Source organism: Chlorocebus sabaeus, chromosome 21, assembly GCF_047675955.1.
Source record: "Chlorocebus sabaeus isolate Y175 chromosome 21, mChlSab1.0.hap1, whole genome shotgun sequence".
Classification (NCBI taxonomy): domain Eukaryota; kingdom Metazoa; phylum Chordata; class Mammalia; order Primates; family Cercopithecidae; genus Chlorocebus; species Chlorocebus sabaeus.
Genome location: NC_132924.1, coordinates 131328220 through 131448506, shown reverse-complemented (window position 1 = coordinate 131448506; position 120287 = coordinate 131328220). Strand labels below are relative to the sequence as shown.

At 44.0% G+C, this 120287-nt stretch overlaps 1 protein-coding gene and 1 long non-coding RNA gene across 4 annotated transcripts; one reads left to right on the top strand and one right to left on the bottom strand.

Annotated features, from left to right (window-relative positions):
* Window positions 1-18659: 18659 nt before the first annotated feature.
* Window positions 18660-118350, top strand: ESYT2 (extended synaptotagmin 2). Of its 3 annotated transcripts, none has more exons than XM_073009561.1 (23): window positions 18660-19124; window positions 49789-49830; window positions 50999-51133; window positions 55445-55521; window positions 60678-60750; window positions 60997-61086; window positions 75159-75214; window positions 80932-81052; window positions 83892-84068; window positions 85697-85779; window positions 87250-87298; window positions 88648-88737; window positions 89211-89306; window positions 96164-96226; window positions 99286-99360; window positions 100454-100540; window positions 105405-105554; window positions 107234-107607; window positions 110018-110116; window positions 111936-112067; window positions 113650-113755; window positions 114870-114919; window positions 115089-118350. In XM_073009561.1, the coding sequence occupies exons 1-23, from the start codon at window positions 18795-18797 to the stop codon at window positions 115132-115134; spliced, it is 2601 nt and encodes an 866-aa protein (XP_072865662.1). In that variant the 5' UTR covers window positions 18660-18794; the 3' UTR covers window positions 115135-118350. The 3 variants fall into 3 exon arrangements, with proteins under 3 accessions (XP_072865662.1, XP_072865663.1, XP_072865664.1); XM_073009563.1 differs by lacking the exon at window positions 18660-19124 and adding an exon at window positions 29368-29520; XM_073009562.1 differs by lacking the exon at window positions 96164-96226 and having other exon boundaries at window positions 18661-19124.
* Window positions 49812-55953, bottom strand: LOC140709734 (uncharacterized). The gene is made up of 3 exons (XR_012090480.1): window positions 55620-55953; window positions 51092-51175; window positions 49812-50104 (listed from the first exon to the last, which is right to left on the bottom strand). It is a non-coding gene; the product is annotated as an uncharacterized lncRNA (long non-coding RNA).
* Window positions 118351-120287: the final 1937 nt, after the last annotated feature.

The following is a 120287-nucleotide window of genomic DNA, read 5'->3' as shown; positions in this document are numbered from 1 at the left end:
CACTTTAGCTATTACAGAAAACAATAACCAAGGGATGAATATTTTGCTTTTTATTATTTTGAATTTCCTTATGCAGTGAGTGAGCTAACTTCCTGGGAGTATGACTATGATCTGTCTCTGAATCCCACTGGTAGCTTTTACCTTCAGGAACAGAATGTAGCCCAGCTGCAGCTCCTTAAGAAGGGTGACCACATGGCCACCCAGGAGGCAAAGGTTTCTCATTCCATGCCTTTTTTTTTTCTGCATCCATTTGGTTTCATCTATATAATTTTTTCCTTATTTTAAAGGAAATGTTAGAGTTTAAGGTTTAAGAGTTACTACATAAAGTGACTTTTAAATAGTCTCTAAACTAGAAAAAAATACATTTTCTTTAGCAAAAGCCACATCCTTGTGTTTGTATAAACTTCACCAGAAACACCACTTACTCTCCTACTAGTTTAATTCTTAGTAACCCAAATTCCCAGTGAAAAAAACTGAGGTTACTTAATTTAACATTACATGACTTTAAGATTTTTAACTACTGGACAGAATTTTGAGATTAAATTTACCAAATTAATCTTACCAAATATTACTAAAGTGATGTGAACAAAAAGGCATCAGAGCTAGCTTTTTATGAGTCTGATAAGCACTTACTTTTCTTTAAGTCAATTAATGAGAACTCTTTCACATAGTTTGGTAGTGAACTATCACTTTCACATGACACATATAAACATATAGATATTACAGACATACAGATAAAGGAAGATCCAAAAGATTTTTCATTTGCCTGTTTTCAAAAATTATCTCCCTTACCTTAGATTATTAATTTTTAAAAAGCCAACAAAAGGTAAAGTAGCCAACAAAAGGAGAAGGAGAGAGTTACTATCCCAGGCCTTCTCAAAAGAGCTGAAGCAGCACGGTACAGTAGAAGTTGTGCTTCTGAGACATCAATCCGAAGTATGTTTCAAAGAGAAACAGAATATAGAATTTAAAACTTAAGGACTTCTTGCATTAAGAGTAATTCCGTATTTTCAAAAAATCTTGTTCTAACCAATTCTTTAGTTTTGTACAAGTGTATTTCAATGAGTCCAATATATATAAAGACTATTATAATTTATTTTAATTATAGTCAATTTAGTTATGTAACTTTAACATTTTCCTTTTTTTACTAACTGTATTGCTACTTACATAGACCATTCACAACATGCTTGAGCTTTCTGGTTTGTCTTAAATATCCCTCTTCCTTGAACAACCATTTCATTTTAGGACAAAAATTCACCATATAAGATTCTTTCTCATAAAAAATTACTTTTCTTTTATCTTCTTACCAAAATATATCTTTATATCTATAACTTTCTTTACAACTCTCCTATTTCTTGGTTCCTTTTACCTTGTTTTGTTTTATTTATTTATTTTTGAGATGGAGTTTTGCTCTGCTGCCCAGGCTGGAGTGCAGTGGTGCAATCTCAGCTCACCACAACTTCTGCCTCCCAGGTTCAAGTGATTCTCCTGCCTCAGCCTCCCAAGCAGCTGGGACTACAGGTGTGCACCACCACACCCAGCTAATTTTTGTATTTTTCTACAGATGGGATTTTACTATGTTGCCCAGGCTGGTCTCAAACTCCTACTCTCAAGTGATCTGCCTGCCTTGGCCTCCCAGAGTGCTGGAACTACAGCCATGAGCCACCATGCCCAGCCTACATGGTTTTATATGTAACCTTTAGATAACCTTTGAAGTAGACAAAAATTATTCACCATTTAATAAGAACACATTTTTTAATGTTCTCCTATAATTTTTAAATTAGAAATCCCAGACATTTAATTAATATTTATTATTTAATATAACTTTAAATTATAAATTATGACAAGTTTGTTTACAAGCATTTGTTCCGTTACACTTACCTGATTAATTTATTTAATAGTTTATGTAGATTACTTATGAAAACTGTGATAGTCATCATTTAAAGTTATTTCCCTGTTAACCATCTGTATAGCCTGTGAATTGCAGGCATTTACCTAAGCAATAAAGTTAAAGTTAAGTACATAGGTATTTTACTAGTAATTTGAGATTTAGCTGTTTTCATTAAACCTACAATATTAAATGTCTTCGAAAATTACACAAGCAACAATCATTATATTTTAGGCTTGATTTAGTTTTACAACCCTTATGGCAAATTTTGACTCCTTATAGTATTCTGCAGGGTTAAGTATGAAACCACTTGATCAATAAATGCAAACAAAAATGTTGCCAGTTCCTCCATTACTAATATTACTTTACCAATAATTTTAATACCAATAATTTTAAAACCAACTTATCAATTAAAGATTTTACTTAAGTCATGTGAACTTGAGAAGCATTTGGGCTTACTATTTAATTTACAAGTACTCTTTACCTTTAAACCAATTTGGTATCTCGTGGCCAAAAATACACAACACACATACAAAAAAAATCCTATAGCTTTTACTTCAGAACTCTAGCCATGAGATATTAATACAAACTTACTGGTTTATAAAACAACAAAAACAACAACAATAAACCAGTTAGATCCAAACAGTGATTTTTTTTTTTATTGTACTTTAAGTTCTAGGGTACCTATGCACAACGTGCAGGTTTGTTACATATGTATACATGTGCCATGTTGGTTTGCTGTACCCATTAACTCATCATTTACATTAGGTATATCTCCTAATGCTATCGCTCACCCCTCCCCCCACCCCATGACAGGTCCTGGTGTGTGATGTCCCCCTTCCTGTGTCCAAGTGTTCTCCTTGTTCAGTTCCCACCTATGAGTGAGAACATGCAGTGTTTGGTTTTTTGTCCTTGTGATAGTGTGCTGAGAATGATGGATTCCAGCTTCATCCATGTCCCTACAATGACATGAACTGATCCTTTTTTATGGCTGAATAGTATTCCATGGTGTATATGTGCCACATTTTCTTAATCCAGTCTATCATTGGTGGATATTTGGGTTGGTTTTAAGTCTTTGCTATTGTGAATAGTGCCACAGTAAACATATGTGTGCATGTGTCTTTATAGTAGCATGATTTATAATCCTTTGGGTATATATCCAGTAATGGAATGGCTGGGTCAATTGGTATTTCTAGTTCTAGATCCTTGAGGAATCGCCACACTGTCTTCCACAATGGTTGAACTAGTTTACAGTCCCACCAACAGTGTAAAACTGTTCCTATTTCTCCACAGCCTCTCCAGCACTTATTGTTTCTTGACTTTTTAATGATTGCCATTCTAACTGGTGTGAGATGTTATCTCATTGTGGTTTTGATTTGCATTTCTCTGATGGCTAGTGATGATGAGCATTTTTTCATGTGTCTGTTGGCTGCATAAATGTCTTCTTTTGAGAAGTGTCTGTTCATATCCTTTGCCCACTTTTCGATGGGTTTTTTTTCTTGTATATTTGTTTGAGTTCTTTGTAGATTCTGGATATTAGCCCTTTGTCAGATGAGTAGATTGCAAAAATTTTCTCCCATTCTGTAGGTTGCCTGCTCACTCTGATGGTAGTTTCTTTTTTCTGTGCAGAAGCTCTTTAGTTTAATTAGATCCCATTTGTCAATTTTGGCTTTTGTTGCCATTGCTTTTGGTGTTTTAGACATGAAGTCCTTGCCCATGCCTATGTCCTGAATGGTATTGCCTAGGTTTTCTTCTAGGGTTTTTATGGTTTTAGGTCTAACATTTAAGTCTTCAATCCCTCTTGAATTAATTTTTGTATAAGGTGTAAGGAAGGGATCCAGTTTTAGCTTTCTACATATGGCTAGCCAGTTTTCCCAGTACCATTTATTAAATAGGGAATCCTTTCCCCATTTCTTGTTTTTGTCAGGTTTGTCAAAGATCAGATGGTTGTAGATGTGTGGTATTATTTCTGAGGGCTCTGTTCTGTTCCATTGGTCTATATCTCTGTTTTGGTACCATGCTGTTTTGGTGACTGTAGCCTTGTAGTATAGTTTGAAGTCAGGTAGCTGCCTCCAGCTTTGTTCTTTTGACTTAGGATTGTCTTGGCAATGCGGGCTCTTTTATGGTTCCATGTGAACTTTAAAGTCGTTTTTTCCAATTCTATGAAGAAAATCATTGGTAGCTTGATGGGGATGGCATTGAATCTATACATTACCTTGGCAGTATGGCCATCTTCACGATATTGATTCTTCCTATCCATGAGCATGGAATGTTCTTCCATTTCAAACAGTGATTTTTATCTCAGAAGAAAAGTAACAGCAGATTTAAAGCAAGCAGAAAAGAAAATAGACAGAAAGAATTTTTCAGGTTAACTTTGGAATGACCTTGGCCAAGAGGAGAGGTCCATCCAGATGGTTGGGGGACCTTAGAATTTTATTTTTGGTTTACACAAGCTGATCTTCCCAGGTGCAGAACAAAGATAGAACGAGAGCAATTGGGCTGGGCATGGTGGCTCATGCCTGTAATCCCAACACTTTGGGAGATTGAGGCAGGTGGATCATCCGAGGTCGGGAGTTCGAGACCAGCCTGACCAACATGGAGAAACTCCATCTCTACTAAAAATACAAAATTAACTGGGTGTAGTGGTGCATGCCTGTAATCCCAGCTACTCAGGAGGCTGAGGCAGGAGAATCGCTTGAACCCAGTAAGTGGAGGTTGTGGTGAGCCGAGATTGCACGATTGCACTCCAGCCTGGGCAACAAGAGTGAAACTCCATCTCAATGAAAAAAAAAAAAAAGAAGAGAGAGCAATTGTTCCTCCACCTCTCCAGAGAGGGTCGCACAATTGATTCTTCCTTTACTCCATTTTTTTCTTAAAACTTTCACCTCATCTCGTTTAAAACGTAGATTTACTAGCACTAAATGAAGTCTCACAAGAATGTGACCATTTTCCTTATCACCCACCCACCCCAATTCCCATGTGCTCTCCCCCTTTAAGGAAATGAGTAAACAAGAGACCTCCTGAAAACCTCTCAGGGGCAGTAACCACATCTGCCTCTGTGACCCACGTTTATCCCAAAGGTGCCCTCCAGATCTGGCTTAGTAAACTAGATTGATTGAGATTATTGTCTCAGTCACTCATTTTGGTTAACGAACACAAGAGAGGCGAGAAAAGAAACATTAAGACAAGTATTCCACATCTCAAATGTATTTCCCTTTGTGAAAGGAAAATCTCAGGACGCCAAACTCACTATGCCAAGGGGAAAGTTAAGCTTGGGAACTGAGTCAGGCAAAAACTTCCTGCAAGATGAAAGAAGAACGAGAGAGAGAGAGAGAGAGAGAGAGAGAGAACCTTCCTTTTGTTCCCGAACCAATGGCTATAATTCACATGCTTACTTTATTTCATGCAAAATATAGATCCACTGAGCTGGAGAAGAATGCATGATTGATTTTCCCCCAACTCCTTTCTTTTCACATGTAAAGTAGATTCACACTGACCAGTGCCCCACAGGAATGTAACCAGTGCCTCACTGCCTATCCTCTCTCCTTTCTCCTTCCTTTTTCCCTCCCCTCCTGCTTGCACATTCCCCTTTAAATATTAAAGTCCCCAAAACCCTCTTTGGAAAAAGCACAGGACACAGATCCTACTGTAACTTGTATCTCTTTTTCCCTGGTATGTCTTCAACTTCAGCAAAGTAAACCTCTAAATCTACTGAGATATGCCTCTGTCACGTTTTAGTTTGTAGTTTAGCTTAAACATAAAAGCCAATCTTGGCCATGCATGGTGGCTCAGCCTGTAATCCCAGCACTTTGGGAGGTCGAGGTGGGTAGATCACCTGAGGTCAAGAGTTCAAGACCAGCCTGACCAACATACCAAAACCTCATCTCTACAAAAAACACAAAAATGAGGCTGGGTGCGGTGGCTCACGCCTGTAATCCCAGCACTTTAGGAGGTTGAGGTGGGTGGATCATTTGAGGTCAGGAGTTCGAGACCAGCCTGGCCAACATGGTGAAACCCCATCTCTACTAAAAATACCAAAAAAAAAAAAATTAGGCGTTGTGGTGGGTGCCTGAAATCCCTGCTACTCAGGAGGCTGAGGCAGGAGAATTGCTTGAACCCAGGAGGCGGAGGTTGCAGTGAGCTGATATCACGCCACTGAACCCCAGCCTGGGCAACAACAGCGAAACGCCGTCTCAAAAAAAAATTAGCCAGGCATGGTGGTACACACCTCTAGTCCCAGCTACCCAGGAGGTTGAGGTGGGAGAATCACTTGAACCCGGGAGGTGGAGGCTGCAGTGAGCTGAGATCGTGCCACTGCACTCCAGCCTGGGCAACAGAGCGAGACTCCATCTAAAAAAAAAAAAAGCCAACCTTCAGCAAGGTGGAGTGGAGATCCTGTCTGATACTTAGCTGTTCATATAATCTGCATTTGCTCCAGTGTGTGGGTGTTACTTAGAGAAGAATCCACTTACTGTCCTCACAGAGAGTAGAATCTCAAATCCTGTGTTAAGGAGCATCTGAGTAGACATCTACTAACACTCTGTGCTTTGATTCCATGGTCTTTCTGTAGACAGAAAATACAGATACACAATATGGTGCCTGCTTTGCAGACACTATTTTAACTCAAATACTACTATGAATCAGCTTACAGTTTTGTATCTTTCTACTTGCTTCAGACACAAAGGCCAATAACTCAGTTCTTTGTCTTAGAGAAATTAAGAACAGAACCAATAAGCCTTTCTCATTTCCTGCACTCTGGTGTCAGACACGTCACTATGACCTTCTTCACTTCCACTCGTCAGCACTTGACATGAATGAAAAGGAAGGCAGGAAAGGTGATGTCTGTGACAGCTATCATTTACTTAGTGACTGCTCCAAGCAAGGCACCAAACTCAGTGCTGGCCATTTGGTAATTCGCTTAATTCTCATGCCATAAGTGTATGAGGAGACTGCAGGCCAGAAAGGCTAATTAGCTTGCCCAAGATCACTCAGACAGGCAGGTGGACGGGCTGACGGTAAAGCCCACCTTCCTAACCAGGCCACACTATGTCAGTTGAGGAAATGGTGACCCTAGAAGAGCTGCCTACTCTTTGTTGAATGTGAGGTTGAATGTGAGGAATAAAACTGCCAGCCTCGGCTCGGCGCAGTGGCTCACGCCTGTAATGCCAGCACTGTGAGAGGCCAAGGCAGGTGGATCACAAGGTCAGGAGTTCAAGACCAGCGTGACCAATATGGTGAAACCCCATCTCTACTAAAAATACAAAAATTAGCCAGGCGTGGTGGCAGGCGCCTGTAGTCCCAGCTACTCAGGAGGCTGAGGCAGGAGAATCGCTTGAACCTGGGAGGTGGAGCTTGCAGTGAGTCGAGATCGTGCCACTTCACTCTAGCCTGGGTGACTGAGCGAGATTCCATCTCAAAAAACAAACAAACAAAAACCTGCCAGCCACAGGATCTGGAAATGTCACACACGACGTGGATGCCCCAGGTCTAGCTCTTAAGATCTGCTTCCTGAGCTTCCACTGGCAGTCACAAGCTCCCATCAAAGCACTTCTGAATTATACCCTACATCTGCCCATTCTTCCCCACACCAGCAGACAGAAACATCTAGAATGTGAACCTCATGTCAACCCCACTTCTACGGCACTCCCTCACTGCCAAACAGAGCAACCTAGAGTTTCCCAAATGAGCAACATCCAGAGCTTTGAGACGCTATCTTCTTTTTCACTGTGCTCCACTATATTTGCTGAATAAATGGATCTAAGACTAGAGAAGGACCTAGAACAATTATTTTCTGAGGAACTCATTTCCCAATCAGTTACGTTCCATCTTATAATATTTCTTCCCTCATTTTTTTGACATAAGGAGTTCATCTGATACCCTAGGAAGTGATACAATGCTAGAGATAGAAAACTAAATAAAATACTATGTGGGGCCAGGCATGGTGGCTCATGCCCGTAACCCCAGCACTTTGGAAGACTGAGGCAGGAGAATCACCTGAGGTCAGGAGTTTGGGACTAGCCCGACCAACATGGTGAAACCTCGTCTCTACCAAAAACACAAAAATTAGCTGGGCATGGTAGCACACGCCTGTAATCCCAGCTACTTAGGAGGCTGAGTGAGGGGGGAGAATTGCTTGAACCTGGGAGGTGAAGGTTGCAGTGAGCTGAGATCGCACCACTGCACTCTAGCCTGGGTGACAGAGCAAGACTCTGTCAAATATATATATATATATTTTATACATATATATATTTATTATATATATATATATTTGCAGACCTACAATCTATGGTACACGGCATGTGTTTTGTGACTGGGAGTTGGGGGACAATTGGAGATGAGGCTGAAAAGTAGGCATGATCGCATTTGTAAAGGACCTGGAATGTTGTGATACAAAGATTAAAATTTAAAGTGTAAGTCACTGAAATGGGAAAAGCACGCTGTGGTTGCATGTTGCAGGATGGGCTGGTGGAGAGGGGGTGGAACCCAGGGACAGTCAGGAGGCTTGTGGCCTCCGTGGGCGTCGCTCTCTGCTCCAGCCTGTGGGCTGGCTGTGGTTCCCGATAAAGCATGGCGCTCTTTCCAGCCACACGGCCCCAGCACAAGCTCTTGTCGGCCTGGAGCAGGCGTCCCTGCAGCTCACAACAGGCCGAGGCCCACTGGTCTCCAGATGGTCAGCCCAGCACCACTCCACTGAAAACCTCCACCACTGGGGCCCGTATCTGATTCGTGTGTGAGCGTTCTCCCAGGTCCTCTTTTGTATAATGTTAAACACTAATTTCCATCTCCCTCAGCAGACTATAAACTAGTTTATAATTGCATGATACATAATTTATGATAGAAACAATCAAAACCATTTTTTTTAATACAGAGTCTTGCTCTGTCACCCAGGATAGAGTGCAGTGGTGATCTCAGCTCACTGCAACCTCCGCATCCTGGGTTCAAGCGATTCTCCTGCCTCAGCCTCCCGAGGAGCTGGGATTACAGGTACCCACCACCAGGCCTGGCTACATTTTGTATTTTTCCTAGAGACAGGGTTTCTGCCATGTTGGCCAGGCTGGTCTTGAACTCCTGACCTCAAGGGATCCACCTGCCTTGGCCTCCCAAAGTGCTGGGATTAGAGGCATGAGCACCATGCCCGGCCAAAACCATTTTTTCTTAATTTCTGACTTTTTTTGTAGACACTGTCTCACCTCGTTGCCGGGGCTGGTCTTGATCCTCCCACCTCAGCCTCCCAAAGTGCTGGGATTGCACCTGGCCAAAAACCATTTTTTCCCAATAACAAGCAAGTTTGTCACAAAAGTCAACCACCTCAGGGTGAGGTGGCTCACACCTGTAATCCCAGCACTTTGGAAAGCTGAGGCAGGAGGATTGCTTGAGCACAAGAATTCAAGACCAGCCTGGGCGACACAGTAAGACCAGTCTCCACTAAAACTTTTTTTTCAATTAGCCGGTTGTGGTGAGATGTGCCTGCAGTTCCAGCTGCCTCAGGATGAGGCAAGAGGATCAATCCAAGAGGCTGGGGCTGCAGTGAGTCACGTTTGAGGCTGAGGCTGCAGTGAGCCAAGTTTGAGATGGGGGCTGCACTCCAGCCCGGCTGACAGAGCAAGACCCCATCTCTCTCTCCTTTTTTTATTTTTTTGCAGTCTCGCTCTGTCACCCAGACTGGAGTGCAGTGGTGAGATCTCGGCTCACTGCAAGCTCCACCTCATGGGTTCACGCCATTCTCCTGCCTCAGCCTCCCGAGTAGCTGGGACTACAGGCACCTGCCATCACGCCCGGCTATTTTTTTTTTTTTTTTTTTTTTTTTTGTATTTTTAGTAGAGACGGGGTTTCACTGTGTTAGCCAGAAAGGTCTTGATCTCCTGACGTCGTGATCTGCCCGCCTCGGCCTCTCAAAGTGCTGGGATTACAGGCGCCAGCCACTGCGCCCGGCCAGAGATCCCATCTCTTTAAAAAAAAGGAAAAAAAAGCAACCACCTTCCTCTCCCATCCTCTTTGGGTTTTGCAGTCAGGTGTTACAGTTATATTAGCATAATGTCTGTATGCACAGTACTACACGAAGCCTACCTACAATGTTAACACAAGCAAGATAATTACACAAAGTAGCAGGATCTCGAATTGGCCTAACACTGGCACTGGAGTCCAGTTGCCCGAGTCCATAACCCTGATGGCCTCTCAGTAGCTATGTGAATTTGGGCAATTGGTTTGACTACTTCATACTTCCATTTCCTCTTCTGTAAAAATGGGAGCCACGCTGCAGAGCAACTGTGAAGATTAAACGAGTAATTATGTAAAGAGTCCAGCATGGTGCCTAGTGCAAGCAAGCACTCAGTAAATGCTATCGACACGGTTGGGATGTGTGTCCCTGCCCAAATCCATGTTGAATTGCAATCCCCAGGGCTGGAGGTGGGGCCTGGTGGGCAGTGACTGGCCCACAGGGTGGTTTCTCATGAATCATTTAGCACCATTCCCTTGGTACTGTGTCCCGAGAGTGCGTTCTCGTGAGACCTAGTTGTTTAAAAGTGTGGCTCCTTCCCCCTCTCTCTAGGTCCTGCTCCTCCTGCCACATACGATGGCCGCTGCCACTCTCCCTTCCGCCATGACTGGAAGCTCCCTGAGGCCTCCCCAGAAGCAGAAGCCGCCATGCTTCCTGTACAGCCTGAGGAACTGTGAGCCAATTAAACCTCTTTTCTTTACATATTACCCAATCTCAGGTATTTCTTTATAGCCATGTGAGAATGGACTCTCAGTTATTAAAGTTATTAATAATTTTATTATTATGGTGATTATACATTATTACCTGAATTATAAGCATTTAGGAAAGATGAAAATGTATGGAATGACAAAAAATTTATAAATTATCCACTATTACAGAAAAACTATAATTGAAGTACTTTTTGGAATTTCAGAGGGCCAGTCAATGCTCCTCTTCTCTCTACCAATTACGAGGTTGTGCAGGTAGAAGTCTCCCCTGTGGTCCACGCTCCTGATAGTCCTCTCTCCTTGAGGGTGGGGAGAACCTGTGAATGTGATGGGCTGTTACTCCTGTGATTAGTCTACTAATCAGTTGGCTTTGAATTAGTCAAACGGGAGATGATCCTGGTGGGCCTGATCTTAAAAAAAAAAAGCCAACATGTCAGAGAGAACACATGGGCTGTCCTGGAAGAAGACGAAGCAAACACCGTGTTGTGAGAGGCCTGTGGAGGGCCACACGGAAGGCCAAGAGCCAGCATGAAGTGGGACCTCAGTCCCACAACCCTGTAGGGAACTGAACTCTGCCAATGCACTAAACGAGCTTAGGAGAGGATCCTGAGCTCCACATGAGAACAAGCTCAGCCAACACCTTGACTTCACCTTAGAAGACCCAAGTAGAGGACCCATGCATTTGGCATTTGCTAAGCCATGCAAAATATCATCCTCATTACTGATAAAAACTAAAATGGAGCTTGTGACTTGACATATGGCTTTAGTTGGGGATTCTAATATGTACCATCAAATTCAAACTTCCCCCAAGAATACTGGGGATTCCCCTCATAGGCACAGGGCTGCCTCTGGGGCTCCTGAGGACCACCATCTCCAAAAAGAGACAAGCCCAAAGAAGCGGAGCTGTATTCAGTAGATAGGGTGATCTCAGTGACGAGCACAAGGTACAGAAATGACTGCTGTGGGGAGGAAGATAACACAAAAGCGGTCCCAGAGGTGGACACACACACATCGGACTTTGAAATGTGAACAGCAGTTCACCAACAGGACAAGAAGAAGAATGTCCAGGCACAGAGATGGTATGTTAGATCGTTTTGTGTCGCTGTAAAGACACACCTGAGGCTGGGTAATTTACAAAGTAAAGAGGTTTAATTGGCTCAGGGTTTTGCAGACTGTACAAGCATAGTGGCAGCATCTGCTCAGCTTCTGGTGAGACCTCAGGTAGCTTTTACTCATGGCAGAAGGTAGAGTGGGATCAGGCACGTCCCATAGTGAGGGAGGGAGCAAGAGAGAGAAGGGAGAGTTCCTAGACTCTTTCAAACAACTTGATCTCACGTGAATTAACTGAGCGAGAACTCACTCAACACCAAGGGGATGGTGCAAAAGCATTCATGCGGGATCCGCCCCCATGATCCAATTACCTCCCACCAGACCCCATCTCCAACACTGGGAATCACAGTTCGACATGAGATTTGGACAGACATCCAAACCATATCCAGTGATTTGAGAATAACTGGCAGCATGACACCACATAGGAAAGTGGCTGGAATTGTGGCCAGACAAGTCCGGTCACATTTTGAAAAGCTCTGTCACACTAAGGAGCTTTAACTTCATGCGTTCAGAAAAGGAAATATTTTATAAGCAGGGAAGAGATTCAATAAAATATGCATTTTTAATTGGCCATTTGATTGAAATATGGGCTTTAAAAATAAATTTTGAAATAATTTCAAACTTAGGGAACATATGCAAGTATAAAAAGCTCCCTTGTCTCTGGCTGGGCGTGGTGAGTCACACCTGAAATCCCAGAACTTTGGGAGGTCAAGGTGGGAGGATTGCCTGAACCCAGGAGTACAACACCAGCCTGGGCAACGTAGCAAGACCTCATCTTTTTTTTTTTTTTTTTTTTTTTGAGACGGAGTTTTGCTCTCATTGCCCAGGCTGGAGTGCAGTGGCACCATCTTCGTTCACTGCAACCTCTGCCTCCCTGGTTCAAGTGGTTCTCCTCCCTCAGCCTCCCGAGTAGCTGGGATTACACGCACACACCACCACACCCAGCTAATTTTGTATTTTTAGTAGAAATAGGGTTTCAATATGTTGGCCAGGCTGGTCTCGAACTCCTGACCTCAGGTGATCCACCCACCTCGGCCTCACAACGTGCGGGGATTACAGGCATGAGCCACCATGCCTGGCCGCAAGACCCCATCTTAAAAAAAAAAAGCAAACAAACAAACAAAAACAAAACTCTCTTATCTCCACCACCCAGACTCCCATTGCTAGCCTCACACATTGCTCCACTTTTCTCTATCATCTATCTACACACATTCATTATCATGTCTTTTTCTGAATCATTTGAGAAAGAGCTTCAAATATGATTATTCACCACTTCCTATCTTAGCCCATTTTGCACTGCTGTAGGGTCCAGCCCTACAGGGCTTAGCGGGTGTTCTCCCCGTGTACAGAGACAAGAGATTGTAGAAAATAAAGACATAAGGAGATAAAGAGAAAACAGCTGGGTCCAGGGGACCACTACCACCAAGACGCAGGGACCGGTAGTGACCCCGAATGTCTGGGCGTGCTGATATTTACTGAATACAAGATAAGGGGACAGGGTAAGGAGGGTGAGTTGTCCAAGTGATTGATAAGGTCAGGCAAGTCACGTGATCATAGGATGGGGGCCCTTCCCTTTTAGGTAGCTGAAGCAGAGATGGAAGGCAGCATACGTCGGCATTTTCTTCTACGTACTTATAAGAAAGATCAAAGACTTTAAGACTTTCACTGTTTCTTTTACTATCTTCTAAGAACTTCAAAGAGGAACCAGGAGTACGGGAGGGACATGTAGGCGGACAAGGAGTGTGACCATTGAAGCACAGCATCACAGGGAGAGGTTTAGGCCTCCGCATGACTGCGGGCAGGCCTGGATAATAGCCAGCCTCCCACAAGAAGCTGGTGGAGCAGAGTGTTCCCTGTCTCCTCCAAGGAAAGGAGACTCCCTTTCACAGTCTGCTAATAGGTGCCTTCCCAGGCACTGTTGTTACCACTTGACCAAGGATCCCTCAAGCGGCCCTTATGCAGGCGTGAAAAGAGGGCTCACCTCTTGCCTTCTAGCTCACTTCTCACAATGTCCCTTCAGTACCTGACCCTATACCCGCCGGTTATTCCTTGGTAATATAAGTAATACAAGAAAGAGTGATAGTAAAAGCTAATGATTAATGTTTATACTAATGATTGATAATGTCCATGATCATCTCTATATCTAATTTGTATTATAACTATTCTTATTTTAACTATTTTCTTTATTATACTGAAACAGTTTGTGCCTTCAGTCTCTTGCCGCGGCATCAAGGTAATCCTTCACCCACATGCTGCTATAACAAAGTACCTGAGATAGGGTAATTTATAAAGAACAGAAATTTGTTTGTTACCATTCTGGAGGCTGGGAAATCCAAGATCAAAATACCAAGAGGTTCGATGTCTGGTGAGGGCTCCTCTGCTTCCAAGACAGCACCTTATTGGTGAGGGGAGGAGTGTTGAGTGCTCACTTGGCCAGAAACCCTGTCTGCAAGGTCACTACCTCCATCCACAGGGAGGAGCCTCATGGCCTAGTCACCTCACGGCCTCACCTCCTTATACCATCACACTGACCACTAAGTTTCTTTTTCTTTTTTTTTTTCTGAGATAGGGTCTCACTCTGTGGCTCAGGCTGGAGTGCAGTGACGTGACCAGAGCTCACTGCGGTCTTGATCTCCTGGGCTTAAGTGATCCTCCCACCTCAGCCTCCTGAATAGCTGGGAGTACAGGGACATGCCACCATGCCAAGGTCCACCTCAGCCTCCTGAATAGCTGGGACTACAGGCACATGCCACCATGCCAAGGTAATTTTTAAATTTTTTGTAGAGACTGGGTCCCATTGTGTTGCCCAGGCTGGTCTTGAATTCTTGGACTCAAGCGATCCTCCTGCCTCAGCCTCCCAAAGTGCTGGGATTACCGGTGAGCTACCACACCGGGCCTTGGCCATTCAGTTTCAACATCTGAATTTTGGAAGGGACACATTCAAACCATGGCACCCCCCAAATACTCTAAAAACAAGGATCATCTCCACTATGCAACCCTCCCAATGGAGAAATCAGTATCAACACATTGTCCAACCCATAGATCCCACCCAAGCTTCACCAACTGTGCCCACACTTCTTGTCCCATGTCTGGGACCTCCCAGGAACATACATGGCAAGGCGTTGTTACATCTCCTCAGTCTCATACGATCTGGAGCAATTCTTAGTCTCATCCTGTCTCTTATGACAATCTATTTATTTATTTATTTGAGAAAGGGTTTTCCTGTCACTCAGGAGAGACGGCAGTGGTGCAGTCATAGCTCACTGCAGCCTTGAATTCCTGGGCTCAAGCAACACTCTTGCCTCAGCCTCCTTAGTAGCTGGGACTACAGGCTCATGCCACCATGCCAGGGCAATTTTAAGATTTTTTTTTTTTTTGTAAAGATGGAGTCTTACTACGTTGCCCAGGCTGGTCTTGAACTCCCAGCCTCAAGTGATCCTTCTGCCTCAGCCTCCCAAAGCGTGAGCCACTGTTCCTGGCTCATGACAGTAATAAAGAAAACAGAATGGCCTTCCTTCTGGGTCTGCCTGATATTCCCTAGGCTAGACTGAGGCCATGGTTTCTGGCAGAAAAGCGTCGGGTATGCTGGTGTGCTCTTCTCAGCACACCACACGGGGACTCAAGTTTCAACTCTTCTCCACTGGTGACAGGTGCCTCATTACCTGGCCACGCTGGTGTCTGCTGGCGTTTCCCACCAGAAAGTCTCAATTTTCCTCTTTGTAATGGAAAAGTATGCTGAAGAAAGATATCCACTCTCATTCCTCATCAAATCTCCACCTACCCCCCTGAGCCTCCAATCATAGCTCACTCCTGCAACAACCCCACTACAGTGATTGGTAAATGATGATTTCCATTCTCGTAATTCCTTCTCCATTTATTAGTTCACATTCTACTATAAAGAAGAACCTCCCCTTCTCCACTATTCTTTTCCCTGCATTCATCACTGGTTTATTTACATCAGTGTGGACTATTTTGCTCACTCAGTGGTAATCTGCCAGTATCATTCTTTGTTTTGTTGCTCAAATTGTCTTGGATTTCACCAGCAAGAACTCCCGCCAGCTACTTTCCATGTCCTTTGATCTCCTGTGAATCTCTGAGCACTTCTTCACTTCCTTGAACAACAAAATATTTCAGGATCATCTTGTACTTTCACTCCAGCCCTGAAATTAACCATTTCTCCAAGGAGTCCTGATTCCTTTTGTTGGAAAATCTTACTTAGAATTTAAGATCCAGGGGCTACCTGTGATCATTGGTACTGGGGTACCATTGTGTCTAGATACTCAGCAGACAGAACTAGAAAGTATTTCTGTGTCTATATGCACATATACCTACACACGCACGCACACACATACAACTATCTTTATATCTATCTGTACATATTTTTAAAAATGAGTTCATACTACCACTTCCAGTTCCAATCCAATTCCTCAGTGTTCTCTTTAGCCTTCCCTCTTCCATGCTTTTACCTTCTCCAACAGCAAGAAACCTGGCTTTCACTGTCCCCGGTGTATTTAATTTGCTGGTATAACCTCCAAAAGGAAGAGATGCAGAGCACGTGCTCCCACCCTCCACAATGAGACATATTTAGAGGTGTTGGGGAGGACCCAAAAGCAGGAAGAGTTGAACCCAAGCAGAAGACAGCACTTTCCTCTGAAACCAGGAGGCTGGAACTTCGCAGCTGTGCACCGGAGCACCCGGAATGACACTCCAGAGAAAGCAGCACTTTTCCTTGTTTACAAGACTTTTTCTTGTTACAAGGAAGGGATGGAGGGGTCATGAAAGATCACAGGAGATTGAGGGGTTATAATGTTAGCAAAAATCTAAGAGCCGAGCTGGACCTGCAGTCAGACTGGACACCTGTAAGATTGAACTGTGGTAGGGACTTACAATCTGCTTTCTGCAGGCAATTAACCACAGGGAGTGGCTGGAAGCCCGGGACTCACAGAGAGAAGCTGAGGACACTCGGGCTAACTGGTATGCAACACGAGAAATTCTCTTCAATCTAGTTTACATCCTTGGGTCAACCACTGGATGGCACATGGCACAGGATTTTTTTTTTTTTTTTTTTTTTTTTTGAGACGTTGTCTCACTCTGTCACTCAGGCTGGAGTGCAGTGAGTGGCGCAATCTCGACTCACTGCAACCTCCGCCTCCCGGGTTCAAGCAATTCTCCTGCCTCAGCCTCCGGAGCAGCTGAGACTACAGGTGCGTGATAATTTCTCGTTATTTTTAGTAGAGACGGGGTTTCACCATGTTAGCCAGGATGGTTTTGATCTCCTGACCTCGTGATCCGCCCTCCTCCGCCTCCCAAAGTGCTGGGATTACAGAATTTTTTACGGGGCTTATGTTTATGCAAGTCTTTGTAGGACATGAACCTACAATTTTCCAGTAGAGGAAAGCTGCAAAAGAAAGGCTCAGGCTCCTTTCTGTGTCAACAAGGCAATTACTTGCTTTTGTGTTGAGGTTTAGTTTTGAATGAAAGGTGGTGTTAGGAGCATTAACCGGTCGCATATTTACAATCTACATAATATAATTTGCTGCTGCAGCAAACCAGGGACTGTGAAGAGTAAGAAAAAGGAAACCACTTCCATCCCTTGCTTGGGGTTTACTGCCCTTGCCTGGAGTTGAGCGTTTAGACTCTGCAATGTTTTACCTACGTGACATAATCTCCACATACGTATGCACACAAAATTTTGCAGACACAGGAATGAGGGGAGAGAGATTCCCATGGAAAGGTGACCCTGCTTCTTCTGGGCATTTGTTTACTCATTCAGTACCTGCCAGTGCCCTACTCTGTTACAAATTCACTAAAAATTTCCTTGGAATTCACTGAATATGCTCAAAAACAGTCAAGTAGGATGTTCTTTGCTACTGTTTGGCTTGAAGTTTCCCTGAAAGAGATTTCAAAACAAATATAATTATCTCGATTGAATTCACTGGAAAATAAAGTGATCAATAGTCGTGTTTTTGAGTTAACTGAAAAATGATCTCAGGAATCACAGCAAGGCCCAAAATTAGTCGTCTGAAACAGCTATTAATAGTTGGCCACAATATTAACACCTTTGGCGATGCCGCGTGGTGCCCGGGGTGAGTTCCCGGGTCAGCGTCCCTTGGGCGCTTGCGGAGGTCTTTGCCCGGCACTACCATACCCCTCAGGGAGGGTTTTTGGGATTAAAGGCATCTTAAGGCCAACAGAACTGTGTGAGAGTTGTCAAGCTCACAACGGAGTCGTTCGTGTTTAAAACCCTGACAAGCAGGGTGGGAAGGGCCCCAGAGGCAGCGTTCTCCCGCCGGAATGCCGGATAACAAGACCATCCCGAGAGACTGCGCAGAAGCCACAACCTTGCACACTGGCTACGCAACCTCACACCGAAAAAATACTGGAGGACTCCCGCCAGCAACGCCCGTCTGCCCTCCGGCGGGCGCCCTCGTCACCGGTCGTCGTGGCCGGGGAGTTACCGCAAACAGGGCCGCCGCCCTCTCATCCCCCCGCCACCCCGGATGCGCTCAGCGGCCGCGCACCCCGACGCCTGCCAGCAGCTCCCAGCGGCGGTCAGTCTTCGGGTTTGACAACTGCAACTTCCCGCGCCTCGAAGAGCGCAGCCACGCACCCGGAAGCCGCCTCGGGAGTCCCACGCCGCGGCGCCACGCCGCGCCAGAACCGCCCGCGGGCTCCGAGGCCACCGGCGAGCAGGGAGGGTGCCCTGTGGGGCTGGGGCTCGGAGAGGACGCAGGCGCTACCGACCCACGCAACGAGCATTCTCCTTCCTGGTCCCGACTCCCGCCAGCCGAGACACAGCGCCCCGCGTGATGACGTCGTGCGCCTGCCCCGCCCACTCCAGTAGTCGTCGACCCGGCCCACGGCCCGCCTCGCGCGATGACGTCACATCCACCCCGCCCACTCCCGGTGACGTGCCAGCCACAGGCCCACGCCGCTCCCGCCCCGCGTGATGACGTCGCCGTCCCGGGAAGAGGCGGGCGTGCGGCGGAGCCGCGTCCCCTCAGAGGGGCGCTGGCGCGGGGCTGAGCCGCCCGGGATCAGCGCGAGCACCCAGCCCTCCTCGGCCGGGAGGGCAGCGCGGCACGGCGGGGCGATGAGCGGCGCCCGGGGCGAGGGCCCGGAGGCGGGCGCCGGCGGGGCTGGGGGCCGCGCGGCTCCTGAGAACCCCGGGGGCGTGCTGAGCTTGGAGCTGCCCGGGCTGCTGGCGCAGCTGGCGCGGAGCTTCGCGCTGCTGCTGCCCGTGTACGCGCTGGGCTACCTGGGGCTCAGCTTCAGCTGGGTGCTGCTGGCGCTCGCCCTGCTCGCCTGGTGCCGCCGCAGCCGCGGCCTCAAGGCCCTGCGCCTGTGCCGCGCGCTGGCGCTGCTGGAGGACGAGGAGCGCGCCGTGCGCCTGGGGGTGCGCGCCTGCGACCTGCCCGCCTGGGTGAGTGCAGACCCCTGCCCGCCCCGAACCCTGGCCCCCGGTCCCGATCCCTCCTCGTCCAGGCAGGCGCTCCCCTTCCCGCGACCTGCCGCCTGGGCGAGTGCAGACCCCAGCCCCGCCCCGACTCCCGCCTTCGTAGTCCCCCACCCACCCCGGTCCAGGCAGGCGCTCCGCTCCCGCCTGGGCGACTGCAGACCCCAGCCCCGACCCCCGGCGCTGTTCCTGCGACCTGCCAGCCTAGGTGACTGCAGACACCGCCCCGCCCCGACCCCCAGCCCCGACTCCCAGCGTGTCCACGCAGGCGCTCCCCTGCCCGCGACCTGCCCACTCGGGCGAGTGCAGACCCCAGCCCCGCCCCAGCCTCCGGCCCACTCCCTGCCAACCTGTCCGCCTGGGGCCGCCGCCCTCCGCTCCCGCCCGAGTCCTGAGTGCTCCGTGCCTTCCCGCCCTCCGAGTCGGGCGTCCCCCGTCTCCGCTTCCCCGCCCGCCCAGGCTCCGGGTCCGGGGCGCGTCTGCCCTCGCTGTCCCGCGCGGCTTCCTGGAGACTCCTCCTCACAAAGCCCGCTGCCCTCCCCCGGCCTGCGGACCCCGAGCGCCAGCGGCAGGTACCGGGCGTGGCGCCCCCTCTTCGGCCGCGGCGCTGCAGGAACGCGCGCTTCCTTCTGGTGCCGCCCGCGGGGTCTCCTTAGGGGCCTGAGCGGCCGGTTCGGCTCTCAGAGCGCCCAGCGCGATTCTCGTGCTCCTTCCCAACGCCCTGCCGGCCTGGAAATGCTCCAGGTGGCTTCAGCTTTTCCTGCTCTCGGTTTAAAAAAAATGTAATGACAGCTGGTGGGGGAGAAGTTAACTTTTTCTTCTACCCGGAGAGGACTCACTCATGTCTTGGTTGTTTCTGACGCATTTAAAGGGCAATGAGTATCTCCCGAAAGATGTGGAGATATTAGATTGTTTCACTTTTTTGCAAGTATAATTGTGAGACTGAGCATTTTTATATGGGGTCGACCTGAATCCAGTGTGAATGTGTGTGTGTGGCACGAAGTTTTGGAAGAGTTGCAGCAATAGCAAGAGTCATAATGTTATTTCATTTTTAACTCTGGCAGTTCTTTACCTCATATATTTATGGACTATAGACACGAAGAGTTGGCTTCATATCTTTTTCTGGTCGTTCCCTAATTCTTTCTTAGCCATGACTTGGCGTCACAGTTTCACACTGCAAGAAAGAGGATTTTAATGATGCTTCCATTAGGCTTAATGTAAACTTTGGGGTGAAGGTGGCCAGCAGTGGGTTTCGGAAGGGTCATTTTCCCTTAGAGGAGAAAAGGTCCCTGTTTCCAGTGAGAAGTAAAGCATGACACAGATGGTAAACAAGAATTAGAAAGGAGGCGTGCCCAGGACAAGAAGATAGTAGATGCTACTTTGTGACGACAGATTGCAACTGAAGTAAGAATATAATGTAAGGGACTTGGGAATACACAGTTCTACCGATGCGTGGTGATCATGAGGAACAGTCGTATTTGGAGAACCAAGGTAACTGGCATGGTACAGCTTTTTGCTAGCAGTGGGAAAAATCGAGGGTCGTGTAGAAAACGGGAAGTTAGAGGAACCGAGGTGGGAAAAACTTAAGAAGAGGTGCACTTTGGAAATGGAAAAGGACTTTAAAGTGACATTTTGTGTCTATATTACACTACGATGCATAATATTAAAAAGTAGCTAAAAATAGAGTCCATTACCATCCATTACCAAAACAGCAACGTAATCAATGCTGAAATTTGCAGGAAGTGATGATGCTAACTTTCATAGAACTTGGTTATTGGCCAATATCAAATTCGCTTGTTAAAAATCTTTGTGAAACACAGATTTTCTTTTCTTTTTTTTTTTTTTAAGATAGAGTCTCTCCCTGTCCCCCAGGCTGGAATTCAATGGCATGATCTTGGCTCACTGCAACCTCCGCTTCCAGGGTTCAAACGATTCTCCTGCCTCAGCCTCCCGAGTAGCTGGGATTACAGGCGCGCCACCACGCCCAGCTAATTTTTGTATTTTTAGTAGAAACAGGATTTCACCATGTTGGCCAGGCTGGTCTCGAACTCCTGACCTGGTGATCCGCCTGCCTTGGCCTCCCAAAGTGCTGGGATTACAGACGTGACCCACCGCACCTGGCCACACAGACTGTTTTCTTGTGATAAATAAACAGATGCAATTGCTGCCATATTGAAGAACTGAAATTCTTTTATTTTATTTTATTTTTTTTGAAGACGGAGTCTTGCTCTCTCGCCAGGCTGGAGTGCAGTGGCACGATCTCAACTCACTGCAACCTCGGCCTCCCAGGTTCAAGCCATTCTCCTGCCTCAGACTCCCGAGTACCTGGGATTACAGGCATGCACCACCACGCCCAGCTTTTTTGTATTTTTAGTAGAGATGGGTTTGCACCATGTTGGCCAGGATGGTCTCGATCTCTTGACGTCGTGATCCGCCTGCCTCGGCCTCCTAAAGTGCTAGGATTACAGGCGTGAGCTACCGTGCCTATCCTGAAATTCCTTTTTTTAGAAAAAAACAGAATACAGGCCGGGTGCGGTGGCTCAAGTCTGTAATTCCAGCACTTTGGGAGGCCGAGACGGGCGGATCACGAGGTCAGGAGATCGAGATCATCCTGGTGAACACGGTGAAACCCCATCTCTACTAAAAAATACAAAAAACTAGCTGGGCGAGGTGGTGGGTGCCTGTAGTCCCAGCTACTCAGGAGGCTGAGGCAGGAGAATGGCGTGAACCTGGGAGGCGGAGCTTGCAGTGAGCTGAGATCCAGCGACTGCACTCCAGCCTGGGCGACAGCGAGACTCCGTCTCAAAAAAAAAAAAAAAAAAATAGAATGCAAATGTAATTTAGCCAAAGATTCTTTTTGAGTTTTTAATCTGTGTGACTTAAACTGATGAACCATGGTGTTCACCTCATGAAGAATTTATATTTTCTCCAGAATGTTTTACTTGTGATTCCAAATTTGTACCTGAGCTCATAATCCCACACATACAGACTTCAATGTGCCTAGGTTGCTTAAGACATTTCTTGAAGGATTCACATGAAACTTGACAGTGATTGTGTTCACAGTTTTAGAGAGATTTTAAAAATATCTTTTAAAGTATACTTATGTATCTATTTTACGATATTTATTAAAAGTATAATATACTTTGTTTTCATCATAAAACCAGCAGGTTACATGGTCTCGAAATGTACCTGAAATTCTGCTGTGTGGCAGGGGTTTTGAGGGGGGAGGTCAAAGCACATCAATAATAGAAGAAACTACGAATAAGAAAAGTTAAGATTTCAATATTACTTGCACTTTGGGTTTGTTTTTGTTTTTATTTTTCTAGAGATGAGTTCTTACCATGTTGTCCAGGCTGTTCTCAAACTTTTGGCCTCAAGGGATCCTCCCACTTAGACTTCCTGAAGTGCTGGGATTACGGGTGTGAGCCACCATGCCTGGCCAATATTACTAGTACTTTGATTTTTACCATACATACATTGATTCTTGGGGTTTCTGAACTTTGGGCTGATATTTTGCCTTGAACAAGATATATTTGTATATCCCAAAGACTGTACTCGTTTTCATAGTATGTCGTTGACAACCATTAATTCATAGCAGAGTGGAAACATAGGAAAACATGAATTAATGAGATACTGATTTCCTCACTTCACTTTTGTATATATTCACCGGCAGCTTTTCTTCTTCTTACTGAGTAGAAACTGAAACTGGATATGGAAACGAGATAAAGAGTGTTAATACTTTGAGAAAAAATATATACTCTTTCTGATTTAGGCTATTAGGATATGAAAAATGGCTTTCACTTAACTGTGATAATTCTGTAAGTTTGGTCCTACAGCTTTAAAATAAAGTGTTATTTTTCTTCACTTATTTTCTCATAAACAGTTATGTTCCAACTGTTTAGGGGAAAGACTTGGCAGGCTGGATGAATTGAGGACAGGGCTTTTTGTTGTTTAAATGTCTACCCAGTGTTAATGGGCCCTGGAAAATTAGACTACTCTGGGTGGAGAAGAGAAGATTTATTTATTTATTTATTTATTTATTTATTTATTTATTTATTTTATTTATTTATTTTTGAGATGGAGTCTCAATCTGTTGCCCAGGATGGAGGGCAGTGGCATGGTCTCGGCTCACCACAACCTCTCCTGCCTCAGCCTCCCAAGTAGCTGGGAGTACAGGTGCCCATCACCACGTCTGGCTAATTTTTGTGTTTTTAGTAAAGACAGGGTTTCACCATGTTGGTCAGGCTGGTCTCAAACTCTTGACCTCAGGTGATCCACCAGCCTCGGCCTCCCAAAGTGCTGAGATTACAGGTGTGAATCACCACGCCCAGCCTTTTTTATTTTTTAAAGAGAGGAAGTTCTTGCTGTGTTACCCAGGCTGGTCTTGAACTCTTAGACTCAAGCAAACCACCTTCGTGAGCCTCCCAAGTAGCTGGGATTACAGGTGCATGCCACCATGCTCAGGACTGTGAGGAAGATGCTTGAAGAGTTTTTATAGAGATGAATAAGGGCAATTTTTCATTGCTATTTTTATTTATTTGAAAATATTAGATCTTCATAGGATAAAGTCTGACTCTATCCTGCTTTTACTATTGCCACTAAATGCTGATTCTGTGGCTGCCATGGATAATACTGTCATGGATAATACTACTCAACTGTTCTGACAGTCGGTCTTTTATCACCTCATACTTGGATTATTGAGAATTAAAGCATATTAGCTTTCTTGGTTATGTTGTTCTGTACTTTCGTATACAAGCTTTCTCTGGGGAGAGCTTTCTTCCCATTGCCCTTCTGGGAAGTTCAGGAAAATTTAACTCTAGCCAAAATATGGTATGTGTAGTCTGCGAACCAGATGAACAAAAGAAAATAATGCACTGTGGTCTTATGTAAAGAAAGGGCAAATATTTATTTTTTTATTCTTTGTGTTAATCTTCACTTAATACTTTAATAAAATGTTGTGAAGACTTGTAACTGAAAATAGTTGACATAGCTAATTCAGGAGCCACAACTTCGCTATTTTAAACAAGTGCTACTTTAGTACCTGAATCCAAGCGATCATGTGGTTGAATAAGTGTTGAGTCCTCGTCGTGCTGCAGATAGGATGGGGGTGCTGCCTGGGGTTTCTTGTTTACACCCACACTGCGGCTGCGACACAGAAGGGAAAGGATGTGACCGTTGTGTTGCTTCAGTTCTGTGGTCTGAGAGCCTCATTCAGTTAGAACATTAATGCCCCAAGATGGCTAAAATTAAAGCAGTAAATATCTGGCTTTTAGTTTAAGCTAAAAAATAGATTTAAATTTAGGATATATGCATCCATCAGCCTGTATGTTGTGGATTTAGTAAAACTTCTATTAAGATTAGTATTATCATTCTACATTTAAGGATGGGAGGATATGGAGCTAGGACTGACATATAAATACTTTATATGAATATATACACTTATAATATAATTTATAAGTATGTATTCATACATGTAAATTTCCGTCCTGTGAAGATCAGCTGTGGAACAGTGTTATTGTTAGACCTGGTGAACCTGCGATCTTTCTTGTGGGCTTTCGTGATTTCCTCATTGGTCACAGCCTTTAACCTTGAAGTAGGCGTGGTGAATATACTAAAAACCATCAAATTGTATACTTTAAATGAGTGAATTGACTAGTATGTTAATTATATCTCAATAGCACTGTTAAAAAAAATATAGACATCAGGGGTTGGGCGCGATGGCTCACGCCTGTAATCTCAGCACTTTGGGAGGCCGAGGCCGGTGGATCACGAGGTCAGGAGATGGAGACCATCCTGGCTAACACGGTGAAACCCCGTCTCTACTAAAAATACAAAAAATTAGCCGGGCGAGGTGGCGTGTGCCTGTAGTCCCAGCTACTCAGGAGGCTGAGGCAGGAGAATTGCTTGAACCTGGGAAGCAGAGCTTGCAGTGAGCTGAGATCGCACCACTGCACTCCAGCCTGGGCGACAGAGAGACGCTCCATCTCTTAAAAAAAAAAAAAAAAAAAATCCCGTGTCTATTTTTATTTTATTTTTTTGAGATGGAGTCTCGCTCTGTTGCCCAGGCTGGAGTACAGTAAATGTTTTTAACTAGGTAAATGTTTTTAACTTAAACCTAATACTACTTTATTTACTTTTTGAGCTGGGGTCTCACTGTGTTACCCAGGCTGGCCTCGAACTCCTAGGCTTGAGGGATCCTCCTGCCTCAGCCTCCTGAGTAGCTGGGACTACAGGTGTGAACCATTGTACCCAGTTCTAATATTACTTTATTTTTATTTATTTTTAAATTTTATAAACTTATTTGAACATTTTTTATACTTGTAGTAGAGCCAAGGTCTTGCTATGTTGTCCAGGCTGGTCTCAAACTCCTGGGCTCAAGTGATCCTCCCATCTCAGCACTTCCGAAGTGCTCTGATTACAGGTGTGAGCCACCACATCTGGCCTATAATAGTCCTTTAAACACTGATACTATACTATATTGGCTTAAACAAATATTAATTTTAATTGCATAACAATAGAAATCATGTTTCAAAAATATGAAAAACTTAAATCTGTTTCTGTGAGTTATGCCAAACTCTTAACTGTGATTCAAGGTATCAGTATATAATCACCACCTATGTTTGAGTAGTTTAGCTTATGGATTGGTTTGTTTTATACTAGGTATATTCTATCAGAACATAATTTTATCATGTACTATATAATACGTTGTGGTCTTTTGTGGTCTCTTGCATTTTGTTGTGGTTTGGCAAGTCATTATCTTTTTTAGTTTTCATGACAATTCTGTCTCGGAGGAATTTTATTTCTTCATTTAGAGATGTAAGGACCCACTGTATGCAGAGTGTTATGCCAACAAAAGTGTAAGAAGTCATCCTGTCTTCATATTTAGACTCTTCTCGGAGTAGTTAGAATAGCACCTGGGAGGCAGCTGTGATGATGGCGCCCCGTCACGGTGGTTCAGAAGAAAGGAACAGGGAGGGCTTGATGGTAAGTAAGGGGGTGTGTTATAAACTTACGGACATGTTAGGGAAGAGATTCTATTCTTATTGAAGGGTATGGGGCCTTCTGTTCAGTGGCAACGGTACGAGCGTGTGGAGGACAGTTGCAAAGGTGGATTTCTGGGCCGTCTCATCTGGAGGGAACTCCACAGAAGTTCTGATAGGGTTGTAACTCCTCCACCTGGTAGAAGGCTGCGCTCAGCTTGGGACTTACTCTGGGCCCAGCAGTGAGGAATGGAAGTGGTCCCACTAGACCCCAGCCCAGGTCCCCACGGGTGAGGAGTACAAGTGCTCCTTTTGGATGCCTGGCCCAGGCCTTCAGGGCAGTTCTGATTTACAGGGTGCAAGGATGTGGGCGTGATTACTATCGTACTTTTCAGACAGAGTTTGGACATGACGGGGTGAAAGTAGTGATGTCTTCAGATCTAAGCTTGTGAAATCAGAAAAGGAAAGCTACTGTGCAATGCAGTATACTTCTATTTTTGCTGTAGCTACCAGAAAACTCACAGCCAAAATGATTGCTGGATTGTTGGGCCCTGTACTGCTGTAACAGCTGGGAGTACCTGTCGCACTTTTCTTCAAACAGACGATCTTCTTTTACTCTCAATGATCTTATTGTGTCTTGAACACTGAGTCACCTTCTGTTGTTTTGGAATTGGGTGGGGCATAGTTCTTACACAGATGGTGAATATGCTGGTAGTTGTCTTTTGCATGGGATCATTTTTCCATAAAGCATCTTTTATTTACAGAGGTTTTTCCAGAGTCTTTCTCCCTGTCACTGATTTTTTTCTTCATTTATTTTTCTTAACTGTTTTTAAAGTTCTGTAATGTTTGTTAAAGCAAACTATTTATTTTTGTGAATTTTTTCCTGGATCATATTTTAAGAAACTAATCCAATTTATATGTAAGGATTAAAAATGAGTCTTGATGAATTTATGGACATTTATTAGGCATTTGCTATGTTCTAGGTACTATGCTAGGTGCTAGTGACACAAAATATATGTGAGACAAGGCCTTAAACTCAGAAATTTACTAGCTTGCAATAACACAACAAATCTGTTTAATCCTAGCATTAGTCATAGTATGAATTGGTGGGTTTTTTCCAATTCTTTTTATTTATTTATTTTTGACACAAGGTCTTGCTCTGTTGCCCAGACTGGAGTGCAGTGGCACAGTCATGGCTCACTGCAGCCTCAACCTATTGGCTCAGTCACCCCTCCCACCTCAGCCTCCCAGTAGCTTGGACTACAGGCATGTGCCACTAATCTCGCTAATTTTTAAAATTTTTTGGGGGCGGGGGCGGTCTCCCCATGGTACCCAGGCTGGTCTTGAACTCCTGGGCTCAAGCGATCCTCCCGGTCTACTTCCCAAAGACATGGGAGGTAATACAGGCGTGAGTCACTGCACCTGGCTGTTGTTATTTTTTTAACTGATAAAAGTATTATTTTTATTGTGTTCAACATGTTTTGAAACATGTATGCATTGTAGAATGTGCTAAATCGAGCTAATTAACAAATGCATTATGTCATGGGCTTACCGTTCTTTTGTGGTGGAACACTAGAAAATCTATTCTTAGTGATTTTTTCAAGAATATATTACATTGTTGCTAACTATGGTTAGTGTTGTACAATAGATGTCTTGAACTTATTCCTTATAACTGAAATGTTTTATCCATTGCCTTACATCTCTCTAGACTCTCCCTCATTCTTCTAGTAAAAGTAATACATGTTCATTTTTTTAAAATCCAGGAAAAAATATATGAAAAAGATCATTCATAATACCAAACCATCCATAATGGTAGTTGGTAGAAAAGTATAAATTGAATAGGGTTTAATGGATTGTGGCCGTGACTGGATGAAAGTATCAATACGAAGTTAGAAGCGCATCCCACGTGCACTTGTGTATCCACTTGTGTATGGTGGCAGCAGTGTCCTTTTGGATAACAGCTTTAGTTTTGTGCCTGGTGATTGCGTACTGGCATTAGTGATAACCACACCAACAGCAGATGTGGAAATACTAATATGATGGTTTTCATTATGCTTTCTTTATTACTTGTAAAATTGTCATTGAAACTGAGTTTGATTCTTTTTTTAAATTTATTCAGTTACACAGTGAAGTCCCCCTTTATCTTTCTATATTTAATGAACATGCAGTTGTATTTTTCTTCATTTCTTATGGCTGAACAGGTTTCAAAAACATATTTTTTCTGATTTAAAGAAGAAAGTATACTCATTGAAGAAGCAGCTTTGGAGAAGAATAAAGAAGAAAAAAGTTACCTACAATTCTACTAACTGGTGATAACCGTTAGCAACATTTTGTGGATTTTGTTAATCTTTTAATGATATGTTTGGATATATATGTGTGTGTACAGTATCCTCCTTTCTTAAGTGCTATATTATGGACATTATGTTACTCTTCAGAAATATGACTTTGACTATTGCAATATCATCTGTCTTGTGGAACTACCAGACTTTATTTAAATGATGTCTGATAGACATTTGAAAAACTAGATTGTGAGATATGATATAATGAGAAGCGATAAAAATAGAATTTGAGATATTTAATTTCCTGCTCTTTTTAAGTTACGAAAACGTATTTACTTGAGTTATTTATTAGATCTGTGTCTAGGATATATGAATTATTTTTGAACTCATTAGACTGACATGATAATTGTATAAGCAAAAGTCTGGCCATGGAAGGCAGTGTTTGTTTTTGCATGGTATGATGTTAAAAGACAGAAGATTTATCCCTGTCTCTTTTTATCTGAATAACCTTTGGAAGAAAGCATTCCCTCCATAATGAGTCACAACTTCGGATTGCTTTTCTTCCCCTGTGCTGTGTTGGTATATTAAAGTTTGCTAACAGTTACAAGTATTTTTAACTGCAGTGGTTTCGTGTAGCACAATTGAGTGATGGCTACTTTGAGGTTCCCGTGATGACTTGCTGAACTGGTGTGTCCTTGCCTGGACGTGACCTGTCATGTGGCCAGTGCCCGTGTGAGTGGGCTGCCCTTCATCCCTGTAGGGTGTGCTGAGGTGTGGCCACTGGCCTCTGGTTAGCTTTGAGACTCCCACCATCTCGCAGAGCCCACGGCTCAGGCTCTGGCTCTGGTGGGTGTGGGTTGCGCCCTGAGACCCACCCCTTCCTAACTCTCTGCCCTTGGGTGAGTCAGGCACAACTCTTAGAACCTTGTTTCCTCTTTGGTTTGATGGGGGTTGAGCCTGACTCTGTGCTGCGGCTGTGAGGTTGGAATGGGGAGAGGCCAGTGAGCACACTGGACATGGGCGGGCAGCGAGGCATGTCCTCGGGTCAGCCATCTGAGTCACAGGCCCGGAGATGCACAGCTGTGACCAGTGCTCCACTTGCAGGCAAGTCCTGGTGTGGCCTTTGCCACCTCCCTCCCCCACTGCTGCTGAAATGGAACAGATGAGCCCCGGGGTTTTTCTTTGTTTCTGTTCCACTGTGGTTTGTTTACACTGTTGCTAAGAATTTATCTACCATGATGCTTTGTTATTATTAACACTTGCAAGTGTGTATGCCTTAAAATTTCACTTTCTCTCTCTTCCTCTCTGTATATCCCTAAAATAATATCCAAGGAGCCTACGTTGTCACTCCTCTTCCTTGTCTTGATTTGCTGTGTATCTTCCTACTTAAAACAAATATTGTTCCAAGGACATGGCTGATCTTTCTTGACTCCACTTCCAGGAGTCACCCTGATGCTATAGATAATGATAGTTAATTTTACATTTTGTGCATATAACATTTAATTATTCAAATATTCATTAACTTCCTTGTGTGAATAAGTGCTGGTTAGTGTATTCTATGTGGACTTGTTTCCTTCTGTTTATGTCTGAGGAATTGACACGTTTTAAGTTTCCCAGAGTAAGGTGGCTCTGTAGAAAATACATCCAGTGATGTGGGAGGAGAACATTATTTAACTTGCTTCATGCCATAAATATTGTACTGGAACACATATTATATGCTAGTTTTTGGTTATGCTGCTCACGTTTCGAGAACCAGTATCAAATTGCTAAAATTATTAACCTGAATGATACTTTCACCTTCCATTTTCTTATGAGACTTTGTTACATATTTGTTAAAGCATTTAGTTTAATCTGTAAACCAAAAGTATTTGAGACAAGTCTCAATTAATTTAGTATTTTATTTGCCAGGGTTAAAGGATGCTGGTGACATAGTCTCAAGACTTGTGCCCAAGGCGGTTGACCTGTAAGTTTTAGGGATACGTAAGACATCAGTCAATGCATGTAAGCTGCACATTGGTTCAGAAAGGTGGGACAGCGGGACGAGGGTACGTTGGTTCAGAAAGGTGGGACAGCTGGAAGGGGGTACGTTGGTTCAGAAAGGTGGGACAGCTGGAAGGGGGTACGTTGGTTCAGAAAGGTGGGACAGCTGGAAGGGGGTACGTTGGTTCAGAAAGGTGGGACAGCTGGAAGGGGGTACGTTGGTTCAGAAAGGTGGGACAGCTGGAAGGGGGTACGTTGGTTCAGAAAGGTGGGACAGCTGGAAGGGGGTACGTTGGTTCAGAAAGGTGGGACAGCGGGAAGGGGGTACGTTGGTTCAGAAAGGTGGGACAGCTGGAAGCGGGTATATTGGTTCAGAAAGGTGGGACAGCTGGAAGGGGGTTAGTGTGGGGAGCGCTCCAGATCATAGCTGGACTCAGAGTTTTTTCTGATTGGCAGTTGGTTAAGTTACTATCTAGAGACCTGGAATCAATAGAAAGCAATGTCTGGATTACCTTGTGGAGACCAAGGTTTTATCGTACAGATGAAGCCTCCAGGTAGCAGGCTTCAGAGAGAATAGATGGTAAATGTTTCCTGTCAGACTTAAAGAGTCTGTCAGTCTTAAGGTCCGTGTTGGTGGTAATGAGGTGTGTCCGAGGCCCCACCCCCCATCATGGCCTGACGTGGTTTTACAGGTTAACTTTGGAAAGCTCCTGGCAGAGAGGAGGAGCTGTTCAGATAGTTGGGAACTTAGAATTTTGTTTTTGGTTTATACTTTGTACCCAGTTTGTAAAATGTTATATAAAGCTGGTGTTGATATTCATACACAATTAGAAGTGAATTGCCTACTGAGATCATTAATTTATTTCATTTGTGCTACAAATCTTTAAATGGCTAGTAAGTGCGTACCTAAAATTTGTTAACACCGTCTACGTTAATGTCTGCGTGCTGGAATTTTGAAACCAAAACCCCAAATATAATCCAATACAAAGTAATAATGCTCTTCCTACTTATTTTTTCCACACTTATAAAGATCTTGGAATTTATCCAGTAACTAGTAGAAATAATTGATTTTACTTATTCACGAATAGTGCCATGTGTGAAGCAAAGTTTTAGAAGAAATGCTCCGTGGATGTCAGTGTCATTGCTGGAGCAGTCGGGAAAGGACGACATGGCTGATGCATTAGGGCCCGTGGCAAAGTGCCATCGACTTTTGGCTTCAAACAACACACTTACCTTTTAACGATTCTGGAGGCCAGCAGTCGGAAATCAGTTCCTCTGGGCTAAAACTAAGGGGTGGGCAGGGTGTGCAGGCTGGAGGCTCCTGGGGAGAAGCTTTTCCTGCTTTTCTCGCTTGGCAGCCGCATTCCATGTCCATGGCTGCAGGCTCTTCTCCCTTCAGAGCCAGCAGCTGCTTCCATCCTCATGGGGCCATTCTGCTTTCTGTTTTGTCAAACCTCTGTTCCTCCCTCTTTTCTTTCTTTTCCTTAGACAAGGGTTGAGGCTGCAGTGAGCTGTTTGCACCCAGGCTGGAGTGCAGTTGTGTGATCATAGCTCACTGCAGTCTTGACCTCCTGGACTCAAGCAACCCTTCCACTTCAGCCTCTCGAGTATCTGGGACTACAGGCCTGTACCACCACACTGAGCGAATTCGCTAATTTTAAAAATTTTTTGTAGAGACGGAGTCTCACTGTGTTGCCCAGGCTGGACTTCCTCCCTTTTTAAGGATCCTGGAGATGGCATTTAGGGCCTCTATGGATAATCCTCCTCCCCGGAAGATCCTTCATCACATCTGCAACGTTCTTTTTGCCATGTAAAGCGACACTCACAAACTCCAGAGATTAGGACGTGACCACCTTTTGAGGGCTGTTACTCAGCTTCCCACACTACCCTGTATCTTGGAGTATTCAGGAGCCAGGAAGGCTGTTCCAGCACTTTCCCTGTGCCTTAACATCTCAGAAATCAGGTTTATTTTACAAGGGTGTGTTATTGTTAATGGACGGTGCTCTTAGTGGCACATAGTGCAGCTTATAATTGATCACATCTTGGATTCAATACTGAGGTCTTTTTCCATTTTTGGCTGTAGCCCTGGTGTCTGAGGTAGGGTGTGTTCTTTCAGAGCTGGGATGAGGAGGAGCTGTGCAGTGGGAAGAAGGGTTAGGAACTGTGGGAACTGAGATGACCACAGGAAGCAGCACTGTAGGTTACACAACTGGAAGAGTTGGGCTTGATCCCTAGACACAGGGCAGCATCCAGATACCACTAGAGGGATGTGTCCAGTTTTAAAACAGGGGTTTAGCAAGATATATTTGGCAGGGATATCCAGAGGGACTGGGGACACAGATCTAAGCATGAGGGGAGGGAGCACCTGAATGTCAGGGGAATAGCTTTGGGGAGGAAGGTGGATAGATCAGTGAGCTGGGAATGTAAACAACAACCCCAGGGTGCAGAAATGATGCTGGAACAATAGGAGCAGTAGTTTGAGGCTGGGGCTGGGGTGGGAGATTACTTCAGTCCTTAACGTTGGTGTAAGAAACCCAAGGAAGTTCCAAGAGGACTCAGCCCAACAGCAGCCAGCGCCTTGCTGGAGAGACAGGTGACAGGCCAGCGAGAGGAGGAAGACTGTGTGGATAGCTTCACAAGGGCTGCCTCTCTGCACTCGGAGGAGTGTAACAGAAATCACATGAGAAAACAAACGGTGACTGTGCCTAGCACTCATTGCAGGCTGTGTTCTAACTCTTGACATGGAAGTCATTGAAACCTCACAGCTCACCTGCCACCTTTGTTTTAAAGTTAAGGAAACAAGTTCTGCTAATGTTAGAGGTGAGCACAGGCAGCCCTTGACCTGTGAGGTCTGTGCACTGCCGTGCGTTCTATGCTCGCTCCTCTCTCTTGATGGCAGTAGAGGAGGCACTGGGGATTTTGGCCCCATCTAATCTAGTCATTTTTACAACCCCAAGAGAAGTATATGTCATTTCTGCTTTTCAGTGGAGGGGCTAAGGTCTGAGAGACTCTGCAGTCACCCCAGTAGAAGTCAGGTGTCCCCTCCTGGCCATACTCAGTGCCCTGAGAGCTGGGCCCAGCTCATAAAACCTGTGCTTGCGGAAGGCACCAGAGATGCCAGGGTGGTGGCGGGTTACTGTTCCCAGAAGAGCAAAACTAACGCAAGTGAATGACCCACTACCTTGTTAGCCGGTGGGAGCTTCTCTGGGTTTTAAGTTTATGTACTATTAGCATTCTTAAGTACATTAGGAGGTGACAGCCAGACCGAGGTGTATTTTTAAATGTTTTACATATATGAGAGTAATCGGGACAAGTAATGTATGTTTTTAAATGTTTTAGATCTGTGAGAGTAATCAGGACGAGGAACATATATTTTTAAAACAGTTTTGATCTGTGAGAGTAATCGGGACGAGGAACATATATTTTTACAACAGTTTTGATCTGTGAGAGTAATCGGGACGAGGAACGTATATTTTTAAAACAGTTTTGATCTGTGAGAGTAATCGGGACGAGGAACAGAGGTGCTCTCCCTTGGTCTTTGTTTCCTTCTTACTGTTACACGTTTTGTCTGGCATGATTTTCCTCCTGCCTGAGTTTACTTTAGTATTTATTTTACTGCAAGTCTGCTAGCAATGGATTTTCTCAATTTTTGTCTGGAAAGGTATTTATTTCCCTTTCACTTTCTTACATTAATAGGCTTCATTTTTTCAAACAATTCCGGGTTTCCAGAAAAATTGAGCAGATAATGCAGAGCCCCCACATCCCTTCTTACAGTTTCCTGTGCTATGTCTGTCACAACTAATGAGCCCGCGTTGATATATTTAATACTAACCGAAGCCCACAGTTTACAGTATGGTTCATTCTCTGTGTTGTACATTCTGTGGATCTTGACAAATGGATGTCATGTATCAGCTATTACAGTATCATACGAAATAGTTTCGCTGCCCTAAAAATCTTCTGTGCTTCCACTCTTCCTCTCCGTCTGCCTGTGCTTACTGATCTTTTTACACAGTTTTGCCCTTTCTAGAATGTCATATATTGGAATTATAGAGTATTGGCCTTTTCAGATTGGTTTATTTCACCTAGAAATATGCATTTTAGGTTCTTCTGTGTCTTTTCATTGCTTGATAGCTCATTTCTTTGTTTCATTTTTATTGCAATAAATTCAAATAACAAACCATTTTAAAGGACACAATTCCGTGCCGTTTAGTACCTTTACATGTAGTGTAATCATCACCTCTCTCAGGTTCCAAAACATTTTCTCTGCCCCAAAAGGAACCCTGTTTTGTGCCCATTTGCAGTCACACCCTGTTTCCCCTCGCCCAACCCATGGCAACCACATCTGCTTTGTCTCTGTGGGTTTACCTGTCCCGGATATTTCCTGTAAACGGAGACATGTAATATGTGTGTGATCTTTTATGTGTGGCCTCTTTCAATTAGCATAGTTTTGAGGTTCATTTGCATTGTGGCATATACCAGTGTATCATCTCTTTAAGGCTGAATATTCCGGTACGTGGCTGAACCACAGTTTGATTATCCGTTCATCCACGATGGCCATTCGAGTTGTTTCCACCCTTTGGCTGTTGTGAATGGTGCTGCTGTGATGATTCATGTACACATTTTTGTTTGAATACCCATTTTCAATTCTTTTGAGTATATACCTAGGAATAGAATTGTGGGGTCTGTGTTTAACATTTTGAGGAATGCCAGACTGTTTTCACAATGCCTGTACCACTGTACATTCTCCCCAGCAATGCACAAAGGTTGAATTCCTCCACATCCTTGCCCTCACTTGTGTTTCTGTTTTTATTGTTGTTGCTGTCCTGGTGGATGTAAAGTGGAAGTCACTGTGGCTCTGACTTACATCTGCCTGATGACTGACTGGTACCACCTTGAGATGATGTCGTACATTTCTTCCACCTCCACATTCAGTTAGGCCGTTCAGTAGCTTGAAATTGGCCATGGTGGGAATATTCACACCTTGGAAGTTAGCAGTCTCAGCGACGTGGCTGTGAGCAGGAGCCAGCCCAAGCCCATCCCTGCTCTGAAGCGTGTACTTCTCCAGAGAGACTCCCCATCCTCTGAAGCGTGTACTTCTCCAGAGAGGCTCCCCGTCCTCTGGAAGGCAGGGCGGGTGCAGGCTGGCCTCTCCAGAGTGGTTCTGAGCCGGCCTGTGGCTGTGTGGCAGGGGGAAGCTCTGGCTGCCTCTGATCCTCGGTGCTCTAAGACCCAGCCCTCCAGATGTTGTGACTAGGAGTCTGCAGTGCTTCCTGAGTGCCCCCTGGTCTGTCCCAAAGTCCAGTTTGTGCTTTCTCAGTACAGCATGCTTGCCAAAAGCTCTATTTTGCTCCTTCGAGGCCAGCTTCTTGCCCTGGGTAGCTCAGGAATTCAGCGAATTCCTCTTGAAAGAGACGGTACCCTTCTTCCCCCTTCCCTCTCTCAGGGATCTTGGCCCCTCAGGTTCTGGTTGTTTAGCTGACCCAGACTCCAGTTCTTGTCCCGCCAATCTCCTGAGACGTCCATAAACCCTGTTGGCTTCTTTGAATCCCAACCACATTTCTCTGGATTTCTCCCCCTCTTGTAGCACAACCTTGAAGGAGAACAGCCATAGAAAGTTGACTCCCCGCTCTGTGGTCTCCACCTCCCCTGAATCCTGCAGCGTTTCCAGGTGTGTGTGTGAGCTGTGGCGGCCTGTGCACGTGTGCAGGAGCTTGTGTTTAGGCGCCTGTGTGTTCCTGTGAACGTGTGCGGGAGTGTGTGTTCATGCGCCTGTGTGTTCCAGTGCAGGTGTGTGGGAGCTTGTGTTGAGGCACCTGTGTGTTCCTGTGAACGTGTGCGGGAGCGTGTGTTCATGCGCCTGTGGTCCCTGTGCAGGTGTGCGAGAGCTTGTGTTCAGGCGCCTGTGTGTTCTTGTGCACGTGTGCGGGAGCTTGTGTTCAGGCGCCTGTGTGTCGCTGTGCAGGTGTGCGAGAGCTTGTGTTCAGGCGCCTGTGGTCCCTGTGCAGGTGTGCGGGAGCTTGTGTTCAGGCGCCTGTGTGTTCCTGTGAACGTGTGCGGGAGCGTGTGTTCAGGCGCCTGTGTGTCGCTGTGCAGGTGTGCGGGAGCTTGTGTTCAGGCGCCTGTGTGTCGCTGTGCAGGTGTGCGAGAGCTTGTGTTCAGGCGCCTGTGTGTCCCTGTGCAGGTGTGTGGGAGCTTGTGTTCAGGCGCCTGTGTGTCGCTGTGCAGGTGTGCGAGAGCTTGTGTTCAGGCGCCTGTGTGTCCCTGTGCAGGTGTGCAGGAGCGTGTGTTCAGGCGGCTGTGTGTCCTGTGAACGTGCATGGTTCATCTTTATGGTCTCAACAAATATTTCCATTCTGATGTGTTTCTCAGTGTTTAACTAATTTGGCAGATAATTTGGGACCCACAGTGGAATGACTTTGCCCCTCATTTATCACTGAGCTGAGCCATGGGCTCTTTAAGGACCAAATAGCTCACTGGGGTACCTTTGTTGGTTGGTTAAGCCACGAACAAGGAACTCTGACTTAGGCCACTGATTTACTTTGGGTCCTCTGGCTTTACTTATTTGGTTCTGTTATTATTTGGGGAAGTGTCTGATTAAAATAAATGGGCCATGGTAAAAGCAGTATGTGTTTTATAGATTGACATACTTATTTTTTGTTCTTAATTTTAATTTTTTTTAATTTTTATTTTTTGAGAGACAGAGTCTCATTCTGTTGCTACGCTGGAGTGCAGTGGTGCAATCATGGCTTACCACAGTCTTGACCTCCTGGGCTCAAGTGATCCTCCCACCTTGGCATCCCAGAGTGCTGGGATTATAGGCTTGAGCCACTGTGCCTTACCCCTTTTATTTTTTTTAGCAGCTGTATTGAGCTATAATTCACATACCATACAATCCAGCCATTTAAACTATACAATTAACTGTTTTACAGTATATTCTCAGGATTGTGCAACCATCACCGAAATCTCTTATTAGAACCTTTTGTCTTGCATGAAGAAACCCTATACCCATCAGCCCTCAACCCTCAGACCCCTCCACTGCTCTCCCTGTCACGCCCACCCTAGCCACCCACTAATTCACTTCGTCTCTATAGGAGGACACCTTCTGGACATCCCGTGTAAATGACATATTACAACACGTAGTCTTTGCGATGAGCTTTTTTTTTTTTTTTTTTTTTTTTTCCCCAAGACAAGGTCTCGCTCTGTCACCCAGGCTGGAGTGCAGTGACGTGATCGTTGCAGCCTCCACCTCCCAGGCTCAAGTGATCCTCCCATCTCAGCCTCCTGAGCAGCTGGGACCACAGGCATGCGCCACCATGCCCAGCTAATTTTTAGATGTTTTGTAGAGATGGGGCCTCACTGTGTTGAGCTGGTCTTGAACTTCTAGGCTCAAGTGATCCTCCTGCCTCTCAGCTTTCCACAGTGCTGGGATCACAGATGTGAGACACACCATGCCCAGCCTGCTTCTTTCACTTACTAGACAGTGTGACACATATTAGTGTTTCCTTTCCTTGTATTGACAAATAATTCTGTTGTATGAAAAGGCTACATTTTGTTTAGCCATTTACCAAGTAATGATCCTTTGAGCTTTTTCAACTTTTAGGCGAATATAAATCATGCTGCTGTGAGCTTTCATGTACAGGTGTTTGTGTGGATGTGTGTTTTCCTTTCTGTTGCATATATACTTGTGGGTAGAATGGGTCATATGGTACCTCTATGTTTACATATTTTGAGGATTTGCAAAATTGATTTTCAAAGGGCCTACATCATTTTACATTACCACTGACATCAAATGAGAGTTCCGATTTCCCCATGTCTTCACCAAAACTTGTGGTTAAAAGGAAAATCTCAAATTAAGTTTAATATAGTTTAATTGAGCAAAGAATGATTCACGAATTGGGCAGTCCCTGAACCAGAATAGGTTCAAAGAGGCTCCAGTGCATCCACGTAGTGAAAGAACATTTATGAGCAGAAAAAAGAAAGTGAGCTACAGAAACAACCAGCCAGGCTGCAGTTCTGCACTGGCCTTACCTGGACGTGGTTTGAACAGCTGGCTGCCTGTGATTGGCCAAAACCTGATGGTTGGCCTAAGAGTAGGCTCCAGTCTCTTCACACATCCAGTTAGGAAACCTTCAGGCTGAAACTTACAGTATGTTAAGGAGACAGCTTTAGGCTGAACTTAATTTAACATTGTCTGTATTTTAACCATCCTAGTGGACATGAAGTGATATCTCATTGTGATTTTGATTTGTATTTCTCTAACGGATCATGTTGAGCATCTTTTCATGTGCTTATTGGCCACTTTTATATCCTCTTTGGAGAAGTGTTTATATACAAATACTTTTGCCCACCCCCCCCACCCCCCCGCCTTTTTTTTTTTGAGACAGAGTCTCACTCTGTCGCCAGGCTGGAGTGCAGTGGTGCGATCTCGGCTCACTGCAACCTTCGCCTTCTGGGTTCAAGTGATTCTCCTGCCTCAGCCTCCCGAGTCGCTGGGACTACAGGCACCCGCCACCATGCCCAGCTTTTTGTAGTTTTAGTAGAGACGGGGTTTCACCATGTTGGCCAGGATGATCTCGATCTCTTGACATCGTGATCCATCCACCTTCGCCTCCCAGAGTGCTGGGATTACAGGCGTGAACCACCACGTCCAGCCACTTTTGCCCATTTTTTAATTGGTTTAATGTGATCCAAAGTTTACTACAGTAGCCGCCTCCTATCTGTGGGGGATATTTTCCAAGACCCCCAGTGAAACAGGATAGTGCCAAACCCAGTTGCTGTCAATCAGAACAGCTGTTTTGTCTTCTACCCACAAACTTATTTGCTTGTTTGTTGAGTGTTTGGGGTTTTTTTTTGTTTTTGTTTTTTTTGAGATAGACTCTCTCCCTGTCACCCAGGCTGGAGTGTAATGGCGCAGTCTCAGCTCACTGCAAACTCCATCTCCCGGATTCAAGCAATTCTCGTGGCTCAGCCCCTCCCAAGTAGCTGGGACGACAGGCGCCCACCACCACACCAGGTTTTTTTTTTTTTTTTTTAAGTAGAGGTGGGATTTAGCATGTTGGCCAGCCTGGTCTTGAACTCCTGTCTTGAAGTGATCTGCCGGCCTCAGCCTCCCAAAGTACTGGGATTATAGGCAAAGTGCCGGGATTATAGGCAAAGTGCTGGGATTACAGGTGTGAGTCCCCGTGCCAGGTCCCAGCCACAAATTTAATGCGCTTTCCATCTTAAAGTTTGACATGTGACAGCAAAACTAGCATGAAATTATTTTCCTTCTTCAGTTTCACAGATGGAAGATGTGTTCTTACACCTTAGCAACCTCAGGGTATGATACTTTCCTTAATAAGTCGAGAACTTTCAGCTTTTCACTTAAAGGAAGCACTTTATGGCTTCTCTTTGGCATATCTGAATGACCAACATCACTATTGGTGTGTTTTGGGCCATTATTGAGTAAAGTAAAGGTGACTTGACACGAGCACGGTGATCCCACGACACCTGAGGTGACGATCCAGACAGCACAGGTGAGTGGGCGGGAGCATGCTCAGGGCGTGTCGGACAGAGCGGGGCTCGTGTCTCGAGCGGGACGGAGTGAGATTTCATCGCCCTACTCAGAACAGCATGCAGTTTAAAACTGACTGTTTCTGGAAGTTTCCATTTAATATTTTCTGACCTTGGTTGACTGCAGGTAATGGAAATCACAGAACGTGGAACTGCCAATAAGTAGGGGATTTCTGTAGTAGCTAACAAATTGGAGGTCAGTGGGTTCGGTTTTCAAACTCTACCACAGTTTTAAGATTTGGGGTATTTGCAATAAAAAAGGAATGTGTGCCAGACATTTTTCTGCGCCTGGAGCTGTGGGGTCTGCTCTCTGGAGAGAGGCTGGACGGCCCTATCCTGTGGTGCCATCCTGTGCGGGTCCCGCTCGGTGGGCAGCAAGCCTCAGCTCATGGCCTGTCCTCCTGTGTGGGTCCCGCTCAGTGGGCAGCAAGCCTCGGCTCATGGCCTGTCCTGCTGTGCGCGTCCCGCTCGGTGGGCAGCAAGCCTCAGCTCATGGCCTGTCCTCCTGTTTGTTTTTGTGGCCAGTGAACAGCTTTTACATTTTTTAATGGCTGGAAGAAAGTGGCAGGTGAAAATGTTATGAAATTCAAATTTCAGTGACCATATTAAAGGTCTGTTGGAACACAGCCATGCTGATTAGTTCATACGCCAACTGTGGTTGAGTGGTTGTGACAGAGACCTCACGGCCCACAAGTGCCCCAGGTATCTCCTGTCTGACCCTTTATGGGGAATGTGTAACATCCAACAGCAGTGAGGCACACAGGCTATAATTGGGAAAGATGTTCTGGAACCTTGGTATCAAACGTCCAGTGAAGGTAATGATCATATTCAGGAAAAAAGTACTAGTGTTTTCACATGTCTGATTATTTACTGTTTCTTCATTGTGTACAAATAAATAATTAAAAAGGAAACAGTAAGTTTTAGGGTGGTACATTTCCATCCTCCTCCTCATAAGTCACGATAGTTACTATCTGCATGAGAATAAAGTTAAGCTCCTAGGAGATATATAAACTTATTTCTTGAAAACGTAAAATTCACAGATCCATTTTAAATCCGATCTTACTTCTTAGTCCATGTAGATAGATTTTTAGTATTCCGGTCACTTCTGTAAATCTTTTTTGTTTTGTTGTGTTTTGGGACGAAGTCTCGCTCTGTCGCCCAGGCTGGAGTGCAGTGGCGCAATCTTGGCTCACTGCAAACTCTGCCTTCTGGGTTCATGCCATTCTCCTGCCTCAGCCTCCCGAGTAGCTAGGACTGCAGGTGCCCACCACCACGCCCGGCTAATTTTTTTGTATTTTTAGTAGAGACAGGGTTGCAAATAACCCTGTTTTTCCAATCTCATATAGTTTCTCATACATATTAGAATAAACTATATATACTATATATATAGTCACACAAAGCTGGATTCCTTTAAATAGTATACAGAATATGTGCAATTAATTCAGTGCTACAATTCCCCATCTATCTTTTAATCCATTCCAGTTAAAACATAAGCGTGTATATTTGAATTAATATTCATTTGATTTAAATTTAAAATGAAAACAACCAGATTGTCTTAGGTGTTTTAGTGAAGGAGATGAGAAGACAGATTTCCTACCCTTGGACTCGTTTTAATTTGTTATGTTGATGTGACGTATGCCAGGACTTCAGCTTAAATCACGATTACCAAATAATTATGTGACTTTTCTTTCTTTTAGCGGAAACAGGAGAATGTCTAAAGGACTTTAGAATTTTGTGAGAACATGGTTCAAATCTTTGAAAACTATTCTTCATGGCCATGTGTTTATGTGTAAATAAGTCTGTTGATACTCGTGTTTCCATGAAGGGTTACCCTGTTGTTCTCCTGAGTAGAAGCTGTGAGGCGTCCCTATTTTAACTCTGCCATTGAATATTAGTCCTGGCTTAAATTCTCCTATAATTTCACGCGTGCACTAAAAGGGGGCTTAACCCCTTTAAAAAATAAATGGATAGAGGAAGAGTATATGTCAGATGTAACATATGAAATTCAGGGTACGTTCTCTTATGAATTAAAACTAAGACTTGGATTTCAAGTGATTTAGGCAGCTTTGTTACGAAAGGTATGCTGGGATGAACCTAGTTTTTAAATTCTTCTTTTACTCTGTTTTCTGATCTACCAAAATAGATAATGGTCACTTGTATAATGAAGAAATAGTGAGGAAGCCCTCTCTAGGCCAGTGCCTCCTACGCAGTGTGCATCAGCGCCGGCTCGGCTGCCACCGTCCACCTTCAGCCCAGAAGAGCCTTGTGCCCCTGGGGCCCATGGTGGTCACAGCTGAGGCTCAGCCGTCACCCCTGTCGTGGCAAGAGTCCTTATTTTAAACTGTTAAGAGTTTAGGTGACATAAGAAAGCGACAATTTGCCATAACTCTGGTAGACAACACCGTTGGATTTGTGGTGAGAAAGTCAAGGAGTGACTGTGATCACTACGTGTGGTCTCAGTTAAAAACTTCAGGGACGTTAGTGTCTTTTCGGACTTCCTAGTGAAATTTCTCGTTAATGTACAAAACACCTGGGGAGAATTTTGAAAGTGCTTTCTGGTAAGAAATGACCTTAAACAGATGGATTTTTAAGCACTGTCATTGCACCAAAGCATTGGGGTATCCAGTTACTCTGTTGCAGTAATCGAAGCCCGTAAACCACAGAGAAAATTACAATCTTGTGGATTTTGGAAAAGATCAATTGCTTTATTTACTGTGTGAATTAATTGATTGCCTGCTTTTTATGTAGACTAGAAATAGATAAAAATGTTTATCTTGTGCAATTTCCTTTTACTATTCGAAGTAGTAATTTGACCATACTGTGACAGTTTATTACAGGGTTGACAGATGTTTTAGATTCCTCTCTACCTTTTTAACCTTGAGTACTTTCTTTGTAGAAGCAACTATTTGGATAAAGCATCCTAGTATCTTTGAAAAAAATACCATTTAATTATTAAGATTTCTGACCTGCTTTTTCAGTTTCCATGAATACTGACCAAAGTCTCTAGAGAAGACGGGAGATGGGCACGTAGGATTTGAGGATCTTGAGGAGGGACAGATAGTTTGGGATATGAGTAGATACTTGATTATACAAAGATCAGAAGGCACAAATTTGTGTTGGTACCAAATTATATTTTAGTCACTCTCCTGCTAAGTTCAGCAGCCCAGCTGTGGGGACGAGCAGAGATCCCCACTGGTGTGGAGAGGTAACAAGTGCTCCGTCAGATCCTCGTGCCTTACAGTTCTAAACGTGTAAACGCCGTGTGCCTGGAAGTCTCGTCCACTGTCAGGAATATTGTCCCTAATACTTTTTCTCATGGTAATCTGATAATACGAAGACGTGGTTCTGAGTTACTTTTCCCCAGGCCCCACAGAAGTGCTTCTCTTCCCTCCAGTACAGAGCGCCAGTCTTCTTGGAAAGCACTGAATGGGGCCTTGGGTTCTCATGGGCCCCACCTCTGTGTGTATTAGAACCTTGGACTCCCTTTGGTCGTGCTGAGTGTGAACCAAAATTTTCTGGGCAGTTTTAACTTTCTGCACATCTTTCTGACCATTTGCGCTGACTTTAATTCATATGCAGAGAGAACAATATAAAACATTTTAAATATTTAACGTTTTTAGTATTTCCGCAGACTGAATTATTTGAATGCAGGCCACATCTGCTTAGGTAAACCTGTAGTATGCTGAGTGCTTCCAAGTAAAGGTGTATTGCTTGCCTAAACGCTTCTAGAAACCAGTTTCTGATTACTCTTGTGATGTAACTAATAAGGAAGAGGCGTCTCATGTTCTTGTAGAACGGTGGTTCTCCTGTCCTTTTTGCCTTATCTGTTCCATTTTTGAGATTGTGTTGATTTTAGACAAGGAAACAAAGCTACCTGCTTAGATTTTTTTCATTTCATAGGCTTAACATAGAACTAGCCACATGGTGTAGGAAGGTTGGTGTTTTCAGATGGCCAATGAACGGGTGACCCTGTCACTTAGGTGCCTTCTGAGGCATGGCGGGGTTGGGCCCCACCTGTGCTGGTGGGGCCTGCTCCAGGGCACACTCTCGATTGCTGTGCCAGTGACTCACATTCCTTCTTCCTTCCCCTTTAGTTGTGGTCTAAGAGAGGGAAAGAATTCTTCCCTGCAACCAGCTATTGCTTCCAGTAAGAATTTTGTGTATTTTGTTTTTTCCTTTTTAAAATAGTGCCTAAAGCGTTACGCAGCATTGAGCAAAGCTCAAATCCTTCTTGGAATGAGGAAGAATCTTGAATAAATGAACTTGATTGGCAAGTTCATCATTTCATGTTTAGTGGCATTTTGTTTCTAACAGAATCATTTTATCCATTTATCTTTAAAATTTTCCTTAAAGGTATTAAATCAGCAATGCCTCAGGTATAGCATCTTTCTTAATATTTTCTGAGACATTACCTGTCTAAACTTACTCTAGGTTTTTATTTTTAAAAAGGAATGAGTCAGCAGAATTGCTACTGCATGTTTCAATGTTACCAATGCTAATGGAATTTTTTTTTTTTTTTTTTTTTTTTGAGCTGGAGTCTCACTCTGTCGCCCAGGCTGGAGTGCAGTGGCACAATCTCAGCTCACTTCAAGCTCCGCCTCCTGGGTTCATGCCATTCTCCTGCCTCAGCCTCCTGAGTAGCTGGGACTACAGGCGCCTGCCACCACGCCCGGCTAATTTTTGTATTTTTAGTAGAGATGGGGTTTCACCATGTTAGCCAGGATGGTCCCAATCTCCTGACCTCGTGATCTCCCCTCCTCGGCCTCCCAAAGTGCTGGGATTACAGACGCGAGCTACCGCGCCCGGCCAATGCTAATGGCCTCTACATTCCCTGTCAAGTGCCTGCTGTACTTCTTTTGGTAATTAAAAATGCTTGTATCAGCCTGGTGCGGTAGATGATTCATGCCTGTAATCCCAGCACTTTTAGAGCCCGAGGCGGATGGATCACTTGAGGCCGGGAGTTTGAGACCACCATGGCCAACATGGCAAAACCCTGTCTGTACTAAAACTACAAAAATTAGCCACTTGTGGTGGCGGGCACCTGTAGTCCCAGCTACTCCAGAGGCCTAGGCAGGATAATTGCTTCAACCTGGGAGGCGGAGGTTGTAGTGAGCTGAGATCGTGCCGCTGCACCCCAGCCTGAGTGACAAGAGTTAGACTCCATCTCAAAAATAAAAACAAAAATGCTTATATCGTGCGTAGGACGTGGAATTTATGAACAATAAAATCCTGTGCAAGTTCTGATTGTTAATACTGGTCTGCAAGGAGAATGTTGTTTGAAGGAAGACATTCCTTTTATTAAATTTTTGTTTTAAATGTTAGCTTTCAATTGTTTTATGTTTGGAAATGGGAATAATATGATTTAATTGGCAAGAAAATTTTGACCGTTTATGTCAATTCCATCCTGTATACTTCAGCAGGGCGTAACAGGAAGGCCTCTGGAGTCCTTTGGGTCTGGATCTCTTTATTCTACCTGTTCCCCCGAGGCATTCTGTTGTCTGTTAGATGGAGCCACTAATTGTTCAGAGGTTCTGGTGAGGATTAAACAAAATATTGTATGTAGAGTTCCTGGAGCACAGTTAAATGCTCTTTGTATATTTGGTTTAATTTTTCTAAACAAAACAACTTTGGTAATAGCAGCAGCATATTAGAATCTAAAATATGCCTTTGTTCTTTTAAAAGGTAACACTAAAGAGATGTTTGCGGGGTATCAACTCAAATATAATAGAAACTTGAATAATCGTACAATGATTATTTCTAGTTCATGGAGATAATATAAATATAGAAATTTGTTTTATCATTAGAACTTAAAAGAGATTTGAGTCTTTCTTTTTAAGCTGAAAGATAAGATTTAAAGCTGAATATGTGTTCCTGTGTGACTGAGGACTGTGTTTTCTATGATCCCTGTGTGTCCCAGTCTTTCTCTGTGATGTTTTTGCTACTTTAGATTCTGTTTTATGCAACATAAGCAAATGTTTATGAATATGTATTAGTGAGAAGCAGAGTTTGACTTAGTGAACAGATTTTAAAATGTAACAGATTTACTTTGTTCAAATTTGATATATTCTCTTTCTCATTTTCTTTGGCACATTGGAATAATCACTCATAAATGAAAACCTCAGAACTACTGAATGTCTTGGGATACCACTACTAAGAGACAGCTTGATTGTGCAAATTCTAACACAAGCCAGTTAAATTCTAATACAAGCCAGTTCACTTGTATTCAAACCTTATTTGGGCAGAGGGTTTCTCTATTCATTCCAGAACAGAATGGGGCACTACCGGCAGTTCCTCCTATGCTCTTCCTGCAACTCTGCCTCACTGCAGGCGTGGGTGCCGCCTCCTCCCATGCTCCTGCCCATCAGTGCCTCACTGCAGGCGTGGGTGCTGCCTCCTCCCACTCTCCTGCCCATCACTGCCTCCCTGCAGGCGTGGGTGCCACCTCCTCCCATGCTCCTGCCCATCAGTGCCTCACTGCAGGCGTGGGTGCCAGCTCCACCCATGCTCCTGCCCATCAGTGCCTCACTGCAGGCGTGGGTGCCAGCTTCACCCATTCTCCTGTCCGTCACTGCCTCACTGCAGGCGTGGGTGCTGCTTCCTCCCATGCTCCTGTCCATCCTGAGACTGTCCAGGAGCCCACCAAGAGACACCTCATTAGAACAAAAGCTGTTCCTACCACCCAAGAAATTCCAAGAGGTTTAGTACCTTTGTGTGGGGAATCAGGGATGAGAGACCAAATGTTAGAACAAAAGATTCTCCTAGCACTCCTACCTACAAAGGGTTTTAGGAGTTCTATGTTAAGTACTGGGGGCAGAGACCAAATATATGTATTTCTTGTTATTTCACATCTGGCCAGCCCCAGCTCATATATGGCTAGTTTCTTTCTTTCTTTCTTTCTTTTTTTTTTTTTTTTTTTTTTTTTTTGAGACAGAGTCCCAGGCTGGAATGCAGTGGCACAATCTCAGCTCACTGCAACCTCCACCTGCTGGGTTCAAGCAATTCTGCCTCAGCCTTCTGGGTAGCTGGGACTACAGGTGTGCACTACCACGCCTGGCTAATTTTTTTGTATTTTTAGTAGAGACTGAGTTTCTGCATCCTGGCCAGGTTGGTTGCGAACTCCTGACCTCGTGATCCATCCGCCTTGGCCTCCCAAAGTGCTGGGATTACAGGCGTGAGCCACGGCACCTGGCCTACGGCCTCTTTCTGAATCTTCCATGGACCCTTCCAGGCAGCAGCAGACTCTCCTTCCTGTGCCGGCCCTGTTCTCCCTCCCTGGCTGTCGGCCGCGCCTCCCACACCAGCCCCGCCTCCAGCGACAAGGACAGCAGCAGGTCTCATTCCCGCTGGATCTGGAGGAAGTGCTTGATAAATAGATTCTTCAACAGAACAGTCAACACATGTGCAGGAGATTAAGTACAGCCCAGTGACTAATAAAATCAGAACTCACCTTATTTTTGCTCTGATATATGACTGAGTAGAGAAGCTTTATTATTATTACATAAGTATAATTCTGTAGGTGATTCTGGTACTGGTATGTTTAGCTTTAAGGTGTTGCTCAGGCAGGCGTTAAGGATGACAGGATGAGTAGGAGTTTACTAGCATACTGTCAGACCAAATTTGAGAAGTACCAGTAAACTTAGAGAAATCTAATGTTAGAGAAGGAAGAATGTTTTCATTTTGGAACATTTTTTACAGGGGTCATTTTATGATATTTATCTTTAAAACTTGATGTTCCAAAAAATTTTTCTTTACAAATCAAATTTGGAGTAGATTACTTGGTGTAAGATAATCCTGTTTCCAAGTATCGTTTTCATCTAATATCATTAAATTATGGTTTAATTAATGAAAATTGCACTTTCACATAATTTTGGTCATTTGTTATATAAAAATAGTACTCCTGTATTAGAAACATTTTCTTAATTTTAATCCTAAATTACAGAATTAGTTCATGCTTATGAGGATTTCAAAAGTAGAAATACAGAGGGAACTGTAAGAGCTGAGTTTCCTCATTACTAATTTTGTACATATTCTCGCAGACGTCTTTTGTATGCATTTATTAGCATGTGTAACTTACATTAGAACATGTTTCTATACACATGCATATGTGTACAATGTTTTTAAAACTGTATGGCCTCTTAAATTTTTTTTTTTTTTTTTTTTTTTGAGACGGAGTCTCACTCTGTCCCAGGCTCCTGGAGTGCAGCGGCACGATCTCGGCTCACTGCAACCTCTGCCTCCCGGGTTCTCCTACCACAGCCTCCTGAGTAGCTGGGATTGCAGGCGCATGCCACCATGCCTGGCTAATTTTTGTATTTTTAGTAGAGACAGGGTTTCACCATGTTGATCTCTTGACCTTGTGATCCGCCCGCCTTAGCCTCCCAAAGTGCTGGGATTGCAGGCGTGAGCCACCGCGCCTGGCCAAGGATGTTTTATTTTAGCCCCAATGGCAGAGAAAATATTTTCTTTCTCTTTTTTTCCAATCCAGAGAGAGGGTCTCACTCTGTCACTCAGGCTGGAGAGCAGTAGTTCAATCATGGCTCACTGCAGCCTGGAACTTCTGGACTGAAGTGATCCTCCTGTCTCAGCTTCTGAGTAGCTGGGACTGGGACTACAGGTGTGCACCACCATTTTTTTAAGAGACAGAATCTCACTGTGTTGCCTAGGCTTGTCTTGAACATCTGGCCTCAAGCAGTCCTCCTGCCTCAGCCTCCCACTGTGTTGGAATTACAAGTGTGAGCCACCGCGCCCAGTCTACGTTTTTTTTTTTAATAGGTTTTCCTTTTTTTTTTTTTGAGACAGACTCTCCCTCTGTCATCTAGGCTGGAGTGCAGTGGCATGATCTCGACTAGCTACAACCTCCACCTCCCAGGTTCAAGCGATTCTCCTGCCTCAGCCTCCCAAGTAGCTGGGATTACAGGCGGGTACCGCCACACTGCTAATTTTTGTATTTTTAGTAGAGACGGGATTTCCCCATGTTGGCCAGGCTGGTGTTGAACTCCTGGCTTTAAGTAATCCACCCGCCTCAGCCTCCTAAAATGTTGGGATTGCAGGAATGAGCCACCATACCTGGCCCTAAATAGGTTTCTTTTCTCCTGTACAAACCCTTCTCCAGTATCAGGCCCTACCTGCAGAATTTTAAGGGGGATCCCCATCTGGGTGAAGGTGGGAGATGGTACGGAGGGGAGCCAAGTAAGGAAGAGCGTCTCTTGGCTGGTTTGGGCCAAAAGAGAAAAGCAAAAGGAAAGAGTGAATTTTATTTTAGTTTATATTTTGTTACTTTATTTTGTGGAGTCTCATTATGTTGTCCAGACTAGGGTGCAGCACTAATCACAAGCTTGATTGTAGCACATTGCAGACAAGCTCCTGGGCTCAAGGGATCCTCCCACCTCAGCCTCCCGAGTACCTGGGACTTGCAGGTTTGCGCCACCATGGCTGACCTGGGCAGGGTAGAGGCTCAGCCTAGATTTCCAGGACATGATGATAATATACTAACAGATGAGAAGCGTGTGTTTTTAAACAAGGTAAAGGTCAGTTTTGTATAATCTATGATGTTTCAGATTCCAGTGAATTTCCTCTGGACAGTGGGGTGCAGGGAAGACTCTGACGGCATTTTCCACACTCGACTTTTCTGCTCATCATGTTCTCAGAATGTAAAGAGCTGGGTGCCGTGCATTTCACTTTCCCTCCTTGGAGACCAGTTTCCAAAGCTTTAGAGCAGAGTGTTTTAAAGAAGCATCACGTAAACATAGGACATATGATCGGAATATGAAATTGCCTGCTTGACATTTTATTTACAGTTGTTGGGAGTTAATAAGTCATATGTGTGTATTTTCCTCCTAGGTTCATTTTCCAGACACTGAAAGAGCAGAATGGCTAAATAAGGTAAGATTAGAGTATACCAAATACTGTCTATCAGTGGAATTGGAGGATGAGATACCATCTTTCCATATTTGGGAATTTGCATGTTGGTAACATTTGAGCTCGTTTGGACTTTAGTGGGTTGGCTTCTGCTCCCCAAAGACCTCAGTCATAACTAATGCATTTCTTTTCTTTCCAGAGAGTGAGAACTGTCTCTTTGACTTGAGAAAAGTATAGGCATTTGCATATTTATATCTCTGGCCATGTGTCTTCTTTTCTGAACAGCCAGGGCTCAAATCTGTTTTATAATAATCATAAGTTTTAAGAAACATTGTAAAGAAAGAAGTAACTTACAAGAAACTGAATAATCAATAACAACCTTTTTTTTTTTTTTTTTTTTTTTTTTTGAGATGGAGTTTCACTCTTGTTGCCCAGGCTGGAGTGCAATGGTGCGATCTCAGCTCACCACAACCGCCACCTCCCGGGTTCAAGTGATTCTCCTGCCTCAGCCTCCCGAGTAGCTGGGATTACAGGCATGCGCCACCACGCCCAGCTAATTTTGTATTTTTAGTAGAGATGGAGTTTCTCCATATTGGTCAGGCTGGTCTCGAACTCCCGACCTCAGATGATCGCCCGCCTCAGCCTCCCAAATGGCTGGGATTACAGGCGTGAGCCCCTGCACCCAGCCAGCAATCTTTTTTTTAAAGGTTATGTTTTTAGAACGGTATACCTTGAATTAGATCTGTTTTATCTCTGTGTTTCATACATCTTTAGGGCTACACAGTGAACTCAGATGTTGATAATGATCACTTTAAAGTGCTGGAAGTTCATTTGTCATTAAAAATATAGGTGCTTATTAATATTTATACAGTTGAAGAACTACAAATATTACAGTTGTTTTCAGCAACAAGTTGAAACCACAGGACTTTTAGAAATCTTTAAATGTGCTGACATACTTAAACAGAATATTTAACTAGAATAACTAGTTCCTGCAACATATTAGGTAATCAGTAGTTGGTTTTTCTAATAACTTTTTAGAATTTAGATCATGTTGATTTTGCATAACAAGAAGATCCTTCCCCCTCTTTATTTTCAAAACCAGGTTTGGTCCATTGCGAGAGTTTCTCACGAGCACTCGTGTGTGTCATGCATTATAGCATTTTGTTTACACTGAGTTCTTTTTCCTTTCCAGACTGTAAAACACATGTGGCCTTTCATTTGCCAATTTATAGAGAAGTTGTTTCGAGAAACTATAGAACCAGCTGTGCGGGGAGCAAACACCCACCTTAGCACCTTTAGTTTCACGAAGGTCGACGTGGGCCAGCAGGTCAGTGGTGTTCTCTTAAGTATCCTCACATGTGCACACAGACTGCTGTGAAAACATGAAAAACACATTTTCTTTTTTTTTTTTTTTTTTTTTTCTTTCTTTTTTTTTTTTGAGACGGAGTCTTGCTCTGTTGCCCAGGCTGGAGTGCAGTGGCACAATCTGGGCTCACTGCAAGCTCCGCCTCCCAGGTTCACACTATTCTTCTGCCTCAGCTTCCTGAGTAGCTGGGACTACCGACGCCTGCCACCACGCCCGGCTAATTTTTTGTATTTTTAGTAGAGACAGAGTTTCACCATGTTAGCAGGATGGTCTCGATCTCCTGACCTCGTGATCCGCCCGCCTCGGCTTCCCAAAGTACTAGGACTACAGGCGTGTGCCACTGCGCCCGGCCAAAAAACACATTTTCTTTCCATTTTTTTTTTCCAGATGGGGACCTCACTATGTTGCCCTACCTGGCCTCAGACTCCTAGGCTCAAGTGATCTTCCTGCCTCAGGCTCCCAACTAGCTGGGTATATGTTTTTTAAACAACTTCAATGAGCCCAGTGGCTCATGCTTATGATCCCAGCACTTTGGGAGACCTGAGCTAGAGACCAGCCTAGGCAACGAAGTGGGACCCCGTCTGCAAAAAAGTTCCAAAGTTAGCTGGGTGTGGTGGTGCACGTGTGTGGTCCGGACTACACGGGAGGCTGAGGCAGGAGGGTCACTTGAGCCCCAGGAGGTCGAGACTGCGGTGAGCCATGATCGCACTACTGCATTCCAGCCTGAGTGACAGAGTGAGACCCTATTTCAAAAACCAGACAGGTTCAAATTATGTTCTGAGGAAAATTGTTCACCAAGAAGGTCTACCGGGTGTACCTGCATTTCCCACTCAGGCTCTACCTCTAGCCGCAGTGCCTTTTCCTATCTGTCAGGAGGCTGTCCTGCTGCCCTCTCGCCTGCCGTGCCCCTTCCTGTCTGTCAGGAGGCTGTCCTGCTGTCCTGCTGCCCTCTCGCCCTTGGTGCCTTTTCCAGTCTGTCAGGAGGCCGTCCTGCTGCCCTTTCGCCCATGGTGCCCCTTCCCATCTCTGTCACTTAGGCTCTGCCTCCAGCCATGGTGCCTTTGCCCATCTCTGTCTGGAGGCCGTCCTGCTGCCCTCTGACCTGCCGTGCCCCATCCCGTCTCTGTCACTCAGGCTCTGCCTCCTGCCACGGTGCCTTTTCCCATCTCTGCCGGAAGGCCATCCTGCTTCCCTCTCACCCTCACTGCCCCTTCCCATCTGCCGGGAGGCCGTCCTGCTGCCTTCTTGTCCGAGGTACTCTCTTGGCCATGTCAGCCTCCATCGCATGGCTTCTCTTTAACACTGACTTTTTTCCCCTCACGTGTCTTTCTGCTCCACATTCTTCTGTCAGCATGCCCTTTTCGCGCTAGTTTTAAGTAGTCTTTCCTGTGAGAGAGTTTGATATGTGAATTCATGCTAAATGTGCAGTAATTGACATGTTTAAGGTGTTTACCCCTCTCGGGATGTTAAAAAACAAAACTACTAATGACTCTAATGCTGGTAAGGTAGGTACACCATTCATTACGTAGGTGGAAGGAAAGACGGATTTTGTTAACGGAGTCACATTATGTAAAAAGGAAAGCTCTACTTCCTAATACCACTTCTTGTAAAAGCCTCAAGAGTACATTTAGTTGATCATGGGAAGTTTTTCTTTTTATTTTGTGTTTTTAAATTAGTGTTTAAGTAGCAACAGTCCAAGGTAACATTTATATGCCTGAAGACTCAGAACGTGAGAGTTCTTATAAACACACACACAGTCCGTACACGTTGGTGCACGCACAGCAGAGTAAGCACACAGACATCCCCGCACAGTGTGGTTCAGGGTTGTGGTAGATGTGGCTGCGGGAGGGTCTGGCATGGCCACTGTGTATTTGCCACCTGTTAGTGGGCACCCGTGTCCACCCCATGCTCTCCAGGCTGCTGGCCACCTTTCTCCATCAGAGCTGACTGTGTGTGTGCAGAGAACACTCTGTCTCAGGAGCAGTTACTCCAGACGCAGGGCCTCCTGTGCAGCCTTACATGTGACACCTGCCTGTATGTGCTGCTGCTTTTCTTGCGACATGCCTGAGGCGTGGCCATCCTGTGCAAGAGCCCATGTCGCTACACAGGACGCCTGCGGGACGAGCCCATGTCTCTACGCAGGACGCCTGCGGGACGAACCCTTGTCTCTATGCAGGATGCCTGCGGGACGAGCCCGTGTCTCTACACAGGATGCCTGTAGTACACTTTCACTGTTGACTTTACCTTCAGCACCTAAAATGGTAACCACAGATGGGGAAAAACACAATTACAAGTTAAAGTGCCGTGTGAGTGCAGGTTAAAATCCCAGTGACAGGTTAAATGCTGTAAAGCAGGGGCTGCATGCTCTGTCTGTACATGGCCAGGTCAAACACGTTTTAGCTCTGACTCCACCTTAAGTCTCTGTGGCACACTGTTCTGCTGTCTCTCCCTCCCTTCTTTCACAGCCCTTTAGCCAAGTGAAAACCATCCTAGCTCCAGGGCTGTAGAGTCAGGCCAAGGGCCACGTTTAGCCTGTTATGCCCTAAGTTACAGCATGTTCATGTTTGTGGATATTTAAAATTCCAAGCTCACCTGGGTTTATTTTAGGAATAATTTTATTATGTTTGAGTTCCTTCACACACACGTTAAGTCTGATACCAGCTGAATAAGAAGGTCCTTGGAGAATAGCAAGAGTATTAAGAGGAGTGCTGATTCAATAAAGATAACTTTGGCATTTTCACCTACTGTACCAATGTCTTACAAGTGGCAAACCCAGGCTTTCTGGTGAAGGGACGGATAGAATGGCATGCGGAGTCCTGTGCAGGGCCCTTGGCCAGACTGTGTGCTGACCAAGACCTCGGGCAGCTGGGCAGTGTTGCCTTCTGGTGTTTGTCCTTCGTTAGGTAATGCCCAGTCATCTGGAGTGGGGTTGGTCCCTTCATCTCAGTGTCATTTGGGGAGTATGTTATCTGATGTACATCATGCCTGCCCCATTTTCACTTACTAGCATAATGTGGTGGTGATGTTTTTAGTGCAGTCTGTACATGGCTTAGCTAGTGCCATAAAGAAAAAGCCTGGGAACTTGGGAGCATAGGAGGTGTCTAGACTCTCAAGTAAAAGCTTAGAGTTTGGTTCGACAGCTAGGTGAGAGGTGTGATTTTAATACATGCAAACTTGTCAGAGTAAGCAGTAGTTCTCTAAAAGTAAAGTGCTTCTTTCATTTTTGAGACAGGGTCTCACTCTGTCACCCAGGCTGGAGTACAGGGGCGTGATCACCACACACTGCAACCTCAACCTCCCGGGCTTAAGGGATTCCCCCTACCACAACCTCCTGCGTTGCTGGGACTACAGGTGCGTGTCCCCACGCCTGGGTCTCCACTAAGGCTGGTCTCAAACACTTAGGCTCAAGTGATTCTTTCACCTCAGCCTGCTGAAGTGCTGGGATTACAGCTCTGAGCCATCGTGCCCAGCGTTTTGTTTGTTTTGTTTTTTTTTAAGAGATGGGAGTTCACTCTGTTGCCTAGTCTGAAGTGCAGTGGCACAGTCATAGCTCACTGTAGCCTCAAACTCCTGCTCTCAAGCAGTCACCCCATCTCAGCCTCCTAAGTAGCTAGAACCACAGGCGTGCGTTCCCATCTTAGCTATTTTTTTTTACTTTTTGTAGAGATAGGGTTTCACCGTGTTGCCCAGACTGGTTTCAGTCTCCTGACTTCAAGCAATCCTCTGCCTTGGTATCCCAAAGTGTTGGAATTACAGACCTGAGCTGCCACGCCGGGACATGAAAGTCTTAAGAAATGAAAAATTATGAGACATAAAGAATAAATGAAAGGAAGTTATGTTTCAAACATGGTAGTACTAGGATGGAGTACTGGAAAAGGGTCAAGTTAGATGTGAAGAGACGAGAGTAAGAGGCTTGAAAAGAGCACATATGTATCGTTACATGTGCTGACAACAGCAGTCATGCCCAGTGCTTATTAACTGCTGTGGGCAAGGCATGCACTACTGTCTTGACATTTATTTTGTTGCCTAATTTCACAGTAATCTCATGAAACAGAGGCCGTTGTTTTTCTGCAGATCACAGGTGAGGAAGCTGAGGAACAGGGGTTAAATAGCCGAAAATCAAGCCGCACTCTGTTATGAAGGCAGAATTTTAATTCCTGTTGTAGTCTGAAATTTAAAGCTTGTTCTCTTTATCTCTATGCTGTTACAAGGTTTTTTTTTTTTTTTTTTTTTTAACCTCTGTATTTTAAAATAAGCTACTTCTTATTTCAGCCCCTCAGGATCAATGGTGTTAAGGTATACACTGAAAATGTAGACAAAAGGCAAATTATTTTGGACCTTCAGATTAGGTAAGTTTTTATTTGTTGTATTTGTGTCATGGTTAATGGCGTGTAATGTCACTTAGCTGCACCTGTAAGGTGGAGGATACAGAGAGCACACGTCTTACCTGCTGTCGGTTGGAGTTCTTGTTAGACATCCAAGTATTATTTACCTTCTGGGTCTCAGTTTCTAATAGCCTCGATAATTGCCATTCATAAAATGTGTTAAATAAAAAGAAGTTAAAGACACTACAAGAAAACTATGGACCAATATTCTTTATGAACATTGATTAAAAAAAACGCTTAACAAAATACTAGCAAACTGAATTCAGCAGCATATTAAACAGATTTCACGCTATGACCTAGTGGGATTTATTCCCAGAATGCAAAGATGATTCAGCATACAACAATTAGTTGATGTAATACACCACATGAAAAGGAAAAAACCAAATCATGTGATTATCTCAGTTGATGGAGAAAAAGCATTTAACAAAACTCAATACCCTTTCATGATAAAAACACTGAATGAACTAGGAATAGAAGGAAACTAACTCAACGTAATAAAAACCATATAAGAAAACCCCACAGTAAACATTATACTCAGTGGGCTGGGTGTGGTGGCTCACGCCTGTAATCCCAGCAGTTTGGGAGGCTGAGGCAGGCGAATCACGAGATCAGGAGATCGAGACCATCCTGGCTAACACGATGAAACCCTGTCTCTACTAAAAATACAAAAAATAAGCCAGGCGTGGTGGTGGGCACCTGTAGTCCCAGCTACTCTGGAGGCTGAGGCAGGAGAATGGCGTGAACCTGGGAGGCGGAGCTTGCAGTGAGCCGAGATCGCGCCACTGCACTCCAGCCTGGGCGACAGAGCGAGACTCCGTCTCAAAAAAAAAAAAAAAAAAGTTTTACTCAGTGGTCAAAAACTGAAAGCTTTTTGTTTAAAATCAGGAACAACTGCAAGGATGCCCTCTTTCACTACTTCTCTTCCACACAGTATTGGGAGTTCTAGTTGGAGCAGTTAGGCAAGAGAAAGAAATAAAGGGCACCCAGGCTGGAAAGGAAGAAAGACATTTTATATATGTGTGTGTGTATATATATATATTTGTTTGGTTTGTTGGTTTTGTTTTTGTTTTTGTTTTGAGACAGGTTCTTAACCTTATTACTCAGGCTGGAGTGCAGTGGCGCAGTCTTGGCTCACTGCAGCTTTGACCTCCCAGAATCAAGCAGTCCTCCCACCTCAGTGTCCCGTGTAGCTGGGACTGCAGGTTCATGCCACCATGTGTGGCTAATTTATGTATTTTTTTTGTAGAGATGAGGTTTCACCATGTTTCCCAGGCTAGTCTCTAACTCCTGAGCTCAAGCGATCTACTCACCTTGGCCTCCCAAAGTTCTGGGATCACAGGCATGAGTGACTGCACCCACTGGAAGGAATTAATTTCTGTTTACAGTTGAGATGATCTCATATGTAGAAAACCCTAAAGATCCCACCAAAAAAAAAAAAAAGAACTCTTGGAACTAAGAAATAAATTCAGCACAGTAGCAGGATACAAAGTGAACACACTAAAATCAATTGCATTTTTATACACTAGCAATGAACAATCCCAAAAGAAAATGAAGGAAGCAATTTCATTTATAATAGAATCAAAAAGAATAAAATACTTAGGAATAAACTAAGGAGGAGAAAGACTTGTACACTGAAAACTAAAATAGTGCTGAAAGAAATCAAAGAAGGTACAAATAGAAAAACATTCTATCTTAATTAATGGATTAGAAAACCTAATATTGTTAAGATGTTACTACTACCTAAAACAATCCCAGATTTAATGCAATCCCTATAATCATGAATCCAATAAGCAGTCATCATCCAGGATATATGGAGAACTCCTGAAATTCAACAACAGAACAACCAAACAGCCCTATTCAAAAATGTGGAAAGAACTTGAATAGACATTTCTCCAGGGAAGATATACAAATGGCTAATAAGCATGTGAAAAGATACTGACCATCATTAACCATCAGGAAAATGCAAATCTAGACCGTAATAAAATACCACCTAACACCTATTAGAAAGGCTACTATCAAAAGAAACCCAGAGAATAACAAGTGTTGGTGAGATGTGGAGAAATTGGAACCTTTGTGCGCTGTTGGTAGAAATGTGAAATGGTATAGCTGCTGTGGAAACAGTTCCTCAAAACCTTAAACGTAAAATTACCATGTGATCCAGAAATCCCACTTCTGCGTGCATACCTGAAAGAATTGAAAGCCAGGACTTGAGCAGATATTTGCACACCCACATTCTTAGCAGCATTTTTTACAATAGCTACAAGGTGAAAGCCGCCCAAGTCTGTGTGGGCCGATGGATGGATAAGCAGAATGTGGCCTATATGCCTGTATGCCTTAAAAACATGGGACTCCTGCTCCGGCTGCCACATGCTGGACCTTGAGGACCTTATGCTGAAGGAAACAAGCCAGACACAAAGGGACAGCGTCTGCATAATTCCACTTGTGTGAGGTGCCCGGGGGAGTCAAACTCAGACACAGAAGCAGAATGGTGGTTGCCAGGGCCTGGGGGCAGCAGGAACCGGGAGTTAGTGTTTAATGGGGGAAGGGTGTTCATTTTGCAAGTTGAAAAATGTTCTGGAGATGGCTGGTGGTGATGGTTGCACGTTACGGACGTGTTTAGTACCACCGAGTTATACACTTAAAAATGATTATAAGGGTAGATTTTTTGGGTATTAATTTATTTATTTTGAGACGGAGTCTCTGTCGTCCAGGTTGGAGTGCAATGGTGTGATCTTAGCTCACTGCAACCTCCGCCTCCTGGATTCAAGCAATTCTCCTGCCTCAGCCTCCCGAGTAGCTGGGATTATAGGCACATGCCACCAAGCCTGACTAATTTTTATATTTTTAGCAGAGACAAGGTTTCCACCTTGTTGGCCAGGCTGGTCTAAAACTCCTGACCTCAAGTGGTCCACCTGCCTCAGCCTCCGAAAGTGCTAGGATTACAGATGTGAGCCACCATGCCCAGCCAAATTTTTGTGTATTTTAATACAGTGTTTTACATTGGGAAAAAAAAAGAAATTGAAGAGCTGCCAGCTACCATGCATAGCATAGTAAAAATGGACTTCCTTCCCCCCACACCCCCCATAGGGTCTCGCTGTGTCCCCCGGGCTGTGGTTCAAAAGTGGGCTTCTCTTGTCTTTCATGCTCGTTCTTCCTTGAGCTTGTTCAGGGCTTCCTGCTCCACGTGGGGCCTCACAACACAATGTGTGTGGTGCCCAGTGAGTACTGTGCACTCAGAACAACACGTGGTGTCTAGCAGCTCAGAGTTGTGTGCTTTTTTTGATCCTTTACTAAAGATCATTTTATTAAAGTGATCATTGAGTTTCCAAAGTATTTAAATATAATGAATGTTGGTACCAAGTTACCTTTATTTCAGAAAGTTGGTACCAAGTTACCTTATTTCAGAAAGAAGCATAGACTTTCTTTAATCTAATATGGAAAAATCTGCCTCTTTAAAATATTTGGTGCTAGGGCAAACACCATTGTCATCAGTGGAATAAAAGAGGACACCCACGTATGTCTCGGGTCAGGCTGTGCCCCAGGAGGACGGTCCACCTCCAGGAGGGTGGCCCACTGGGCGGGTACCAGGCTTCATGAGGGTCGGAGCCTTGTGCGCTTGTCCAGTGTCCCCAGCACCGAGCAAGTTTGAGTCCGTCAGTCAGTGGACGCCATTCTGAAGGTGCAGTCTGGTTTCATGGTTAGCTCCCATAACGTGTGCCAAGTGTCCTGCTCAGATTTATGTCTCTGAACAAATACGCATTCTGCTTTGTAGTGAGTTCCAGACAAACACTTTAACTAAATTGGCAGGCAGTAGAGATGGGGAGGGAATAATTGAAAAGTATTAGAAAATAAAATGATCAAGGCCGGGTGCAGTGGCTCATGCCTGTTAATTCCAGCAGTTTGGGAGGCGGAGGCGGGTGGACCCCTTGAGGTTGGGAATTCGAGACCAGCCTGGCCAACATGGTGGAACCCCATCTCTACTAAAAGTACAAAAATGAGCCAGGTATGGTGGCGCACACCTGTAATCCCAGGTACTTGGGAGGCTGAAGCAGGAGAATGGCCTGAACCAGATAGCGGCTGTTGCAATGAGTCACCATCGCGCCACTGCCCTCCAGCCTGGCCAGCAAAGCAAGACTCCATCTCAAAAAAAAAAAAAGAAAAGAAAATGATCAAGTCATAGAATGAAGAAAAGGAAAGTTTTTTTATAGTTTTGTAACAGGTTATTGGTGATTTTACCAACTAGGTAGAGAGTAGCTCTCAATGAGAAGAATCTGTAGGCCTTGGCGTTAACACCAGGACAATAAATACTGGAAGAAACTTATTCCAGATTCCTTTCGTTACTATTTTGCTTATCTGCTTAGACATTCCCTTTCTAGCATTTATCAAACTTCCCCACAGACATTGTCAGGTCGGAGTGTGACATCCTGCCTCCAGGAGCCGAGGGTCGGGGCAGGTCCTACACTAACCCACGCAAAAAGTGTTTGACATTTCATGTTTATATTAAGAATAGATGCATATCTTGCCTTATAGCGTTATGTTTGTTTCATATTAATATCTGAAATGACTTACTTATTGAGCAAAATTGAGGCCCCAAACAGATGCACTGTTTCTAGTCTTTGGTGTCATAGAGGCCTAGGGCACTAAGAGATTTTTCATGATTGGGAAGCAAGATGTGAAATTTATTTGTGTGAAATAAAATTAAACTTTTTAATGTTTTAAACATCAGATTTATAAGGTAAAGAAAACTACATTGCATCAAAAGTCTGCTTCAGAAGTTGCAGTTTGTTATTTACATCTTCTTTTGAACATCGACATTTCTATTTAGTTAAGATTTTTATATGTAAGACCAACAACAACCACAACCATTGATTGATTGATTGATTGATTGATTGGGAGTATTCCTCCCAAGGTCAGAGCAGTATTGGATCTGATAACAGCCTGAAGACCTGGAGCGGTAAAATACTGTAATCTGATGGGCCGTATTTTACTATTTTTACCTACAATCTATTTGCTTGCTTTACTATCATTTTATTCAGATTATACATCTTGCAGGCCTATAGTGATGAAGAGAGTAGTTCATTTCACTCACATTATGTAATGCAGAATTTTTTCTTTGTTAGTTTTGTAGGAAATTGTGAGATTGATTTGGAGATCAAACGATATTTTTGTAGAGCTGGTGTGAAAAGTATCCAGGTAAGTTTTTTGGTTTTTGTTTTAATTTTACAGTTTTCTAAAGTTCTCTAAGCTGTATTCAGAAAGAAAATTAGGAAGTTTTTCTAGCTTGGAATTGTTTTGACGTTCAGTTTTTAACTGTAGGTCATAGTTGAGAGAAATAAGAAGTCAAGTGCTCAAAAGTTACTAAGATGCGCAAGCAAACTCCTTAAGTGGCCCAGGAGAATTGTCTTCTGTTACATGTTTTGGTTTCCTGTTTGAGTTTAGATTCATGGCACCATGCGGGTGATGCTGGAGCCGTTGATCGGAGACATGCCCTTAGTTGGAGCTTTGTCTGTCTTCTTCCTTAGGAAACCAGTAAGTCAATATTTATTTCATTTTTATTTTCCCATTCGGTGACGAAAATACATACCCGTAGAAGAATGTATAAAGTGGAGAAACAAAATTTTATCAACTTGCTGCTGTCCCTTTCTGTTGCATGAATCTTGTGGGAGTTTTTTGTATTTCTTTGTGCCTTAACTGAGAGCTTATCTCCTGATAAACAGCTCTCTTTCCTGATTATAAAAATGTTACAAAAATTTGAAAACGTGGACTTCTTCAGAAGTGTAGGTCTTGAGCTCACATTTTATTCACCACCTCACTGAATATGATTTATAGATATTTGCTCATTTAATCCTCATAACTCTATAGCTAAATATTAACGTTGTTTTCTTTTACTCTTCAGAAACTGAGATTGTGAAAGTCTTATTTTTCCAAGTCACACAACTAATAAGAGGCTGGATACAGATCCAGTTTAGTCTGATACAGTGCTCATGTTCCTGAACACTTTGTTGAGAAGACTAACCTGTAAACCTCCCTTTTCTCCCCTCCAGAGATAAGGGCTACCGTCCCTTGCATGCACCTCCTTCCTCATTTGGGGTGTGTTTAATGAACTGTACATACAGTTTCATATACAGGTTGAATATTATTGGAGATGTTTAGGACCAGATGTGTTTCAGGTTTTGTAGTATTTGCGTTAGATTCCAGTGAGTATTTCCTTTGAGCATGATGCTAGTACTCAAAAAGTTTCTGATATTGAAGCATTTTGGATTTTTAGATTAGGGACGCTGAACGTATACTGTGTTTTTTTTTTTTTTTTAAGTTAATACTATTTTAATGCTATTTATTATTTGTTAATAAATACTATTTGTTATTTCCCACAAAACCAAGACAACAGAACTGTTACTCCTGCCAAACAGACTCCTTCCTCCTTCACTGGGCTCCTGTAGCCTCTGGCCAGCGTCTCCCTTTGCTGCCCTCTGTGTTCATTGTGGTCTGGGTCACCTTCTCCAGGTGCACACTGCCCATATGGTTGTCTGTACCAACCCACACCTCACTACTACCTGTCTGTGCCTTTTCCTTTGCCACAGAAGGCTCTCTTCGCCCCTTTTGTTTCACTTACTTTCAGCAATTTCTGCACAGTTATTGTTAGCTCTTTGAAAGCAAGGATCATAACTGTCTCCTTAGAGTTTGGTAAATGAATGATGCAAGATGTGTCATTGATGAGTCCTGCATGTAGGTACCTTCGACATCATATGTAATTTAAAGTAGGAATGTTAATTCATATAATTTGATTCAAATAACTTACTAAAAATTGTTATTTGGCTTTTAAAATATGGGTTTATCTACACCTGTCAAAAACTAGTTTACTACAGGTTGTACTTTTTCTGTATAAAAACAAAAGAATTAAGTGTCATCACTTTCTGTTATGAATAAAATAATCGTTCTGATTTTCTTATTACTGAAATAAATGGGCTTATTTTGAATCGATTTTAAGTACATGAAACATGGGAACAACCAAAAACTCCTAGGTCCTCTCTGTCAAATTTTACTGTTAAAATTACATTTTACTATTCAGGAAGTTAAGAGATTCATAAGATTTAAAATTCATGCTTGTTTGTTTTTTTTCACGTACCAGTTATTAAAGGTCCAGTATGTTTAAGAAACCAGCTTCATCAGTGACCAAAAAAACCTCAGTAATCTTAACTGCTAAGTATTTTTAACTTACCCATCTGTAGCCAGGGACATTTTTGATAATTTAGAGAAAGACCTTTTTAAAAAGTGGCAGAATGTAACAAAATCCAAATCTTTAAATCTTCTTCAAAATTTAATAGTGCTCTTACTTAGTTTGGATCTTCCATAGATGACTTTACTTTTAAAATAACGTATTAACTTCCAAATGAAATTTAGTGCTCAGAAAAGAAGGACAGGGCTGAAAAGTGCAGAATCACTCACTTCCTTATATGGTGAATGAAGTCGTCAAACGTGTGCTTCAGTGAAAAGGAAATTTTTCAGTTTCTTTTACTGGAAAATATGAGAACAGGGTTTTCTGCTGGCTGCCAAGAAATTCCTCCTCATCCTGGTGAAAGATATTTCCAGAAGGGTTTTTATTTTGTGGTTTTTTAAATTTCTTTTTACTGTTTGGATGATTTAGAAACCCTTACGAAACCTTTATACATTTTTCTACTTGTTGGCTTGCTTAGTTTTATATAATGTAGAACTTGTTGAAGGAAAAAAACCCTAAACATTGCTGAAGGGACGAAGTTGGAGTGTAGGTGAAGAAGGCAGCACAGTGCCATGGTTGAGTGACAGACGTGTGTTGGACAACCTGGTTTTCCGCTCTTAGTTCTTCCTCTTACTGTAGCCTTCGAACAGCTTATTTCTCTAAGCCTCAGTTTTCACATCTGTAACATGGAGATGACAGTAATACCTACTTCACACAATTAAATCTGAAAATTAAATGTCAATGAATGTAAGCTGCTTAGTACAATACCTAACACATAGTAACCTTCAGATTTTAAGAAATTAAATATTTCTCCTACATGTAGGTTTAGTCCTGACACTGGAGGCGATTTTTTTTTTTTTTTTTTTTTTTTTGAGACGGAGTTTCACTCTTGTCGCGGAGCCTGGAGTGTAATGATGCAAGCTCGGCTCACTGCACCCTCCGCCTCCCAGGTTCAAGTGATTCTCCTGCCTCAGCCTCCTGAGTAGCTGAGATTACAGACGCCCACCACCACACCTGGCTAATTTTTTTGTATTTTTGGTAGAGACAGGGTTTCGCCATGTCGGCCAGGGTGGTCTTGAACTCATGACCTCAGGTGATCCACCCACCTTGGCCTTCCAGAGTGCAGGATTACAGGCGTGAGCCACCGCACCCGGCCACTAGAGGTGAATTATTGGTAAGGAGAAAAGCTTGGATAAATGTTCTGATAGGAACTGGAACAATTGGTGTTTGCCATTGGCTGTGCACGGGGAAGCACTCTCACTGGGTAGTTGTTAGGCAGCATAGTATTAGGGGTGTTTCAGAGCCCTTAGTCTTGTTTAGATTTATCCCTCGAGTAGAGGGGATCCAGGAGGTCTTTCCCAAAACTTCCCTTAGAAATGGTCCTAGGCTTACCCCAAACATGTTCATCCACCCACATTCGGGGTCTTCAAGCCCAATGCGGAGGTGCCGGCTGCTGGTATCTTTTGAAGCATAGATTCCGTTTCTTCCTCTGTAAAATGGAAACAGTGTCTTCTGTTATGAGAAGAAATTGAATCCTATTAGCCAAGGACTCCAGAAATTGATGTGCTTTAAGCAAATGGGGATTAAAAAGGAGAGGTATTTATTTAAAAAATAAAAATAGCATATATTGGTGTCTCATGACATGTGTACAGGGGACTGCAGTTGAGTCTCAGGAACAGAATGGAACCAGGAATTTGAAAGTCTTCGTGACTGTCTCCACCTCTGCTCGCTCTCCTCTTCCTCTGAGACTAGCTTCATCTGGTAATGCAGTCCGCGTGTGGAATAGCATGCCTGCCAGCACTTAGAGAAAGCATTGAGTCTTACTGCATCCTCGGCCTCTCCGTCCTCTTCCCTCCCCGTTCCAGCTGGGTCAAATACCGACCCCTGGACCAACTGTGGGTGGGAGGGTTGCAGTGTTTGAACAGGGCTCCCTGAAGCCCATTCTTACAGCCTTGCAAATGAGGCTGCAGTGAGTTCCAGAGTCAGGGCCACAGGCACATCCACAGACTCAGACCACACATTCGTAACTGGGAGTTTTTGCAGTATTTATCCTGCTGTTTTCTCCGACTTTCTGGGATCTGACTTTCTGGGTTTGATGTTTGTATTATTTTGGACAGTCTTGCCCACCCCCAGTAGAGGGGGTACAGAGGAGCTTCCTGTTGTCCTGGTCCATCCTGGGTCTTGGGGCCAGAGCTCTCCCAGAGACCCCGCCCCTTCCTCCCTGTGCCTTGTGTCTTTGGCGGGTCTTTTGCAGGACAGAGCCTGCACCTGCCCCAGCAATACAGGGTCTGTACTGGCCTGGGACATTGTCCTACCACGTCCTTAAGCGACCTCTCCCCAGCTGCAGTGGGTCCTCAAGGTGCTTCTCTCCCCCATGGCTTCTGTCCCTTAAGGTGGAAGGTGGGGTGGGGCTTGCTTTGTGCCCTTCTATGGTGGCAGCTGCCTCCTTCCGGGCTCCTCCCCATGGGAAGTGTCCTCCCTGAGGCTGTCTTTGCACACCGGGCATGCAGGTGCCACCACGTGATGTGCACACCTCTGTGGTTCTCTGGCTCACCCACACTTGGCCTGTGGCCTTTCATTAAGATCTGGCTGGAGTCATCTCACTTGTTTTGGGGGGAACTCGTCCTCCTTCAAGTTCAGCTCACTCCTGCCTCTCCTCCCTTGGAGCTGCCTGGAGGGAGGGATTTCAGGCTGGCTGGTGGCTCAGGATGTCAGCTCTCCCGTGTGGTCAAGAACGAAGCTCTCAGAAGTCTTGGGACTTACAAACATAAGAAAAACATTTTTGAACTTTACTGACAGCCCAGATCTGCTAAATAAAAAACTGGAGAAAGGTGGGAGCCCTGAGTTTATATTTCCAACAGACTTTCCAGCTGATTCTTGTTCTGAACTGTGGAGTTGGATGCAGCCAGGACGCCAGGCATACAGCACGTGGTCAGGTGCCCAGCGGCTGCCCTGGAACTGTAAACATTACCACACCCATGACAACGGATACAGAACGTGGAGAGAAAGGGGCGCCTGTGCTGTTCATGAAATACGTGGATACATCTGTATCGTTCCAGTTGAAACCTGACATTGCTTTCTGATCATGGACCACGGCGGTACACGTTCTGCTTCTCATAGAAGAGTCACAACAGCTCAGAGGTGACTTCCTGTCCTTTGGCAATGCGTGTTCCACTGGCTTTTCAGTTTCCTGAAATAGCTCAGTCCTCCAGAGGCGGAGGCTCTCAGCATCCTGAGGCACGTGTCGGTGGGGAAGGAGGGGCACGCTAATTTTAGTTGCTTTTCCAAAGGCTCCTTCTAAAGCCACGCCTGTATGGGGCCCTGCTGGTGGCTTCTCCATGATGCCCTCGTGTGGACCTCAGACCGGGCTTCGGAGCCTCCCTGTCTCACACACCCATTTTGCCCTTCCCACACGCTTGTTCTCTCTCACACTTGTTCTCACACTCACACTTGTTCTTTGACACTTGTCCGCACTTATTCTCACACGTGTTCTCACACGTTTTCATTCTCACACATTTGTCGTCTCGGACACACATTTTCACACTTGTTCTCACACATGCTTGAGCTTCCATACTCGTTCTCACACTTCTTGTTCTCATGCACATTTTCACACCCATTCTCACACTTGTTCTCACACTCGTTCTTTCATATGGTTTCCTTTGTTCTCACCTACTTATTTCACGTTCTCATTCTTTGTCATTCATTCTCACACAGGTGTGTGACAGAGAATGTTCTTTCATTCTCTCTTTGTTCTCACATTCGCACATTTTCTCATGCTTGCCGTTTCACTGACACTTGTTCTCGTTTCACTCCTCCTCACATTTTATTCTCACACACTCACGCTTGTTCTTTCACACTCATTCTCACATATTCTCATACTTTCAGCACTCAGATTTCACACCCACACTTTTTCTCAGTCGTTCTTTCACACTCCTCACACCTCACACTTTGTTCTCACACTTACACTTGTTCTCACTTGTTTTTTCACACTCACCTCTCACACTTCATTCTCACACTCGTTAGTTCACTCTCACACCTCGTTCTGTCACACTTGTTCACTCTCACATTTGTTCTTTCCCATGCACACTTCTCACCTTGTTCTGTCACACTGTTTCTCTCAGACTTGTTCTTTCACACACCTCTCACACTTCGTTTGCACACTCAGTTCACTCCTCGTTCTCAGTCACACTTGTTCACTCTCACACTTGTTCTTTCACACTCACACCTCGCATTTGTTCTCACTTGTTCTTTCATGCTCCTCACACCTCTCACACTTTGTTTTCACACGTTAGTTCACTCACACTTCTCACTCACTTGTTCTTTCACACACCTTTCACACCTCGTTCTCAGTCACACTTGTTCTCTCTCACACTTGTTTTCACTTGTTCTTTCACGCTCATACCTCTCACTTTGTTCTCACACTGGTTAGTTCACTCTCACACTTGTTCACTCTCACACTTGTTCTTTCACATACCTCACACTTTGTTCTCACACTCAGTTCACTCACACTTGTTCTCACTTGTTCTTTCACACTCACACCTCTCACACCTCGTTCTCAGTCACACTTGTTCTCTCTCACACTTGGTCTCACTTGTTCTTTCACGCTCACACCTCTCACTTTGTTCTCACACTCGTTAGTTCACTCTCATACTTCGTCCTCAGTCACACTTGTTCACTCTCACGCGTGTTCTTTCACGCTCCTCACACCTCTCACACTTTGTTCTTACACTCGTCTCACACTTGTTTTCGTACTTGTTCTCACATGTTTTGTCTCACACTCGTTCTCACACTTGCTTTTATGTTCTCACACACTCATTCTCACTTATTCTCACACTTATTTTCCCTCACGGTCATTCTCACATTAGTTCTCTGTCCCTGTTTCTCACACAGATTCGCACTTAGCCTCTCACACTCCTCCCACACACATTCTCATACACACGTGTGCTCCTTCTGTCTTCCCACTCTCTCCCTCCGTCATTCCAGCCTCTGGCTCTTGCTCCTTCACCCTTCCCCATGCCCAGAGACAGGCCTTTCAGTGCCTTCAACATGGGGACCCCTTTGCCTGGCACCTTCTTTCTTGCATTCAAATCTCTCTTCCTTTCAAAAACCAGCAGAGTCCTTTCCTTCCACAATTCCTGCTCCTCCCTCCCTGACGATTAGTTTCTCTGAACTTCAGCAGCACTTAAATGTATCTGTCTTTTCAACGAAGCCTACGCTGGCATGCTCCCCGTTGCCTGACAAGCTTATACTAAAACTGCCTTGTTTTGTGTTTTTCATACTCTGTCGTTGATAGTTAATATTCTTTTTGAGGCTCTGTTTTAGACAAAATAATAAAGTTGTTTTTCTGAAATGATTCTAAGATAAGTGGTCAGAAATAGTCTCTGTTTGTTTGGTTTATGTTTGGTCAGTTGTGCTTTGATTATAGACGGTTTCTCATCTGAGATTAAAGTGGAACGGAACTTCAAAAGTAAAAGGGTAAATGTTCACTGTGATGCTTACGTGGCACATGTGCTAGTCTTTGAGAGTGGCGAGAAAGATCTTAATTGCTCAAAGGGATTTCCAGGGGAGGAAGCCCTCAGGTAATGACTGCGGTCGCAGGCGATGGGCTTGGAGCCAGGCTCATGGCTTCTGTGCGTTGTCTGACTTAGTCCCCACAGGATGGGATTGTTCCCGTATTACTGGTGAGGAAAATAAAAGCCAGAGTATATTTAAAATGGAAACTTTTGTAGGGATGCCTCTGGTATTGAAATTTATTCTCTAAAATCTCCCAAATTGTAGTTTAAAGTTTAGAAACTTTGTTCTTGAATGGTCTCTTTTGTAGGTAGTCATTCTCAGTGACAGATTTGGAAATGGATATTTAGGGTGTCACAATAATGGGGTCTGGGGCCCCTATTGCCATTTAGTGGCAGAAACCAAGCTGGATGCTGACCATTTAAATGTCTTGTGCCTGTCGGTCTTGTGCAGCAGAGGACTGCCCCTCCCCACCCCAGGGCCAAGAACCGCCTGTTCAGAAGCTCTGCACAGCCTCTGTAAGCAAATACCCGAGTCAAGGTCGCTAGGTTTAGAAGCAAATATGAGCGGGGGCTGTCTGCCCGTCATTCCACGGAGAGAGACTTCGAAGCAAGTGAGAAGTCAGTGAGCAAGATGAGACACATCAGAGACAGGAGCAGGTTGGTCGGTTTAGAGCAGAAGGGGCCGCAGCGCCATCTGCACAGCCGTCCCTAAAAATCGATGTTTCTCCCACGTGGGTCCAGTGAAAAGATGAGGATTTCATTCTGTCCTTGGCTTATCTAGTTGTGAAAGGCAAAAAGTTACAGATAAGATTTCTTCCTCTAGGTCTTAGTTTTCTTTACTGTGAAACTAAAATAAATGATTTTCTCAGTTCTAGGACTAACTCTAAATTTGAAGACCCACTTTTTAACCTAGTTTTATATGTAATTTTCAAAATGTATGTCTATTTGGCTTCTTTTTTTCTTGAGATGGAGGCTTGCTGTGCTGCCCAGGTTGGAGTGCAGTGACTGTTCCCAGAAAGAATCGTAGAGTGGAGCGCACCACTGCAGCCTCACTCTCCTGGGCGCAGGCAGTCCTGGTGCCACCACACCTGGCTCTCTTGCTTTGTTTTTGAGCTTATTCCCATAGCCCTTTGTGCTCTTTGCTATAAATAGAAACTTCTTCCTATATTTGATGCCTTTGATCTTTTGTTTTGATAGTCAAGAAGCCATCTTTCAGGTTTCTAGATAGCCTTAAGGAAATTTTATCTAGATAGTTTGCCTACAAGAAGAGCATTAGTACTACCCATTTATGGAGGTTTTACTTGCCAACTTTGGGCGGTTTTTATCATTTACAATCTAGCAAAACGTTTATGTCAGTCTCCTCCCAGGCCTTTAAAGTCTTCATGTTAACAGGAGGCTAGCGGTTTTGTCAGCTGTAAAGTTACATCTTCTGTTCCTTCAAACAGAAACATACTTTTTAATCTAAACAAGTAGATACTTTTCTTGGGAGCATGCTAAAAAAATAATAATAAATTGTGGAGGCCAGCCAGTCACACGGTGTGGTGTCATTTTTCATAGCACCTTTATACACGATATAAAAAAGTAGGTTTCTTGCCTCAGCTGCGAACATGTTTCGGATCTGTGGTTCTGAATCTTGGTGAGGAAGAGCATTGCATCCCGCAAAAGCCTGATGAGTCAGTTAGCTGGAGAGACAGTGCCGTCATTCTGGGTTGCAGTTCTGGTGAAGTGAGTAGGATGTTAACACTGCTGATGGAAATGGTTTTCAGATTGCCATATGGAATAATAGTATGGAGCATGACATTTCAGGAATAGGAGGAGATTCTTTCATTATTTTCCTCCATCCACTTTGTACGTTTTTTTAATAGCCTGCAACTAGTTACATGTATCTTTTTTTTTTTTTTTTTTTTACATTTTTATCCCTAACACAATTAACTTGACTAAAGCTAGTGTCTGTTTCATGTAAATATATTAACAGGTCCAAAATCACCAACTAAAATTAGCTTTATACTGACTTTTTCTAAAGTCAGTCTTTGTCTCACGCAAATATTTTAACAAGTCCAAAAATACCACATAGCTACTTGGAACATATTAAAGTCTCATTATAACGTAAATTTCAAGTGTTCTACGTTACAGACTTCTCCTTGAAAGATAATGACATTGAAAAATGCTCTTAAGAGAATTGTTAATTCTGTTTCCCAAAACTTCCTGGATAAAACAATTGTACCTTAATGCTATTAAGACTATGCTAGGTGGTTTTTTCTTTAAGTAACAAGACTGACCTATAAAATATGACCGCGACATTTAAGATGAAAGTGTTCAGGGCACACCTCGCTTTATTGTCCTTTGCTTTATTGCACTTGGTAGACGCTGTGTTTTTACTAGTTGAAGGTTTACGGCAGCCCTGTGATAAAGAAGCCTGTCCGTGCCATGTGTTCGCTTCATGCCTCTGTGTCATGTTTTGGCAATTCTCGCAGTATTTCACATTTTTGCATTATTGTTATATCTGTGACTGTAATCTGTGGTCAGTGATCTTTATCGTTTCTAGTGTAATTATTTTGGGGCATCACAAACCATGTCCGTGTAAGAGAGCAGATTAGTCCATTCTCACACTGCTGTAAAGATACTACCTGAAATCGGGCAATTTATAAAGAAAGGAGGGTCAATTGACTTGAGGTTCTGCATGGCTGGGGAGGCCTCAGGAAACTTAGGGGAAGTGAGGCACATCTGACATGGTGGCAGGAGAGAGAGAGAGTGCAGGAGAAACAGCCACTTGTAGAACTATCAGAACTCGTGAGTCCTCCCTCACTATCATGATAATTGTATGGGAGAAACTGTGCCCATGCCAATCACCTCCTACCAAGTACCTCCCTCGGCACGTGGAGATTACAGTTCGACATGAGATTTGGGTAGGGACACAGAGCCAAACCATGTCAAACAGCCAAGTTAATTGGTAAATGTTGTATCTTCTGACTGCTCCAGTGACCGACTGTTCTCCTATCTCTCCCTCTCCTGGATCTCCCTATTCCCTGAGACACAACAATATTGAAGTTAGACCAGTTAACAACCCTGCGGTGGCCTTTATGTATTCAAGTGAAAGACAGTTGCACACCTCTCACTTTCAGTCAGAAGCTGGGTGGATCACCTGAGGTCAGGAGTTCAAGACCAGCCTGGTCAACATGGGAAAAGCCGTCTCTACTTAAAAAAAAAAAAAAAATTAGCTGGGCGTGGTAGTGTGTGCCTGTAGTCCCAGCTACTTGGGAGGCTGAAGCAGGATAATCACTTGAACCTGGGAGGCAGAGGTTGTAGTGAGCCAAGATGGCACCAATGCACTCCAGCCTGGGCAACAGAGCAAGACTCTGTCTCAAAAAAAAAAAAAAAAAAGCAACGAAGCTAAAAATGATTAAGCTTAGTGAAGAGGCCATGTTGAAAGCCAGCACAGGCTGAAAGCTAAGCCTCTTGTGCCAAACAGCCGAATTGTAAATGCAAAGGAAATGTTCTTGAAGGAAGATAAAAGTGCTGCTCCAGTGAACACACCAATGATAGAGAAATAGCCTTCTTGCTGATAGGGAGAAAGTTTTCGTGCCTGGAGAGATGATCAGCCCAGACATTATATTTCCTTAAGCCAGAGCCTAATCCACAGTGAAGTCCTAACTATCTTCACTTCGATGAAGACTGACAGAGGTGAGGAAGTCGCAGAAGAAAAGTTTGAAGAGGTTGGTGAGGTTCAAGGAAAGAAGACATCTCTGTAACATAAAAGTGCAAGGTAAAGTAGCAAGTTATCTAGAAGATCTAGCTAAGATCATTGATGAAGGTGGCTCCACTAAACAACAGATTTTCAATGTGTATTAAACATCTTCTGCTGGAAGAAGATGCCATCTGGAGCTTTTCCAGCTAGAGAGGAGAGGTCAGTGTCTGACTTCAAGGCTTCAAAGGACAAACTAACTGTCTTGTCACAGCTAATGCAGGTGGTGACTTTAAGTTGAAGTAAGCACTCATTTTCCATTCTAAAAAGCCTTAGGCCCTTAAGAATCATGCTGAATCTATGCTGCCTGTGCTCTATACCTGGAAAAACAAAGCCTGGATGACAGCACACATTTTTACACGCTGGTTTACCAAGTATTTTAAGCCCACTGTTGAGACCTGCTGCTCAGAAAAAAAAGAGTCCCTCAAAACATAACTGCTCACCAGCAGTGCACCTGATCACCCGGAGCTCTGATGCGGCTGCTCAAGGAGTTGAAGGCTGTTTTCTTGCCTGCTGACACCTCCTCCATTCTCCGGCTCAGGGATCAAGGAGAAATTTCAACTTTCAAGTCTTATTATTTAAGAAATACATTTTGTAAGATGATAGCTGCCACAGACAGTGATTCCTCTGATGGATCTGGGCAAAGTAAGTCGAAAACCTCCTGGAAAGGATTCACCATCCTAGATGCCATTGAAAACACCAGTGATTCGTGAGAAGAGACAAAATAGGAACATTAACAGGAGTTTGGAAGAAGTTGATTCCAACTCTCATGGATGACTTTGAGGGGTTCAGGACTTCAGTGGAAGAAGGAGGTGCAGGTGGAATGGAAATAGCGAGAGAACTGTAGTTAGAAGTGGAGCCTGAAGAGGGGACTGAATTGCTGCAGTCTCAGGATCAAAGTTTAAGGATGAGAAATTGCTTCTTATGACTAACAAAGAAAGTGGTTTCCTGAGATGGAATCTACTGGTGAAGATGCTGCAAACATTGTTGAAATGACAATAAGCGATTTAGAATATCACATAAATTTAGCTGATAAAGGAGTAGCAGGGTTTGAGAGGATGACTCCGATTTTGAAAGATGTTCTACTGTGGATAAAATGCTGTCAAACAGCATGGCATGCTACAGAGAAATCTTTTTTGAAAGGAAGAGTCAGTCAGTGCAGCAAACTTCACTGTTGTCTTATTTTAAGATGTCACAATCACCCTAACCTTCAGCAACCACCACCCTGGTCAGTCAGCAACCATCAACACTGAGGCAAAACCCTCTACCAGCCAGACTGTGACACACTGAAGGCTTAGGTGATCGTAAGCATTTTTTAGCAATAAAGTGTTTTAAAATAAAGGTATGTACATTTTTTAAAAGATACAATGCTATTGTGCACTTAATAGACTATAGTTTAAACATAACTTTTGTATGCCTTGGGAAACCAAAAAATGTGTGTGACTCACATGTTGCAATATTCCCTTTACTGCACTGCTCTAGAACCCAGCCCGCGATATCGCCGAGGCATGGCTGTGTAGGAAAAATTCTTTATTTCTTTATTAAATAGCATCTTTGAATTGTATTCTCTTTACTGTTCTTTTAACCACAGTGGCCTCATCTGATTTTATTTAGATGCTTACCTGCCACTTTCCTTGACACAGCCGCCCTTTCCTGAAGTTCACGTGGCTCCTGTGTATCTTGGCTCTGCGGATGGAGCAGTCACCATTGGGGGTCCTCTGATGGTGCACTGTGCAAGGTGCTTGCATTTGAACCTGAGTCAAGTGCAAGATTCTGTGCTGCATCTTTGATGTGTTCTTATTTCCTGAAGTAGATTTGTAATCAGGAGTAACAACCTTCAGAACTAAATGATAGAATCCTGTTACGATGCCCTCTTAAATCTTAGTTTCCTCATAACAGGTATTTTTGCATGACCAGAATATTTTGTTGTGGCAGGGCGTTCCTGTTCCTTTTTAAGTTCTGTGAGAGAAAAGAGAAAGGAAAATGAGCTCTTCAATCAGTGTTTATAAATACATTCATATGATTTAGATGTAGAGGTTTAGCCAGGTGGTTCAATGGGTGGACTAGGGAAAAACATTTATTTTAAGGGGGAAGTAAAGTATAGGTTGATACTGATGTTTGCAATCCAGTTTGAAGATTGGTTGCCTGTTTTTTCCTTCCTAATTTTTATATTTATATCTCTTTTCTGTTACTCTGAGAAATCTTAGCCTTTCAGGATCTTAAAAATTTTTGGTTTTTTTTTTTTTTTGGTTTTGTTCTATCTATAAGAATCTTGACTCTTCCACTTTATATTTGCTTGCAAGCAAAAGGAATTCAAGCAGTTTTGTTACTCAGCTATATATGTGACTGAGATCATGCAATTTCACTTGGAATTTCTTCTACAAATATGGAGCACAAGTAATTTTATTATGTGCTGTTTTGTTAGGAAAAGCAGTATTTCTAATCAATAGTTTTTACCAACCAACATCTACTTAATGGAATGTTAGTTAACTGTGTGGGAATTATTCTAAGATAAACACAGATGTGGAATGGAGGGGTAGAGCACGGTCTGCTCTTTGGAAATACAAAGTAAAACAATGATGAAGCCCGTTATTTAACTGCCAGATGGGCTGGGTTTTAGTATTGTTTTTGGTGAGGTTTGTGAAAAGGACATCTGCATACACTTTGGGTGAGACTGTAAATGGGTACAGTATTTTTAGAGGGCAGGTAGGTACTATCTATCGACATTAAAAATGAATATGAGCCTTTGACCCCAAAATCTCACTTTTTGAATGCTAGTCTATATATGTATACAAGAACATATATGTAAAAAGGCATTCCCTGAATCATTATTTGTAATTACAATAAAGAGAAACTGTCAAAATTCTAAGTGTCTATCCACAGGAGAGTGGGTAAATAAATTATTTTATGATTTTACTAGCAAAAACTGTGACATTATCAAAAAACAAAAAGAGGCAGGTCTCCACATACTACCCAAGAAAGGTGTCCTTGATATATTACAAAGGATGAAGGGTGTGAGTCTGTGTTGTGTACTAACACGTTTTGTCCATGAAGAAACAAGTCTGTGTGCACCTGATTTGATAATTGGAAGTTGTTTGGAACTTAATGTTTTGCCCTTGTTTTAAAACAGCTTTTAGAAATTAACTGGACAGGACTGACGAATCTTCTGGATATCCCTGGATTGAAGTAAGTCTCATGTCTGGTCCCCGAGGCTTAGCGTTCGAGGGCGTGTTGTGCATTTTCGATGTCTTGACAATAGTGTGAGAATGGTTAAGACCTGTGTCTGCCAGGTGAATGGGTGCCTTCTCCACAGGCCGTCGTGGAAACAAGCAGAGGCACAGGGGCTTCCTTCTGCCCACAGGGAGCTGCTGGGAAGTGATGGGCCAGGGCAGGAGGGCTCTGGAGTGCCAGCTGAGCACTCAGTCTTCATTTGCTTTTGTTCACCACAAGGTGTCTTCCTGGCCTTGGCATTTTAGAAAAGTAGAGGCTTTTTAATATTTTGTAAACCAGTTTGCCAATTTTTTTTTTTTTTTTATATATCTTCTCAGAAACAATAAAGGAAACTTTAAAAGGAAATGCCTTCCAGGGTCTCTCCAGCCTATGGCTACCCCACCCTTTCCGCTTTTTTTTTTTTTTTTTAAAAAAAAAAAACCTTTATTCCATTCCTTTTTTTTTTTTTTTTTTTGAGACGGAGTCTCGCTCTGTGTCCCAGACTGGAGTGCAGTGGCCAGATCTCAGCTCACTGCAAGCTCCGCCTCCCGGGTTTACGCCGTTCTCCTGCCTCAGCCTCCCGAGTAGCTGGGACTACAGGCACCCGCCACCTCACCCGGCTAGTTTTTTGTATTTTTTTAGTAGAGACGGGGTTTCACCGTGTTAGCCAGGATGGTCTCGATCTCCTGACCTCGTGATCCACCCGTCTCGGCCTCCCAAAGTGCTGGGATTACAGGCTTGAGCCACCGCACCCGGCCTATTCCATTCCTTTTTGAAAGTGGTTGGGGACAGTGTGGACTTTGCCAGTACTCTTCAGTGTGAGAGGTGAGGAACTTGAAGTTCCATATCATTTCACTGGGAGTCCTTTCATTATTACACAGCGATCTAGTGTCTAAAACAGGAGAAAAATGTTCTGTAACAAGCATCTGAGGCCCTGGAGAGTGCATCCCTGCCCAGAGACAAGGAGTCATTCTAGTTACCATGCTTCTGTTACCTGAAACAGTGCATGGGGCCGTGGATGGCAGACCTGTTGGTCACCTCCAAATAGGAAGTTTCAAAATTACAGCCTCTAAATGCTTTTGCTGGTTTTACCGTTTTTTTTGAAAGTTAAAACACATCACCTTTGGGTTAAACTTATATGTTTCTAGTGGATATTTTCTAGTGTGATTTGTTTTTCCTAAAATAGTTTAGAAAATTATGAAACTTGGTTTCAGACTATTTTTTATTCCCGTATATTTGTTTATGCCTCTGAAATGGCCTTTCTAAAGAGTTTTGTTTCATTATTAGGGAAAAATTAGGACTTTAATTAATATCTGAAGCACAGTCATAATAAAAGTCCTTTTTAGGTGCTGTAGTTTACTGGATACAGAAAAATGCTGTGATCTTTAAAAGATCTGCGGAAAGAAAGCACAACTTTAAAAGATTGGTTAAAGAGTTCATTAAGATTCTGGTTGGAAGCAAACCTGACTCAAGTGGTCTTAAGTAGGTAAATAAGTAAGTTTCTTTTCTTTCCTTTTTTTTTTTTTTTTTTTTGAGATGGAATCTCTGTTGCCCAGGCTGGAGTGCAGTGATGCTATCTCAGCTCACTGCACCCTCCGCCTCCTGGGTTCAAGCAATTCTCCCTGCCTCAGCCTCCCAAATAGCTGGGATTACAGGCGCATGCTGCCACACCCAGCTAATTTTTGTATTTTTTTAGTAGAAATGGGGTTTCGCCATGTTGGTGAGGCTGGTCTTGAACTCCTGACCTCAGGTGATCCGCCCGCCTCGGCCTCTCAAAGTGCTGGGATTACAGGCATGAGCCACCACGCCTGGCCAGTAAATAATATTTTCAAAAAGCAGTTTATTCACTCTTCCAACAATGGGTGCCCACTGCCTGCTCTGAGCCGGTCGCAGCTGCTCGTGCATGGGACACGCCTGTGCTTGTTTCCTGCTCAGCAGCTGGAGTGCTGACGTGTCCTCTGAGGGGTTTCAGATGGAGTCATGTTGGCACCGTAAGGGCTCTCTCTCCAGTTCCTGACCCATGTAGAGTGGGCATGTCCCTCGTGGGCTGGTTTTCAGGCAGGCTCTTGGTGTGCCTGCAGCTATAAGCCTTTAGTGTGCGGATTTAGTCGCCTTTCCCCCTAGGTCCTGGCCTGACTTGTGTGTGCAAGGACCACCCTTGGACAGATTCCTGCAACTCCGATGGTCAGGTTTCGATCTCCAGGACATTCCTACAGAAGGCAAAGAAATGGATAACTTGTGTGAAAAAACTCCAGTGAATGGGGGTATCCCCCAAAGCAGAAACTTTCAGTAGAAGTGGGGGGAGTAGATACTATTTAGCCAAATGGAACAAACGTTCACACACATCAGTGTAGAAAAAAGTATTTGATTTTGCCTCCCTTCAGTATCACAGGAGTACTGAAATAAAACAGCATTATTGAGCATCTACTCTGTAAATAGCGTTGTATTAATACTGGCAACCTGAAAGGGCAAAGTCGAAGGATGTCTTCTGCCTCAGCAAGCCTGCAGTTTGGGGAAGTTGATCCCTGATTCATTTTATTTAAAAGTCATTCACACATACACACGTAAATACAGAGATACATACATGTATAGCTCCATTCTGTTTAATAATTTATATGTAGACTCTTTTTATACAGTAGTCATTTCTAGCAATTTTATTTTTATTTTTCTTTTTTTTAGAGAGAGATCTCACTATGTTTCTCAGACTGGCCTCAACCCCCTGGGCTCAAGGGCTCTTCCTGCCTCAACCTCCCAAGTAGCTGAACTATAGACTTGAACCACTGCTCCCGCTTCTCTCGTCGTCTTTGTAGATTTTATATATGTAATACAATGAACCACTGCACCCAGCTTCTCTTGTCTTTTATGCAAATTTTATATATGTAATACAAAAATATACTCATATATATAGAATTATGTCATTAAAAATATATCCTTATATAACAGATAAATACACATACACCGTTCAAAAAATAGGCTGCTGTATAAAAGGGAGATGTAAAAATATCTCTTCTGAGTTTATATATATAGGTATACATAATTTATACACAATCATGTAGATTTTATATAATACAATTATGTTTACATAAATGTTATGTACTGAAATTTAATAGGTATGTATGTAAAATTGGGGCTACTAGTTCTCACTGAGTCTATCAAATAAATCACAGCTATAGCAACTCTTAGGTTATAAAAGTGAATATTAAATAACTATGAGGCCAAATGCAGTGACTCACACCTGTAATCCCAGCACTTTGGGAGGCTGAGGCAGGTCGATCGCCTGAGGTCAGGAGTTTGAAACCAGCCTAGCCAACATGGTGAAGTCCTATCTCTACTAAAAATACAAAAATCAGCTGAGCATGGGCACACGCCTGTAATCCCAGCTACTCGGGAGGTGGAGGTTGCAATGAGCCAAGATCACGCCATTGCACTCCAGCCTGGGCAACAGAGTGAGACTCTGTCTCAAAAAAGAAAGAAATTTAAAAAATAAATAAATATGAACTTAACATAATGAAATCTTGTAGCAGTCTTTATAAAATGAGCATCCACATGCTGTATTGATTGATTACGGAAAGAAACCCCAGGGCTGTAGTGTAAGAACAACGCCTGAATTCACATGCTGTATTGATTGATTACGGAAAGAAACCCCAGGGCTGTAGTGTAAGAACAAAGCCTGAATTCACATGCTGTATTGATTGATTACAAAAAGAAACCCCAGGGCTGTAGTGTAAGAACAACGCCTGAGTTCCTTCACTGCACCGTGACTTTGGGCTGTCCCTGTTAAACATCTGCTGTGTTTTGATAAGCAGCTCTGAGCTGAGTGTTGAAGGTGTGAGAAGGGCGAAGATTATGGTGGAAACAAAATACAGGTGATGAGCAGTCGTGGTTCCAAAGGACACACAGGGAAATAGTGACTCCCAAGAAAGTAACCACTGCAGGAGATGCTTCTGTGAAGACCTAAGGGAGCAGCATCCACACCCTGACAGTTCGGGGGCGTGCGGGGCGTAGTGAGGTGAGGAGGCACAGCGAGGGGGCCCCCCCAGGGAGCTCTGTCAGCTGCTGTGGCCTCCGAGGCTGGGAGTCTGTGTGGGAGAAAGGTGGGTGGGTCCTGCCCCTGCGTGGTGAACACACAGCCATTGTCTGCTGGCTGAAGCCCTCCGAATCTCTGTGGGAGTATTAACTGTCTGAATAACTGAGCTGTCCATAAGTAGAGTAGTGTTACATACGGTTTTTCTTTTGGGGGGCTTTTCAAGTTTTTTTTCCATATTAAACTGAAAAGTCCTTGAGGTGCTGGGTCATCACATGTGGACACTGTCTTGCAGTGGGTGCTTGGACATTATTTGTTGAATGTTCATGATTATCACTGCCTCAGTGGATATTTTTGTTTGTAATTATTTATGTTAATAATTTTAGCATCTAAAACATTACTGGCAAGAAGCAAAGTACTTTTGCAACTTCACAGTTCAGATAAAGGTGTTATACAGCAATGAAACTTAGTTTATAAATGTTTTTAAAAGTGCTGCCACGTACGCATTATTTAATTCTCACGTTTACCCTAAAGAATAGGACATATATATGTTTGTTTGTTTGTTTAAGTAGAGATGAGGGGGTCTCGCTCTGTGTTGCCCAGGCTAGTCTCCAGCTCCTGGGCTCAAGTGATCCTCCCACCTTGGCCTCCCCAAAGTGTTGGGATTACAGGCATGAGGCACCATGCCTGGCCAAAAAAGATATATTAAAAGTACATCTTTGACCAGGCATGGTGGCTCACGCCTGTAATCCCAGCACTTTGGGAGGCCAACGCGGGCGGATCACCTGAAGTCAAGAGTTCGAGACCAGCCTGGCCAACATGGTGAACCCTGTCTCTACTAAAAATACAAAATTGGCCAGTCATGGTGGCACGTGGCTGTAATCCCAGCTATTTGGGAGGCTGAGGCAGAAGAATTGCTTAAACCCGGGAGTTGGAGGTTTCAGTGAGCTGAGATCATGCCATTGTACTCCAGCCTGGGCAACAAGAGCAAAACTCTGTTTCAAAAAAAAAGCTAGTATATTTTTTCCGTTAGCCTAAGCAATTGTATTCACTTTACTTAGTTTGCTGTGCAGTGATGTATAGTATTTCAAAATTATTAATGTGTTCAATACTCAAAGTGTTGGATAATGGGTAAGAGAGAACAAAGTAAGTTCTCCTTCAGTGGGGGCGAGTATACAACAATGGAGAAATGGGATGTGTGTATAAACAGGAATGGGCCAATGAATGTTATTCTCTGTACTTATATGTATGTTTGAAATATTTTATGTTAAAAAAGTCAATGAAGTGTATTTTAGTAAATAAGTATACAATCTGCGATGAAGTAGGAATACATTAAGTGTTGTTTAGGAAATTATGAAGTGTATTAGGTTGGTGCAAAAGTATTTGTGGTTTTTGCCATTTTATTTGCAAAAACCACAATTACTTGTGCAATAACTAGAATTTTACCTTGTGCTCTACAAATAAATTCTGTATCATCGTCTCCATAGTAGTATCACAGCTAAAGTATTGAAATGAGGGTTGTAAATACTGCACGGGAGAAATGAGATAACTCCTACTCTGTAAATAAATGGGACATTACATCATATTTGTGGTAAGTCTGCTGTCGGTGTTGAGAGGAGTGTTCGCATGTCTGATAGTCCTTTTGCTCTTTTTGTCTCCCAACGAACAGTGGTTTATCAGATACTATCATTTCGGATATGATATCAAATTATCTGGTGCTTCCCAATCGAATCACCGTTCCACTTGTCAGTGAAGTTCAAATAGCTCAGCTGCGGTTTCCTGTACCAAAGGTAAGCGTGTCCTGGCATCCACTCACATTTAAAGATAGATCTGGGCTGCCTGTGGGTGTGGCACTGGGTGCTGTGACTCTTGGTCTCCCCAGCGGCCAGCTTGCCGCATGCGTCTTGATGCCTTGACTGTTGCCCGTCCGCCACTCTCCTTAAGAGATTTGACTGATGGGCGCTGACCCTAAAGCTCGTCACAGAGACAGCAGGATGGTTCTCCCCCCAGAGCTGTATTCCTCCCAGGGGCCGGTAGGGATTTAAATCTGCAGCGGTGCATGGCACAGACATCTTAGTTACCTCAGACGCACATACTGCGTTTGTTTTTATTAAAATGGACCGCCCTCAGCAACAGGCACCAGTGTTCCTGGCAGTCATGATGAGAGCTTCGTGTAATAATTCGTATATTTTCTCTCAGCTGTTAGAATTCCGTTGCCTCTGAAGCCATTTAATGAGTAGCCTGGTAGAAGCGGCACTTATATAACAGCTGACCTGGATAAAGTGGAAAGAACAGAACTAGATTTTTGTCGCAGCTCCTGAGTTTAGCTGTAGCTTTGCTTTTGTGGGCACATTACTTGGCGTGGCTGGGCCACAGTTTCATCGTCTGTAAAATGAGACAGCACCTGGCACACAGAGCTGGTTGCAGATACTGATGTCACCTTCATTTGAGCAAACGAAATAAATAACTACAAGGTAGTTAAGAACATGAGATTCCTTCTGCTGACTGTGGAAGGGGTGGGTGGAGTGAAGGATCTCTCATGGGCTAAGGAGAGCTTTTCAGTCACTCAGGTGTTGGATCCCGTATCTGTTTAGTCTACCTGGACTCTGGACTCCAGAAGCCAAGTGAGCATTACCATCGTGGTGGTGTCTATAGTAAGCAGTGCACACCACGTTATTTATTTTTACTGAAACAGAACGTGGTAAGTTGGTCCTGTTTCAGTGGGTATATTGTTTTTATTTTTGTTCGCTGAAGTAGAAGCAGATCACTTTCTCCTGATGCCTTTTTACTTTTTCTGGTTTAATTAGATCTAAATAACGGTGCACAAGTTAACAGACACGCAGAGGCATCCTTATATTTTTTAAAAGTAACAATATGCCAGTTAATTTGGTGCTCAAATTGGTTATATCATTGGCATTCAACAGCTTTAATGTGATGCTGTATATTAGAAAAGAATGTCTTTTTTCCTTAACTTCTGACTCTCACCTCTGGAAATGCAGGAATCCCTTTACATGTAGAAATCCTCGTGCTCCTCTGCACGTAAGTCTCTCATGCTCTGAGTACAGGTGAGCACCTGAGCGTGCCTGGATCTGGCTGCCCTTAGCTACAGGGGCTTAACAGCCAGTGCCCTCAGTAGATGTGGCCAGATTATCCCAACTTTAGACGTATGAAAATATAAACAAGAGCTGCTTCGAGTTTTTGAAGTGTGTTCCTCTGTGGAGGGACATGTATTCCTGTGCTGATTGAATGAGGAATATCACTCTGTAATTTAATTATTTATTTATTTATTTATTTTTTTTTTTGAGACAGAGTCTCGCTCTATCACCCAGACTGGAGTTCAGTGGTGCAGTCTCGGCTCACTGCAAGCTCTGCCTCCTGGGTTCACACCATTCTGCCACCTCAGCCTCCCAAGTAGCAGGGACTACAGGCGCCCACCACCACGCCTGGCTAATTTTTGTTTTTTAGTAGAGACGGGGTTTCACTGTGCTCGCCAGGATGGTCTCGATCTCCTGACCTCATGATCCACCCGCCTTGGCCTCCCAAAGTGCTGGTCTTACAGGCGTGAGTCCCCGTGCCCCGCGCCCGGCCATCACTCTGTAATTTTATAAAAGGATCTGTGGGGGCAGAATGCTTCCTACCCAAAGGTGACTTGAGCATCTTTCTTTGCCTTGGAAGAAATAAGAGGGAATTTTTTATTCTTTTATCAATAAAACAGTATTTTAGGGAAAGGACTATGTTTGTTTGTTTGTTTGTTTTGAGACAGGGTCTTGCTCTGTCGCTCAGGCTGGAGTGCAGTGGCGCCATTTCAGCTCACTGCAAGCTCTGCCTCCTGGGTTCAAGTGATTCTTACAGCCCATCCTCCTTAGTAACTGGGACTACAGACATGTGCCACGATGCCTGGCTAAATTTTTTTGTATTTTTAGTAGAGATGGGGTTTTGCCACGTTGGCCAGGTTGTTCTTGAACTCTTGGCCTCAAGTGATCTGCCCACCTCAGTCTTCCAAAGTGTTGGGATTACAGGCGTGAGCCACCGCATCTGGCCAAGAGTATGTTTGAAGTCTATGAATAATACATATTTCAAAGTTGCAGTTTTCTTCTCTCTAAAATAAGTTTAATGACACTATTTCATAGGATTATTCTAAAAATGGAACAGCATAGTTACTGCATGTCTAATGCTTAGTGACAGGTCTGATACAACCTCTCGTGTTATTACTCACTGTAGCACCAGGATCTAGTACAGCTTGGTGGCCTGTGTCACCAGCCTCCTTGAGATAAGCACAGTGCTCTGCTGGGTCCTCTGCACTCGGCATCCCTCTGCCAGGAGCGCCGCGTGGGGCTGCCCGTCCTCGTGTCTCTGTGGAGGGGTCATCACTCCAGAAGCCCCTCTGTTCTCTGAGCCAGCCCCACCTGGGCAGTGCTGCCTTGTCCTGCTCTTGTTTTTCTCAGCACCTGCTTCTCCTGTACACGCTTACCGCGTTTCCCTGCTGCTGGGACGTAATCGGCACCAGAGGAGGGTCTTTGTTCCCTCTGCACGCCCAGTTCTTGAGACAGAGCCAGACACGTAGCTATCTTCCACGCCAGTTAAACGAGCCAGCCAACGGTCTAAACTTCAGTTTGTTCTTCTTTTCAGGGTGTTCTAAGGATACATTTTATTGAAGCTCAGGACCTTCAGGGGAAAGATACTTACCTTAAGGGACTTGTCAAGGGAAAGTCAGACCCCTATGGAATCATTAGAGTTGGCAACCAAATCTTCCAAAGCAAAGTCATCAAGGAGAACCTCAGTCCAAAGTGGAATGAAGTCTATGAGGTAGGGTGTCGTGTCTGCTGTGTCGCTGGGGCGGTGGGCTGAGCCCTGAGTGGAGTGGCCAAGCTCTCATTCCAGCATGGTCATGTGGGACTGTGGCTAATTCAGGCCATCATTTCAACGTTCCTTGTTTAATTTCCCACATTTAAAAAGTGTCATATGTTCTCTCCCTACTACACAACATTCTTGTCATGCCAACAAGTAATGTTTTAAACCTTAATTATGTGATGCTATCATACTAAATGATCAGCAAAATATTTTTCATAACGTGAGTAGCTTGTCTTTCTAAGTATAAAATGTTATGTGCAGTTATTAATGCAGTAAACACAAAAATGTGGTTAGTTATAGACCTCCTTGCAAGTTTTTTTAAAAAGATGTCAAGGACATCTTCACATGTCAATGAATAGAGATCTACATGATTTTTAATAACCATTCCATTAAATAGTCACCTTCATCTGTTTACCCAGAGAGGCCTAGGGCATTCAGGTCGGCGTTACAAACAGTGCTGTACAAGTAGAATGTGAGTGTCTCTTTCTTCACTCAGCCAAGTTTTCCCCAGATAAAATAAAAGCTCTTTAAAGTGAAATTGCTGGATCAAGAGTTACGCATTTTTAAAGGACTGAAATATCTCTGTAGAATTACCCTTCGGGAGAGTCACGTGATTTATACTCCACCAGTTTTTAAAGGACTGACATATCTGTAGAATTGCCTTTCAGGACAGTCATACGGTTTATACTCCACCGGTTTCCTCTCCCCGACTCCTCTGTCAGTCTGGTCTCTTGCCAGTTTCTTACCCTGAGTGGTGCTAAGCAGATAACTTGTGGTTATTCCAAGATAGCATCTGAGTGGAGCCACTTCAGGACTAGAGCGATGTGTCCTGAATCTTTGGTCTGTCTCCTACCTTGCAGCAAGCTTGTGGGTGGCATACCATGACCTTGTTTTGGAGTGATTGAACTTGACTTACCGAGACGCAGTCCGGGATCCCTAGAAACAAGCGCGGTAGACGCAGTCCGGGATCCCTAGAAACAAGCGCGGTAGACACGGTCCGGGATCCCTAGAAACAAGCGCAGTAGACACGGTCCGGGATCCCTAGAAACAAGCGCGGTAGACTGTTACTGTGTGGCAGGTGTTTCAGTGACCTCTCGTCATCAAGAGGTGTGGGTGACTCGACAATAAAAAATTAAGTGTTCTAAAAAGAATTTACTGACTGGGTGCGGTGGCTCACACTGGTAATCCCAACACTTTGGGAGGCCAAGGTGGGTGGATCATTTAAGGTCAAGAGTTCGAAACCAGCCTGGCCAACATGGTGAAACCCTGTCTCTGCTAAGAGTAAAAAATAAGCTGGATGTGGTGGCACGTGCTGTAATCCCAGCTGCTCGGGAGGCTGAGGCAGGAGAATCGCTTGAACCCAGGAGGCAGAGGTTGCAGTGAGCCAAGATTGTGCCATTGCACTCCAGCCTGGGCGACAGAGCAAGACTCCATCTCCAAAAATAAATAAATAAATAAATAAATAAGGATTTACCACGAGAGAAAAAGTACATGGTCATATTTACCACAGTCATCAGTCATCATACTCAGTGTATGACTCTATTAGTAAAAATGCGCTTAACTACTCACCATTGATGTTTTAGGCTTTAGTGTATGAACATCCTGGACAAGAATTAGAGATTGAGCTCTTTGATGAAGACCCAGACAAGGATGACTTTTTAGGAAGGTAATTAAAACCCTTTGTGGTTATTGGAGGAGGGCATGGGGTCAGTTTTTTTTTTTTTAAATAATCAAAAATATGTTTTAAAATACATTTGTATGCTTGTTATATATTCATTAAATGGTTCTTAGATATAACAATTGTTTCACCTTGGATTTCTTAAAACATTTTGATCCCTAAAAGTTTCACATTTAAGAGAAGTGAATCTTCTAGATCTGTGCTGTCCATTACAGCAGCCACTAGCCTTAAGTTAATTAAAGTTAAATAAATTAAAAGCTCTTTCTGAGGGGCACTTTCTTTACAAGGCTTAATAGCTACATGCAGAACCTCCCCCGTGCTGAGTTCTAGTGGAGAGTTCTATTCCAGATTGCAGAAATGGGTTTTTTAAGTTTTTGAGTTGCTGGATTGATTTTTTCAGGATATAGTAATTCACATTGGGAAAATAAATTGATTTGTTCACTTCAATTGAACAACTAGTATAGCTTTAAAAATAAACTTTTAAATTGGTGGTTTGACCACCATTTGTTAATATCAATTGTGTTTCTAATTTAACTAATTAAGTTATTATTTGACTGAATTAATTGTGGCAAAAAAGATGTAGGATAGAATACATTGGAGATGTTCATACCTCATGAAGAATGGCCTTGCATGGCCTGACTTCAGAGTTCATAAGACTTCCTAGGACAACTAGGAACAATTGAGAGATTTTAAGCTGGACAGGGATAGATCAGGTGCTCATTCTAGGAAAATCGCTGTGTGGATTGGATTGTCGAGGGCTGAGCTTAGAAACTGGCAGACCATATAGGAGAGTGTGTCATAGACCAGGACGAGAGAAGGCAGTGTAGACATAGATTGTAGGGGGCAGAAGAGGCTACAAGAAGAAGTGGGAGTATAATCATGCCATCTAGTTGTATCTGGCATCTGGGGGTGGTGCCAATCTTGGAAGTACAGGAGGTTTAGGGGAACTGGAATGGACCTCCTCTCGGACGCACCGAGTGAGGGCGTCCATCAGACTCGATGCAAGGGCGTCCATCGGGCTCGATGCAATGTGAGTCTAGAGCCTGAAGCAAGGGTGGGGGAAGGTGAGGTTAGCATTCACTGTGCAAGTGAGGAATCCACAGTAACACACAACCCTACCGAGAGGATGTATAAAATAAGAAGGTTGAGATGCTTTTAACATTTTTTGATACATATAATATTGTAGGGAAGATGAGTTGTTTGTGTTTTTGTTTTACAGCTCTAACCTCAGCTGGGTCAAACTCAATATTCTGAGCTCACAGAAACTCCACCTCACTCTTACTCTCCTGACACTGGGGGTGAGCTGGAGGAAGCTTGTGGAAGAATAGTCTGTTCCTTGTTAAATTATTAGCGTTTTGTTGCATTTCTGGAGTGCTTGTTCATAGACAAATGCTTAAGGTTGTTTCAGGAAGAAATGTGTTTCTATGTTCTAAAGTTGTCGTATTGTTATTTTTATAGTCTTATGATTGATCTCATTGAAGTTGAAAAGGAGCGCCTTTTAGATGAAGTAAGTTTCCCTGGAGTGTTGGTTTATTGACAGTTGTTGACTGAGTCCCTGCCCTGTGCCGGAGCAGCCACGAACCACCCCTTCTCATCACACAGTGCAGGAATCCTAATTAGTATGACATGAACGGCATTTACGTCACAAATACTAAGAATTTAGGCCTTTTAGAAATACCAAATGAAAGAAAGAAATTTAAGAGTCCATTCAGGTGCGTGTTGAGTACCTACCATATGCTGGGAATCCTTATGGATATGAAGCATAAACTGACGTTATTGCAGACAAACAAGCGATTCCCTGCAGGATTAAGGGCAGAGCTGTGTGAGATGCCCCCTAGTGATGGAGATTTTCGGGTGGTTGGAGAAGGCACAGTGCGGCCAGTGAGGCGTCTCTCGTGAGAGATGCCTGTAGAGACAGTGGGAATTCATGGTAAGGAGACTCGATTTCCACCATTTTATTGCTATCAGAATAAAAAGAATCAAAAAGGAAACATTTGTGGTGGCTTCTGAAAGATGGGTAAGATTTAGATAAATGAAGAAAAATTAAACAAAAATGTTAAATTCTGCTGCTTTCATAATCACACGTTTCCCTCCCTTGAGTGTTCAGCATTCATTGGCCATGACATCTTGTTTTCCTGAGTGTGCCAGGCACTGGATGGATAGTTCTGCTCATGGCGTCTATCACTTAGCGTTTGAGGAGCATCTTTGATTAATTATTTTGTGACTTTTAAGCTGATACAAGTGTATACTATTTTATTAGTATAGAGTGATGAATTAGAACAAACAGATTAAATCGTTTGATACTGAAATTCAGTATTTGGAATCAATGTTGTATTATCTCTTGTCCTGTACATTCCATTAAATGCCATTGGTGGAGCATGCTTGCCTACAGACACAGGTGTAGGCCTGTGGTCCCAGCTGCGAGGGAGGCTGAGGCAAGAGGATCACTTGAGCCCAGCCTGGGCAACATAGCAAGACCCCTATCTCCAAAAAAAGAAGTCTATTCATACCAGACTTTACTATCTCTAGATAGTGCTGGAAAACATTTGAATTCTTATGTGTAAAGTAGGAATGATACTAGTACTTGCTTAGGGTTTCCGTTGGGGTCGAGGGCTTGGTGCGTGTAAAGCACTTAGAATGGTCTGCTCACCCCTGCTGCTGTCATCGCCTCCAAACGTGCGGTCACTGGCACCCACAGTGTAGAGCTGGATATGGTGAGGCTCAGCCTTCACGTTACTGAGAACTGTGGATGCCTCACGGTTAGTGAGCAGCATGGAACATTTGTAGAGACTGGGTTTAATTTGGATTTTTGATTCAGAAGAACTGTTGCTGAACATAAACATTTTTTCTCTTCAGTGGTTCACTCTGGACGAGGTTCCCAAGGGGAAGCTACATTTGAGACTGGAGTGGCTCACGTTAATGCCAAATGCATCAAACCTGGATAAGGTGCTGTGGAGTGTGTTCTCTTGAAAACTAACCAACTACTCCTCGTAACTGAGATCGGTCTCTTTCAGTTGTGTTGCTACTTGATTTTTTTTAGCAGTTATAGCAGTAATTTTCATTATTGTGTATTAAGTCAGTACAATAGCATCGGATAAATTAAAGATAATAGAATTTTAGAAATGAAATGTATAGGTCATTCATGCCTGTTTTATCAGATCTTCAGTTTTGTGCTTGTTAAAGTGCAGGGATTTCTAGAGCCAGAAATCACCAGAGTGCTTCATTTAATTGACTTATATATGGAATAATAGTCTTGTTATTTAAAAGGTATTTATTGTTTTAGTTCTGTCTCTATTACATGGATTGGATGCTTTCTCACCTTTCTTATTTTTAGCGTAATCAACATGATACAATCAGATAGAAATGGTCTCTAATCCTGTGGAAACATGGCTGCTAAGGCTTTTTTCCTATCCTTTTAGGTGCTAACAGACATCAAAGCTGACAAAGACCAAGCCAACGACGGTCTTTCTTCTGCATTGCTGATCTTGTACTTGGATTCAGCAAGGAACCTGCCGGTAGGTAACACAGTGGTAACACCTTTGGGTGCTTATTTCCCAGCAACTGCTCTTGCTCGTAACTACTGCTTTGGCAGCACTCTGTGCCACCTGTTCTCGTCGTGTGTTTTCACTTCACATCCAAGTGCAGGAGAGCGGCAGTGGAGAGGGAGAAGTTAGTGTTTGCTCTGGGAGTACATACATTTCTCTTTATACATTTAGCTGGATTTATCCAGTATATAGGAAAAGAAGATGAATAGTGGTTAGGAGGAGAAGATAACTCCTTAGAAAATCACTAAGTATTAAAACTTAGTTGCCTTAGGATGGAAATTGTCTCTATTTGGAATGGGAATAAAATGAAGCAGCTCTGATTACAAAATCCAGACTCATCCTGGCTGTCGCAGGGCCGTGCGTGAGCTGCTGGGCCTTGGCAATCCCTGGGGTAAACATTAGGTGGCAGAACGGTGCTGCTGTACGAGCGAGCCGGCCTCTGGGTGCCTGGGATGTTTCTTGCAGAACAAAAGGAAGCCATGTCTCGGAATGACCTACTGCCAGATACAAGACACTCTGTGCCTAGAAGCATATACTTTTGTTTGTATCAGAATTGTTCATTCGTGGAGAAAAACTGTAAAATATCATTTTATAGGTAATAACTGTAACCACGGAGAAGGAAGATCTTACTAATTCAATCTTGTGAGGCACAGTGTGCTGTCCCGTCATCCTACCTTCAACCCTGCTAGTGAAGATAGTGGTGTGGTCCTTAGTCATACCATCTTGTTTGATGATTTTGGAGTGCCCGTACACTTGTTGACTAGGCACTCAGTCTTTATTTCATCATGTCCACAGCCACTTTTGTTGGAAGAAAGACTGTTGCCACCCAGTGCAGAAGTTTCTTTCCTCCCCAAGTTGTTTATTGCATAATGCCTCTCTACAGTAAATACTCATCCCCCGAGTGCATTTGTACATAAATTGTCTTCCTGTGTCTTGTCTCCCTTTGTCAGTGTTTACCAGGGAGATAGACAAGAAGGCAAAGAAACGTTTAACTCCCTTCTCAGCACACACCCTGGACCTAAGTTATCAGCCTTTCAAGTCCCCTGTAGTCTTGCCTTGCCGTGGTCAGACTACACTCCATAGTTCACGAGATGCACACCCTTGGCTTCCTCCAGCACCTTCCACGTTCTGAGAACTGTGCATTTCCTTGAGCTTTACACAGAAATGAAGTAAATATTTGTGCACCAGTGCATTTTATTTAAAATGATCTACAATTAAGATATGATTGATCACTTATATTTCATCCTGGGAGGATGTGATGTGATTGTACTCTTTGTTGTATGTAATTGTATATAATTGCACTGTTTATTTCAATGAAGCTTTCTTGACCGATTTTAACTTCTTAAAAGAATTCTTATATTTCTCTTAAAGTATTTACCTTAGTATTTGATCAGTCTTCCAGTCTAAAGTCTGTGACTTTATCTGTTACAATTTTAATTTGGAAAAAGTTATTTCATTACATATTTAATCTTTCCACAGAATTTTTATACAGTAGAATTGTTTGCTTTTAGCCATGGTAATGTTTGTTGTAAAGGCTTCCGTAATGCCTGATGGAAGTGTTTCTATGTTAGGGTAGAGAGAATAGTATCAGTGAATTGGCTATAAAGGATTAGGCCTCTTTAGAACTGTGTGTTTTGTCACATTAAATTGAAATTTGAATAATGTCACATAAGCAAAAAAAAAAAAAAACAACAACAACAAAAACAAAACAACCCAAAGAGAATGTATTGATCGTCTGTTAAAAGGGCACTTGGTGCATGGAATGTGCTGTGGCTGTCAGAGGCAAAGGATCTTTGCAGAGTCGCGGCGTGCCCAGCACTGGATTAAGGGGCGTCCCGCGAGCTGTGGGGTTCTTTGCCTCTGCCTCTGCACTGTCTGTGGTGCTCCTGGTGCTCTCATTGACCACAATCCACCATTCTCTGCTTTCTCCCCTGGCTCCACTGCCCTAAGAGCATCTACGAGGGAAACTTTGGGTGTGGCTACTTAAAAGAGAGGCGAGCGTCGGGACTAGTGTTTTGTGAAAATACCGCCTCAGTCTATAGAGCACTATTTGTGAGTCCTCCGGGGTTCTTTCTTCCTTTGTCTGTTTGGAAACTGCCAGAATGTGGACTGGAACTTCTAACGCAGTTGGCTGGCGGTGGACTGATGTCGCATGCTTTTATTTTCTTGCATGATTTTAATCATTGTGTATTTATTTATTTTGTGCTTGTTTTGTGAACTGTAACACCGTTGTAACATTGGCGAGAACATCTGACCATGAGATGAACAACCCTGGCAAGTAGAGAAGCGGTCCTCCATTCCTCAGCCGCTGCTGGCTTATTAAAAAAAACCTCTCCTGAGGAAGAAATGAAGCCATAATGATTAAAATTCATTTTCTTGTGGTTCGTCTCAATGTGAGATGTAAATTTTTTTGTAAACTTTCACAAAACTGTTTTAAAATCTACTATCCCCTCCTTTTTTTTTTTTTTTTTTTTTTTGAGATGAAGTTTTGCTCTTCTTGCCCAGGCTGGAGTGCAATGGCGCGGTCTTGGCTCACTGCAACCTCCACCTCTCAGGTTCAAGTGATTCTCCTGCCTCAGACTCCCAAGTAGCTGGGATTACAGGCACGAACCACCACGCCTGGCTAATTTTTGTATTTTTAGTAGAGACGGGGTTTCACCATATTGGCCAGGCTATTCTCCAACTCCTGACCTCAGGCAATCTACCCGCCTCGGCCTCTCAAAGTGCTGGGATTACAAGTGTGAGCCACTATGCCCGGCCTGCTATCCCTTCCTGATCAAACACGCAACAGTCAGAACTAGGGCCTTCTTTGAAAACCCTGCTGTGTAATCAACTCTCAGTCGCTTGGGGATGGTCACGTGAAGATAGAAATTCACCTATTTTTTAAATAAAAATTTGCCTTCACTCACATGGTTTACCCAGAGCTCCTAAGGGAGGAGAAAACTATATTAAGTTTGTGATTCACTTTTTTTAAGACACATAAAGAACTTCCCGGAGTGGATAATTGAGTGTGTCTTTGTTCCCATCTCATCATATGTTGCCTGTGGTCTGTATGTCTGGATTCCTGTTCTGTTCTCTGTGTTTTTAGTAGAGAGCCGTTTTCACCTGCCTCAGAGCCACAGGGGGCCACAGCGTCTTAGTCATTAGCCTAGAAGGTCAGACTTCATCCAAGCGACAGTGAGATTCTTACAGCCCCGTTGTCCTTTAATAGAGTATTGATAGCGCTTTGCATTTTTGTAGAGTTTTCATTTCTGTTTCCAAAGGATTTCCCTATGCATTCTCAGTTTATTCTTTCTTTCTTTTTTTTTTTTTTTTTTGAGACGGAGTCTCGCTCTGTTGCCCAGACTTGAGTGCAGTGGCGCAATCTCGGCTCACTGCAAGGCCCCGCCTCCCAGGTTCACGCCATTCTCCTGCCTCAGTCTCCCAAGTAGCTGGGACTACAGGTGCCCACCACCATGCCCGGCTAATTTTTTGTGTTTTTAGTAGAGACAGGGTTTCACCGTGTTAGCCAGGATGGTTTCGATCTCCTGACCTCGTGATCCGCCCGCCTTGGCCTCCCAGAGTGCTGGGATTGCAGGCATGAGCCACCGTGCCCTGCCTATTCTTATTTTTTAAAGTAGGGGAAGAGTAAGGGGCAAAACTTGAAGAGCAGGTATTTTGTTTATTTATTTATTTAAATTTTACTTTTAAATTCTAGGGTACGTGTGCACAACGTGCAGGTTCAATTCATAGGTATACATGTGCCATGTTGGTTTACATCTCATCATTTACATTAGGTATTTCTCCTGATGCTATCCCTCCCCCAGCCCCTCACCCCCTGACAGCCCCCAGTATGTGATGTTCCCTGCCCCGTGTCCAAGTCTTCTCATTGGAAGAACAGGTATTTTGCCCTATCTTACAGATGAGGAAAATCAAGACCCTGAAGGGTTAGGTAAGCTGTTCAGTCACACCAATAGTAAATGGTAACCATGTGGTCTGTCTGGCTGTCTACTCATATATGTCTAAGGCCTTTTTAAAGTCAAAATGGGGTCAGCAGTACATAATAGCAGCATATTCTGTTACTTTTAAGAAAATAATTTTTTGCTTCTGGTGATAGCAGAAAATTTCATCATAGACAAGTATAAACATGACAAGATAGCTTCACTGGCTTCACTGTGTAAACTGTTAGTTTATCTCCAATAGCTTTTCCAAGTTGCTTTTTCCCATTCTGCAACCGCTTCCTTTTGCAGAAAGGAAATATCGCTGACCTCGTATCAGGAGGGTTACCAAAATCAGCTTTCCTGCAGCATTATCAAAGTTGCACAGTGTACTTCCTTATTAGAACATACGCATCACCTAAGATGTTCTGTAAAACAAATTTGAACTTCTTCTCCACCCATTGGGTTTCAACATGAAGCCAGATCAGTGCTTCCCCAGTTTTCCCCAGAGGGCTGAGACCCTTGTCACTGGTGAAGGCTTTGATGGCCAGCAACCCAGTGCTGTCTTACTTCCTACCCACTCAAAAGCACCTTGAATTCCACTTCCAGGAGTACATTACCACCAGCGATCCCCATCTGCAAACTTAGGACAACAGAAATTTCTCCCAGGCTGGAAACGACCTCTTCATAATGTGGACTCTTAGGACTTTGCCCCCTTTCTTTTGATGAAATCCTGGGTTTTAATTTCAGGCTTGAACAAGGACTTTCTCTGACTTATAGTGGCCAGCTTTGGCATCTTAAGCCTGATATGACAGCATATTTACTGAGCACTTTGCAGGAGCCAGGCAGGGGTCCCAGGGTGCTGCATGTTTAATCCCCAGACCCTCATTATCACTTTACAGATAAGGAAATTAAGACAACACCAAGAACCCGGATGACACAGACTAGAGATTCCCAGGCACGGGGTCAGTGCGTGGCAGAGCTGGGATTGGAACTCAGCGTGGACCCAGAGTTTGGGTGCTTGGCGCCTCCTGTCCACTCCACCCTAGTGCAAAGTGCATTTATTGTCACTTTATTAAGTTTATAGATTCATCAGTCTGTATATGGAATTCATCTGAGATGAGTGGTATTTGCACTGATGCCTTAAACATAACAGTGCTAGCTGGATAATAGCCACCACTGTGGAGGCCCCTAGGCCTAATGATGTTAGGAGCTTTGTGCAAGTTATTTTGGCTGTCATTTAAAAAAAAAAAAAAGGCCAGGCATGGTGGCTCACGCCTGTAATCCCAGCACTTTGGGAGGCTGAGGTGGGTGGATCATGAGGTCAGGAGATCAAGACCATCCTGGCCAACATGGTGAAACCCCATCTCTACTAAAAAAAAAAAAATACAAAAAATTATCCGGGTGTGGTGGCGCACGCCTGTAGTTCCAGCCACTCGGGAGGCTGAGGCAGGAGAATCGCTTGAACCCGGGAGGTGGAGGTTGCAGTAAGCCGAGATGGCGCCACTGCACTCCAGCCTGGTGACAGAGCAAGACTCCATCTTAAAAAAATAAATAAATAACAAAACAAAAAACACAGGTGGCTCCCACTGCCTCCTGATGGTGAGTGGCCCGTGGCTGCAAGATGGGTAACTCCAGAGGCCTCCCAAGAGGGCACCTGCCTGAAGCACTTGCATGATCTAGTCTGCCTCATCCCCAGAGCCACACAGCTGTCCACCACCTTACACAGCTTCTCCTGCAACCCCTACCTACACACCACAGCCTCTCTCCTTGTTTTACTTTACTTGATGCATGTTAGAATAATAAGTGTCTTTGGTACAGGCCATATCTATCCAAAAGTGAGCTTCAGGAAGGGTTTGTAGTATATGTGAAGAATGTGAGTCCTTCTGGACAGCAGAGTTCCCATCCTCATTGTGTATGAGCCCCTGGGAAGTGTGTGAAGGATGCGCTTGTCCAGGCTCCACCCAGATATGGACACAGTAGATCCAGGGACTTTTGAGAGCTCCACCGGCAGCTTTAGGGTCATGTGAATTCCTGCCTGGCCACATGTTCCATCTTCTCTCCTGGCCCAGCCTGCCAGTCATAGAAGATTGAGAGGCTAGTTATTCATCTTTCTTCATTATAAAATCTTTTGCTTACCAAAAAAAAAAAAAAATTAAACATTCAGTTCAGCATGTCACAAGTTTGAAGTTAACTACAACTAAAATGATAAATTATTTAATCTTGAATACTAGTCCTAGAAGGAGCTTGCAAAACAACTCAGTCTTGTCCTTTTGAGGGCAAGAAACTAATAAATTGGAAAAAAAATCAATAAAAGTAAACATGAAACCCGTAATCATAGGACTGTATTTAGAGCCCAAGAAGCTTCTGTGGGGATGCAGCCAGCCTGACTCCTACCCCTGAAAAGGACAAGTAGCAGAGAGGAGTAGCTCCTCTGCTGGGCGGTGGCTGGGAAGGTGCGTCTCATCGGCTGTTCCAGGACCTGACCTGGCCTGAGAGTGACTTGGGTGACTGTGGCCCATTGATTGTGCTTCAAATAAAACCTTTCATTATGATTGGTGTTTTAGGGGTTTATTCAGCAGAAAATAGTAAATAGAACCCTTTCCTAAAGTCCCACTCTTGTATTTTTGAAATCACAAAGGATCAAGAGGGTGGGGATAGTAAAAGAATATTAGTGGTAGGGGATAAGGAGCTGTCTTTTGATATTCATGGATTAAAGGTTCATTCTAAGATAAAGTCTTGGGCATAAGGAATTTTACAGATGGCGTTTGGTTGTTTGTGTAATTCTGGTGGTTTTGTTTAAAGATTTTTGTTGTTTATTCCCATAAATTCTCATGTCTTTAACCTTACATAAACTTCATTGCATGTTTTATTAACCCTTGGCGTATTCGTTTTCTTCTGACTTGAAAGAGTAACCCATTAGAATTTAACCCTGATGTCTTGAAGAAGACCGCAGCTCAGAGAGCTTTGAAGGTAAACTGTTTTCCCTTCAGGTCACAGAGTTAATGAAAACATATTGAAAGAGATGATACTTTGTCTCATAAGTTTATTGGCAAATTACCTCCCATATTTATATAGTAATTAATTGTCTAGTGGAAGATACCTTACTTTTGTTATCCAATAATTAGTAGTTAGAACTAATTTAAGTCAACTTTGAAGGTAAATTTTATAAAGTACTGTATGATAAATTAGATTATTTTCCTGTTGGCTTTAGGCAACTCTAAGGTGATTTAAATATCTATTTTAATTGGATTCGAATTTGTGAAAATTGTGATACAGAAGTTCTAATTAAAATCTTAACTGATGTTTAAATCATGACTTAAAGGTATGCCTTGTGAACTGTGAATATGCATTTTAATATCACCTCTTCCAATATGTTGAGTTAGGGTCGTCTCTGAGTCACCAACGTCATGGCTTTTGGTGCTGCTGGGTTTGGGTGATAGATCTTTTGAGAAGCTTTCAATTTCATTAAATGAGGTCTATTGAAAACTAAGCTCCACTCCCTAAAATATGACATCCACATGTGTTCTCTGGCAAATGGTTAAAAAGTTTTCTTATGACTTAATGTTTTATTATTTTTTCTTTAATTTCTTTGAACATTTTAGGCTTTAATTTTGGGAGGACATGGGGAATTTTAAATGTAATTATTTAAAGAAAATTCTGTCTGTCCTAAAGAAACAGGAACTATTTTTATCCAGTCTCATCTGGAAAAAATGAGTTACATTTCAAAAGTGCAGGAGACTGGCAGAGTCTGCTTTATAGTGTGGTTGCGAACCCTCACTTTGTCCTGCGCCAGGGAGGTAAGGTGTGGGTTACTAGAGGTTCCTCCTGTGGAGTACTAGTTAGCACAGTAGTTGAAACACTGTGCCCTCCAGAACATTGGAAGGAATTACATCAAGACTCTTCTTTGCTACCTGAGAACATAACATTAAGGCTGAAGGCCCTGAAATCAGACTGTATTTAAATTGCACCCCAACTACTCAGCAAGCAGTGTGACCTCCAACAGGACACTTCATCCACTCTGTTGTGTTATTTGTAGAATAGAAGGAGGAGTATCCTCTTCATGGAATTGCTGAATACATTAAATAAAATAATACATACGAAAGCACCCAGTGTAGCTGGGATAATTATATCATAATTGATATGTTATTAAATTAGCTAATTTAGATTCCAAAAATGCCCATTGTGTAAACATGCAAACTGAGGTTCAGATAGATGCAGTATTTAGGTCTCAATAATTAAGTGATAAATAGATTTGAGGTTTAAGTTCAAGACAGTCTGACTTAACCCTTATATTTTTATTATACTTTGTCCCTTTGACTTGTGCTGATGTATTTTGAATATTGCACTGTAGTAGAAAACTTAATGATTTAACCTTATTTCATAGAATTGAAAACATCATCCATTTTAAGATTCATCATTATTTTATGAAGCACTAAGATTTTAAATGCCGTTAAGTTTTGACAGTGTTTATTTTATACTTAGAGAATTTTAGGCTTAGGATAAATAGTTTTATCATATCACTGACAGGTATGCCTAAACAGAAAATAGAAGCAAAATAAATTGGTTAGGGCAGCGACAACTCTCACTACTGCCAGCCTCCCCCAAAAAGGTATATATTATCAATTTAAGATTCATTTTGCTTTCAGAGATGTTAGAAAGTTGGGGGAAAAAAGTATCCATTTTAAAATTGATAAGATGCAGTCAATCTCGAGGAACAGGTGACCACTTTTTCAGAGATGAAGTGTTTATATTATTAGTTAAGGAGCAGCCTTGGCTTCTGTATCTGTGACAATAGAACTGACTTAGAAGTAGCAGTAGTTCCTCTCCCCTGAAGTCAGGGGGTTCTGGCCTGGGGGTCTGCCATGAGCTACCTGTGGCTCCGGCCCGAGGGGACACAGCCTCCTGTGAGGCCAGAACTTAGTTACTTTGCCGTGCCTGACTGCAAGGGAGGTTCGCCAACAAAATCTTTATTTACAGAGGACTGTGCTCAGCTAAAACTTGGGAATTCTAATATTAAAGGAAAAAGGAGAAAATTAGGGGGAAAATTAGTATTCTCTGCCACAGTAATCTGTAGCCTTGAAAACTTTTTTAACAGTGCTTATTTCATTTTGCAGAATTCACATCCGAAAGATGAACCAGAAAATAGATTATCGCAGTAGGTTTGAGCTAGTAATATTTCTTTCGATAATGATAGGATTTTGACACCTGTTTCTGACATTGCTGTAGTGTTGAGGTTTGACTCTAAAATTATTTAACTCAAAAACATTTTTGTAACCTTCTAATTAATTTCCACTAACACAGACATTTAACTGCATCTTCTTGTGGGGCTAAGTTATAAATAAACCTCATGTCACACATATGTGCTGTTTCACTATTTTCTCCTATCAGCTCTGTGCTCATGTACACTTCTTACTGTTTTTCCTGTTCCTGAATTTTTTCTTCATATTTGTATCTGATTAATTTTAATATGATTCTAAACTGATGTTTATTCTTCCAGTCAAAAGTATTTAGCAGCTGGTGAGCAAGATTTGATATATGAAAGCTTAAAAATGCTCAAACAGAAGACGCTAAGTTGAGAATATAAAACCATATATCTGACACGCTATACTATTTTTATTCCCACCAGAGAAATATTCTGAATTTTACATTCTTTTACATTTGTCTTTCCTCATGGTTTTTAGTTTCCATTAATTGCACTTTATTCGTTTTCGTTATCCTTGTAAATAAAAGAACTTTCGAAAACTGTAATTAACATTAAGAATTTTTAAAAGATTCAGTTTTCCAAAGTAGTTGGCTGTAAAAATACCAGGCCCTAACCTTTAAAATTTGTGTACAAAAGAAAGTTTTGTAGTTATGGTTTGGGGTGTGTGTAGCATATGTTTTCCCATTAAATTGTTCCCAGATATTCCCTTAAGTATCAGAGATAAATAAAAATGACTACTTATATAAGCCAGTAATTTCATTTTTAGTTAAGACCCATTTCAAAATGTATTTATTTATTTTGTCTGTTTTCTGTTTGTTTTGGGTAGTCAGGGAAGAAAATAAGCAGCAACCCAAATCCTGTTGTCCAGATGTCAGTTGGGCACACGGCCCAGGAGAGCAAGGTAAGGCACTGGCCCCCAGACTCAGCATTGGTGCCTGTCATGCAGGTGCTGTCCGTGTTGCCGTCTCACCTGGGGATGCCAGGTTGCAAACACATTCAGTTGTGTGATAGTGTGGGCATCAAGACCAGGGCTTTTCATCTCTTTTTTTCTTAAATCAGTCATTTGATAGATAACCAGCTAGTTGAAATAGCAAGAAATATACTGTTCATTTTAAAAAATAACTTTAGCGGCTAGGTGTGGTGGCTCATGCCTGTAATCCCAACACTTTGGGAGGCCAAGGCGAGTAGATCCCTTGAGGTCAGGAGTTCGAGACCAGCCTGGCCAATATGGTGAAACCTTATTTCTACTAAAAATACAAAACTTAAGCCGGGCACAGTGGCTCACACCTGTGATCCCAGCACTTTGGGAGACCGAGGCGGGCAGATCACGAGGTCAGGAGATCAAGACCATCTTGGCCAACATGGTGAAACCCTGTCTGTACTAAAATACAAAAAAAAAAAAATTAGCCAGGCATGGTGATGTGTGCCTGTAGTCCCAGCTACTTGGGAGGCTGAGGCAGGAAAATCACTTGAACCTGGGAGGCAGAGGTTGCAGTGAGCTGAGATTGCGCCACTGCACTCCACCCTGGCGACAGAGCAAGACTCTGTCCCCCACCCCCTGCAAAAAAAAAAAAAAAGACATACCCAAAGTTAGAGGCCGTCACTCACTGAACTGTTAACGGTGTTAGAGACATGCCCAGGTGCAGCATCCCCCTCAGTGCGGAGGCGCTATTACGTGGGTTCAGAAGTCATTACAGAACCGAGGCCAGGCCACGCACACGAAGCCTTTATCTGTGGGCACACAAGCCGGGGCCTCATGACACACTCTAAATGCTTTAGACCATCTCGTTATCTTTTCAACACGTCCACAGTCAATATATAATAGTGTGTACCCGCAAATACATGTCTTGGAATTTAATGAAGGTCAACCTAAGCTTCTAGTTTTTTGTTTTATTTATTTTCTTTTTATTTTTCATTCTAAGCTTCTAAACACATAAAATGAGTAGCCCTTTCCCACAGAAAATGTTGCAGAACTAATTGGATATTTCTTCCAGATTCGATACAAAACCAATGAACCAGTGTGGGAGGAAAACTTCACTTTCTTCATTCACAATCCCAAGCGCCAGGACCTTGAAGTTGAGGTATTTTATTTGCATTTTTTAACCAATTTGCTGACATATCATTGACTGTTTAAAGTGTACAATTTGCCGAGCTGTGACCCGTGTATACACCTGGGGATCCATTGCCACAATCAGGACAATCGGTAGATCCGTCCCCTAAGCTCCCTTGTTCTCCCTGTAACCCGGACCTCCCCCAGCCCCAGGCAAACACAGACCTGCCTTTGGTCACTGTAGATTACTGTTTACATTTTCTAGAATTTTATATAAATAGAATTATACAGTATGTACTCTTGTTGTCTCTGTGGTGGTAATTCTGAGGTTTACCTGTGTTGTTGCAGATATCCACAGTTTGTCTTTTTTTTATGTTGAGTAGTATTTATGGATATACCACAATTTGCTCATCCATTTACCCATGAATAAGACATTGATAAAAGATTGGGTTCTTTCCAGTTTAGACCTATTACAGATAAATCTGTGAATATCACATACAAGACTGTGTGTACATACGCCTTCATTCTATTGGGTAAAATGCCCAGGAGCATATTGGCAGGTTGATGTTTAACTTCTTAATAAACTGCCAAATTGTTTTCCGAAGAGATTGTGCCACGTTACATTCCCACCGAAGTACATGTGAGTCGAGCTGGCCCCACGTCTCGCCAGTGCTGTGTTGTTAGTGGGTAGATGGGAGTATTTCCGGGTCCAGTGCTGTTAGTGGGTAGATCGGAGTATTTCGGGGTTGGTGCTGTGCTGTTAGTGGGTAGATGTGAGTGTTTCCGGGTCCGGTGCTGTGCTGGTAGTGGGTAGATGGGAGTGTTTCCGGGTCCGGTGCTGTGCTGGTAGTGGGTAGATGGGAGTATTTCCGGGTCCAGTGCTGTTAGTGGGTAGATGGGAGTGTTTCCGGGTGCGGTGCTGTGCTGTTAGTGGGTAGATGCAAGTGTTTCCGGGTCTGGTGCTGTGCTGTTAGTGGGTAGATGGGAGTGTTTCCGGGTCCGGTGCTGTGCTGTTAGTGGGTAGATGGGAGTGTTTCTGGGTCCGGTGCTGTGCTGTTAGTGGGTAGATGGGAGTATTTCTGGGTCCGGTGCTGTGCTGTTAGTGGGAAGATGGGAGTGTTTCCGGATCCGGTGCTGTACTGGTAGTGGGTATATGGGAGTATTTCCGGGTAGTCTCAGTGTCATTACTAATGACGTTGAGCACCTTCTTATGCTTGGTTACAGTCTGTATATTTTCTGTGGTGAAGTGTCTATTCAGTTTTTTTGCCTGTCTTTTTTATTAGGTTATTTGTCTTCTGAATACTGAATTTGTAAGACATTTGGGGGGTTTTTCTTTTTTAATTTTTCATTCTTTTTGAGACGAAGTCTCACTCTGTCGCCCAGGCTGGAGTACGATGGTGCGAACTCGGTCACTGCAACCTCCGCCACCTGGGTTCAAGTGATTCTCTTGCCTCAGTCTCCTGAGTAGCTGGGATCACAGGTGCGTGCCACCACGCCTGGCTAATTTTTTGTATTTTTAGCAGAGACGGAGTTTCGCCATGTTGGCCAGGGTGGTCTTGAACTCCTGACCTCAGGTAATCCACCTGCTTTGGCCTCCCAACGTGCTGGGATCACAGGCGTAAGCCACCGCACCCCGCCTCTTTATTTGTTTTTGAGAACAGAGTTTCACTCTGTTATCCAGACTGGAGTGCAGTGGTATAATCACAGATCACTGCAGCCTCAAACTCCTGGGCTCAGGCGATCCGCCCACCCTGGCCTCCGGAGTAGCTGGGACTATAGTCAGACACCACCATGCCTGGCTAATTTTTTTTGTTTTTTGTAGAGATGGGAGTCTCACAGTGTTGTCCAGACTGGTCACAAACTCCTGGGCTCAAGCAGAGATGTTCCCACTTCAGCTTCCCCAAGTGCTGGGATTACAGTTGCAAGCCACTGTGCACAGCCTCTTTTTCTTATATATGGCCGTGTAGTTGTTGAGCAGTTGTGCAGTTGTTTAGTCTTTGTTAAAAAGATTATTATTTACCCTAACTTACTAGCTTAGGAACTTTCCAGAAACTCAGTTGCCCATATGTATGGGTCTATTTCTGGAATTCCTTCTGTTCCATTGTTCTATATGTCTGTTTTTGTGCCAGTATCACATTGTCTTTATTATTGGTGCTTTATTAATAAATCTTTTTGTTTTTTCTTGAGGCAGGGTCTCACTTTGTCACCCAGGCTGGAGTGCAGTGGTGCAGTCATGACTCACTGCAGCCTTGACCTCTTGGGCTCAAGCAGTCCTCCCGCCTCAGCCTCCCAAGTGGCTGGGACTAGAGGTGCATGTCACCACACCCAGCTCATTTTTGTGTTTTGGGTATGTGTGTATGTGTGCCTCAGCCTCCCGAGTGTCTGGGACTAGAGGTGCATGCCACCACACCCAGCTAATTTTTGTGTTTTGGAGGGGGGTGTGTGTGTGTGTATTTGTGTATGTAAAGATGGGGTTTCACCACATTGCCCAGGCTGGTCTCGAACTCCTGGGCTCAAGCCACCCACCCACCTCGGCCTCCCAAAGTGCTGGGATTACATACATGAGCCATCGTGCCTGGCCTGTCTTCTCTTTCTTCCTAATAAGTCTTACAAGATGTTTATTGATTTTATTTTCTCAAAGAACCAATTTTTTGTTTAATTGTCATTATTGCTTTTCTTTTACTATTTCATTGACTTCTACTACGATCATTATTATTTCAGTCCCACTTTGGGTCTTGTTTGCTTCTGTTTTTCTAGTTTCTTAAAGAAGAAGCCTGAGACATTTCTGTTTTTATCATGTAGGCATTTACTCCAATAGATTTCACTTTGCATTCTGCTTTAGCTACATCTCACAAATTTTGACTTGTGGTTTTGTTTTCTTTTCTTTTGATGTCTCCTTTTGATTATTATTATTTCCTTAATTTCCCTTTCAATTTTTTCCTTTGACCCATGTATGGGTTATTTTGGTGTGTTACTTAGTTTCCATATGTTTCGGGGTTTTTTTTTTAATCTTTCTATTATTGATTCCAATTTCATTCCATAGTGATCAGAATACGTACTTTGTATGACATGAGCCCTTTTATGTTTGAGACCAGCTTTATGGCCCAGAGCACTGCCTGTGCTAGGACACACTCCACATGCACCTGTAGGCTGCGTGCCTTTCTGGTGTTGGCGAGTGTCTCATGAATGTCAGTAGGTCAGGGTGGTTGGTGGCATTGCTCAGGTCCTCTAGGACCTTACTAATTCTCAGACTACTACTTGTATCAGGTATGAAGAGCATGGTGTTTAAATCTCTGAATTTATATTTTTTCCTCAGCCTCTGTTTTTGTTTCTTGTATCTTGAACCTCTCTTGATAGGTGTGTGTGAACAGCTGGGCCTAGGAGACCTGGTCATTCTGGGCTTGCCTGGCCCTGTCTCATTATTCTGTGTTGGTCATTTTATTAGGTTGGTGCAAAAGTAATTGCAGTTTTTGCCATTGAAACTGCAGTTAATTTTGCAGCAACCTGATACTTTTTTACATTCTGTTTTGTACAGAAGGATTTGTGTTTTGTCTAGCTGGTTTTTCCTTCATAAAGTGCACTTATATATTCTCAAAATAATCTATGCTTACTGGACTTTGGATTTTAAAAATAGCTTTTAAAGTTCTACAAACATTGTCATAGTTATTTCATTTAAAATTGCTTTTGTGATTATAGTTTAGTTTAAAAAGAAACAAGCAATCAAGCTTTTAGGTTTTCCTGAGTAGCTATGGGTTAATTTCTCTGACCATTTTTGTATAGCCTGAGAAACCTTCAGAGTTCTTACTCTATTTGATTAAATTATTTTCTATTACAGCCATCTAACAGGAATAATTCCTGTTACAGAAATAATGCGGAAGGTTATTATTCAGGAAAAAGAGGCTGGGCATGGTGGCTCACACCTGTAATCTCAGCACTTTGGGAGGCTGAGATGAGAGGATCACTGAGGCCAAGAGTTTGAGACCAGCCTGGACAACATAGTGAGATCCGCTTCTTTTTTTTTTTTTTAAATAGGAAAATTACCTTGCATTTAAAGCAAATGCTATAAATTTTCTTTAATGTGGATTTTGAATAGAGAAGGTTTAAAAGGCACTTTGAAATGTATTGTCTCCATAAATGTCATGAGTAGAAACTTTATATATCATTATGAATGTGTATTGCCACCATTTTCCCAGGGGTTAAAAGACAGGTAGACTATTGCCTATTAACCCAGGGTTCTCCTAACCGATTGGTCGTTATTGTCATTATTGCTTTTCTCATTTGTCATTATTACATCATTTCTTTCTGTGCTCATTGTGATCTATAATGAGGAAATAGCAGATCTTTTGCTTAACAGTGTTTTGTGTCTTTCTCGGGAGAGATTTTGTACCATGTTAATCATTATGGAAACACTACTTAAGAGAATATGACTGAAATATGTTTGGGTTTTTAAAAATATCTCTCTTACAGACTAATATTGTCTGTGGACCTTTCTACGTTTGTTTGTTTTTGAAACAGTTTTGTCACCCAGGCTGGAGTGCAGTGGTGTGATCTCGGCTCACTGCAGCCTCCTCCTCCCAGGTTCAAGTGATTCTCATGCCTCAGCCTCCCAAGTAGCTGGGACTACAGGTGCGTGCCGCCACACCCGACTAATTTTTTGTATTTTTAGTACAGCGGGGTTTCGCCATGTTGGCCAGGCTGATCTCGAACCCCTGGCCTCAGGTGATCTGAGCCTCCCTAAGTGCTGAAATTACAGGTGTGAGCCACCCCACCTGGCTCCTTTCTACATTTTCTAAGTTCCTATCTCTGAGAACAAAAGGTCAGGAGCTTAGAAAACGTAGAAAGGTTCTGCAGACATGATCCTAGTTATGCCAGTGTTTCTACCCTGTGTTTTGCAGGTCAGAGACGAGCAGCACCAGTGTTCCCTGGGGAACCTGAAGGTCCCCCTCAGCCAGCTGCTCACCAGTGAGGACATGACCCTGAACCAGCGCTTCCAGCTCAGTAACTCGGGTCCAAACAGCACCATCAAGATGAAGATTGCCCTCTGGGTATTGTGTCATCCTGCAGTGAACACCATAGGGGATGGGGAGGCCGGTGCTGGCAGGGATACCTGTGGGCCCCGGGCATGAGGCCGGTGAAGAAAGCTCTGTGTCGGCTGCAGCTCTGGGCCACAGGAGGGTGCCGGTGCAGGGAGGAGACACTGTTGCTGGGTATCAGAGGGCTCCGGGGAGAAGACAAAGGCTGAGACTTAGCCATAGAACAGGCCACATTTCCAGGTTGCCTGAGCAGGCCCACGGCTACTCACAGTACTTTCCTGTGAACCCAGCAACGTTACCATTATCCTTTGGCCTGGAAAGTGTTACTGTTGGTATCAATAAGGTTTTCTCCTGAGTCTAACTTTTCAAAGGTTGTTCAGAAGAGAGAATTTAATAAAACTCCATGAGACAGTAGAACTTACAGGAAAAAAATACTTTTTGTCCAAAATAAATGGTGATTCATTTGTAAATAGCTAAGGAAATGTTGAAAGTAAAACTGGCAAACATATGGAGAAACACTAAAACTCATGAATCAAAGAAATGCAAATTAAAATGAAGAGCCAGCTTTTTTAGAAAATTCAAACAAATGACTTCTGTTGAGAGGGCAATGGGAACAGCCTCCTTGCCCCCGGCAGAGACTGGGGGTGTCGCACACCTCTCCAGAGGGAGCTGCGGCATCCCGGAGCCATTCATCTGAAGGCTCCTTGGCCTTTCTTCTAGAAACCTGACTCTTGTTTTGTGATACAAAGTGTGGGGAGACCAGGAACACAAAGATGTTCACTGCGGCGTTATTTCCTAAAACCAGAAAAAATCTTTAAGCTATCACAGTCACCCCAGAGTGGAGTGATGTGCAAGGTGTAGACTCTGCTCAAGCCAGCCCAGGGACCACATAACTGGGAGACCGCAGGCCTTTTGGGTACCCCCTGCTCCTGTGCTCACACAGGAGCAACTGGGAGACCCCGGGCCCTGCGGGTACCCCTGTTCCTGCACTCATGCCAGGTTGTTTAGGGTGATCTTGCTGGATAGCAAGGGTTCTGGATTTTCTTCCTTCCTCTGGGGACGCTGGGTGGAAACCACCTTTATAGAATATGGAATTTGGTCTTCTATCGAGGAAACGCGACTCTGGGCTCTTGAAGTAAAAACGTTTTCCCACAATTGCGAAGAAATATGTGCAAACGGAAGAGACTAGAGGAATACACAGAAGTGCCATGGAGGGCTCCTTGCCTGAGATGTGGCCTGGGGAAGCTGGAGGAGCTTCTGCCCAGGTTGTGTGGCACCAGAGGGTCAGCTTCAGGGGGGTGGCCTGCCCTTCCACACCGTCCAGGCTTATCACTGCCACCACCCTGTTGCTGCCACTAGAGCCTGAAGGTGCGATGCCCCAGCTACTTAGCAGGCTGCGGCGGGAGGATCTCTTGAGGCCAGGAGCTTGGGGTGTAGTGTGCGATGGTCACACCTGTGGACAGCTATGGCACTCCGGCCTGTGCAGCTTAGCGAGTCTCCCCATCTCTAGGGGAAAAAGTGGTGTTTGTATCACAGAAGTGATATTTTGGTTACTTAAACTTTCCTTTAAAAAAAAAGTTTGAGCTAAGTTTTAAAGAAATGTTTGCAGATAAAGACATCCCAAGCTGTTCCAGTATTAGGATGTTACCAGGGTCACCAAGTTTAATGTTTGTGTTTGTGTCCACCTCTAGGTGCTCCATCTGGAAAAGCGAGAAAGGCCTCCCGACCACCAACACTCAGCTCAAGTCAAACGTCCCTCTGTGTCCAAAGAGGGGAGGAAAACATCCGTCAAATCTCATATGTCTGGGTCTCCAGGCCCTGGCGGCAGCAACACAGCTCCATCCACACCAGTCATTGGGGGCAGTGACAAGCCTGGTGTGGAAGAAAAGGCCCAGCCGCCTGAGGCCGGCCCTCAGGGGCTGCACGACCTGGGCAGAAGCTCCTCCAGCCTCCTGGCCTCCCCAGGCCACATCTCGGCCAAGGAGCCCACCCCCAGCATCGCCTCGGACATCTCGCTGCCCATCGCCACCCAGGAGCTGCGGCAACGGCTGAGGCAGCTGGAAAAGTAACTAAGTGCCGCCATGTTGTTTCTCAGCAGCAGAGCAAGCGCCGCCCACCCTTGGGGAGTGGGTTTAACGCAGCAGAGCACGAGGCTGGCGTGCCTGGGGGAGGGAGGCGTCATCTTGTGTTAACTGAAAGCACTAAGGGTTGTGTTGCTGTTGTGCTCACTGCGTCTTGGACTTGGGAAATACAACCTACGGTTTTCTAGGATTTAGTCATTTAAAGATTGAAACGTGATGGAGTAATAGGTTTCACAATAGGAAAGACAGGAGGCAGCGCCGGGACGCTGCTGGGTGCCTGGGCTCCCGCCAGGAAGACAGGCGCAGAGCTGGCCCGCGGGCCTCGCTGTGGCCCGGAGAAGCCCTGGCTTCCCCGTTGTGCGAGGACAGAACCTGCTCTTCTCACGCAGTCAGATCCCATTGCTGCCGCCCAGCCTCTTGGGTTTGTGTTTGAATGTCTGTGTTGGCTCCTTATTTAAGCCCCGTGACTCATAGGTGTGTTAAGGGTTTCTTTAGATAAGGAAGAAAAAGTCATCTGTAGCTATCACAAGCTTCAGATGTTAACCTTTTCCTCTTGGTGGAAGAAACAAAATTGACCTTTGAAATAGTTCTCCGTTTGTGGAGTTATAAGAGGTGTGTCAAGTGATAAGAAAATAGTAAAAGAAACGGAGGCAAAGGTGGAAGCATGTTTGCTTCTGCGCTGTTAGAAAAAGCACATGCAGACTGTGGGGCTTGCACAGCCACCCTCTTCTGAGCCACACTCACTTTTTTCTTTCATGCTTTCTCACGTGTACTATTTTGGAAAGAAGAAAACATTCCTTCTCTCTCGCTCCGAAAGGAAATAGAATTTTAAACAAGGAACAACTCTTTCTCAGGAGCTCAATTTGGGAAGTAGAAATGATCTTAGGGGCCACTGAACAAGACCAGTTGTCGTTTTGGGGGTCTGTGTTCCATCCTTGAGCAGAGAGAAATGGAAGGAAGGGCACTGCAGTCTCAGATGGGAAGAGAGCACGTGACTTGCATGAGGCTTTGAGATGGGACACGCAGATTCAGGTAGGACAGGCTAGAAACTGGTTAACAAGGACCACAGAGGTGACGCTTGTACTAAGGACACTGTGTGGTTTCAACCTCGGGTGCTCACTTGATGAATCATAAGATCTGCACGTTTAGAAAGGAGACTGTTCCTTAGCGGGTTGCAGCCTGCAGGCCGGCCAGCCTGACAGACTGGGAAGTGCAGCCTCTCTCTGAGTCCGGAAGCATCTCCAAGGAGGAAGGGTAGGGCAGGAGCTTTGTGCGGAGCGCATGTCCTCAGCAGGTTCCAGGAGGAGCTGGGAATGCCACAGAGTGCCCAGCCTGTCTAGAGCAGCCAGCAGCAGTCTGTGGTCAGGGTCGGCCATCAGGAGGAAGTTCTGAAGTCAGCCGCTCATCAGTCAAAACTGCAGTTAGCGCCAGTGAAGCAGCGGTCAGTGAGTCGGCCTCTGGATCAGGACAGGCTGTGATTGCTTGAACTGCTGCTCTCGAGGCCAGTGCTTGTTTAGCTGCTGGAGAAGGAGACGCCTGGCGGCTGGTAGAACCCAGTTGATTCTGTAAGTGTTGGGTGTGAGGCTTACCCTTGCCTGGCATGGCCCCAGGTCTTCTTTGTAGCTTGGTGTCTTATTGCCACAAAGAGTCTATTTCTTCAGCCTTGCGATCTCTGTTGTAGCATTAATGCCAGTCAGTGGTTGCGTCTGAACTGCAAAGGGAGTGGGTATAAATAACGTCCCATCCTGTTGTGGTCAGGAGCTCAGTGTTTAAGGTTTCTCTGGGGTCCCCTGGGTCCACTCATGTGGGAGTGGGGTGGGGGCTTAGGATTTTATTTTTAGTTCTCAGGACCCTAACTAAAAAACTGTCAGTTGGCTGGAGGCTATGGCTCACGCCTGTAATCCCAGCACTTTGGGAGGCCGAAGCAGCTGGATCACCTGAGGTCAGGAATTCGAGACCAGCCTGGCCAACATGGTGAAATCCTGTCTCTACTAAAATTACAAAACATTAGCTGGGCTTGGTGGCAGGCGCCTGTAATCCCAGCTACTCGGGAGGCTGAGGCAGGAGAATTGCTTGAACCCAGGAGGTGGAGGTTAGTGAGCCGAGATTACACCACTGCGCTCCAGCCTGGGCAACAAGAGCAAAACTCCGTCTCAAAAAAAAAAAAAAACACAACTGTCAGTTTTGAATAATTAATTTATATTGAGCCCTCGAGTAAAATACTCATCTGTTTGACTTGTACCCAGGAGTTTCAAATTATATTTAAGTTCATGGGTAATTTGACTTCTTTTTGTCTAAATGAATGGAAATTATCTTATTGTGTACAGTAGACCAATGAGTCACAACGTTCTCCAGTCTCAGGCAAGCTGGTGACTTTCTGCTCTTTTCCCACAGTGGGACGACCCTGGGACAGTCTCCACTGGGGCAGATCCAGCTGACCATCCGGCACAGCTCGCAGAGAAACAAGCTCATCGTGGTCGTGCATGCCTGCAGGTGGGGGCTGGGGTCGCCACGCACCTGCTGCGTTGCTGCCGAGTGTGGATGCTGGATAGGATGATGCAGATACCCACCTCTGGGATTACCAAACATCCATTTATGTTTCGTTTAGAAAGGACAAAGCAATTAAACCTCCACAGACGGTGCTTATAAAGGGTGTCAACACTGCCTGTGTCACATGACGTTTTGGTCCCCGAAGTACAACGGTCCACTAAGATCATACCATATTTTTACTGTACGTTTTATGTATTTAAATAGACAGATATGGCTTGGTGCGGTGGCTCACGCCTGTAATCCCAGCACTTTGGGAGGCTGAGGCGGGCGGATCACCTGAGGTCTGGAATTCGAGACCAGCCTGACCAAAATGGAAAAACCCTGTCTCTACTAAAAATACAAAATTAGCCGGGTGTGGTGGCGCATGCCTGTAGTCCCAGCTACTAGGGAGGCTGATGCAGAATTACTTCAACCCAGGAGGTGGAGGTTGCTGTGAGCCAAGATCGCGCCATTGCACTCCAGCCTGGGCAACGAGCGAAACTCTGTCTCAAAAAGAAAAAAAATAAATATGTCACAATTGCCTGCAGTATTCAGCACAGTAGCATACTGTACAAATGTGTAGCCTAGAGCAGGAGGAATGTGTGTGTGTGTGTGTGTGTGTTTTTGAAGACAGTTTCACTTTGTCCCCGAGGCTGGAATGCAGTGGCACGATCTCATCTTACTGCAACTTCCGCTTCCTGGGTTCAAGCAAGTCTCCTGCCTCAGCCACCCGGGTAGTTGGAATTACAGGCGTGCACCACCTCGTCCGGCTAACTTGTATTTTTAGTAGACACTGGGTCTTACCATGTTGGCCAGGCCTCCCGAGTAGCTGGGACTATAGGTGGAAGCCACCAGGCCTGGCTAATTTTTAAATTTTTTGTGGAGATGCTGGTCTCTAGTTCCTGGCTTCCCAAAGCATTGGGATTATAGACATGAGCCACCATGACTGGCCTCATCAGGAAAAATTTGTTTTAACTTGTTCATTATATTATTTTAATAAATATAAAGTCAGGTGACTTGCTTAAATTGCGTTTGGTTAGCAATGATACTGTGGGCTTAGGAACTGTTTTCCTTTTATTGCCGTTTTCTCTGTCCCGTTAGTGGTTTAAAATACGATATAAAAATTTGGAGCTTATAAGTAGCTGTTGGAAACATAGGAAAATAAAATTAGCACCGTTTAGAAAGATGATATAACTGTAGAGTTCAATACATCACTCTTGAGAAGTTCGTATATTCTTGCCACTAAGATAATGACCGTGGGGGATACTGTTTGAGAGGAGTCTAGCAAAACAATCCCTACTAAACTTTGGGGTCAGTCAGCAAGCGAAGAATGTGGGGGCCCGTGCAGCTGGGCACTTGACCGCGTTTGGCAAAGGAGCAGCCCCCATCTGGAGGAGTAGGCATTGTGGGGTGGAGGCGAGCAGCCCAGGCAGGTCTGTGGGTGTCTCCTGGGGGCCTGGCTTGCTTGGCTGTGAGAGAGAAAATGGCAGAAGCATTGTGGAACAACAACTATCACTCTGTTACAAGCAGAGACCAAGGACTTAGAATGTCCTGCAAACTCTGGGCTCAAGTCGCCGCTGAGAAAGCCACTAAGAAAGGAGTTTGGGAGACGCCACCAGGCAGCCATCAGGGGAGGCAAAAGCGCCTCGCACATTCTGTTCCTTGTTACTTCTCAGTTTTTAGATAAACACGAAATCAAAGCTTGATAAAGCACATCTGAATGTGCTGCTAATTCTCTTTTTCTTGATCCTAATACCTTGTCTTCTCTGGTTTGTGTTGTAAGAAACCTCATTGCCTTCTCTGAAGACGGCTCTGACCCCTACGTCCGCATGTATTTATTACCAGACAAGAGGCGGTCAGGAAGGAGGAAAACACACGTGTCAAAGAAAACGTTAAATCCTGTGTTTGATCAAAGGTACGATATTTTATCCAGCCGCGGATAGACTGCCTGGTTGAAGTGGCAGATTAAGAAGACCCTAAATGGTGCCTTTGAATGGCCGAAGCACATAAATCAGCTGTTGAGAAGTTCAGTCGGAAACCAAATTTCAGCAAACGTACATCTCAAAACAAATAAGCATTTTGGCCTTTACGTAGAAGCTCTAAATATAGTAAATTCAAGTTATAACCCTGTGGACACGGAGACTAGTGGTTAAATAAAGATCAAGTTATTGATGGCCCTGAAGAAGTCATTTTTGGGGGTTTTATCTGTTGACATTTTGGGGGTTATATCTGTTGACACTTTGAGGATTATGTCTGTTGACATTTTGGGGATTGTATCTTGACATTTTGGGGGTTCTGTCTGTTGATATTTTGGGGGTTCTGACATTTTGGGGGTTCTGTCTGTTGACACTTAACTATGTTATCAATTAAAACTGAAAATTTAAGGATACATCTATTTTTAATTTTGTTTCAAAATAACATAAGCCCCAAAAATCTTAAAGTATGACATATTGAAAAAACAACTGTATTTCCAAAAATAAAAAACATAATAATGAAAAGAATAATAATAATCTGCATTTTTGCTCATCTCTTTAGTGGTCTGGCTTGAGAGGCTGGAGTCTCTTTCTCTGGTCAGGGTGATTTGGCAATGTCCTTAGAGGGTCTCAAGAGACCCCCCCAGGGGTCATTGGCCCCCACTTAAAGAGCTGCCAATCTGTACCAATTTGGTATCTTACATAATTGTCCCCTGGTGCTACGAAACCCACCCATGTTTTGGGAAATGATAATAATACTGTTGTATGGTGTCGCTATCTGCTAGTTCCGTTTACGTTGCATCTTTAAACATTCTCCGCATTCATTGTACTTTCATACAAGTAGCTTTATGTAAAACACACATCAGAAACTGACAGGCCTGCATCAGCCCCTGATGAGGTTGTGCAGAGTGCTCCTATCCATCCGAAGCATTTAAGCATCTGGGGACTCCACATGCCCATCTGGGTTTCCAGCACTGTGGCCTGGGGCAGGCACCCGCCAGCCCCCGGGAGAGACGCCCTGCAGGCTCCTGAGTGCAGCATCTGGCTGAGCGTCACAAGGGCTTTGGAGGCCTTGTCCCTCCTGCAAAGCTGCAGGCGCATACTTTTTTTATTGGAGAGAGTGGGAATAGGGCCTGAAGACTGAACGGATGGCTGGAAAGCCTGAGTGAGTGGGCTGTTCTGGAATTGCTATTTTGTCAACACTATCCCATATTTTAACCCCCAGGAAGAGTCAGACATGTTCAGAGACGCTCCTCACCCACCATGAGTGAGCCAGGGACCATGGGACCCAGACATCTGTGGGTGCCAGAGCCTTCTCTTATGTGTGGGAAACAAAAAAAAATGTTGGTTTTTGAGTCTTCCTGAAATGCCAGATGAAAACATTAGGTAGAAGAACTCAGTTTTATAATAAAAAACAAACATGACATTTGGAATGATCTCATGAGCAGAAATGCCATTTTTAGTTATGAGAAAATACAACAGAATGATGGTAAAGTTAAGTAAGGCTCTTGTTTCCTGTTTCAGCTTTGATTTCAGTGTTTCATTACCAGAGGTGCAGAGGAGAACACTCGACGTCGCCGTGAAGAACAGCGGCGGTTTCCTGTCCAAAGACAAAGGGCTCCTTGGCAAAGTAAGTGCCAAACAAATCTCCGATCAGTTCCTGTGATTTGTAAAATTGAACATTTACCTGCAGTGCAGTGTTGAGACCATATCTGTTTAAGCGGACAGGGTGAACTTACGAGGTCAGTGCTTGTTTATAAATCGTGGGCTATAAAGACAGTCAATAAAACATCTGTGCTTTCTGAAAATATTGTAAGTTATTTTAATTGTTTTTTCATATTCAGATTATTGATTCATTAACTGTACTAATACCATGAACTTCTAGTTGAAGATTTTTTTTTAAGTCTTCAAATTTTTGTTCAAGTATCACATTGAAGGAAAATAATCTCTTACAATTCCATCTCCTCAACTGATGGCTCTGCTCTTTTTCTGAAATTCATTGGCTTTATTTATCTGAATTTCTTCTAGTCTTTGTCCATATTCACATTTAACTTTGGCATGTGGGTGTGTTATTTAAGAATGAAAGTAGAGTTCAGTTAGGGAGGAGGAGATTTGAGTCACAGGCATCATTTTGTCAGCTGTGCTGCCATGGAGGGCACGTGGGCCAACGCTCCTGTGAGTCGTCTCCTCTGATACTCTGTCAAGCTGAATTTTAAGACTGCTGGTTGCATGAAGGATTTCTTAGATGTACTCAGCCATATAGCTTACAGGTGCTCACAGGGGTAGAAAAGATTGAAAAAACAAGAGCCTTCAAAATAGGAGAGTCCACATTCCTAGACAAAGACAGAAGATGAGAGAGATGAGAAGAAGTGGTCAAAGATCTAAAAGACATCGCCTTAGCCTACTTTATGTATTTGTGTATTTATTTAGAGACAGGGTCTCTAGAAGCACAGGCTGAAGTCCAATGGCACGATCATGGCTCAGTGCTGCTTCGAATCCTGGGCTCAAGCAATCCCGGTCTTAGCCTCCCGAGTTGCTGGGACCAAGGCTCATGTCAGCACGCCCAGATAAATTTTTTTTAATTTTTAGTAGAGACAGAGTTTCACTGTCTTGCCCAGGCTGGTCTCAAACTCCTGGGCTTAAGCAATCCTCCCGTCTTGGCCTCCCAAAGTGGTGGGATTATAGGCGGGAGCCAGTGCCCCCAGCCCAGCCTACTTTAACTACTATTTTTTTTAAACCCACAGGTATTGGTTGCTCTGGCATCTGAAGAACTTGCCAAAGGCTGGACCCAGTGGTGAGTGTCCCTGCTACAGACAGAGAACCCCAGCATGTAGCTAAAAACGCTTTCCCCTCCCGGTGGGTAGTGTCCCCCACAGACAGTGGCGGAACCCGACATGTATCTGATAGGCTTTTCGTACTTGGTCCTGTGTCCGTCACCACCTTCCTGTCACTGTCTTTCTCAGGTATGACCTCACGGAAGACGGGACGAGGCCTCAGGTGATGACATAGCCACACCAGGCAGGAGGGGTCCTCTGCAGCATAGCTCCTCAACCTCTGCCCGGAACACCCCCTCTCACAGACGTACCAATGTTATTTTTATAATTTCATGTATTTAGTTATACATACCTTAATAGTTTTATAAAGTTGTTGACATTTTAGGCAAATTTGGCCAATATTATCATTAAATTTTATATGTTGGATTTCCTCTAGGGTTTCGCCAGTTCCTACAACGTGCAATAGGGTGGTGGTAGCTCTTGTGTCTGTGGACTCTGCTCAGCTGTGTCCATAGGGGCCGGATGTGTCTGTGCTTTACTATGGCCTTGTTTATATATCACTGAGGTATACTATGCTATGTAAATAGACTCTATTTTTTATAATCTTTACATGCTGGTTGAAATTCAGAAGGAATAGATCAAGGAAATATATATATTTTCTTCTAAAACTTATTAAATTCTTGTGACAAATAATCATTTTCATCTTTGCGGCAAAAAGTTCTCAGTGACCTATTTTGTGGTGTTTCTTTTTAAGAAGAAAAGCTGAAAGATTATTAAATGTTAGTATGTTTCTGCCCATTATGAATGATAAAATAAAGTATTCAAAATATTAACAGTTTCATAAATATAAGGATGTATTACTGAGAAGTTGAAGGGCTTATGAGGAAAAATGTTTTATAACTGAGTAATATAAGATATTAAGAGAATTATGGTTCATAAATCATATCGTACTAATCTGAAATTTCTTATATAAAATGAAATCTTATGTTTATTTTAATTGCTGTTGTAACTAACTCATGAAACAGTCTACAGACACCTTGTACTTTTCCTAGACTATAAGAACAGACTTTCCGTGTTAGCCATTAAGCTACTGTCAAATAGTCAGTCATGAGCGTTGTTAATTTTCAGTGTTTTCCCAGCCTATAAAAAAAAGGAAGGTGCACGCTGCCCTTAAAGGTTGTGAGGTAGATTGGGATAAGCAGACAGGACATTGCATTGAAAATTGGAAGCTCGATCTCGTTCTAGTCAGGAGCAGCCAGCGTGACCTCACACATAGGATGGGGGACGTGTGAGCCGATGTGCACTGGCCACCACCAGGGTTGGGGGCGCCACAGCTGTGAGCCCGGCCCCTGCTGTTCTCAGCAGCCATTTCCCAGGCTGCTTCCCTTTATGCCGTGACTAACCTTAATATTGGGATATTGTTATGCAGTTTTTATTCTGTTTAGACTATTAAAAGCATGTTTATGTACTTAGGAGTCCCCCAGACCTCCTGTGAGGTGAGGCCCTGTTGCAGTATCTGTAAAGAAAGGATGCACATATGTAGACGATTAAGTGTATATTATAAGCTGTATGCTGAAAATAGCTTCCATAGCCATGAGAACATCTTAAAACTATGTATAAATATATTAAGGAAAATAGAGCTTTGTAATTTAAATTGGAGCTCTTAGCTTGTTTAATGGAACTACACAACTTGTGGGTAACTCACGTGACCAAACAAACCGAAGTGCCTGTGACAGAGGCCGGTAGCCAGTGGCTGTCTGCCCACCCTCCCTTCTAGCAGATTTCGATTTTGCTTCCATTTGTAACCTACCCTTGGCCGGTGGCTGTCTCCCCACCCTCCCTTCTAACAGATTTTAATTTTGTTTCCATTTATAATTTCCACTTTGAACCATGGGTTTACTTAGAATGAGTCTGTAGCTTCACAGCATATTTCATGTAATCATAAAGACCAGTATACTCTGTCTCCTACTGAATGACATTTGACTGTAAAGCCTCTTGATAAACCATTTCCACTGTTAGTATATAGGATTTGGGAAGCATATCAGCACCTTTATAGACACATATGTACGCGTATGCACACAAAACATTTATGGTATTTATGGAAGACAGGTAATAACATTAAATCTAGTTGCTTTCCCATAGTATTAGATTTGTTGAAAGTTTTTTAAAAATCAGGTCTGTTGAAAGTCTTCTGTCATAATCTATAAAGAAGCAGCGCTCATCGAAATTGTAGCATGCCAGTAATTTTTACCAACATCCCATCCATCTGAGTTCTGCAGTCCTGTGTGTAACCCGCTCTGTGTGTATTTTGCTTAATGGAAGGCTTTATTTAAGCACTTAGGCAGAGTAGACACAATTAAAGGTACAAGCCCAGAGGAAGGTTGAGCAGCACCGTGCCTGCCCTGAGGCAGTGGAATCGGAAACGCTGTCTCCAGGGCCTTGAGTGCCTGGAGGTTCTTGGCCTCCAGTAGCCGTCTCCTTTCTCTTTGAAAGAAAGGAAAGAAGGAAAGGGGGGTGATTCTGAGGCACTGAAGTACCTCCCAGACATGGAGGAGAGAAGCCACCCTCGAGGCCGCACTCAGCACTCCAGGATCCCAGTGATGTCAGACACTCTTGAGTTCTCAGAATGTTAATTTTCAGTTTTAAATAATTAGTTTATCTAAGAAAAGGGAATTTTAACTTTTCTACCTTGAGTCAAGCCAATGAAGGGAAAAATGAATTAACTTGGTAAATTCGAAGTGCAGCTCTGTTAGCTCGTACATGTGGGTTCTTATCCTGATCCTGTGCCTTAAAGTAGGAAGGTGTTTCCAAGTTCAGATTAAAACAGAAGCAGCTGACTGGGCCTGGTGGCTCACACCTGTAATCCCAGCACTTTGGGAGGCCAAGGTGGGCGGATCACCTGAGGTCAGGAGTTCAAGACCAGCCTGGCCAACATGGTGAAACCCCGTCTTTACTAAAAATACAAAAATTAGCCATGCGTGATGGTGGAGTGCACACCTGTAATCCCAGCTACTACTCAGGAGGCTGAGGCAGGAGAATCGCTTGAACCCAGGAGGTGGAGGTTGCAGTGAGCTGAAATCGCACCACTGTACTCCAGCCTGGGCGACAGAGTGAGACTCCATCTCAAAAAATAAATAAAATAGAAGCAGCCTTGTAACTGTATTTACCATGATAGTATATTCTGCACAGTAAAAATTCCTTTTACAGACATTCTTTATCGAGGTCGGCCCTTCTTTTTCAGGCACCTAAGCCAAATGCAGACCTGTGTGTAGCTGTGTGTTTTCTTCTGCGTTTGCCGCATTTATTCCACCTCCAGCTGGACCCCCCACTGCAAATAGAGAACAACGGTGGGGGGTGCGGGTTAAAAAGTAGAGAATGTCCTTTCTGTTCAACTAATTTCACATGACAGTGCATGTATTTATTCAATAAAACTTTTACGTTAGCTCACTCATGATTTGTGTCTTCTCTGTCTTTTGAAGGGAGGTGTTCAGTGTGCAGTCAGATAATTGGAAAGGAGACGCCAGGCACTGTTTTCATTTACTGTCTGCACTCGCTTTTCCAAGCACCTACCTCAGAGCAGCTGACAGCCTTCCTGTTGCTCCCAGCTCAGTGTGACTCTCCTCTGCCCAGCACATTATACTCTGCATGTCAAAAACAGCTCTTCTAAAGGATAATCATGTATAGGAAAAACAGACTTGAAAATGTGTTTTTAACCAGGGTGCTGAGAAGTGCAGCGGGGGCTGCCGAGACGTCTGAACGTTGGAACACACTGAGGATGATACTGGAGTGTCCCTTCCTGTTGCGTTCGTTACTGGTGGTCGGGGTCGACTTGAGTGGAGCCCTTGTGCTTTTCCTTGTAGCCACTCGGCATTTAACACCGTGCACTTCCTTTCTCCTTGATTGTGGGCCATCCTTCCCTGGCCTCTGTAGCGCCTTCCTCTGTATTTTCCTTGCACGTTACTCGCCATTTCCCAAGGTTTCACTGTCTTCTCCTCCAACCAGACTCAATATTGGCATAATGTGGGTTTTGGTTCTGATCACTTTTTATTTTTATGTGGTGTTCTTAATACCATCAATACCCTGGTTTCCAGATGTATGTCACTGATACAGATATTCTCCGAGCTCAGGACCAGTTCATCCCACTGCCCCCCGTCTCGGTGTCACATGGAGACCTCAAGGCACACCCTTTGTCCGTCTGTCTGTCCATCATCTGTCTTGGTGCTGGAGCTGAGACGCGGACAGCACCAGCCACCTCCCACTGCCTCAGCCCACGTGCAGACACCAAGTCCTTGAGCCCTAACTGGAGAATGTGTCCACCTCAACTCTGTCCCCTCAGTCCAAGCCACCGTCCCTCTCCATTTCTCAGTCTTTATCCCCTACCTGCCCCATTTTCCATGCAACAGCCAAGGGATCTTTCAGACACATCACAGTCAGCTGTGTGCCGCTGCTCAAGACCAAGAGCATTTCCTGGCTCCCAAGGCTGAGTTTCTTCTTCCACTGGGACCCCTATCCACCGTACCTTTACCAATGCCACAGACGGCCCCGCCTACTCCCACTCAACAGCCCACAGACGGCCCTGCCCACTCCCACTCAGCCCACAGACGGCCCTGCCCACTCCCACTCAGCCCACAGACGGCCACGCCCACTCCCACTCAGCCCACAGACGGCCACGCCCACTCCCACTCAGCCCACAGACGGCCCCGCCCACTCCCACTCAGCCCACAGATGGCCACGCCCACTCCCACTCAGCCCACAGACGGCCCCGCCCACTCCCACTCAGCCCACAGACGGCCCCGCCCACTCCCACTCAGCCCACAGACGGCCCCGCCCACTCCTACTCAACAGCCCACAGACGGCCCTGCCCACTCCCACTCAACACCCCACACACTCCCACTCAACACCCCCAGGCATGCTCCTCCCCGCAAGTACCTCCACACCTGCTCCAGCACCTCCACACTTGCCCCTCCCCCCAGCGCATCCACATTTGCTCCTCCCCCTAACACCTCCACGCTTGCTCCAACCCCCGCACCTCCACACTTGTTCCCCACTCCAGCACCTCCACACCTGCTCCTCCTCCCCCCAGCACCTCCACACCTGCTCCCCGCTGCACGCCTCTGCACATCCACACTTGCTCCCCACTCCAGCACCCCCACACTTGCTCCTCCTCCCCCAGCACCTCCACACCTGCTCCTCCCGCCAGCACCTCCACACCTGCTCCTCCCCCCAGCACCCCCACACCTCCTCCCCCCAGCACCCCCACACTTGCTCCTTCCCCAGCACCCCCACACCTGCTCCTCCTCCAGCACCTCCACACTTGCTCCTCCCCCAGCACCCCACACCTGCTCCTCCCCCCAGCACCCCCACACCTGCTCCCCCCCAGCACCCCCA

Coding starts and splice junctions, on each gene's coding strand:
- ESYT2 (XM_073009561.1), top strand. CDS start 18,795: ATGAGCGGCGCCCGGGGCGAGGGCCCGGAGGCGGGCGCCGGCGGGGCT. Junction 84,069..85,696: donor AGTGGAATGAAGTCTATGAG/GTAGGGTGTCGT, acceptor TTGATGTTTTAG/GCTTTAGTGTATGAACATCC. Junction 105,555..107,233: donor AGATGAAGATTGCCCTCTGG/GTATTGTGTCAT, acceptor GTCCACCTCTAG/GTGCTCCATCTGGAAAAGCG.